The sequence below is a fragment of the Canis lupus genome, chromosome 1 (assembly GCF_048164855.1).
Source record: "Canis lupus baileyi chromosome 1, mCanLup2.hap1, whole genome shotgun sequence".
Classification (NCBI taxonomy): Eukaryota; Metazoa; Chordata; class Mammalia; order Carnivora; family Canidae; genus Canis; species Canis lupus.
Genome location: NC_132838.1, coordinates 71,034,220 through 71,137,204, shown reverse-complemented (window position 1 = coordinate 71,137,204; position 102,985 = coordinate 71,034,220). Strand labels below are relative to the sequence as shown.

General features: G+C 39.9%; 2 protein-coding genes across 15 annotated transcripts; both read right to left on the bottom strand.

Annotated features, from left to right (window-relative positions):
* Positions 1 to 903: 903 nt before the first annotated feature.
* Positions 904 to 12,696, bottom strand: PRXL2C (peroxiredoxin like 2C). The gene is made up of 6 exons (XM_072834379.1): positions 12,182 to 12,696; positions 11,738 to 11,806; positions 10,636 to 10,689; positions 10,371 to 10,476; positions 6,080 to 6,211; positions 904 to 3,297 (listed from the first exon to the last, which is right to left on the bottom strand). The coding sequence occupies exons 1-6, from the start codon at positions 12,395 to 12,397 to the stop codon at positions 3,170 to 3,172; spliced, it is 705 nt and encodes a 234-aa protein (XP_072690480.1). The 5' UTR covers positions 12,398 to 12,696; the 3' UTR covers positions 904 to 3,169.
* Positions 12,697 to 21,906: 9,210 nt separating this feature from the next.
* ZNF510 (zinc finger protein 510) lies at positions 21,907 to 67,365 on the bottom strand. 14 transcript variants are annotated; one of them, XR_012034862.1, is made up of 8 exons: positions 67,231 to 67,322; positions 63,914 to 63,972; positions 62,968 to 63,025; positions 60,950 to 60,992; positions 40,226 to 40,352; positions 39,792 to 39,887; positions 35,504 to 37,602; positions 21,907 to 34,019 (listed from the first exon to the last, which is right to left on the bottom strand). XR_012034862.1 is itself a non-coding variant. In XM_072834114.1 (6 exons), the coding sequence occupies exons 2-6, from the start codon at positions 65,445 to 65,447 to the stop codon at positions 35,906 to 35,908; spliced, it is 2,034 nt and encodes a 677-aa protein (XP_072690215.1). In that variant the 5' UTR covers positions 65,448 to 65,460; positions 67,231 to 67,317; the 3' UTR covers positions 34,026 to 35,905. The 14 variants fall into 14 exon arrangements, 3 of the variants coding, with proteins under 3 accessions (XP_072690264.1, XP_072690255.1, XP_072690215.1); XR_012034864.1 differs by having other exon boundaries at positions 62,968 to 63,041; positions 67,231 to 67,313; XR_012034881.1 differs by lacking the exon at positions 62,968 to 63,025 and having other exon boundaries at positions 40,226 to 40,377; positions 67,231 to 67,343.
* Between the last annotated feature and the right edge of the window lie 35,620 nt (positions 67,366 to 102,985).

The window sequence follows — 102,985 nt, the reverse complement described above, 5'->3', positions numbered from 1 at the left end:
GGAGTTGTAGCCCTTAGAAGCCCCAGGTCTCAGGCATAGGTCTCAGGCCACAGTTTATGCACTAGTCTTGGTTTTAACTCTGTACTGCACAAGGCCTTTGAGTTGGCGAAGAAACATTCCTGGGATGAGCACAAACTCCAGAGCAGGCCACGGCTTCAGGGCATGGTCATCAGCCTTATTTCTGCTTCTGCTTTTGGCCCTGGTGATTTCCTCACTTTCTTATTAAAAGCACAGTTTAAAAAAAAAAAAAAAAAGATGTTTCTTCTCTGTGAAACGGGCATGATGATGATGCCAATTCTATAGAGCTAATGTATGTAGAACACTTGGCATACTACTTGATAAATAATTAGCATAAAGTGCTAGATCATATTCTTCTACTAGTATTTCTTTGTATTTACTTTAGGAAATTTTTTCAAAATTTTGAGTCTAGTACATTATTGGGTACAGCGCATGTTTATAGATTTCACAGTACCTATGAGAAATTTTTGTTTTGGAATGCCTGGGTGGCTCAGCTGGTTAGGTGTCCAACTTTGGTCTCTGCTCAGGTCATGATCCCTGGGTTGTGGGACTGAACCCTGCTTTGGGCTCTGTGCTCAGCACAGAATTTGCTCTTGTACCTCTCCCTCTGCTCCTCCTCACCCTCAAAAAAATAAAATCTTTAAAAAAATATTTTGGTTCTAAATATGTTTGTTTGGGTCAGCAAACCACTGCACTGTGTTTGTATAACTGTATCTCCCTGAAGCCACACAAAGAACATTTGTATCTTAGGGAAATGTGCTATACATTTACAAACATATGAAGTTTTGTGTAAGCTATGATTCAGCAGTGTTAAGACTAAAATCAGCAGAGGGATCTGGGTCACCAGTGCTTCCTCAGTATAAAAAATAGCACAAAACTGCTTAATTTTAAATTTCATGAGAAATTTCATTTTTATTGATTAAAAACATGATTGTCTATGTGTATATACACAAACATACATTAAAATATTTGGAAACTTAAAATATATTTTTTGCATGTGACCTCATACGCTTGATATAAAAGCTTATAAAAATTCAAAGCAGTATATACTTGCTAATAATTACCAAGAGTTTGATCTTACTGTATTTTCGTCAGAATTTCTCAGAAGAAAATGCTCCGCATCACTTGCCATCAGGGAAATACAAATCAAAACCACAATGAGATACCACCTCACACCAGTGAGAATGGGGAACATTAACAAGGCAGGAAACAACAAATGTTGGAGAGCATGTGGAGAAAAGGGAACCCTCTTGCACTGTTGGTGGGAATGTGAACTGGTGCAGCCACTCTGGAAAACTGGTGGAGGTTCCTCAAAGAGTTAAAAATAGATCTGCCCTACGAACCAGCAATTGCACTGCTGGGGATTTACCCCAAAGATTCAGATGCAGTGAAACACCGGGACACCTGCACCCCGATGTTTACTTTTTATTTATTTTTTAAAGATTTTATTTTTTTATTTTTTAAGATTTTATTTATTTATTCCTGAGACACACACACACACTCACACACACACAGAGAGAGAGAGAGAGAGGCAGAGACACAGGCAGAAGGAGAAACCGGTTCCATGCAGGGAGCCTGATGTGGGACTTGATCCCTGGTCTCCAGGATCATGCCCTGGGCCAAAGGCATGCTCTAAACCACTAAGCCACCCAGGGATCCCCCTACCCTGATGTTTCTAGCAGCAATGTCCACAATAGCCAAACTGTGGAAGGAGCCTCGGTGTCCATCGAAAGATGAATGGATAAAGAAGATGTGGTCTATGTATACAATGGAATATTCCTCAGCCATTAGAAATGACAAATACCCACCATTTGCTTCAACATGGATGGAACTGGAGGGTGTTATGCTGGGTGAAGTAAGTCAATCGGAGAAGGACAAACATTATATGGTCTCATTCATTTGGGGAATATAAAAAAATAGTGAAAGGGAATAAAGGGGAAAGGAAAAAAAATGAGTGGGAAATATCAGAAAGGGAGACAGAACATGAGAGACTCCTAACTCTGGGAAACGAACTAGGGGTGGTAGAAAGGGAGGTGGTGGGGGTGGGGGTGACTGGGTGATGGGCACTGAGGGGGGGCACTTGATGGGATGAGCACTGGGTGTTATTTTATATGTTGGCAAATTGAACACCAATAAAAAATAAATTAAAAAAAAAGAATTTCTCAGAAACTTCCCAACTAAACCTACTAGAGAAATAAAAGAGGACAACAATACACTAAATAAAAGCCATCTGGCAATCAAAGCAGTATACATTTAAATTATAATTTTTTTTAGTTTAAACAATTCTTAAAATCTTTTCAGAAAATATACTGAACCATATTTTAAAATATATGAGACTTTTTTTCTCCTTTTACTGCTCCTTGCAAAAATCCTAGAGAAATGGATAGTGAGTGTGTTGGTACAAGGTGCTTTGAACACAGGCTATGCAGAAGGTCTGGTTTGCTGTATTTCCTCTGAGTAAAGCAATGAAGATAGAAACATGTGGACAGCAACCTACATAAATGCAACTTTGTGGAGCTTGCTATGTAGTAATATATTCTTCATATAATTTTTAAAGAACTTTTCCTAGCCAAATAAATGAATCATGCTCATTATAGGACAGTTCAGAGATTAAAGTATGGAAAAGAAAATAAAGACACCTCTACCACATAGAGGCACCTACTGACAATATTCTGGTGTGTTTATTTCCCATATTTTTTTCCCTAAGCAAACAAAAAATATAAACATTGTATTATTTACAGAATTAAATATCCTGCTTTTTCCACTGGGTAAAATGGTAGTGAGTTGCTTACCTTTCCCTTTATATGTTCTTTGAAAGAATTTATTTTTTTAATGGCCAATAGAAACTTTCATTGAATGGATATACCATAATATAAAATAAAGAATGGTATTTCTAATTTTATAGCTTTTATTTTATATAAATAAAATTTTTATGTAAAATTTTAAAAGCTATAGAATTATAAATATATGTCACATTTTTGACAACTAATGCCTCCCAGAATGCAATAAATAGTACATGGTCTCTTCATGTTTTCATAACTCCTTAAACTGGCAAAAGCCAACAAGTTAGACACTGCACAAGGATACCACACTCTGAACATTTCAGGTCATATCTCAAGGGTCCATTTGAAAGTGACACGTGTCTATACCATCACACATGGATAATTGAAGGTCTGCTTGTGAAGTCCACGTGCTGAATTCCTACAAGCTGTAAAACAGAGTTGATGGGTTTGTGATCCAATCTATTTCTATCACGGTGTATAAAATGGATGTTGTTACCTAAAAGAGAATAGAATAAAAGGCAGAAGTTGACATATAGTATTATTCTTTTTTTTTAGATTTTACTTATTTACTCATGAGAGACACAGAGAGAGAGGCAGAGGCATAAGCAGAGGGAAAAGCAGGCTCCCTGTGGGGAGACAGATGTGCCACTCAATCCCAGGACCCCAAGATCACAACCTGAGCCAAAGGCAGATGCTCAACCACTGAGCCACCCAGGCGTCCCAGTATATAGTATTATTCATTAGATTTATTGCTTATTAGAATCAAGGAAGCCTTTCAACTTTTAATTAGTCTAAAGGGAAAAATTAATTGCCTGGAGTTCATAATATTCTCTATATAATGCCCTAATAATTTTTAATTAAGGTAATAAAGCATAACAAGGATTATGGTTTAAATGAGTGATACTTAATGTTTTATGAGATCCAAGGGGAAAGATTCTTAAATTATAACCTCTGTTAGGTTTTATTAGATGTAATTAAATAAAATGTCCTGTCAAACAGGCAGAATATGGAACTAATATAGATATCAAGCTGGAAAATCACATCTGTTTCTCAAATGTAATAATGGAATAAATCACTCACTTCAAAAAAAAATTCACTCCCAAACACTGATTTAATAGGCTATCTGCATTACAACCATAGACCAAAAGAGGCTGAAAAATCAGGACATTGACAAAGTCAGTTATAATACACTTAGATGTCCACAATCCTTTTATCTGTTTAAATAACAAATTCATAATTTATAGGTCTAGGGTCTTTTTTACTTTAATTTTTGGACTCAAGACTACAATTTTAATGTAAAACATACAATTAAGTAAATGTCATAAGAAGTATATTTTCTGCATTGTACTTACCTGTGGTACTTATAATAATCACTATAAATTTAATATCATAAATTGGCTGATTATCAAATAAGGCAAAATGAAATATAGGTTTAACCAGGAAAAGTTTGTATAAATATGTATACCCAGCTCTTTACTTAGAGGAACTACATTTCTTCCAGCAGGCAGTATCAAGATATTCTCCTTATTATGTTCCCAACTTGGCACACAAATGATGGTCTCTGTGTGCTCGTCACTTACACACCTGAACATGTGGTTAATTGATGCTGAGACATGGAGATTAGGGACTCAAAATAGGTCTGAAGATGGAAACAAGCCATCCAAAAATATGGCTCAATGTCATTCAGGGCTAATCTAGAGGACTTATTCTCATAAAACAGGGCCTCTTTTTTTTTTTTTTTTCTAGTCTAACTGGTATAAATCCACAAGAGAAGGATAGATAAAATTAAAGGTTTTAGCTAGCCACAGTGCTCCAGCTGCAGAAAGCCCAAAAGCCATAATGTGTGGTCAAAAGCCTCCTTCTAAAGACTTCAGACATGTGGAGTTTATTAAAGTAAATGTTAATTTTATAACTTCTAGAAGCTACATTCACTAATGTGGACAATTTTAAAGAGGAAGAACAACAGAAAAATGTATTCACAATTTAGTGATTCACACTGTTATATGTGAGTGCCTGTCCCTGACTACAATACTTGATCATGGTAGAGATCCAACACTCAACCATGTAGCCAAAGAAATTCCAGGTGGTCCAAAGTGATCAATAAAGCTATTAAAACTATGTGGCTTATAGTAATTGTTACCAAATGAGCTGTCCCTGGAGCAGAGTTCCCTGACACTGAGCAAGTTTTGGAATCTTGTTAGATAGAAGTAACTGGAGTGATTTCTGCTATTGAACAAAAAAAAAGAAAAGAAGAAGAAGGAGAAGGAGAAGAAGGAGGAAGAAGAAAGAAGAAGAAAGAAGAAGAAAGAAGAAGAAGAAGAAGAAGAAGAAGAAGAAGAAGAAGAAGAAGAAGAAGAAGAAGAAGAAAGGCTTGATGGTTTACTCTCTGTGAAAATGTTCACTTCCATGAACTTTTTTTAAGATTAATTTTTTTAAAGATTTTATTTATTCATGAGAGATAGCGAGAGAGAGAGAGAGAGAGAGAGAGAGAGAGAGAGGCAGAGACACAGGCAGAGGGAGAAGCAAGCTCCCTGTGCAGAGCCTGATATGGAACTCGATCCCAGGACCCCAGGATCATGACCTGAGCCAAAGGCAGATGCTCAACCCCTGAGCCATCCAGGCATCTGAAGATTTATTTATTTTAGAGACAAAGCATGCGAGTGTAGAGAAGTGGGGGAGGTAGAGAAAGAGAAAATCTCGAGCACGCTCCCCGCTGATTACAGCTCATGCAGGGCTTGATCCCACAACCTTGAAATCATGACCTGAGCTGAAATCAATTATCTGACGCCTAACCTACTGAGCCCCGCAGGCGCCCCACTTCCATGAACTGTTTGGTTTTTTAAAAGATTTTATTTATTTATTCATAGAGACACACATAGAGTGAGAGACAGAGAGGCAGAGACACAGACAGAGGAGAAGCAGGCTCCATGCAGGGAGCCGGACGTGGGACTCGATTCCGGGTCTCCAGGATCACACCTCGGGCTGCAGGTGGCGCTAAACCGCTGAGCCACCAGGGCTGCCCCCATCCATGAACTGTTTAAATAGTTTTATAGACATATATAATTCACCAAACCACTACGGATTTTTCTATCCCAAATACCTGAGATCATTCAGGCACATTACAACCAGTAAAAATACACAGATGCCTTTGAAAACAGAGGTGACCCCTACAAGCACAGAATCATGACTGTTACAATGTCAAATTGCTATTTTTACATAGTATCTATTTTATGAAGAAATGCACAAAAAGAGTGCTGGCTTTGGACTTTGCTGCTTACCTGGACCTAGGATGAGGGTTCCACCTTGCTGAGCAGGGTCTCCTTGAAAATCAAACAGAGGGCCAGTCACTGCCCTGCACAGGCTCCGAATGCTTCCTGAGAGTATATTTGATTTTATGTGAGGGCTCTTTCCTGAAATATTGGGAAGTGTCTTTAGATATTATCATTTTATATTCAATCAGATATCAGAAGATAATGGTAGTGCTCCTGTAAAACATTCTTGTTTTGAAGCATAGTTGACACAGAATGGACATCAGTTTTGAGCATACGATGTAGTGATTACACAGCTCTATGGTTGGGTGAGGCTCCCCACAAGTGTAGCTGCCATATGTCACCACACAACACTGGTACAATACCACTGACTACGTTCCCTATGCTGTACCTTTCATCCCCATGATTTCTTCATTCCATCACTGGAAGCCTGTACCTCCCCCTCCTTCACCCATTTTTGCCCATCCCCCTTGAAATGTTCTCTTTCTTGTGTTATCTTACTTTCAACTTGTCTTCTTCCTTCAAAGAAAGGTTTCTCAGCCTTTCACTGTTGACATTCTTGACCACGTCTTTGTCCAGTGCCATGTAGGCTGCTGAGCAGCATCACTGCCTGTGTATCGACTAGACGTCACAGTACCATTCACTGAAGTTCTGACAAACCACAAATGTCTGCAGATAACACCAAATGTCCCCTTGGTTGAGAACTACTATGTTGAAGGAAGAAGTGATGAGATATCCCAGTCATCTGCCACAGAAAAATGTCAGCTGTAGGCACCTCAAACTGGCAGTGCTTCCCCCTACTTTTTCTTTCATACAAATTTTTTTTAATTTATTTATGATAGTCACAGAGAGAGAGAGAGAGAGAGAGAGAGGCAGAGACACAGGCAGAGGGAGAAGCGGGCTCCATGCACCGGGAGCCCGACGTGGGATTCAATCCCGGGTCTCCAGGATCGCGCCCTGGGCCAAAGGCAGGCGCCAAACCACTGCGCCACCCAGGGATCCCTCTTTTATACAAATTTTAAGTAATCTCCACACCTACCATGGGGCTCAAACTCTCAACCCCAAGATCAAGAGTCCCATGCTCTACTGACTGAAGCAGCCAGGTGCCCTTAATGCTTTCCCTTTTCATACCCCATTTCTTATCTGTTTAATCTCTCACCTACTACTATGTGTCTACACTCCTTTTCAAGAGACACTGTGGCACAGACTGGTATAGGCTCATCAAAACCCACTTCCTCTTTCTGGGCCCACAGCTAAACTGCATTTCCAGTCTTCCTGGCAGTTTGGTGCAGCCAGGTGACTATGTTCTAACTCATGGGTAAAATGATGTGGGTCTTTTCCTGGTCAGCTCCTCAAAACTTTCATGTTCCTTCTACAGTCTTGGAGGCCTTGGGTTGAAAATGCCAGAGCCACGAGATGAGAGAGGCCCGGGTCCTTCCCCCTGTGTCCCTGCTGCTTGGAGGAAAGGCATCTCAATAGATACATACACCCATCTTGAAATGAACAGAGAAGGAAATGGCCTCTCCCAGGCTCGGCTACCAAGACCTCGGGAGTGGTCTGTAACGACAGATAGTCCAGCTGCCTCTCCATCTTCCCATGGTTGTCAGCTTTTCTAACTCCTTTCCCACAGTGACTAATACTGCACTTTCTCTTCCTCTGAGCAAAGGGAACCAGTCTCTTTACCTTTCTTATAATTTATCTTTCTCCTATCCCTGCCTTTTATGTCATGCTTTTTTTTTTTTTTTTGGCTTTTTGTTTTGATGGTTATGCTGCCTTTGACCTGCCTGAATCCTTAAGTATTTCCAGATATCTATCTTTTTCTTTCCTCTCTCTGAGTCTTCTATTTCCATGATGATGCACAGTCATCTTACCAAGAAACAAATACGGCCCAATAGCTTAGAGACCTGAGTAAAAGACTAAATTCTCCTGTTCCCTAGGATTTTATATCTAAAATATTTAAAAATCCAAATACCTAAGAAGGGGTCATTTAATATTTCCAAAATATTAGAAATTCAATTGAAGGAGATTCCATGACCTAAAATTTAACAATCTTTGCTTCAAACACAATCTAATTTTGCCCAGTTAAATTTAGTCCTTATGTACAAAACTCCTGTTTTTCAGTCTTCTACAAACCCATTACTCCCTGGTATTTAAGGGCTTTATTTTCTTATTCTTTGTCTTTATAAAATTTCCATTAATTTAAAGTTATATTTTAGTTCCTTAATCTTCAAGTAGGACTATTCTCAGATTGATTCTGAGATTTCTGCTTATTCAGAGAGAAACTTTTAAGAGATTATTTTTTAAAAGATTTTATTTATTTATTCATGATAGACACACTTAGAGAGAGGCAGAGACACGGCAGAGGGAGAAGCAGGCTCCATGCAAGGGGACTGATGCGGGACTCAATCCTGGGCCAAAGGCAGGCACCAAACTGCTAAGCCACCCAGGGATCCCTAAAAGATGATTTTATGAGAGAATACTATTTCCTGGTTGGAAATATAGCACTTTAACACAGGTCACAGGACTTTAAAAGATGTGAATATAACTTCTCTAATAATTATAAGCATATATTTTGTTCAGAATCCATTTTTACAATTCTGTATTTTTATTGTGTCAATGAACAGTGAGGTGTTACTAAGGTGAAACTCACAGTTTAGATCTGGAGTGCTAAATGATAACTTACGCTGGGACTGTTAGAACACAGAAAACAGTCTGCCAGTAAGTAAGGCTCTCAATCTATACATTGCCATTTCCTATACTGAGGAGAAACACTCTTGGTACACTCTACGTGTATGCTAGTTCATCATTAGTTTTAATAAAGTTTAGGTTGCTTTTCTCAAAAACAGCAGTAAAGGCATCATGTCAACTCTATGACTTGACAGTTCCCAACCCATCCCCTCCTCTCCATCTCTACTTCCTGCCGTTATTTCTTTCCAGCCTATTACTACCCCCCACTACTCGCTCTGATCTGGCAAGTTCCAACTACTCATCCACAGTGGACACATAACTATAACTTCTCCACCTCAAATGCCTGATGGTGCCCCCACTGCCTCCAGAACAAATCCAAGCTCCTTGACAGGTCACCCCAGACTCGGCCTGAATTAGCCACAACCTGTCCCTTGGCTCACACCAATTCCCAAACTGGCTCCTAAATTCTGGCCTGACGTAGGGACCCCCACTTCTCCAAGAGTCACAGTTTTTCATCCCTATCTGCCTTTGCATGTGCTACTTTCCGCCAGCAACACCCTTCCCCAGTCTCACTTCACCCAGCTAACTCCTTTAAGAGAGGGCTTAGATGACACCTCCTCTGAGAAGCCTTCCCAGATTCTTCTCTCCCCTCATATTTCTGGCATCGGTATTCCCAGTACATGTTCTCTATTACAAGCCCTTAAATTGTAATCAGCTGTTTGCCTCTGTCTCCCAGAAGAGAGTATGAGTTTCAGGATGGTAGGGTCTGTTTATCACTGTCCTCCTGGGAGCATCCACAAGGTGGAGATTAAGGACAAAAGCTCAACAATATTTGCTGAGGAAGAATTTGAGTCTGAGTTCTCTCAACTGGCATTTCAGAAGCCATTCTTTCTACCTAATACACACAGAAATAGTTCACCTAAGACTGATGAAGCTCTCTTAATTACAAAGAACTGCGTTAAAGGCAGGGATGTGGACCTTGTGAAGACAAAATCTCATACTTCGACTAACTCTACTATCTGGCCACCTTAAGTGCATTAATAGGGCATATGACACAGTACAAGTTGCTATTCAAGTTCAACGAGGGAAACAGCTTCGGCTTGGAGGTGGGCTTCAAATGAAAACTAAGATTTCATCAGTTACAAAACATGCAGCTTTAAAAGCCATGGTGTTAAGAAAATATAACAACTCAAGCAACATTACTTTTCATTTAATGGCAGAAGTAAAATGTAGTCGTTGTTAAAAATACAAAAGCCAGTTTTCTAACTTCCATATTTTGGGGTAAGCATGGCAGTATCTTTTAAAACCTTTCTCATGACACATACACACATATGTACTCTCCATCTTTATGAAAATGTTTTTTATTTCCACAAAAATTGAATCATACTGAAAACACTGTTCTCCAACTTGCTTTCCTCACTCATTTAGTACTTCACAAACAGCTGTCTATGTCATTATACCCAGGAAACGAATCTTTGAGACTCCGGTGTATCGGGCCCACTTACTAGAATCATAAAAAGCAGCCTGATTTGTGAATTTACCATTTGTTTTCCTATGCACAAGTGTGAAAATGCACCATCAATGTTTTCTGATGAGATGTTTCATGTCTTACCTGAAGAGGCAATTCCTTCACCTCTTTTCATTCCCAATTTTTTATAGATTTCTCTCTCAGGATCAACATAGATTTCATGAGAATACCCAGTCAGTTTGCAGAAAGGCTAAAAAAAGATGTTTGGAATTTGTATAAATAAAAGTGAGAGAAAAGTAATGATAACCTATCTTTATTTTAGCAATGCAATCTACAGTTAGCGGTTCAAATAAAATAATTTTTATGTCTGAAACAGATTTGTTAGTTTCTCAATTTCTGATATATTTACCTCAATATGATGGTAGGATGACTGTCCAATTACTATAAGGGTGATATCTGCTTCCTTTAGGAGAAAAAAGGGGCAGGTACATATTACCAGAAATTATATATATTTTATAAAACCTCCCCTTATCCAACTCTTCTGTTCCATTCGAATGCCACCTATAGGCTTCTAGAAGAATGGAATAAACAGCAAAATTGTGTGAGTCAAAGCAAAGCAATGTCTGCCAAAATGTTCATTCAGTCGATCTCTTAAGAACTTCAAGATATTATAGTCAACATCTCCAAAAAAAAATCTCAATGCTCCACCCAAAGGCATACACTAAAAAAGAATAAAAATTATTGAAGTAGGCTTAATCAGACAGGTTTTATTTTTTCACATCCCAATTAGTAAGGCCTGATGACAACAGATCTTAGTTTTACCAAGGTTGTCCAATTCTTTCACTCAAAAGCTCATCTGGGGCTCATCTGTGCCTGAGAAATAACATATATATGTGGTTGTCACAGGAATGTGGAAGGCACATCCTAACAAATACAAATGTTAACCTTTAAGATATTTTAGTATTTTCCTAAACAACTATTCCGAGTGGGTTTTTTTTTTTTTTTTAAGGTTTTATTTATTTGAGAGAGTGAGCTAGAGAGAGAGAGAGAGACCCAGAGCGAACTAGCTGGGAAACAGGCTTCCCCACTGAGCAAGGAGCCCGATTTGCCTGGACCCCAGGACCCTGGGATCATGACCTGGGCGGAGGGTGGACTCAACCCACTGAGCCACCCAGGCGCCCCTATTTGGAGTGCTCTTATTTAAAAATAAATAAAGGGAATAAAATATCAATAATTTCTAGCATTTGCGCTTTTGGTTATCATTCAACATTGCAAATAGGTTACTAACATCAAAATTATTATGGTTGGTATGTTAAGAAGCAGGTAGTAGCGAATAAAGGAGGAGAGAAAAGACCTCGACGGTCTCCCTCTCTTTCCTGAAGGTGTTGGAGAGATGTGTGGGAAGGCTGAGGGCCCGCGGCGGGGAGGGGTCGTACCCTGCACCTCACCCCACCGCGCTTCTTGTAAGATGACTTTGAAGCAGGGCGCGCTGCGGCTCTCAGGAAACTTACCTGTAAGACACTCTTGGGGATTTTGGCCAGATCTTCTACGTATTCCTTGCAAATGTAACACAGGAAATGCTGAAATCCCAACACGGCACAAAGGACAAGTTAGCGACCGATGCCCTCGGGCTCCAGAAAAGCCCGAGCCCTCGATTCGGCGTGACGCTAACGAACGCCCCTCCCGGCTGGCAGAAACGGTGTGGAGGGCGCCCGGAGGGCCTTAGACCCGGGGCGCACCCCCCCACCCCCCCGCCCCCGGGCTCCTCTGCGGCGCGAGGCCTCGGCTGCGCTCGGCTTGCAGGCCTCCGGGAGCCCGCGAGCGCAGCCGCAGATCGCCTGGGAGCCCCAGGACTCCGCAGGGGTGGCCCGGCCCCGGCTCCCGCAGGCCCCGACGGCCCCCGCCCCCGCCCCCCGCCCCGGCTGGAGGCAGCCTCGGCCCGGCCCTGCGCTCACCCGCACGAACACCACCACGGCCCGACGCTCCCGGAACAGCGCGCCGAACGGCACCCGCCTCCCGGAGGCGTCCAGCACCGGTAGCTCGGCCACCGCGGCGGACAGGGGCTGCCCGCGCTCGGGGCCGCTCGGGGCCGCGGCTGGGACGGCGCGGCCGCTGACCTGCTGCGTGACCGGGCCGGGGGCGGGGGCGGGGGCGGGCTCGGGCTCGGCCATGGCGCCCTGCACCTGACCCGCCGGGTTCGCGCCACCGGGCCCGGGCGGATACGGCCGCGAGGAGAGTCGGGCGGCGGCCGAGCTGGGCGCACCGGGCGTGGCGGGAGGACCGGGAAGGCGCACGGCCAGGGGCGGGGCGGGGCGGGACGCCGAGGGCGGAGCTGGGGTCCAGGCAGGCGCGGGGCAAACTTCGGGGCGGTGCCGGCCGTGCAGGCGGTGCGGGGGCTGCGCGGGGGCCCCCGCCGCCCGAAGGTTAGGCTCCGGGGGTCGAGATGCGCAGGCAAGAGCGGTTTTTTTTTTTTTTTTTGAGATTTTATTTATTTATTCATAGGGACACAGAGAGAGGCAGAGACACAGGCAGAGGGAGAAGCAGGCTCCATGCAGGGAGCCCGACGTGGGACTCGATCCAGGGTCTCCAGGATCACGCCCCGGGCTGCAGGCGGCGCTAAACCGCTGCGCCACCGAGCTGCCCGGCAAGTGAGGTTTAAACCTCCTGCGCGTTTTCTGACTCCGTCTCCGGTCTCCGAGGCGAGAAAATGTTGTTGAGGAAGGAAGCAGGCTCCTCCTTCCGTAACTGCCTGGCTGGAGTGTTCTTAGCTCTCCTGCAGAAGCACTTACCAACTTAAAGAATTTTCTACTCAGAACAGCCAAATCAATGAACCAACAGATTTGTTCTATTTTACTTCTATTCCGTTTTTAACCCATCCCCTACTTAGTTCTTCTAGTGTTTTGTTTTTGTTTTAAGGTATCATTAATATATCATGTAGTGAACACATCTTAGGTGTAGAATTAAATTTTATTTCTTTTTATTTTATTTTTAAAGGATTTTTGCGGGAGAGCTTCTGGGTGGCATAATGGGTTAAACACAGTGGGACTCTTCGTTTTCGCTCATGTCTTGATCTCAGGGTCCTGAGATTGAGCCCCACCTCAGCTCCCCCTGAGCCCAGCGTCTGCTTAGGCCTGTCTCTCTGCCCCTGCCCCCCGGGAGCGTGTGCGCTTTCTCGCTCTTTCAAATAAATAAAAATTTAAGTAAAGAAACACTTATTTAGGGCAGCCCTGATGGCTCAGCGGTTGAGCGCCTGCCTTCGGCCCAGGGCGTGATCCTGGAGATCCGGGATCGAGTCCCACGTCGGGCTCCCTGCATGGAGCTTGCTTCTCCCTCTACCTGTGTCTCTGCCTCTGTGTGTGTGTGTGTGTGTGTGTGTGTCTCATGAATAAATAAATAAAATCTTTTTAAAACAAGAAACACTTATTTGGGGGCACCTGGATGGCTCAGAGGGTTAAGTGTGTGCCTTCTGTTAAGGTCATGATCTCAGGGTCCTGGGACGGAGCCCCATTTAGGGCTCTCTGCTCACTGGAGACTGCTTCTTCCTCTCACTCTCCCTCAGTGCTCTCCCTCTCTCTCTCTCTCAAATAAATAAAATCTTAAAAAAAAAAAAAAAAAAAAACACTTTTTGTTTAGAAGTAGACTTCACTCCCAAGCAGGGCTTGAACTCACCAACCACAGAGGAAGACCTGAGATGAGATCAAGAGTCAGAGGCTCTGGCAGCCCTGGTGGCTCAGTGGTTTAGTGCCGCCTTTGGCCCAGGGCCTGACGTCCGGCTCCCTGCATGGACCCTGCATGTGTCTCTGCCTCTCTCTCTGTAGCTCTCATGAATAAATAAATAAAATTAAAAAAAAAAAGTCAGAGGCTTAATTGGTTGAACCACCCAGGTGCTCCAAGTTAAATTTATTTTTAAAATAAATCTTTAGAGACGCCTGAGTGGTTCAGTGGTTGAGTGTCTGCCTTCGCTTCAGGGCATGATCTCGGAGTCCCACATCAGGCTTGCTGCGTTGTGCCTGCTTCTCCCTCTGCCTGTGTCTCTGCCTCTCTCTCCCTGTGTCTCTCATGAATAAATAAGTAAAATCTTTTTTTAATGATAAATTTATTATTTTCTTTATTGGTGTTCAATTTGCCAACATACAGAATAACACCCAGTGCTCATCCCATCAAGTGCCCCCCTCATGCCCGTCACCCAGTCACCCCCACGCCCCCACCCTCCTCCCTTTCAGCCACCCCTAGTTCGATTCCCAGAGTTAGGAGTCTTCATCTTCTGTCTCCCTTTCTGATATTTCCTACCCATTTCTCCTCCCTTTCCTTCTATTCCCTTTCACTATTATTTATATTCCCCAAATGAATGAGACCATATAATGTTTGTCCTTCTCCGACTGACTTACTTCACTCAGCATAATACCCTCCAGTTCCATCCACGTTGAAGCAAATGGTGGGTATTTGTCATTTCTAATGGCTGAGTAATATTCCATTGTATACATAGACCACATCTTCTTTATCCATTCATCTTTCGATGGACACCGAGGCTCCTTCCACAGTTTGGCTATTGTGGACATTGCTGCTAGAAACATCGGGGTGCAGGCGTCCCAGCATTTCATTGCATCTGCATCTTTGGGGTAAATCCCCACCAGTGCAATTGCTGGGTCGTAGGGCAGGTCTATTTTTAACTCTTTGAGGAACCTCCACACAGTTTTCCAGAGTGGCTGCGCCATTTCACATTCCCACCAACAGTGCAGGAGGGTTCCCCTTTCTCCACATCCTCTCCAACATTTGTGGTTTCCTGCCTTGTTAATTTTCCCCATTCTCACTGGTGTGAGGTGGTATCTCATTGTGGTTTTGATTTGTATTTCCCTGATGGCAAGTGATGCAGAGCATTTTCTCATGTGCATGTTGGCCATGTCTATGTCTTCCTCTGTGAGATTTCTGTTCATGTCTTTTGCCCATTTCATGATTGAATAGTTTGTTTCTTTGCTGTTGAGTTTCATAAGTTCTTTATAGATCTTGGAAACTAGCCCTTTATCTGATACGTCATTTGCAAATATCTTCTCCCATTCTGTAGGTTGTCTTTGAGTTTTGTTGACTGTATCCTTTGCTGTGCAAAAGCTTCTTATCTTGATGAAATCCCAATAGTTCATTTTTGCTTTTTTGCTTTCGCCTTCGTGGATGTATCTTGCAAGAAGTTACTGTGACCGAGTTCAAAAAGGGTGTTGCCTGTGTTCTCCTCTAGGATTTTGATAGAATCTTGTCTCACATTTAGATCTTTCATCCATTTTGAGTTTATCTTTGTGTATGGTGCAAGAGAGTGGTCTAGTTTCATTCTTCTGCATGTGGATGTCCAATTTTCCCAGCACCATTTATTGAAGAGACTGTCTTTCTTCCAGTGGATAGTCTTTCCTCCTTTGTCAAATATTAGTTGACCATAAAGTTGAGGGTCCACTTCTGGATTCTCTATTCTGTTCCATTGATCTATGTGTCTGTTTTTGTGCCAGTACCACACTGTCTTGATGACCACAGCTTTGTAGTACAACCTGAAATCTGGCATTGTGATGCCCCCAGCTCTGGTTTTCTTTTTTAAAATTCCCCTGGCTATTCGGGGTCTTTTCTGATTCCACACAAATCTTAAAATAATTTGTTGTAACTCTCTGAAGAAAGTCCATGGTATTTTGATAGGGATTGCATAAACGTGTAAATTGCCCTGGGTAACATTGACATTTCACAATATTAATTCTTCCAATCCATGAGCAGGGAATATTTTTCCATCTATTTGTGTCTTCCTCAATTTCTTTCAGAAGTGTTCTGTAGTTTTTAGGGTATAGATCCTTGACCTCTTTGGTTAGGTTTATGCCTAGGTATCTTATGCTTTTGGGTGCAATTATAAATGGGATTGACTCCTTAATTTCTTTCTTCAGTCTCATTGTTAGTGTATAGAAATGCCATTGATTTCTGGGCATTGATTTTGTATCCTGCCACACTACCAAATTGCTGTATGAGTTCTGGCAATCTTGGGGTGGAGTCTTTTGGGTTTTCTATGTAGAGTATTATGTCATCGGCAAAGAGGGAGAGTTTGACTTCTTCTTTGCCAATTTGAATGCCTTTTATGTCTTTTTGTTGTCTGACTGCTGAGGCTAGGACTTCGAGTATTATGTTGAATAGCAGTGGTGAGAGTGGACATCCCTGTCTTGTTCCTGATCTTAGGGGAAAGGCTCCCAGTGCTTCCCCATTGAGAATGATACTTGCTGTGGGCTTTTCGTAGATGGCTTTTAAGATGTTGAGGAATGTTCCCTATATCCCTACACTCTGAAGAGTTTTGATCAGGAATGGATGCTGTATTTTGTCAAATGCTTTCTCTGCATCTATTGAGAGGATCATATGGTTCTTGGTTTTTCTCTTGCTGATGTGATGAATCACATTGATTGTTTTATGAGTGTTGAACCAGCCTTTTGTCTCAGGAATAAATCCCACTTGGTCATGGTGAATAATCTTCTTAATATACTGTTGTATACTATTGGCTAGTATCTTGTTGAGAATTTTTGCATCCATGTTCATCAGGGATATTGGTCTATAATTCTCCTTTTTGGTGGGATCTTTGTCTGGTTTTAGAATTAAGGTGATGCTGGCCTCATAGAACGAGTTTGGAAGTACTCCATCTCTTTCTATCTTTCCAAACAGCTTTAGTAGAATAGGTATGGTTTCTTCGTTAAACGTTTGATAGAATTCCCCCAGGGAAGCCATCGGCCCTGGACTTTTGTGTCTTGGGAGGTTTTTGATGACGGCTTCAATTTCCTCCCTGGTTATTGGCCTGTTCAGGTTTTCTATTTCTTCCTGTTCCAGTTTTGGTAGTTTGTGGTTTTCCAGAAATGTGTCCATTTCTTCTAGATTGCCTAATTTATTGGCATATAGCTGCTCATAATCAGTTTTTAAAATCGTTTGTATTTCCTTGGTGTTGGTAGTGATCTCTCCTTTCTCATTCATGATTTTAGTAATTTGAGTCTTTTCTCTCTTCTTTTTAATAAGGCTGGCTAATGGCTTATCTATCTTACTAATTCTTTCAAAGAACCAACTTCTGGTTTTGTTGATCTGTTCCACAGTTCTTCTGGTCTCGATTTTGTTGAGTTCTGCTCGAATCTTTATTAACTCTCTTCTTCTGCTGGGTATAGGGTCTATCTGCTGTTTTTTTCTCTAGCTCCTTTAGGAGTAAGGTTAGCTTTTGTATTTGAGTTCTCTCCAGTTTTTGGATGGATGCTTGTACTGTGATGCATTTCCCCCTCAGGACTGCTTTTGCTGTATCCCAAAGATTTTGAATGGTTGTATCTTCATTCTCATTAGTTTCTATGAATCTTTTTAATTCTTCTCTAATTTCCTGGTTGACCCTTTCATCTTTTAGCAAGATGGTCCTTAACCTCCTTGTGTTTGAAGTCCTTCCAAACTTCTTGTGATTTAGTCCTAATTTCAAAACATTATGGTTTGAAAATATGCAGGGGATGATCCCAATCTTTTGGTATCAGTTCAGACCTGATTTGTGACCCAGAATGAGGTCTATTCTGGAGAAAGTTCCACCATGTGCACTTGAGAAGAATGTGCACTCAGTTGCGTTTGGATGTAAAGTTCTGTGAATATCTATGAAATCCATTTGGTCCAGTGTATCATTTAAAGCTCTTGTTTCAGGCAACCCTGGTGGCACAGCGGTTTGGCGTCGCCTGCAGCCTGGGGTGTGATCCTGGGGTCCTGGGATCGAGTCCCATGTCAGGCTCCCTGCATGGAGCCTGCTTCTCCCTCTGCCTGTGTCTCTGCCTCTCAGTTTCTCTCTCTCTGCATAAAATAAATAAATCTTTAAAAAATAATTAAAAAAAATAAAGCTCTTGTTTCTTTGGAGATGTTGTGCTTAGAATACCTGTCGATTGTAGAAAGCGCTACATTCAAGTCACCAAGTAGAAGTGTATTATTATCTAAGTATGTCTTAACTTTGGTTATTAATTGATTGGTATACTTGGCAGCTCCCACATTCGGGGCATATATATTGAGGATTGTTAAGTGCTGTTGTTGGATAGATCCTTTAAGTATCATATAGTGTCCCTCTTCATCTCTCACTATAGTCTTCGCGATAAACTTTAGTTTTACTGATATAAGGATGGCTACCCCTGCTTTCTTTTGAGGACCATTTGAATGGTAAATGGTTCTCCAACCTTTTATTTTCAGGCTGTAGGTGTCCTTATATCTAAAGTGAGTCTCTTGTAGACAGAAAATAGATTAGTCCTGCTTTTTTATCCAGTCTGAAACCCTGCGCCTTTTGATGGGGTCATTAAGCACATTCACGTTCAGAGTTACTATTGAAAGATAGGAGTTTAGTGTCATCAGGATACCTATTCAGTCCCTGTTTTTGTGGATTGTTCCCTTGGACTTCCTCTTTGTATTACAGAATCCCCCTGAGTATTTCTTGCAGAGCTGGATTCATGGTCACATATTCTTTCAGTTTCTGCCTATCTTGGAAGCTCTTTATTCGTCCTTCTATTCTGAATGAGATCCTTGCTGGATAAAGTATTCTTGGTTGCATGTTCTTCTCATTTAGGACCCTGAATATATCCTGCCAGCCCTTTCTGGCTTGCCAGGTCTCTGTGGAGAGGTCTGCTGTTAATCTTTCTCCCCATATAAGTTAGAGATTTCTTGTCTCTTGTTGCTTTAAGGATCTTCTCTTTATCTTTGGAATTTGCAAGCTTCACTATTAAATGTTGAGGTGTTGAGCGGTTTTTCTTGATTTTATGGGGGGATCTCTCTATCTCCTGGATCTGAGTGCCTGTTTCCCTTCCCAGATTAGGAAAGTTTTCAGCTATGATTTGTTCAAATACATATTCTGGACCTCTGTCCCTTTTGGCGCCCTCAGGAACCCCAATCAAACGTAGATTTTTCCTTCTGAGGCTGTCATTTATTTCCCTTAATCTATCCTCATGATCTTTTGTTTGTCTCTTTTTTCCTCAGTTTCCCCTCTTTGCCATCAATTTATCTTCTATGTCACTCACTCGTTCTTTTTTTTTTTTTTTTTTTTTCACTCACTCGTTCTTCTACCTTTTTAACCCTTTTCGTTAGGACCTCTAGTTTGGATTGCATCTCATTTAATTGAGTTTTAATTTCTGCCTGATTAGATCTAAATTCTGCAGTCATGAAGTCTCTTGAGTCCTTTATGCTTTTTTCTAGAGCCACTAGTAGCTTTATAATTGTGCTACTGAATTGGCTTTCTAACATTGAATTGTATTCCAAATTTTGTAACTCTGTGGGAGAGGACTGTTTCTGATTCTTTCTTTTGAGGTGAGTTTTTCCTTCTAGTCATTTTGCTCAGTGCAGAGTGGCCAAAAACAAGTTGTATCAGGAAAAGGAGAAAAAGAGAGTAGAGAAAGAAGAAAAGAGAAAAAAAAAGAAGGAAAAAAAAAGAAGAAAAGGAAAAAAATGGGGCGGGAAGCAAACAGAAAACAAAAAACAAGGGGGTATCCTCTGATTCTGTATACTGTAAATCCCTCCACTTTCCCTGGAACTTTTCAGTGCTGCTTGGTCAATAATTTGTTTTTCCCCTGTCCATCTAGCTGGTCTTCTGGGAGAGGGGCCCGCTGTGCTGATTCTCAGGTGTCAGCAGTTGGGGTCGCTGCTCAGCCTCCTGCCTGGTGCAGGGCTCAGTGAAAGTTGTTTATCCTGTTTATCCGGTGAGGCCACTGTGAGGCTCGGTGGGGGTTGTTTACCCCGTGAGGCCCCAGGAGGAACAACTACAGTGCCGGCGGCCAGCTCTGGAGCCCTGGACTCAGCTCCCGCAGTAACCACGGATCTCTCCGTCTGCAGGGCCTGGAGGCTCCGGGGCGGGGCCGCTGATCTGCTCAGCTCGGGGCTGGAGCGTCCTTGCTGTCCTGGGCCCTCCCGGCCTCTGCCTGTCCCGGGGGGAGGCCGGATCCTGGGCTGTGTCCCCGGCGCCCAGTGCCACACAGCCCCCTCCGCACGGAGACTCTTCCTCTTCCTCTGCAGGAGCCGCTGCCGCCGAGCTGCTCCCGTCCCGCAGCCCCCTCTGCGGAGCCGCCGCCCGAGCCCCTCCGAGCTGCTCCAGGTCCCGCCGTGCGCGCTGCAGCCCTCAGGGAGCTCGGCGCACTCTCCCGGGGCGCAGGTGTCTGTTAGTGTCCCCGGGAGCCCGAGGGCATCCCCGCCCTCCTGGGTCCTGCTCCAACTCCCTGCGAGCCCCTTTCCGCCCGGGAAGGTTGGTGCAGCTCCTGCTTCTCCGGGACGGGGCTCTCCTGTCCTGGGGACACTCGCCCCGGCCTCAGCCCGGCTCCTCGCGGGGCCCCTCCCCCTTGGAGGCCTTTTGTTTCTTTCTTTCTTTTTCCCCGTCTTCCTACCTTGATAGAAGCGGGAACTCTTCTCACTGTAGCATTCCAGCCGTTCTCTCTTTAAATCTCAGGCTGAATTCGTAGATTTTCAGGATGATTTGAAGGTTATCTAGGTAATTTGGTGGGGACAGGTGACTTGGGGACCCTACTCTTCTGCCATCTTGCCCCGCCTCAGATTCTATACTTTAGCTGAATCTTGAACATCGAGTAATAGGAGCTATAGACAAAGAACAAAGTGAGTCTCGCTGTTCCTTTTGTGGCCGGTATTCCATCTTCTAGAACTTATTTCCGTGTCTTTCCTGGAGCGTCTCCGTGTGCCTCTCTTGGCCCTTCCCCCAGCCCTCTATCATGTTAATAAACCTGTGCTCCCAGTGGAACCTCCCTGCTAGCACTTCAATTGTGCAGATGCCTATACCCGGTGGAAGTTTTGAGACCCGGTGCCCATAGCTGCAAATACCTTTCTACTTGGTGTCAAATTTTGTATTTTGAAATGTAATCCATTTTTTAAAGCTTAATGCAAAACAAGCCAGCAGACTATTGAACTTAAACCAGTCTGCCTTGTTGGCTCCTTAGTGAACAGTGGCTTTGTGTAAATATGTTTGACCTAAAGTCCTACTTTTCCTAAAATTATATTGTGTTCATACCTATGGCATCTTTCCCGGGCCCAGAATTTCACAGGAAGTCGTGTGTAGACAATTCATTGATATGAGAGTTACCTTGATAGTTCTTTACCAACAATTTGACACCCATGCCTATTCTAGGTTTGGGTTGCCATTGTCACATTTAAAATGGGGATTGCTCAGTTTGCTTTTTAAGGAAGGGACCTTGTCAGATTCTTGTCTCTCATGCTGCTGACACTCAGCTGGGATCCCACCATGCCCATGCAGACCTGAGGCCGCCTGCCTTGCCCTGAACACGCCTGAGCTGTGGCAGCCTGCAGAGCATGTCTTTGGGAACTGCAGCATGCTGCTTGATCTCCCACCTGTCCTCAGGTTGCTGGCTTGACTGGCAGCACTTGTTATCAACTGGAAGTGCTGGCTCTGGTTTCTTCCTCCTTATTTACAACTCTGGTATAGCGTTAGTTGGTATGGATATGATCCAAATGCAGCAGCCTGCTCAAATTGGAAGGCTGCCTCCACACCACCTGGGTCTTGAGCATTTGCTTTTGGTCTCGTAGTAAAGACATTTACAGTTGAAAAAATAAATAAAAATAAGTTATTCCAGTGACCTTTCCAGTTTAGAATATGGAGGTAAAGTTTCCTTAACAGTATGTCAAGTACCAATATCTTCAAATGTTGATATGCTATTGCATTGTTGAGTTCTATTGATTCACATTTTAATATCTTATACAGTACATACTCAAATTTTCAATCTTGCACAGCACATTAACAAAGTTACTAGGAAAACTGGATTACCACAACCAAGATGTTACGAAGTGCACAAAACTCTGACAGGGAGAGCCAAGATCAAGGAATGCTTTTCTCTAGGAAACAATTCTACCAACAACAATATGGGAATAAGAGTAACTTAAAATATGGAAGACATATTAAATGCATGACTGACTCCAAATTGCCATGTACTGTGCTTTGTATTATAGTATATAAAAACTACCCCATCTATGGAATGTTAAGCTAACACCCAAGACAATGAAAGCTTCCCCAAATCAATTTCCCACTATTTTCTAGTTTTACGAAAAAATAAACAACCAGAAATGATTTCACCTCTTTAAAAAAAGCATTTACACTTTAAAAAATGGGATGAGGGGATCCCTGGGTTGCTCAGCGGTTTAGCGCCTGCCTTTGGCCCAGGGTGCGATCCTGGAGTCCCGGAATCGAGTCCTACGTCGGGCTCCCGGCATGGAGCCTGCTTCTCCCTCCTCCTGTGTCTCTGCCTCTCTCTCTATGTCTATCATAAATAAATAAATAAATCTTAAAAAAATGGGATGAAGTCAGATTCCCTTCTTCTAAACACACTTCTACTAAAAAACTTGCATTTACAAGATAGTTGATAAAAATATTCCTCTGGATTATACAAGAAAAGAGACAGGGACTGCTGAAAGACCAGGTATAGGATATTAATCAGACCAGGCTTCTTTCTGTTCACCAGGAGCTGGACTCCTTGTTTTTAGTTTCTCCATTTTCTGCCAGGTAAATCTTCTTTGTACTTTTTGTTGTCTGAAGTTTTATCTTTTCCTGCTACCTTTTTGGCATCATTTCCACTCTTATATAGGAGCAGGTTTGGCCAACAAGCACGCTGATCTCTTGGGCTGTTCCTTAGCTGCCCCTCTGCCAGGCTGCCCTTCCTCTTGAGGATGGTGGCAAATATGTGCCCACTGGTGCAGACCAGGTGCATGAGGATACCCAGAGACTCTGTGATGTGGGGTGCATAGCTGCTGCTCCTCCTACCCCTGGAGCTCCCCTCAGAATAATTCTTAGTAATCTTGTCTTGGGCTATTACTTTGCAGTGTTTTGTCAAATCATATTCTAATATTTTAAATAAAATTGTATTAAATCTATATTTACCTAATGAGTACTGTTACATTTCCTAGTTGAACTAAACAAATCAGCTACATAAAACCTAAAGTGTCTGTATGAGGCTCTTAACCTCAGTCTTTTTTTTTCCCTTTTTTTTCATATTTTCTTTTTTATTTGAGAGAGAGCGAAAGCACAAGCAGGGAGAGGAGCAGGTTCCCCACTGAGCAGGGAGCCTGATGTGGGGCTTGATCTTAGGGTCCTAGGATCCAGTTCTAAGCCTAAGGCAGACTTTGACCTACTGATCCAGTGAGGCACCCCAGTCTTTTTTTTTTTTTTTTTTTTAAAGATTGTGTCTTGAACCTAGTTATGGGTTTCAAACTCACAACCTGGGGATCAAGAGTTGCAGGCTGTCCTGACTGAGCCAGTCAGGTGCCTCAACCTCAGTCTCAACTATCAATTATCACTGCTTTAAACAGCTTTCCTGTCTCTAACAAAACAAAGCAAAACAATTAAAAAAGAAAAAAAGTTAATCACAATTCAACTACCTCATATAAGATTTTTTTAAAAACCCCAAACTAAACTAAATTAAATTGAGTTTGAGCCAAGCTGCTCCACTCCTCCAAGATATTCAGTGATTTTTTTTGTGGTATCTTATAAGGCTTACAAAGAAGTCTCATTTTGTACCTACAGTTTTGTTAGAATCATTCACATTGAAAACTAAACTCTATTGCCTGCAACTCACTAGCAACCAAACATTCTTCTCTAGTGTAATTTCACTGTACATAATACAGGCTCCAGAAAGGAGAAATATTCTCAAAGATATTGTATAGACAAATGCCGTCAAAGAAAATGTTCCAACGTTTCTTTCAAAACACAGAATTAGTGGGGAGTGCCTGCTGTAGTGCTGAGAGCTAGCCTCAGCTATCAAGAGTCATGCTGGGGAAGCAAAAGTCCAATTCAGATAAAGAAGAGAGAGAGAAAAAAAAAAAAGAAGAAGAAGGGCAGCCCCAGTGGCTCAGCGGTTTAGCGCCGCCTTCAGCCCAGGGTGTGATCCTGGAGACCCGGGATCGAATCTCATGTGGGGCTCCCTGCATGGAGCCTGCTTCTTCCTCTGCCTGTCTCTCTGCCTCTCTCTCTCTCTCTCTCTCATGAATAAATAAATAAAATCTTTAAAAAAATAAAAAAGAAGAGAGACCTCTCTGAGGACCCAAGGCATTTAGTTGATGTCCAGAAATGTCACACCTTAGCAATATGGACCACACTGAGAAAAGGCCATGCTGTCGGGATGAAAACACATAAGCCTGTCTTAATCAAGAATAAAACCAAACCTGAAGAGATCAAAAGGATTTATCAGTCATTTAACAGGAGGCCAGAACAACATATTTTAAAGGATGACAACATAATCCAGACTCCTTGTGATATATCACACAAAATGTCCAGCATAGGATAAAAAATTATGTGGTATGTAAAAGAGGAACAGTATAACCCATAATTAAGAAAAAAAAACAGCCAAAAGAATCAAGATGTTGGAATTAGCAGATAAGGGGCAGTGAAAGTATTTATAAACATGTCCAAGGATATATGGAAAAGCCTATAATGAGTAAAAAGATGCAAGCTGTACACAGAGAAGTGGAAAGAATTAAAGAACAAAGTGGAAATCCAAGAAATGAAAAGTACAATACCTGAAATGAAAACTTCACAGGATGGTCTTTTTAAAAAATATTTATTTATTTATTCATGAGAGACACAGAGAGAGAGAGAGAGAGAGAGAGAGTGAGGGAGGGAGGCAGAGACACAGGCAGAGGGAGAAGCAGGCTCCATGCAGGGAGCCTGATGTGGGACTCGATCCCGGGACTCCAGGACCACTCCCTGAGCCAAAGGCAGGTGCTAAACCACTGAGCCATCCAGGGATCCCCTGGGATGGTCTTTTTCTTCTTTTTCTTTTTTGTTTTTTGTTTTTAAACACAACATATACTGCATTATTAGTTTCATGGGTACAATTTAGTTATTTGTCAGTTACATATAACACCCAGTGCTCATCATATCACATGCCCTCCTTAATGCCATATCCCCCAGGTACCCCATACCCCCTTCTCACCTCCCCTCCAGCCACCCTCAGTTTGCTCCCTATAGTTAAGAGTCTCTGGTTTACCTCCCTCTCTGATTTTGTCTTATTTTATTTTTCCCTCCCTTCTCCTATGATCCTCTATTTTGTTTCTTAAATTCCACTTATGAGTGAGATCATATGATAATTGTCTTTCTCTGACTTACTACACTTAGCATAATACCCTCCAGTTCCATCCATGTTGTTGCAAATGATAAAATTTCCTTATTTTTGAAAGCTGGATAATATTCTATTGTATATAAATATGCCACTACTTTGTTATCTATTCATCTGTCAATGGACATCTGAGCTCTTTCCATATTTTGCCTATTGTGCTATAAACATTAGAGTGCAGGTGTCCCTTCAAATCACTATGTTTGTATCCTTTGCGGTAAATGCCCAGTAGTGCAATTGCTGGGTTATAGGGTAGCTCTATTTTTAACTCTTCAAGGAAACTCCACATTGTTTTCCAGAATGGCTGTACCAGAGTGGCTTTTCCAGAGATTGAATTCCCATCAATAGTGCAAAAGGGTTCCCCTTTTTCTGAATTCTCACTAACATTTGTTGTTTCCAGAGTTGTTAATGTTTGCCATTCTCACTGGTGTGAGGTGGTATCTCACTGTGGTTTTGATTTGTATTTCCCTGATGGCAAGTGATGTGGAGCATTTTCTCATGTGCTTGTTGGCCATATGCAGGTCTCCTTTGGAGAAATGTTTGTTCATGTCTTCTGCCCATTTCTTGACTGGATTATTTGTTTTCTGGGTGTTGAGTTTGAGAAGTTCTTTATAGATTTATCGATTTTGGCTACAGATACTAGTCCCTTATCTGATGTGTCATTTGCAAATATCTTCTCCCACTCTGTAGGTTGTCTTTTAGTTTTGCTGATAGTTTCCTTTGCTGTGCAGAAGCTTTTTATCTTGATGAAATCCCAGTGGCTCTTTTTTGCTCTTGTTTTCCTTGCCTCTGGAGACATGTCTAGCAACAAGTTGCTGTGGCCAAGGTCACAGAGGTTGTTGCCTGTATTCTCCTCCAGGATTTTGATGGATTCCTGTCTCACATTTAGGTCTCCAATCCATTTTGAGTGTATCTTTGTGTCTGGTGTAAGAGAATGGTTTAGTTTCATTCTTTTGCACGTGACTGTCCAATTTGCCCAACATCATTTGTTGAATAGACTGTCCTTTTCCCAGTGCATATTTTTTCCTGCTCTGTCGAATATTAGTTGACCATAGAGTTGAGGGCCCATTTCTGGGTTCTCTACTCTGCTCCATTGACCTATGTGTCTGTTTTTGTGCCAGTACCACACTGTCTGATGATTATAGCTCTGTGATACTGCTTGAAATCTGGCATTGTGATGCCCTCAGCTTTGGTTTTCCTTTTCAACATTCCTTTGGCTATTCAGGGTCTTCTCTGGTTCCATATAAATTTTAGGATTATTTGTAATAGCTCTGTGAAAAATGTTGATGGTATTTTATAAAGTAGTTTTTTAAATTTTTATTTATTTATGATAGTCACACAAAGAGAGAGAGAGAGAGGCAGAGACACAGGCAGAGAGAGAAACAGGCTCCATGCACCGGGAGCCCAATGTGGGATTCAATCCCAGGTCTCCAGGATTGCGCCCTGGGCCAAAGGCAGGCGCCAAACTGCTGCACCACCCAGGAATCCCTGTTGATGGTATTTTAAAAAAGATCTTATTTATTTGAGAGAGAGTGTGTGAGAGAGAGCATGAGCCAGGGGGAGGGGCAGAGGGAGAAGGAGAAGCAGACTCTCTGGGGCTGGATTCCAGGAACATGGGATCATGACCTGAGGTGAAGACAGTTGTTTGAGCCACTCAGATGAACCTGTTGATGGTATTTTGCTGGAAGTACATTGAATGTTAAGATTGCTCTAGGTAGCACAGACATTTTAACAATAATTGTTCTTCCAATCCATGAACATAGAGTATTTTCCCGTTTCTTTGAATCTTCCTCATTTTCTTTCATAAATGTTCTACAGTTTTCAGAGTATAGATCCTTTACCTGTTTGGTTAACTTTACTCCTAGGTATCGTATGGTTTTTGATGCAATTGTAAATGAGATCATTCCTTAATTTCTCTTTCTTCTGTCTCAGTGTATAGAAATGCCACTGATTTCTGCATTTATTTTATATCCTGCCACTTTGCTGACTTGCTTTATGAGTTCTAGCAATTTTTGGGTAATCTCTTGGGTTTTCAACATAGAGTATCATGTTATCTGTGATGAGTGAGAGTTTCACTTCTTCTGTGCAGATTTGGATGTCTTTTATTTCCTTTTCTTGTCTGATTGCTGAGGCTAGGGCTTCCAGTACTATGTTGAATAACAGTGGTGATAATGGACATCCCTGCTTTGTTCCTGACCTTCAGGGAAAATTTCTTGGTTTTCTCCTGTTGAGGATATTTGCTGTGGGTTTTTCATATATGGCTTTTATGATACTGAGGTATGATCCTTATGTCCCGACACTGTGGAGAGTTTTAATCAAAAAAGGATGCTGTGTTTTTTCAAATGCTTTTTCTGTATCTATTGAGAAGATAATATGGTTCTTGTCTTTTCTTTTATTAATGTGGTGTATCACATTGATTGAATACAGATGTTGAACCACCATTGCAGCCCAGGAATAAATCCCACTTGATCATGGTAAATAATCCTCTTAATGTGTTGTTCGATCTTACTGACTAGTATCTTGGTGAGAATTTTTGCATCTGTGTTCACCAGGTACATTAGTCTATAATTCTTTTTGATTGGGTCTTTGTCTGGCTTTGTTTTTTATTTTTCGTTTTGGAATTTTATTTTATTATTTTTTCTTTTTTTTAAATAATAAATTTATTTTTTATTGGTATTCAATTTGCCAACATACAGAATTCAATTTGCCAACATACAGAATTGTCTGGCTTTGAAATCAAGGTAATGCTGGTCTCATAGTGAGTTTGGAAGTTTTCCTCCCATTTCTATTTCTTGAAACAGATTCAGAAGGTAGGTATTAATTCTTAAATGTTTAGTAGAATTCCATTGGGAGGCCAGCTGTTCCTGGACTCTTGTTTTTGGGAGATTTTTTATTGCTGCAATTTCTTTGCTGGTTATGGGTCTTTTCAAGGCTTCTATTTCTTCTATTTATGTCTCTGGGAATGCATCCATTTCTTCCAGATTGCCTAATTTGTTGGCATATAGTTGCCTATAATATATGTTCTGATAATTGTTTATATTTCCTTGGTGGTGGTTATGATTTCTCCTCTTTCATTCATGATTTATTTATTTAGGTCCTCTCTGCTTTTAGAGAAGTCCAACTAGGGTTTTATTGATCTTATTAATTCTTTCAAAGAACCAGGTCCTAGTTTCATAGATCTGTTCTACTGTTCTTTTGGTTTCTATTATTTCTCTTCTCCTGCTGGGTTTAGGCTTTATTTGCTGTTCTTTTTCCAGCTCCTTTACATGTGAAATTAGCTTGTGCATTTGAGACTTTTCTTGTTTCTTGAGAAAGGCCTGTATTACTATATACTTTGCTCTGAGGACCACCTTGGCTGCATCCCAAAAGGTGCTGAAGTACCTGTTTTCATTTTCATTTGTTTTCATGTATTTTTAAATTCTTCTTTAATTTCCTGGCTGATCCATTCATTCTTTAGTAGGATGCTCTTAACCTCTACATATTTGTATTCCTTTCAAATTTTCTCTTCTGAGTGATAACAAGTTTTAAAGCACTGTGGTCTGAAGATATGCAAGGAATAATCCCAATTTTTTGGTACTAGTTGAGACCTGATTTGTGACCCAATAAGTGATCTACTCTGGAGAATATTCCATGTGCACTTGAGAAGAATGTATATTCTGTTGCTTTGGGATGAAATGCTCTAAATATATCTAAGTCCTTCTGGCCCAGTGTGTCATACAAAGCCCTAGTTTCCTTGATCTTCTGCTTACACAATCTATCCATTGCTGTGAGTGGGGTGTTAAACTACCCTGATATTATTGTATTACTATCAATGTGTTTCTTTAATTTTGATATTAATTGGTTTATATATTTGGCTGCACCCAATTTAGGGGCATAAGTATTTATAATTGTTCGATCTTCTTTTGGATAGACCCTTTTATTATGATGCAACATTTTTCTTCATCTCTTACTTCAGTCTTGGGTTTAAAATCTAGTTTGATATAAGGATGGTTACTACTTCAGCTTTGTTTTAATGTTTATTAGTATGATAAATGGTTCTCCACTCCCTCACTTTCAATCTGGAGGTGTCTTTAGGTCTAAAATGAGTCTTTTGTACACAGCATATTAATGGATCTTATTCTTTTTATCCAATCTCTTGCCCTACATCTTTTGATTGGAGCATTTTGTCCATTTATCTTCAGAGTAATTATTGAAAGATATGAATTTAGTGCATTGTATTACCTGTAAAGTCACCCTTCTTGGAAATTGCCTCTGTTCCTCTCTGGTCTTTGTTACTTTTCACCTCTCTCTTCACTTGAAGCATCTTCTTTAGTATTTGCCGGGCTGGTTTAGTGTTCATGAATTCCTTTAGTTTTTGTTTGTTTTGGAAACTCTTTTGTTTCCTTCTCCTTCTCTCCTTCTATTCTGAATGGCAGCCTTGCTGGATAAAATATTCTTGGCTACAAATTTTTCCCATTTAGCACATTGACTATATTGTGCCAGTCATTTCTGGCCTGCCAGGTCTCTGTGGTCAGGTCTGTTGCCAGTCTTGTTTCTACTCTTCTAGCTGCTTTTAGAATTTTCTCTTTCTCAAAAAAAAAAAAAAAAAAGAAGAAGAAGAATTTTCTCTTTCTCCCTGAAATTTGCACACTTCACTATTATATGTTGAAATGTTGATCTATTTTTACTCATTTTTAGGGAGGTTCTCTATACCACCTAGACTTGAATAGCCTGCTTCCTTCTCCAGGTTAGGGAAGTTCTCAGCTATAATTTGTTCAAATAAACCTTCTACCCTCCCCTTTCATCTTCTGAAACCTCCATAATCCATATTTTATTTTGCTTTTGTAATCACTGATTTCTCAAAGTCTCCCTTTATGACCTGGTAGTCTTTCTCTCTTCTTTTTAGCTTCCTTATTTTCCAACATTTTGTCTTCTGTATTACTGAATCTCTCTTCTGCCTCATTTATCCATGTTGTTAGAGCCTCTATTTTCACTACATCTCAATAATAGCATTTTAAATTTCAGCCGGATTAGATTTTAGTTCTTTAATTTCTCCAGTAAAGGATTCTCTAGTGTTTCAAGCCCAGCTAGTTTATAATCATTGTTTTAAAATCTAGTTCAGGGACCCCCGGTGGCTCAGCGGTTTAGTGCCTGCCTTCCACCCGGGGTGATCCTGGGGTCCCAGGATCAAGTCCCACATGGGGTCCCTGCACGGAGCCTGCTTCTCCCTCTGCCTGTGTCTCTGCCTCTCTCTCTCTCTCTCTGTGTCTCTCATGAATGAATAAATAAAATCTTTTAAAAAATAAAATCAAATCTAGTTCAGACATCTTGGAGATAGGAAAGATGGCGGAAGAGTAGAGTCCCCAAGTCACCTGTCCCCACCAAATTACCTAGATAACTTTCAAATCATCCTGAAAACCTATGAATTCAGCTTGAGATTTAAAGAGAGAACAGCTGGAATGCTACAGTGAGAAGAGTTTGCACTTCTATCAAGGTCGAAGATGGGAAAAATAAATAAATAAAAGAAATCCAAGGGGGAGGGGCCGCGTGAGGAGCCAGGCTAAGGCCACCTGGGGAGTGCCCCCAGGACAGGAAAGCCCCAGCCAGGAGAAGCAGGAGCTTCACCAATCTTCCCGGAGGGAAAGGGAGGGAAAGGCACTCGCAGGGAGTTGGAGCAGGATCCCAGGAGGGGAGGGGATGCCCTTAGGCTCCCAGGGACAGTAACAGAGCACCTGTGCCCCGGGGAGAGCGAGCCACACCTCGCGGCCAAGCTCCCTAAAGGGCTGCAGCCCGTACCTGGCTCCCCGCGGAAGCTGCAACACCCTGGAGCGCGATTCAAGCAGCATAGGCCCCAGAGCCCAGGGCGCCGGGGGACACAGCCCAGGATCTGGCGCTCCCCCCGGGACAGGCAGAGGTCAGGAGGGCACAGAACAGCGAGGATGCTCCTGCCGCCTGGCGGCCCCGCCCCAGAGCATCCAGGCCCCTGGGACTGAGAGCTTTGGCGGTTACTGTGAGAGATGACTCCAGGGCTAAGAGCTGGTCTCCACACTGTTGTTATTCCTCCTGGGGCCTCACAGGATAAACAACCCCCACTGAGCCTCACAGTGGCCTCACAGGATAAACAACTCCCAGTGAGCCATGCACCAGGCAGGGGGCTGAGCAGCTCCCCCAGGTGCTCACACCTGAGAATCAGCACAGCAGGCCCCTCCCCCAGAAGACCAGCTAGACGGACAGGGGAAAAGCAAGTTATTGACCAAGCAGCACTGGAAAGTTCCAGGGGAAGTCGAGGGATTTACAGTATATAGAATCAGAGGATATTGCCCCTGGTTTTTTGTTTTCTGTTTGCTTCCCCCACCTTTTTTTTTTTCTTCTTTTCTTTTTTCTCCTTTTCCCAATACAACTTGTTTTTGGCCACTCTGCACTGAGCAAAATGACTAGAAGGAAAAACTCACCTCAAAAGAAAGAATCAGAAACAGAGTTACAAAATTTGATTACAATTCAATGTCAGAAAGCCAATTCAGAAGCACAATTATAAAGCTACTAGTGGCTCTAGAAAAAAGCATAAAGGATTCAAGAGACTTCATGACTGCAGAATTTAGATCTAATCAGGCAGAAATTAAAAATCAATTGAATGAGATGCAATCCAAATTAGAGGTTCTAACGACGAGGGTTAATGAGGTGGAAGAACGAGCGAGTGACATAGAAGACAAGTTGATGGCAAAGAGGGAAACTGAGGAAAAAATAGACAAACAATTAAAAGATCATGAGGATAGATTAAGGGAAATAAATGACAGCCTCAGAAGGAAAAATATACGTTTAATTGGGGTTCCTGAGGGCGCCAAAAGGGACAGAGGTCCAGAATATGTATTTGAACAAATCATAGCTGAAAACTTTCCTAATCTGGGAAGGGAAACAGGCATTCAGATCCAGGAGATAGAGAGATCCCCCTCCAAAAAATCAAGAAAATAAATTTCAAAAAAAAAAAATAAATTTTATTTTGGGTGACAAATATTTGAAGAACAATACTGTATAATTCTGAATATTAAGAACATTTAGGCAACTTTTGAAAATATCCTAAACACAAGAGTCTTTAAGTAGAGGTCACAGCAATAATTGTCAACTATTAATAATATATGATGAACAATCCTAAAAGATCATTTGCAGTATCAAGGGAAAATATGTTCAGATTTCATTTTGAGGGATCCCTGGGTGGCGCAGCGGTTTGGCGCCTGCCTTTGGCCCAGGGCGCGATCCTGGAGACCCGGGATCGAATCCCACGTCGGGCTCCCGGTGCATGGAGCCTGCTTCTCCCTCTGCCTGTGTCTCTGCCTCTCTCTCTCTCTCTCTCTGTGACTATCATAAATAAATAAAAATTTAAAAAAAAAAAAAAAAAAAAAAAAAGATTTCATTTTGACAGTTCCACCTTCACCAAGTATTTCTGAGTGCCCAATATTTAGAGGGTATGTTTCAGTTGCTTGGGATATACTATAAACAAAACATTAAAATTCTTGCCTTAAATGAAGGCTTTTAAAAATTAGCAGAAAGACCCTCACTAGGCAAGGATAGAAAATGGACTCTTCCAGGGTCTCTAGATGTGGCATCCACCTGTTGGAATAAAAGCTGGAAAGGTGATCAGCCAGGCAGGGAGAAGGAAGCCTTTGTGGCTGTAGCATAGACTATGGTCTCCAGTTGATAATGTATTACACAGAGAGGTGTTCTTGGGCCTAACCCAGCAACGGGACAGCAGATAAAGCCTAAGTGCCCAATAATGGGACTGTCACCTGGACTTCCAATGAATGACTCAGACTACTTATGTGAATTCATTTCATCCTATTGGGTAGATGATTTTGAACTTAATAGCAAATCCAATCATAATTCTAAAAGTATATATATATAAAGGAGTATGAAGGGGATGATTTGAAATATTTTGAGAAACTGAGAAAAAGTTCTAAGATGAATGACTTTCTTTATATTCCACCTAATTATAAAAACAGAGCAAACAGCAATCTCTTGATTATTTTCAGGGAACACAGCACTAATTAGTTATTATCCTCTGTTTTTGCAGATGCATCTTGGCAAAGGTGTTGGCAGCTCTAGTGTGTGATGTTCTATTTCCAAAGTTCTAGGTGTTCTTCGTTTCCTGATTGAAACACTTCAGTGAAAAATTCAGTATCAGGCTAGAAAGTTGTAATATTTCAGTTCATATGAGGTATATGCCAGCCCTGATCCCAAAAGGATATGTTGCTAACAGAATGTAGGGATTGGGTCATGAGCAGTCTTGTGCAATGTCTTTAAGAATGACAATTTAGTATGTGATCATATTTAAAATCAGTAGGAAAGGCGTGAATTATCAAATGGTATGTGGAATTGGGTATTAATACACAAGAAAAAGACTGTAGATTCTTAGGGCAATTGACATCAAAGGGAGCACTGGATACAGAGGATTTTACTTTGTATGCAGTTAGGATGGTGAATATTTTGCACTGTCAGTATGATGATGGATCCAGGTAGCAATGCTGGCCATTAGTGTAGTGAAGTCTTGCTCAGTAGCTTGATTCCAGTGTTATCACAGAATAGTCACTCACCAAGGGCATCTAGTTTGACAACTCAGATGTGCTCAGCAGCTGACTTTCCTCCCACAGTTGACAGCACCAAAGAGGGGTGCTTTTGTCAGCAGTTTTACTACTGGTGTGTCAAAAACCTAGGCAGTATAAGGACCAGAGTCAGTAAAAATGCCCAAAGTTTCAAATGGAGTATTTGCCAGTGTTGAGAACATCCTTAAGTCCTGCACAAGGAGAGCAGCCACATCAATTTCTAGGTCTGCATCATGGCACTGAAGTTGAGTAGTCAGTGTCCAGTGATGCCCACTAGCCTGTCAGTTAACCAGGCCCAGTTCAAGTAACTTCCATGAATGAAGGGCCCTACCAAGCCAGCAGCTTTGCTTCAGGCAGCAGAATGGATGGTAAGTTTCCTTTGCTACAATTCGACATACAGCTGAGATACTGTTGGGACCAGTACAGCTGTATTCTTAAATATACCATGTGCATTTTACACAAGGCTTGTATCCTCTGTATCTTTTTAGCCAGTTAAGATAACACACTCTAAAATTGGAATATCAAGTCAGAAGCTCCTCTGAGTCAGGTGTCTAGTGTATAGAGTCCAAGAGTAAGCTAACAGTTGCTTTACAAAAGAAATATACTTGTTAGGGTATCAAGTCAAACTACCCTTTCCCCCACCTCCAGGCCATCTCCTTTTGCCAGAAATTCCAATCAACAGAATGACCAGTCACAGAGACTGAAGCCCAAAGTGGTCATTAAGGGCTGTGGGAACTCAAAGGTATTTTCTTTACACACAACTCTTCCTGGCTGGGAGAATCCCTTCTGACTTACGGGAAGGGTAAATATGACATATACCACACTCCTACTACACTTTCATATTTAGATGTAACCACAGTACACAGCACTGGCCTAAAGGCCTCATTTATTCACAGGGCCACATTAATTTCACCCCCTCCTACTGTAACCCTTGCCCTAACAGCATTTTCTAAATCTAGATACTTCTTACTTCCACGTAAAGTGGTAAAATTTTGACTTGGGCACTTGTATCCCATAAAACCATAAAAGTTTGAGCCTCTCTTCTCCCTTAAAGTTCCCCCAAATATTTGGGTGGGTGCCAATGAATATATGTCCCCTTTGGAGTCAGGAAAATTTATTTCCCTTGAAACAGCTGATATTGGGGCATAGAGAGGTACAACAAAGCGTGAAGGGAGAGCAGCTTCAAAGCATTAAACAAGTATTTACTTTAGTTGCATAAGCTGTGCTCACATTTCAACCAAAAATTTTTTCAACTTTTTAGGTTCACTGAAAGCCTTTTAACAGGTGGCATCTATTTCATTACACTGAAGGGAGCTTTTTTTTTAAATGAATTCTCTGATGATCTTAGAGAGACTCCTCACAACACCAACCCTTTAATAAGTGTTGTACCCATTGACTGATGTAAGCTTGGCTTACACAGTAACTTTCTACCTCCCCAACAGAGGGATGGCTAAATTATGTTCAAAAGGAAACAGACATGAATATGTGAGAGCTCAACAGAATACAAGCTTACTGCTTGATCACAAAATGTTCAAAAAGTAAAGATATGAACGAGAATTTTGTTGTACATTTCAGGCACCCTGGCTTTTACCTTGTAAAAGCTGTGCCATGTTACAACATGATACTTCAGGTTGTCCTGGGTCATCTCCACTCTATTCTGACAGCATCCTAGTAGTTCATCAGCGAGGTCTTTTGTCATGACTGGATGTGGCATAAAACATGAAAATCCACAGTCCCAAAGCCCTACTTGGAGCAAAAGGAGACCTGGAAATTTTGTGTGAGTTATTTAAAGGACATGGCTTCATTCAAAAGGGCTTTCCATAGTATCCTAAAAGAATTATCAGTCTATGTGTATTCTCTGATATCCTTTCAGGATTGCTTTTTGGATAAAATTCTTCCTACGTTCATATTTATATAGTTTCTCTCCTGTGTGGGTTTCCTGGAGTCAAATGGCTTGGTCCTTCAACCATACGGATTTTCCATAGTTATTCTATCAATGGGGTTTTCCACCCCCCTGAATTCTCTGGCAAACATTTAGAGTTGACTTCTTATATAATTTTCCAAATTCATTACCTTCATAAGATTTCTCCCCATTGTGAATTCTCTGATGTATTCTGAGGTTTGATTTCTGGCCAAAAGTTTTTGCACATTTATTACACTGAAAAGGTTTCTCCCCTGTATGAATTCTCTGATGATCACTAAGGATCGCCTTCCGGACGAATTTTTTGCCACATTCATTACACTTAAATGGTTTCTCCCCAGTATGAATCCTTTGATGCACTCTAAGGGTTGATGTCCGGGCAAAAGTCTTCCCACATTCATTACATTTAAATGGTTTCTCTCCTGTGTGTGTTTTCTGATGTTGAATAAGATGGTCTTTTCGCCAGAAGGATTTTTCACATTCGTTACATTGATATGTTTTCTCACCGCTGTGAGTTCTCTGATGTATTCTAAGGTTTGACTTCTGACCAAAAGTTTTCCCACATTCTTTACACTGAAAAGATTTCTCTCCTGTGTGAATTCTATGATGATCTCTGAGGGTTGACTTTTGAACAAAAGTTTTCCCACATTCGCTACATTTATAGGGTTTCTCTCCTGTATGAATTCTCTGATGTCCCCTGAGGGTTGACTTCTGGACAAATGTTTTCCCACATTCATTACATTTATAGGGTTTCTCTGCTGTGTGAATTCTCCGATGTGTACTGAGGTGTGACTTCTGGGAGAAAGTTTTTCCACATTCATTACATTCAAATGGTTTCTCTCCTGTGTGAGTTCTCTGATGTTGAATGAGATGTCCTTTTTGAAAGAAGGATTTACCACATTCTTTACATTTATAGGGTTTTATCTCAGAGTGAGTTCTCTGGTGTACTTTGTGAGCTGATATCTGGTAGGATTTCCTGCTTTTATGATACTCAGAGGATTTATCCTCAGTTTGTGTTCTGTCATTACACACCAATGGGTTCTCTTCCGTGATAATTCTCTGAAATTGAGTGAGGTGTGACTTCCTGTTGAAATTATTTCCACTTGCATTACATTCATTTTGTTTCACAGCCATGTTAAACTTACTATATTCCTTAAGAGCTGACTTCTCACAGATGGATTTCCCATATTGGTTAAAAGGAGAGTATTTCTCCTCTATCCCAGTTCTTTTACAGTCAAAGATAGTTGTTTTTTTGTTTTCCCTACATTCATCATCTTTATAGGATTTTTCTCTTGTATGAATACTCTTATGTGTAACACAAGTAGCCTCATCATAGAAGGCTTTTCCAATTGCATTATATTTAAAAGCTTGCTCCAACGTTTGACACTTTTGATTCTCAGGAAGATTTTCCTTATAACTAAGAGCTTTCCCATTTTTATTATATTCATGAAATTCCTCTCCAGTATGAGTTCTCTCAAACTTAATTTTGAAAGACAAATTTTCACATACACTATAGCAATTTGTTTTTTTGGTTAGGTAAGTTCTACTATTAATGACAAATTGGGAAATTTTTTGCAAATTTACTCCCCATGAGTCATATTTATGGGACATTTTTGTTGAAACAGGAGCTATGTGCAGATTAAATTGTTTTCCCCAAACTTCCTCTTCCTCTCCAGTCAATGGTTTATTATTGATGAATATTATTTCCTGCAAGTGTTTATCTTTGATTTTCTTGTTCCTCTTCATCAGGTCATCATCTCTGTAATCTTCTAAAACAGAGATAAATTGAAAACATCTTAAGAATCTTACATTTATTATGGGTGGGACCTATAGACAAATAACCTATATTGCATTTTGTTTTTTCGTTTTCCAAGATGAAATAATTTATGTGTGTGTGTGTCCTCACCCTTCTTTAAAAAACGTATTGGTATAGTGAAAATGAGAGCGGAAGCTGGTAATAAATACCTATCTGTTTTGGATTGTGATAAGTTGCCCTTCCAACTGAGGTGGAGAAAGAATAGAAATTAGACTTTATAGGAGTGGTTATTTTGAGCAACAGGAAAACCAGATAATGGGATGAACACAACACAACTATATAAACTTAAGTTCAGCAACAAAATAATTAGGAGATAATGAACACTGATAGATTAGGACCAACAGGGGAAGAGTTTGCTTTGAGGAAATATATTATAGTCCTATGCTACCTAGGATATACTGATAGACTACTCAAGAGTCTACTACTTCCAATTTGATATCTCTTATTTCTATTCAATCCTTCAACATCAAATCAAAATTGATTTCAACTTTCCTCATGATTAAATGAAGCAGCTCAGGATCTAATCCATCTCATAGTAATAAGTCATGGAAGTACAAACAAATATAAAACTGACAAAAGGAAAATCCTTCTTGCAACTAAATTAGATTTGCTGCTCAATTCTGCTTTGGTACCTTTATTTTATCAAAATTCAATGATAAGTGAACCTGATCATCTCATCCTAAATTTCCACACTTTAATTTGATATGAGGAGTTCATGTATTTTATGTATGCATGTATATATGTAGGCTCTATGCCCAGTGTGGGGTTTGAACTCAAGACCTTGAAATCAAGAGTTGCATGCTCTACCAATTGAGCCATTGAAGTGCTCCAAGGGATATGATTTTAAATGGGATATCATGGAAGGCTTTACTGCAAAAACGGCACTTAAGAAAGTCAAAATAATTTATGCATTATAGATGGCTGTCCTTTGAGAGTTTTAGGAGTTGTAAATACCATCTATTATTTTTGGTTCATCTCTTCACTTTCTTAAGTATGAAACATAATTTATATCTGCATAAAACTTATATGTGCAACTTAACAGTACAGAGTTAACACTAGTGTAATATGAAACAATGTCAAACTGAAACCAATACTACACTGTATGTTAACTTGAGTTTAAAAAAAACATGCCCAGAAACACAACACAAAAATGGCTCTGCAAAAATCCCTATTTATCTCTGCCTAGTTACAATTCTTCATGCTTAAGAGTTGACTATGCTTCTAATATTTATGTAATTGTTTCTTTGATTTTTTTTGAGGTTTTACCATCAATGTATGAATTCCCAAAAACGTAATTGAGTTTTGCATTTCTGACATCTACACAAATATAACCATACATGCATATTTACATTGTTTGGTTTCTTTTAAGATTATGTACCTAATTTTCCCTGAAGGAATATAACTCTTCATCTACTGCTGATGAACTCAATTTTTAACAAAAACAATCAATATTTCCATAAATATTGTTTTATTCATCCTAGGGAATACAATCATGCCTTTTGGGAGGGCATATAGTTAGGAAAAGAATTCTTTGCTCACAGGTTATATAAAACTTTAACCTGACTTGGTAACACAGGGGTTTTACCAGTTTACATTTTCCATCAGAAAGATTCTTTAATATTTCATATCCCCATCAGGATTTGGCTTTGCCATAATGTTAATCTCATCTCATACTGTGTTTATCCTTTTGCTTTGTATTTTATTTTGAACTCCATGAAAGCTAATGAGAGCTTGAACATATTTTCCAAGATTTAATGGCCATTTAAAAGTTCCTGTTCAGTCTTCTGCCTATTTTTCAATTGGGTTGCCACCTTTTCCTGTATTGACTTGTGGAAGTTTTAACATTTTCAGGATACTAATCCTTTCAAGGATACTTGTACTATATACATATTCTGGTACTCTGTGCTTGTCTTCTCATCCTTTTTTTTTTTCTTCTCATTTTTTTAATAGTATCTCTTATAAACAAAGTTCTCAATTTTTATGTAGTCAGGTTTATTAATCATTTTCTTTTGATTGGTGCTTTTTTGGTCTTTGAGCCTAAAAGAAAAAGTCTTGAAATACAAAGGTGTTTATTGCTAAACTGACCTTCTGGAGTTTTAAATACCCCAAGAGAATTCTGTCTGCTAGTGCTTAGTAACTCACCTAGGTGGCTCTGGTTTGAGAATTCTTCCTCCAACAACCAAGGCTCCTCTCCTTGCTCCAACTTGAAGATTACTGCTGGTTTAAAAATGCAGTTCCCTGTAGACAGAGAACAATGGAGTACTTAGGACAGATGATGAGCTTTTGGTTTCTTTTTTTTTCTTTTTTTTTTTCTTTTTTTTTTTTTTTGAGCTTTTGGTTTCTTAATTGTAAAAAGATACAGCTTCAGAAGTAGCACCCTGAAGATCCTGATTTAAAATCATCATGTGGAGTTGACAACTCCTCTTATTTCTCAAGAGGCTTAGTTAATTTTATACTCCTGAATGAAATGCCTCAATGACATTAAAATCTAAATAAAGTATTCATATATATTAGTGCATAAAAAGGAAATGCCTTCAATATGGTGTGATGAGGGTAAGTTATATTTATATGCTCACCCACTGAGACTAGGTTGTTGTAGTTCTCCAGCATCACATCTCTATATAGGGTCCTTTGAATAGGACCCATTTGCTGCCACTCCTCTTGGGTGAATTCCACAGTCACATCCTTGAATGATATTGATGCCTGTAACAGTACACTTCTGTTCAATCTGAAGGGTTCAAAATTAGGTGACATACTCATAAAAACAATTCTTAACTTTACTGTAAAGAATTTAAAACAAATGAATAGGGCACCTGGGTGGCTCATTGATTGAGCATTTGCCTTTGGCTCAGTTCATGATCCTGGGGACCTGGGATCAAGTTCCACATTGGGCTCCCCACAGGGAGTCTGCTTCTCCCTCTGCCTATGTCTCTGCTTCTGTGTGTCTCTCATGAATAAATAAATAAAATCTTTAAAAAAATGAATATAAAGAATGCTTATTTTGAATCTAACTTTAACTTACATTTTGGAGGTATTCAATGAGTAAAAATGTTTATAACTTAATTTCTATATATTTATGAGTTCTCTGCACATACTATAAGTATATTGAACTTTGTTTTAAAAAAACTTTTTAAGCAAAAAATGATAAATTTCCTACTATTTTTATCCAACACCCTAATATCTACCCTGGGCATATTCTAGGGTAAGAGTCAACAGATTATGACCTGTGGCCAAATCTAGCTTGCCACCTCTTTAATAAATAAAGTTTTCTTGCAACATAGCCACCCACCCACCCCAATCATTCTGTACTGTTCATGGTAGTTTTTGTGCTGTAACCACAGAGTCTAGTAATTCTATTGGAGATCTTATGACTATCAAAACTATCTGACCCATTACAGACAAGATTTGCCAACTTTTGGACTATCCAATCAATTAAAGGAAAGACTAAAAACAACAGAGAAAACACAATTAACAGAGAGGGATACATGTAGATCAAAAAAATATACATAATTATCAGCCAAAAGAAAGTTGGTGTGGTTATGTTACTATGAAAACAATAAGAGTAAGAAATTATCATTAAACATGGTAACTGGGCAGCCTGGGTGGCTCAGCGGTTTAGTGCCGCCTTCAGCCCAGGGTGTGATCCTGGAGACCCAGGATTGAGTCCCACGTCAGGCTCCTTGCATGAAGCCTGCTTCTCCCTCTGCCTGTGTCTCTGCCTCTCTCTCTCTCTCTGTGTCTCTCATGAATAAAATCTTTTAAAAAAATAAAATGGTAACTATTTATGATCCTTTTAACAGAAGATGTAAGAAACATAAATTGTTATGCATTTGAAAATTTAGCTTCTAAATACAGTCAATTCTCATTATTTGCAGGTGCTGTATCTGTAAATTCACTTCACTAAAATATACTACTAACCTCAATACTCATGACTTTGTAATATTTATGGACACTTGGAGAAAGGTAAAAAATTTGAGTGTCTAACACATTTTCCCAGCTGGAGCTGAACAGGATAATGCTTTGTCAAATGTCTGTTTTGCAATCTATTTATCATATTCTTTGCATTTTTGTGCTTTTGCTTGGTGTTTTCATTTTTAAAATGCTCCTCCACCCATGTAATGCAGATATGCTGTCTAGTATTCCTGAGTGCAAGAAGGTTGTGATATGCCTTAGAGAGATCAAGGGTGTTAGATAAATTTTGAGAATTAATTATGCTGCTCTTAGACTATAGCTAAGCTAAACATACAACCTTGTTTGTATGTTGAATGGTTGACCAAAATGTGACTAGAAACACAGGAACTTAACCTTGTCTTTACTCTAGAAGCAATGATTCAGTATTTGCTAATTTAGTGATCACAGCAATTTTATAGAAAACCCCTGAGAATAGTGAGAATCAACTATATATAAACAAAGTTGATAGAAATGAGAGATGGATCCATAATTAATTATAAATAATTTTAACACAACTCACAGGGCAAGCTGACTGAAAACACCAATAGAGATTTAGAAAGGGGTCAGCAGCAGCCAAGAGGGAAAATCTGGTCTGCTCATTTTTGTTTTGTTTTGTTTTGTTTTGTAAGTAAGATTTTATTGGAACACAGTCACATTCATTTGTTTATATATTATCTATGACTGCTACAGCACTACAACCATAGAGTTCAATATTTCCAAAAAGACTGTATCTCCCATAAAGCTTACTATCTGACATTTACAGATGAAGTTTGCTGATCACTGGTACAGAAGGTTTAAATGATATAAATAACAATTTGAGTAACTGAAACATATAGGATAACCTAATTATAACAAATCATTTTCTGGTGCATTTTGCGTATTGGAAATAAAAACAGTAAGTCTCATCAAATTAGAAAAGACTACAATCATACAGTGTAGCTTTGGGTTTTAGCTCAGATGTAGAGAGCTGAAAAGAGCAATACTATCATCCTTACAATAAAAGCAAAGATAGGCAGATTGAAAAATGAAGGTTTTTGTTTTTTTTTTTTTTTAATTCATCAGAGAAATGAAATGGCTTAACAATTTGAATCAGGAGAGAGACAGGTATCTGCAGGGAGAATCAGGACCTGCTTGTTTGTTTACTGGACCATATGCTACCAAACTTCATATAAGATGAAAGGAAGATAAAGCTAGAAAAATGTTAACAACCTGCTAAAGGCCACATGTGCACAAATGTTAGAGTATGAAGTCCCTGAGGGGGTGGTGTGTGTCACAGACATAGTGTGATTTCTAGCTTTTAGTGAAAATTTCTCCAGGAACCTAGTCTGTTCACAGAGATGACTGGGGGAGAAATTCAAGGAAGTCCTTTCCTGCCCCATGTGCTACGTGCTAGTGTAGGGAAATAATAGTCACTGCTTAAATCCACTCATATATATATAGATATATTGCTTATTTAGGGAAAGGCCAATAAAACAAGTAACTGTGGAAGGAGTCTCGGTGTCCATCGAAAGATGAATGGATAAAGAAGATCTGGTCTATGTATACAATGGAATATTACTCAGCCATTAGAAATGACAAATACCCACTATTTGCTTCAATGTGGATGGAACTGGAGGGTATTATGCTGAGTGAAATGAGTCAATCGGAGAAGGACAAACATTATATGTTCTCATTCATTTGGGGAATATAAATAATAGTGAAAGGGAATAGAAGGGAAGGGAGATGAAATGGGTAGGAAATATCAGAAAGGGAGACAGAACATGAGAGACTCCTAACTCTGGGAAACGAACTAGGGGTGGTAGAAGGGGAGGAGGGCGGGGGGTGGGGGTGAATGGGTGATGGGCACTGAGGGGGGCACTTGGCGGGATGTTATTCTGTATGTTGTTATTCTGTATGTTGGCAATTGTTATTCTGTATGTTGGCAAATTGAACACCAATAAAAAATAAATTTATTATTAAAAAACAACAACAACAAATAACTTAATGTATTGATTGTGTCCCGTTGCACATAGTTTTCAAATGTTGCCCAGACCCATCTACTTTATCTCTCCTAAGTAATAAAGTATCTAAATGGTGAGATGTAAATTCTTAGTGCCTAAAACTGAGGTTAAATTAGAAGATAAGCCTCAGAGAACTGTCATTATTTGACTTGTCTTGTAGCTCCCTGGAACATCCCACTCATATAGCTGTCTTCATTTCACATAACTCAAAGCTTGCCCACTGCAAACAGCATTTTCTCTGGGGAGCATGACATTAGTTAAGAATGAAAAAAACTCATGAGATATTGTTTACCATCATAGCTATCTCAGGCAGTTTGTAACAATTAAAGGAAACAACAGTCTAATTAAAAAGCTTAAAAGGAAAAGCTGAAGCATGATATATACAGAAGGGGCTTTGAAAAGCTCAGATATCTCTCTGGGAATCTACAGGGTGGCACATATGCCCTGGGCTATGAGAAAGTACTAAACTTGCTTCTCATTAACCTTGAGGCTCTGTGAAAAGTGAAGGTGAATACAAAATAGTTAAATGCCAGGCTAACTGTTGAAGGGATGCCCCAACATATACATCTTGGCAAAGATTAGAGCCTTACCGGTTACATGTCCTTAAGGAAATCATTGTCCAATTATCAGCTGACTATTTAGCTAATAGAGTGGAGACTTCAGTGGCCAGACATGACAAAGAATATAGGTTGTACAGAATCCATTCAACAGAGTCACTAAACAAATGACAGCTGTGGTGGAGTGATATTATGATGATAAATCAACACAATATATTTTAAATGTCAAGTTTTCAACAAAAATTTAAGACAAACAAATGAAAAAGTATGGTACATACATAGGAAAAACAAACCCAAAACTATGTATAAAACAGTGTAGAAACTGTCTCTGAGGAAGTCCAGACACTGGACTTACTAGACAAAGACTTTCAATAAACTTAAATATATACCAATAACTAAAGAAAACCGTACCTAAAAAAAACAAAAAAAGGTATAAGAACACATTTTCACAGAATAAAGGATACACATAGACAGAAAATAATATATATATGATGAAAAAGCAAGCTGAAATTCTGAAATAACAGAATTTGAATATTTGAAATCCAAAGTATGAAAATGCAGTAATAGAAGTGAAAAATTCACTAGAAGTCTTAACAGTAGATCTGAACATGAAGAACCAATTTTGAATATAAACCTAGTGAGATGATACAATCTGAGGGCAGAAAGTTAAAAGCAGGGAAAATGAACAAAAAGCCTCAGTGAACCTGTGGGAAAAAATCAAATATCCAAATACAGCAATATCCACATGAAAGGAGGAGGAGGAGAGAGGAAAAGGGGCAGAAAAACAGAGTGAATCTTGAAAGCAGCAAAAGGGAACTGACTTATCACTTTTAAATGCTCCTGAATAAAGTTAACAGTTGATTTGTCATCAGAAACTGAGGAGACCAGAAGACAGTGGTATAACAAATTTTAAAGGATGAAAGGAAAGTCTATCAATCAGGACTTCAACATTTGGCAACAGTGAAGAAGAAATCATGGAAGTCCCAAATAAACAAGGACTGGGAAAATCTGTCACTAGTACACCTGCCATATAAGAAACATTAACAGAGAAGCCATTCACTTTGTAATGAGAATGCATTAGATAATAGCTCAAATCAATATGAATAAAGAAAACTATGTAGGTAAAAGTTACTACACAGCTGAAAATATAAAGGGCTCTATAAGCATATTTTTTTGGTATTTATTTTTCTCCTATATGATTTCAAGAAAACTGCATAAAACAGTAATTAAAAATCTCACACAATGCATAAAAATGTAATTTAGATAATAACAGCACAAAGAAGAAGGGGATGGAACTATAGAGGAGGAAGGTTTTAGAATATTCTTGAAATTAGGGATCCCTGGGTGGTGCAGCGGTTTAGTGCCTGCCTTTGGCCCAGGGCGCGATCCTGGAGACCCAGGATCGAATCCCACGTCGGGCTCCCGGTGCATGGAGCCTGCTTCTCCCTCTGCCTATGTCTCTGCCTCTCTCTCTCTGTGTGTGACTATCATAAATTAAAAAAAAAAAAAAAAAAGACTTAAAAAAAAAGACTTAGAATATTCTTGAAATTATAAGTTGGTATTCATCTGAATAAGACTGTCATGGTTAAGATGTTAGCATTAAGATAACAACTAATGGAAAAAATGTAGTAAAGTCACAAGGTAATTAAAATGGTACACTAGGAAAATAATAAAATGGTACACTAGGAAATATTAGTTCAATAAAAAAGCAAAAAATGCTGAAATATAAAAACAAAAAGGACTTGTCATATACTGAAAAGAAATGTCTAAATGGAAGACATACATGCTACTTATTGGTAATCACATTAAATGTTAGTGGCTAAATACTTAAATTAAAAAGTGGAGACTGGCAGAATAGATTTAAAAAAAAAAAAAGACCATTATCCAATTATATACTGTCTGTTAGAGACACTTTACATTTAAAGACACAATAGCTTGAAATTAAGACTGGTGAAAGATATACTATGTAAGCAGTAACCAACAGAACCCTGGACTGCCTATATTAGGAACAGACAAAATAGACCTTAAGGCAAAAATAGGAGAGAATAAGGACATTTTATAATGGTAAAAGCATCAATACATGAAGACAATATAATTATAAACATACCTAAAATACAAACACATGAAGCAAAAACTAATAATTAAAAAGACAAACACTTCAACAATAACAGCTGTAAATTTTAATGCCCCACTTTCATAATGGATAGAACTACTAAATAGAAAACTAATATGGGAAAAGCACACTTAATACTGTATCAACTAGACCAAGACAAGATACAAAGGTAAATATCTACAAGACTACCCAGGCCAACACCTGTGGCATACACATTCTTCTCAAGTACACATGAACACTCTCCAATATAGATTACACATTAGGTCACAAAACAAGTCTTAATACATATTAAAGGTTAAAATTATATATCTCCTATGATGAAAATAAAATAAAACAAGGAATCAATGCGAAGGAAAATTGGAAAGTTCAAAAATATGTGAAATGAAACAGCACATTCTAAAGAAACCCCCAAAAGATTGAAGAATACTAACAAGGGAATTACAAAATACTTTGAGACAAATGAAAATGAAAACACAACATACATCAAAAGTCATGGGATACAGCTAATACAGTACTTATTGGGGAAATTTATAGCTGTAACACCTATATTTTAAAAGATCTTAAATTAGAGGCACCTGGGTGGCTTGTGGTTAAGTGTCTGCCTTTGGCTCAGGGTGTGATCCCGGGGTTTTGGGATTGAGTCTCACATCAGGCTCCTCGCAGGAAGCCTGCTTCTCCCTTTGCCGTGTCTCTGCCTCTCTCTCTGTCTCTCATGAATAAATAGGCAAATTTTTAAATAAATAAATAGATCTCAAATCAATAACCTAATTGTACACCTTAAGCAACTGGAAAAAATAAGTGTGAACTAAACAAACCAGCAGAAAGAAATAATAAAGATTAGGGCAAACAAACAAAAAGAACAGAGTAACAATAGAATCAACAGAACAAAGCTGGTTCTTTGAAAAAATCAAATGAATTGATGAACTTTTAACAACACTCAAATTTGCTAAAATAAGAAATGAAAGTGGGGGATGTTACTACCAACTTTTCAGAAACAAAAAGGACTATCAGAAAGTACTATAAACAATTGTATACCAACAAATGAGATAGCCTAGAGGAAAAGGACAAATTCTTGGAAACATACAAAGTACTTAAGCTGACTCAAAAAGAAATGGAAAATATGAACAGATCCATAGGAGACCGAATTAGTAATTAAAAACCTCCCAATAAAGAAAAGCTTAGTACCAGATGGCTTCACTGATGAATTCTACCAAATGTCTAAGAAGAATTAACATAAATCCTTCTCTAACTCTTCCAAAAAATAGAAGAGGGAATCTTCTTAGCTTATTCTATGAGTTACTTTGAACTAAAGCCAGACAAATCATAAGAGGGCATTAAGGATCAATATCCTTTATGAATAAGATGCAAAATTCCTCAATAAAATACAAGCAGATAGAATAGCAGTAAAATGATTATACACCATGACTAAGTAGGATTTATCCCAGGAATATGAAGGTGGCTCACTGAATGAAAATCAATCTATGAAAAAAAAAAAAAAAAAAAAAAAAGAAAATCAATCTATGTAACATAATACAGTAATAGAATGAAGAAATACACCACATGATCATCTCAGTTGATTACAGAAAAAGCATTTAACAAAATCTAATACCCTTTCATGATAAAAAAAAAGAAAAACACTCAACAAACTAGGAATAAAAGAGAACTTCCTCAACACAATGAAAAAAGCATTTATGGGGAACCGGGCTGGCTCACTCAGTAGAGCATGTGACTCTTGGTCTCAGGGCTGTGAGTTCATTGTGGACATTGGGGGTAGAATTTACTGGAAAAAAAAAAAAAGCAGTTATGATAAACTCAGAGCTAGCATCATGCATAATGCTAAAAGACAGGATGCTTTCTTCCAAAGATAAAAAATAAGACAAGTATGCCTACTGTAACCAATTCCATTTATTACACTGGAAGTTCTAGCCCGAGCATATAGGGAAGAAAAAAAATCAAAACTGGAAAGGAAAAACATATCTTGTATACATGTACACAAGTCTTGAATGTTAATAGCAGTACTATTCACAACAGCCAAAAGACAGAAACAACCCAAATGTCCATTAGTTGATGAATGGATAAATAAAATGTAGTATATCCTTACAATGAAACCTTAAAAAAATTATGTTAAGTGAAAGAAAGTCACACAGTCCAAATATTATATACAATTTAACTTATTTGAAATGTGCATACTAGGCAAATCTATAGTGACAAAATTAGTGGTTACTTTTGGCTGGAGTGGGGAATGTTGGGATGGAGGGGTGATAGCTAATGGTACAGCTTTTTTTGGTTTTGTTTGTTTTCTTAGGTGATAAAAATATTCTAAAATTGATTGTGATGATGACTGTACAACAGCTAATAAACTAAAAATCCACTGAACTGTATACTTTAAACATATGAATTGTATGATACATGAATTATACCTCCATAAAGCTAAAAAAAAACCACAAAAATAAGATTATTCAGATTTTCTTATGCTTATTAAAGAAATTGAATTTATAATTAAAAACCAACTACAAAGAAACCTCAAGGCCAGGTTGCTTTATTGGCATATTTTCCCAAACATCTAAGGAAGAATAACAGCAATCTTAAACTCTTCCAGAGAAAAGAAAATGAGGACCTGCTTCCCAACTCATTTTATGAGAGCATAATATTGATGCCAAAACTCAACCAAGACATTACATGAAAGGAAAAGTTTGGGCCAATTATCTCTCCACTAATGCACATTCAAAAATACAAACTGAAATATAAAAAAATTGAATTTAGAAACATATTAAAGGACAGTATTTTATGACCATATGGGAATTATCTCAGGAATCCAAGATTAGTTAAACATTGTTCACCTAGTTAACAAAGAATAAAGGAAGAAAATGATATGATCTCACTAGATGTAGAAAAAGCATTCCACAAAGTTTAATATCTATGTATGATTAAAAACTCCCAGGAAACCAAAAACAGAACTTTTTAAAAAAAAAGATTTTATTTATTTATTCATGAGAGACACAGAGAGGCAGAGACACAGGCAGAAGGAGAAGCAGGCTCTCTGCAGGGAGCCCGATGTGGGACTCGATCCTGGGACCCCCGGATCAGGCCCTGAGCTGAAGGCAGATGCCCAACTGCTGAGCCACCACCCAGGTGTCCCAGAACTTCTTTATTCTAACAAATGGTGTATAATAAAATCCTATAGTTAAATCCTGACTCAATGGTGAAATATTGAGCTCCTCCCTCGGGTTGAAGTATAAGAAAAGGATTTCTATTATCATCACTTGTATTCAACCTTGCAGTGGAAAGACAAGAATAAGGCTAAAAAGAAATTAAAGATATAAAGATTGGAAAGGAACTAGTAAAAATGTCTTTATTTGCAAAAGATATGATTGCACATACTTAAAATCCAAAAGGATCTACAAATAAGTTACCAGAATAAGAGAATTTAACAAATAGCTTGATATAAGAATATTAAAAATCCATTATATTTTAATAAACCAACAATTAGAAAATGAATTTAAAAAACAGTATTTGGGCAGCCCCAGTGGCCCAGTGGTTTAGCGCCACCTTCGGTCCGGGGTGTGATCCTGGAGACCCGGGATCAGGTCCCACATAGTGCTCCCTGCGCGGAGCCTGCTTGTCCCTCTGCCTGTGTCTCTGCCTCTCTCTCTGTGTGTGTGTGTCTGTCATGGATAAATAAAAATATTTTAAAAAATAAATAAAAATAAAAAACAGTATTTATAATAGTATCAAAATGGGGGGCCTGGGTGGCTCTGTTGGTTGAGCATCTGACTCTTATCTTTATTTAGGGTCAGGTCATGATCTCAGGGTCATGAAATTGAGCCTTGCATCAGGCTCCGTGCTCAGTGTATAGTTGGCTTATGATTCTCTCTATGCCCCTCCCCACACTTGCACGCTCACTCTAAATAAATCTTAAAAAAAAAAAAAAAAGACTAAAACAAATTAGATCAAATACATAGGAATAAATCTAATGAAAAATGTCAAGAGACTTCACCTCTACTTTGAAAAATTACCTAGCCAGAGTTTTTATGGAAACTGATGAAATTTCTATGAAAATACAAAGGACTTAAATTAGCCACTAAAGTTTTTGAAGAAGTAAAATTTTAAGGCCTTCGACTACTATACTTTATGACTTAATGCAATGCAATAGTAATTATGGCAGTGAAGTACCAGGAAAAAGATAAATAATTGGATCAAAGAAGTAGAATACATAGTCTAGATATAGACATTATATATATATATATATATATATATATATATATATATATATATATATATAAATAGTCACTTAATTGACAACAAAGGCCTTGCTGTAATTCAGTGACAGAGGATGGTCTTTTCTACAAACGGTGCTAGTACAACTGGATATCCACATGGAAATATGAATCTTGACACTACCTTATACCATACACAAAAACAACTGCAGGTGGATCAAGCTCAAATAATCAAGCATCTGCTAAGAACATAGGAGAATATTTGTGTGATCTTGGAGAAGGGAAAAAGCTTTCAAACAGATGCAAAAAGAGCTATCATTAAAGAAAACCTGATACTGATCTTTATTAAATTTAAGAACTTGGTTTATCAAAAGACATTACCAAAAAACCCCAAAAAGTCAAGCCACAGAATCCAAAAAAGTTGCAACATACACATCTAGCAAATGACTTGTATTGATAATACAGAAAAAACTCTGATCAATATAAAAGCAAATAATCTAATTAAGATAAAGATCTGAACAAGTATTTTACATAAAAGAATATCTATACAGCCAAAACACAAATATGGTACTTGCAATTAGTATTTATTACAGAGAAGCAAACTATTAATTTCAATGAGAGACCATGATATAGCCTCAGGATGACTAAAATAAAAAACACTGATTGTAGCAAGTGTTGGTGAGAATTTGGTATAGCCAGAACACTGGTAGTATTAATTGGTTCAAGCACTTTAGAAAGCTAATTGTTGTATATGTTAAAGCTGAACATATGTTCATTCTATGAATCAGCCATTCTATTTCTAGGTAGAACCAAAAGAAATGAAGATATACCAAGAGACAGAAAAGAAAGTTCACAGTGGCTTTATTCATAATAGTCCTCAAATGAAAAAATACAAGTGAAAAACTCACCAACAAAAGAATAAGCAAATAAATCATCATACAGTCATATAATGAAATACTGCCCAGCAATAAAAAGGAAGTAGTGAAACACAGCAAGACTGATGATCTCAACAGTGTTATGTACAGAGAAGCAACTCAGGCCTCCCCTATCTCTGAAAAAGAGTACAGATTATATATGATTCCATGGTTAAAAATGAAGTTATTCTTTTTTTCCTGACATATGATGTTAGAATAGTAGTTGTCTTTGCAGAGCAGAGCAGTAGTTATCATCTGGAAACTTCAGGGGTATGAAAATGTTCTTCATCTTAATCTGAGCAGTAAATTACATCTGTACATATGAATACAGATGTAAAAATCCACCCAGTTCATACATAAACATGCACTTCACTAGTTTTAAAATTGTACCTCAGTTAAAGAGATAAATAAAAGGAAAAAAAATAAAGAGTGCATGGAGAAAAATTAACAAAATTTTAGTTAATATTTTGGGAAAGTAGGAACATGTCTATTACATTATCCCTTTGTATCTTTCCATAAGTCAAAAATTTCCCAAGACGTCACTGGTAAAAATAAAAGAACCTGGTCTAGCAAACTATGTTGAGACAAATGATGAAACAGGGAAATATATGTCACACATGTCAGAAAAAGGATTAATTCATTAGTAATTAAAAAGCTTTTTTTTTTTTTTTTTTAAGATTTTATTTATTTATGCATGAGAGACTGAGAGAGAGGCACAGGCAGAGGGAGAAGCAGGCTCCATGTAGGGAGCCCGACATGGGACCCAATCCTGGGTCTCCAGGATCTCACCCCGGGCCGAAGGTGGCGCTAAACCGCTGAGCCACTGGGGCTGCCCTAAAAAGCTTTTAAAATTAGCAAAAAGAAGGCCAATTAACAACTGCACGTGCATGCCCATGTGCGCACACATGCAGACACACACAACTTAGAAATATACTAAACTGTGCATGATCTCTGCTCTCATTCACTTCTGGAACAGGGATCATCATCATTCTGCCCCTGTGTCAAGAAAAACTTAAGTCATCTTGACTCTTATCCCTTTCACATTGTTCACATTCTGCTTGTACTTCCAGATTAAAAACAAATTAAAACAGATTAAAAACAAATAAAAACATTATAAACAAAACTGCATTTATTGTATGAATTTCTTTCCCATGTTCTGTTAGAACTCAGATGAAAGGATGGTATCCAAGGACTTCTAGTGTTATATGCTTTTTGTCTGATGCAAAATGCATATATTGAGGTTGTTAGGGTGGGCCCTAACCCAATTTCATTAGTGACCTTTTAAGAAGAAATCAGGACGCAGATGTGTATGGAGGGGAAATTGTGTGAAGACACAGGGAAAAGCCCTCCATAAGAGTCTTCTCTCACATCCCTTAGAAGGAACCAACCCTGCCCATTCCCTGATTTTGGACTTTCAGCCTTCAGACTGAGAAAGTAAATCTGTTGTATTAATCACACAGTCTGAGATACTTTATTATGGCAGCCCTAGCAAACTAATAGACCTAGTCTGGTCCCAACTTTTATCTCGATCTCTATCTCTTATTATTCCCTAAGAGGAATTCCAGAGCATAAGATTCTCACTGGACCTTGGATGCTGTTTAGGCCTTCACATTGTTCCCTCAAAATGCAATAACCTCCCTCTTCTCTACGCCAATTAAAATCCCACCTGTTCTTCAGGACTGACGATCCTTTCCAACTATCTGCCTTTGATCAACTAAGCCTACCACATCAATCTTTGACAATTATAAATTCTTTTTTTTTTTTTTTTTTTGACAATTATAAATTCTGATGCTGATTCAATTCAAATGCTCAATTAATCAACTAGTTCCTTTAATTATAACTTGTTTTCTATTTAGGAGGAAGAAATGTTCACATTATTCCTATTACCTCCTATGTATCATCTCCTACAAGGGGATTGTGCTTGCCCACAAGAAGTTCAGTACTTCTTTATAAGCATGCAAGCAGTCTGGAGATGATCTGGTTTTAAAGATGAAGAGGCTAATTGACATTTTGGAGAATGCAAAAGACAGGGACAGTCAGGAAAACTTTCTTTTGGAGAGTCCTTCATTCAAAAGAATAGGTCTTTTTGTCATGCACAGAATAGGTATGCACAGATTTCTAGAACAAAATATAGTAACTGCTTGGGATCTGTCCATCTTGTAAGAAATGAGGTATTTTTCCGAGAAGAATAGAAACCCAATTTGTTCAGTGGCCCATTCCCTACAGAGAGGGAATAATCTTTTATTCAAAACAGTTTAATGAGCAATCTCAACTAGAGAAACTCAGGGTTTAGAATGGAGCCTATGAAAATGAACCCATGGTAGTTCCCAAACTTGGAAGATAATGGTCTAACTGGACAAATACACTATCAGGTGACTTTTGCCAATGTTATGAGATAAAGTTGGGGCTGTGCAGATTCAGTAAAGGGGAAACTAGCCTAGAAGGAGACAAGGGGGAAAAAAGAACACTGTTTCCTGGACTTGGGAACCCAAGCTGACTTGGGATAGATCAAAAGTAAAGAGCCAGACCTCACATCCATTAGAATGGTCATTATCAGTAAACATCAAGTGTTGGCGAGGATGTGGAGCAACCAGAATCCCTGTGCAATGCTGGTGGGAATTTAAAATGGTGTAGCTCCTGTGGAATAGAATGGTGGCTCCTCAAAAAACTAAACAGAGGCCATGTGCAAAGATGGCAGAAGAGTAGGGTCCCCAAGTCATCTGTCCCCACCAAGTTACCGAGATAACTTTCAAATCATCCTGAAAATCTACGAATTCGGCCTGAGATTTAAAGAGAGAACAGCTGGAATGATACAGTGAGAAGAGTTCACGCTTCTATCAAGGTAGGAAGACGGGGGGGGGGGGGGGGTGGAAGAAATAAAGAAACAAAAGGCATCCAAGGAGGAGGGGCCCCGAGAGGAGCCAGGCTAAGGCCCCGGCGAGTGTCCCCAGGACAGGAAAGCCCCATCCCGGAGAAGCAGGAGCTTCACCAATCTTCACGGACAGAAAGGGACTCCCAGGGAGTTAGAGCAAGACCCCAGGAGGGCAGGGATGCCCTCAGGCTGCCTGGGACACTAACAGTCACTTGCGCCCCGGGGAGAGTGCGCCGAGCTCCCTAAAGGGCTGCAGCGCACACGGCTTGACCCGGGAGCAGCTCGGAGGGGCTCAGTGGCGGCTCCGGAGAAGGGGCTGCCTGGCCGGGAGCACAGGGCACTGGGGACACAGCCCAGGATCCGACCTCCCCCGGGACAGGCAGAGGCCAGGAAGGCCCAGGACAGCCAGGACGCTCTTGCCCCAAGCTGAGCAGATCAGCAGCCCTGCCCCCGGAGCTTCCAGGCCCCTGCAGACGGTGAGCTCTGTAGTTACTGCAGGAGCTGAATCCAGGGCTCCAGAGCTGGCCACCACCACTGTGGTTGTTCCTCCTGGGGCCTCACAGGGTAAACAACCCCCACTGATCCCTGCACCAGGCAGGGCAGGCAAGGGGCAGTGCAGCTCCCCCAAGTGCTAACACTTGAAAATCAGCACAACAGGACCCTCCCCCAGAAGACCAGCTAGCCAGAAAAGTTCCAGAGGAAGTCAAGGGACTTAAAGTATACAGAAATAGAAGATACTCCCGAGTGTTTTTTGGGGTTTTTTTTCTTTTTGATTTCTGATTGCTTCCCCCATCCTTTTTTTCCCTTTCTTTTTCTTTCTCTTTTTCTTCTCTTTTTTCCTTTTTTTTCTTCCTTTTTTCTTTTTTCTTTTCCTCTTTTCTTTCCTTCTTTGTCTCCTCTTTTTCTCCTTTTCCCAATACAACTCGTTTTTGGCCACTCTGCACTGAGCAAAATGAGGAAAACCTCACCTCAAAAGAAAGAATCAGAAACAGTCCTCTCTCCCACAGAGTTACAATATTTGGATTACAATTCAATGTCAGAAAGCCAATTCAGAAGCACTATTATAAAGCTTCTGGTGGCTCTAGAAAAAAAGCATAAAGGACGCAAGAGACTTCATGACTGCAGAATTTAGATCCAATCAGGCAGAAATTAAAAATCAATTGAATGAGATGCAATCCAAACTAGAAGTCCTAACGACGAGGGTTAATGAGGTGGAAGAACCAGTGAGTGACAAAGAAGACAAATTGATGGCAAAGAGGGAAACTGAGGAAAAAAGAGACAAACAATTAAAAGACCATGAGATTAGGATAAGGGAAATAAGTGACAGCCTGAGGAAGAAAAACCTACGTTTAATTGGGGTTCCCGAGGGCGCCGAAAGGGACAGAGGTCCAGAATATGTATTTGAACAAATCATAGCTGAAAACTTTCCTATCTGGGAAGGGAAACAAGCATTCAGATCCAGGAAATAGAGAGATCCACCCCTAAAATCAATAAAAACCATTCAACACCTCGACATTTAATAGTTAAGCTTGCAAATTCCAAAGATAAAGAGAAGATCCTTAAAGAGGCAAGAGACAAGAAATCCCTGACTTTTATGGGGAGGAGTATTAGTATAACAGCATACCTCTCCACAGAGACCTGGCAGGCCAGAAAGGGCTGGCAGGATATATTCAGGGTCCTAAATGAGAAAAACATGCAACCAAGAATACTTTATCCAGCAAAACTCTAATTCAGAATGGAAGGAGAGATAAAGAGCTTCCAAGACAGGCAGGAACTGAAAGAATATGTGACCTCCAAACTAACTCTGCAAGAAATTTTAAGGGGGACTCTTAAAATTCCCCTTTAAGAAGTCCAATGGAACAATCCACAAAAACAAGGACTGAATAGATATCATGATGAAACTAAACTCATATCTTTCAATAGTACCTCTGAACGTGAATGGGCTTAATGACCCCATCAAAAGGCGCAGGGTGCCAAACTGGATAAAAAAGCAGGACCCATCTATTTGCTATCTACAAGAGACTCATCTTAGAAGGACACCTACAGCCTGAAAATAAAAGTTTGGAAAACCATTTACCATTCAAATGGTCCTCAAAAGAAAGCAGGGGTAGCCATCCTTATATCAGATAAACTAAAATTTACCCCGAAGACTGTAGTGAGAGTTGAAGAGGGACACTATATCATACTTAAAGGATCTATCCAACAAGAGGACCTAACAATCCTCAATATATATGCCCCGAATGTGGGAGCTGCCAAATATATCAATTAATAACCAAAGTTAAGACATCCTTAGATAATAATACACTTATACTTGGTGACTTCAATCTAGCTCTTTCTACACTCGATAGCTCTTCTAAGCACAACATCTCCGAAGAAACGAGAGCTTTAAATGATACACTGGACCAACTGGATTTCACAGATATCTACAGAACTTTACATCCAAACTCAACTGAATACACATTCTTCTCAAGTGCACATGGAACTTTCTCCAGAATAGACCACATACTGGGTCACAAATCGGGTCTGAACCGATACCAAAAGATTGGGATCGTCCCCTGCATATTCTCAGACCATAATGCCTTATAATTAGAACTAAATCACAACAAGAAGTTTGGAAGGACTTCAAACACGTGGAGGTTAAGAAACATCCTTCTAAAAAATGAAAGGGTCAACCAGGAAATTAAGGAAGAATTAAAACGATTCATGGAAACTAATGAGAATGAAGATACAACCGTTTAAAATCTTTGGGATACAGCAAAAGCAGTCCTGAGGGGGAAATACATCTCAATACAAGCATCCATCCAAAAACTGGAAAGAACTCAAATACAAAAGCTAACCTTACACCTGAAGGAGCTAGAGAAAAAACAGCAAATAGATCCTACACCCAGCAGAAGAAGAGAGTTAATAAAGATTCGAGCAGAACTCAACAAAATCGAGACCAGAAGAACTGTGGAACAGATCAACAAAACCAGGAGTTGGCTCTTTGAAAGAATTAATAAGATAAATAAACCATTAGCCAGCCTTATTAAAAAGAAGAGAGAGAAGACTCAAATTAATAAAATCATGAATGAGAAAGGAGACATCACTACCAACACCAAGGAAATACAAACGATTCTAAAAACATATTATGAGCAGCTATACGCCAATAAATTGGGCAATCTAGAAGAAATGGATGCATTTCTGGAAAGCCACAAACTACCAAAACTGGAACAGGAAGAAATAGAAAACCTGAACAGGCCAATAACCAGGGAGGAAATTGAAGCCGTCATCAAAAACCTCCCAAGACACAAAAGTCCAGGGCCAGATGGCTTCCCTGGGGGAATTCTATCAAACGTTTAAAGAAGAAACCATACCTATTCTACTAAAGCTGTTTGGAAAGATAGAAAGAGATGGAGTACTTCCAAACTCGTTCTATGAGGCCAGCATCACCTTAATTCCAAAACCAGACAAAGATCCCACCAAAGAGAAGAATTATAGACCAATATCCCTGATGAACATGGATGCAAAATTTCTCAACAAGATACTACCCAATAGTATACAACAGTACATTAGAAGATTATTCACCATGACCAAGTGGGATTTATTCCCGGGACAGAAGGCTGGTTCAAACACTCATAAAACAATCAATGTGATTCATCATATCAGCAAGAGAAAAACCAAGAACCATATGATCCTCTCATATATGCAGAGAAAGCATTTGACAAAATACAGCATCCATTCCTGATCAAAACTCCTCAGAGTATAGGAATAGAGGGAACATTCCTCAACATCTTAAAAGCCATCTACTAAAAGACCACAGCAAATATAATTCTCAATGGGGAAGCACTGGGAGCCTTTCCCCTAAGATCAGGAACAAGACAGGGATGTCCACTCTCACCACTGCTATTCAACATAGTACTGGAAGTCCTAGCCTCAGCAATCAGACAACAAAAAGATATTAAAGGCATTCAAATTGGCAAAGAAGAAGTCAAACTCTCCCTCTTTGCCAATGACATAATACTCTACATAGAAAACCCAGAAGACTCCACCCCAAGATTGCTAGAACTCATACAGCAATTTGCCAGCATGGCAGGATTCAAAATCAATGCCCAGAAGTCAGTGGCATTTCTATACACTAACAATGAGACTGAAGAAAGAGAAATTAAGGAGTCGATCCCATTTACAATTGCACCCAAAAGCATAAGATACCTAGGAATAAACCTAACCAAAGAGGTAAAGGATCTATACCCTAAAAACTATAGAACACTTCTGAAAGAAATTGAGGAATACACAAAGAGATGGAAAAATATTCCATGCTCATGGATTGGAAGAATTAATATTGTGAAAATGTTAATGTTACCCAGGGCAATTTACAGGTTTAATGCAATCCTTATCATAATACCATGGACTTTCTTCAGAGAGTTAGAACAAATTATTTTAAGATTTGTGTGGAATCAGAAAAGACCCCGAATAGCCAGGGGAATATTAAAAAAGAAAACCATAGCTGGGGGCATCACAATGCCAGATTTCAGGTTGTGCTACAAAGCTGTGGTCATCAAGACAGTGTGGTACTGGCACAAAAACAGACACATAGATCAATGGAACAGAATAGAGAATCCAGAAGCGGACCCTCAACTTCATTGTCTACTAATATTCGACAAAGGAGGAAAGACTATCCACTGGAAGAAAGATAGTCTCTTCAATAAATGGTGCTGGGAAAATTGGACATTCACTTGCAGAAGAATGAAACTAGACCACTCTCTTGCAACATACACAAAGATAAACTCAAAATGGATGAAAGATCTAAATGTGAGACAAGATTCTATCAAAATCCTAGAGGAGAACACAGGCAACACCGTTTTTGAACTCGGCCACTGTAACTTCTTGCAAGATACATCCACGAAGGCAAAAGAAACAAAAGCAAAAATGAACTATTGGGACTTCCTCAAGATAAGAAGCTTTTGCACAGCAAAGGATACAGTCAACAAAACTCAAAGACAACCTACAGAATGGGAGAAGATATTTGCAAATGACATATCAGATAAAGGGCTAGTTTCCAAGATCTATAAAGAACTTATGAAACTCAACAGCAAAGAAACAAACAATTCAATCATGAAATGGGCAAAAGACATGAACAGAAATCTCACAGAGGAAGACATAGACATGGCCAACATGCATATGAGAAAATGCTCTGCATCACTTGCCATCAGGGAAATACAAATCAAAACCACAATGAGATACCACCTCACACCAGTGAGAATGGGGCAAATTGACAAGGCAGGAAACAACAAATGTTGGAGAGGATGCGGAGAAAAGGGAACCCTCTTACACTGTTGTTGGGAATGTGAACTGGTGCAGCCACTCTGGAAAACTGTGTGGAGGTTCCTCAAAGAGTTAAAAGTAGATCTTCCCTACAACCCAGCAATTGTACTGTTGGGCCCAAAGATACAGATGCGATGTAACGCCGGGACACCTGCACCCCGATGTTTCTAGCAGCAATGTCCACAATAGCCAAACTGTGGAAGGAGCCTCAGTGTCCACAGAAAGATGAATGGATAAAGAAGATGTGGTCTATGTATACAATGGAATATTACTCAGCCATTAGAAATGACAAATACCCACCATTGGCTTCAATGTGGATGGAACTGGAGGGTATTATGCTGAGTGAAATGAGGCAATCGGAGAAGGACAAACATTATATGTTCTCATTCATTTGGGGAATATAAATAATAGTGAAAGGGAATAGAAGGGAAGGGAGAAGAAATGGGTAGGAAATATCAGAAAGGGAGACAGAACATAAAGACTCCTAACTCTAGGAAACGAACTAGGGGTGGTGGAAGGGGAGGAGTTCCGGAGGTGGGGGTGAATGGGTGACGGGTACTGAGGGGGGCACTTGACGGGATGAGCACTGGGTGTTATTCTGTATGTTAGGAAATTGAACCCCATAAAAAGTAAATTTATTATTAAAAAAAATTAAACAGAGAATTACCACATGATATAGCAATGCCACTTCTAGGTATATATATCCATTAGACTGACAGTGTTTCAAAGAAGTATCTGTACACTTGTGTTCATAGCAGCATTATTTGCAATAACCAAAATGTGGAAGTAACCTAAGTGTCTATCACCTGATGAAGAGATAAATAAAATGTAGTATATACACACAATGCTGTATTACTCAGCCTTAAAAAAGAAGGAAATTCTGATACATGCTATAACATGCATGAACTTTGAGGATTTTAAGTGAAGTAAGCCAGTCACAAAAAGACAAATACTCTATGATTCCACATATATGAGTAGGGAAATAGAAAGCAGAATGATGTTTGCCAGAGGTGAATGGTGGGAGGAATGAGAGCTGTTGTTTCACAGGTATACAGCTCCAGTTCTGCAAGATGAAGAGTTCTAGAGTTTGGGTGCACAGCAATATGAATGTACTTAACATTACTGAACTGTACAGCTTAAAAAATGGCTAAGATGATAAATTTTATGTTATCTGGACTTTACCATAATTAAAAATAAAATGAAAACAAAGAGAAAGTAAAGAGCCAGGGATCTTAGTTGCACAGGCTATCATAATGAAATACCAGTGACTGGCTTATTTGGTAGACATTTCTTTCCTCACAGTTCTGGAGGCCAGAAGTCCAAGATAAGAGTATTAGGATGCATGGGTTCTGGTGACATTCTTTTCCAGACTTACAGATGGCTTCTTGCTGTGTCCTCACATGGCCTTTGCCTGGTGCCTATGTATTGAGAGAGAGAGAGACAGAGAAAGACCTCTTCCTTTTCTTGTAAGACCATTAATCCTATTGGATTAGTATCCTACCTTTATGACATCACTTAATCTTCATTCCCTTCTAAAAGCTCTATTTCTACATACAGCCACGCTGGAGGTTAGGGATTCAACATATGGATTTGTGGGGGGACACGACTCAATCCATAGCATCAGGTGAACAGAATGAGGATGTGGTTCTAAAGTCAATCCAGAGAAGACAATGAGAAGATGATATGAAGCAGTTAGGAATAGGAGGATATGTTTAAAAAACCAAATGAGGCTTTGCTGTACAATAAAGTCACATAGTAAAATTTTAAATATTGCACCCCCTACTAGATTGTGAACACTGTTTGGAAAGAAAAACATCTGTATAGTTTAAGCTTTAACTATAGCACATATCACTTCCTTGGAACATCTTGGCTGCTCAGTAAAAGGCTGTCAAAAAAGTCAGAGCACCAATAATGTAAAAAACAGAACTAGGAGCTGGTAAGGCCTCTAAAGCCTAAACGTTATTCTGAGAAACTGGGAATTTTATTGTGTGGGGTGAGGAGCCAGTGAGGTGATTTAAATAGAGATGAGACATTACCTCACTAGCATTTAGATGAACTACCCATGTGGAAGATGTGCTTGAGTAGGTAAAGAAAGAAGCAGGCAGGTTAGTAAAGAAGCTATTCCAACAGTTCAGGTGTGAGACCATGAGACAGCAGTTTGAGGAATAAAGTAGAGGAATGCATTTAAAATACATTAGGTTTGGGGGATCCCTGGGTGGCGCAGCGGTTTGTCGCCTGCCTTTGGCCCAGGGCGCGATCCTGGAGACCTGGGATCTAATCCCACATCGGGCTCCCGGTGCATGGAGCCTGCTTCTCCCTCTGCCTGTGTCTCTGTCTCTCTCTATCTATCTCTGTGTGACTATCATAAATTAAAAAAAATAAATAAATAAAATAAAATAAAATACATTAGGTTTGACAATGTAAAATTGGTGTTATCTTTGACAAATAGGAAAAGTAGCAAGACACAATTACACACCAGATCATGGCAGGAGTTGAGACAGTGAGAACAAGAGAAGCCAGGGATGTACTGCACTTCCATGGCTTGGGTGTCTGGTTGACCAGGGATATTCTATTTCCCAACGAATAAGGAAAGATGAGGGGAATTAGTTTGGGAAGGACTGTAAATATTAACTTTTACTTTGAATCAGTTGAGCTGGAGATGCCTTTTAGATACTTGCACAGAGATGTTGAGTCACCTATGTTCAATAGGGCAATCCCTAGCCATGTGAGACTATTTAAAACTTAAATTAAAAATTTGGTTCCTTAGTCACACTAGCTGCATTTCAAGTATCTAACAGGTATATATGGCTAGTGGCCATCATTTGGGACAATGCAAATATAGACCATTTCCATCATCATAAAAAGTGCTATTGGTGGGGCACGTGGGTGGCTCAGTTGGCTAAGCATCCAACTCTTGATTTTGGCTCAGGTTGTGAGATCAAGGCCCACGTAGGGCTCCACACTCAGCCGGGAGTCTGCTTGGATTCTCTCTCCCTCTCTGATTGTCCCTCTCCCTATTCATGCTCTCTCTCAAAAAATAAATAAAATTAACAATAAAAAAAATGCTATTGGTCACAGTGGGCCACAGAGTTCTATCTGTGAGAACTAGGAAATACATCATTGTTGAAACCAGAGTGGGGATGAAATGAGTCAAGAAGACCAGTTTGAAAAATAGTGAGAAGGCACGGAAATTGTGATGAGACACATGAAAGGGCAAAAAAAAAAAAAAAAAAAAAAAAAAAAAAAAAGATGATTCCATGAAAGAAACAAGAGGCAGGACAGTAGCAGAGGCTGTCACAGACACTAACATGGGAGACCTTCCAGAAGGACAGAGTAGGGGTAGAGTCAGGCACTGCAGACAGGTCTGTGAGGTAAGCACAAGGTGAGACTCACTGGATTTGACTGTAGTTAGGTCACGGATTTGTGCAGGTCACAGGCAGAGGAGAAGAGACTGAAACGTGAAGAGACTGAAACGTGAATGGCCATGTGATAGCATTTGCTAGAGAACAGAACTTTTAAGATCTCTGCTAAACAACTTGTTTGAGTCAGGGACTTGAGAGAAATATTTAAAAAGAGCTATTTTTAGGACATGAACATATGACTTATTCGTGCTGACCTCCAATTAGTTTCAGTATTACCTCTGGATCTAGCAGGATGATCAGAAAAAGGTCTACTTCTAATTTATTTACATTGACAGCTGTATTAACAAAAACCCTGCTTTGGCAACGTGCCCCTTACTTCCACTGAGGAAAAAGTGGAAACAATATTCTACAATTATTTCTGGGTTGTTATTGGAAAGATCTGGACTATCCTCTATCTGAAGACCAACAAAGACACTGTGCCTGACTTTAGGATCATGAGGAAGGTCTGATTTAAGATTCTTATCGATGCAAATCTTGAAACAAATACTGTCCGACTCTCTTCCATGGCTATCTGAAAGGTCAGGAAGAGATCTGCACCTGCACTGGGGACAATGTGTAACTTCAGAGAGCAGCATCTATCTATAGGCCAACTCTGCTGAACTACTCATCTGCTTTTTTGTACCTTCCCTGAATAGTTTGGATCCATTTCTATTGCTACTTTTCTGTGTTAACTACCTTTAAATTCATTATAAAATAGGTATATATAGGGGATCCCTGGGTGGCGCAGCGGTTTGGCGCCTGCCTTTGGCCCAGGGCGCAATCCTGGAGACCCGGGATCGAATCCCACATCGGGCTCCCGGTGCATGGAGCCTGCTTCTCCCTCTGCCTGTGTCTCTGCCTCTCTCCCTCTCTGTGTGACTATCATGAATAAATAAAAAAAATAAAAATAAAAAATAGGTATATATAAATTAACTCACCTGAGATGTGTTCATTTTCTGCTGTTGTTGGGGGAGTACAGAGAACTGTGAAGGATAAGCTGGGGATAAGGAAAGAGGAATGGAATTATAAGAGGTCTGGTGAGCTTCCAGATTCAGTTGCCTAAAAATCTCATCACATCAGCTGGGGAAAGGGCCTCCCTATGGAATAATGTTCTGTTGACATTTGAGAAGGGGCAAGAAGCACCACATAGAGACAGCACTCCCTGAATATGTAATACAGTCTGATGTGATCCTATGGATGTAACCTTGCTGTTTTTCACTGGGTCACTGTAAATTATTTTCCTATTAATTTTATGTCCCCCTCTAATTAACAGAAAATTAAAAGAGGGTAATATTAATATCCTATTATTATTTATACCTTGAGTTATAAAATCAACAGAAAACTCTGGGGGAAAAAAGATGCTTAGTGCCAAAATATTTTAAAATCATTTTGTCGGGATCCCTGGGTGGCGCAGCGGTTTAACGCCTGCCTTTGGCCCAGGGTGCGATCCTGGAGACCCGGGATCGAGTCCCATGTCGGGCTCCCAGTGTATGGAGCCTGCTTCTCCCTCTGCCTATGTCTCTGCCTCTCTCTCTGTGTGTGTGTGACTATCATAAATAAATAAAAATTTTAAAAAAATTTAAAATCATTTTGTCCTTTTGGTAAGATTTTTGATAAGGCACTTCTAGTGACTTATGTGTGACAAAATGAACCACACTTTGCTTTGCTCCTAGCTCTGTCCTGAGTGACTGGGGATATACATCTCAGGCTCCACTTTTTTTTGTTTTTTAAATTTCAAGTCAGAGATAGAAATCCCCTCTGATACTGTCATTTTATAATTCTATGTGTTCAAGATAAAGGAAGCCTCAGCCTATATTTAGATGCCACTTGTGACAGACACAATGTGAAAGTGGCTCAGAATCTGGCAAGAGGGAAAATGAAGAAAATGGGGGGCTGTTTAAGAAGGACTGGACTAAATTTCCTCAGCCCTGGCTGTGGCTTCTCCCATATGGCCTGATAGTCACCCATCTCTTTCAACCCCAGCTCACTACTTTCTGCAACCTGGTCCAGTTTCCACTGTCACACAGTCTGTAATGGCTTTTGGATGTGGTGACATCATCAAGTCTGGCTCTTTCTGGACAAGGTAATTTAAGAACTGCTTCTGTGGAGCAAATTAGGAACAACTCCTTTCTGGGTTCTTCTGCATCTGTTCTGAAGTTCTGGTGAGGGTGGTTCCTGCCAGATGAGCTCTTCCTCCAGGACAACTCTTGTCCCCAGGGCTCCTCTCCTCCCTGCTACACAAGAGCTACTTTGTTCCAGAGGCATGGAGACTTAGGCCTAGGAAACAAATTCCTTTTAAATGAAACTTTAATTGAGAGGAGTTTCTCAACTTCAGCAATGCTGACATTTTGGGCTGTTTAATTCTTTGTCATGTGGGGGCTGTATAAGGTCTACCAGAATTTCTGGTTTCTACTCACCAGATGCTCTTAGCACTTCTCCTCTGTTGTGACAGCCCAAATCATCTCCAGCCATTTCCAAAAGTCCTCTAGAGAGCAAAATCATCCTGGTTTGGACCCACTGGTAGGGCTTTAAACTTGATTGTCTTCAAATTCATTAGAACTCCTTACCCATTATTGTAGCCATTTGCCACATCCCATTGTTGAGCATTTGAAATGTGGCTAGTGCCACATGTTGAATAATGTTTTGTATATATTGAGATAAAGAGTACGCTCTTAAAACTAACTTCATGTTTTAGTTTTTAATGTGGCTACATTTAAAATTATATATATGGCTCACTTTATCTATTGGACAGCATTGCAGTACAGTATCAGACTGAGCCTTCAAGACAGAGACAGCCTGAACAGTACAGGAGGTGCCAGGAGGCTGTCTTATCCAGCTCTGGAGACATGACAGAAACCCCGGAATATATATACCTGTCACAGAGTGACATTTAGTTAATGTTGACTTTATAGTCATAGTCCTGGGAATATGGGGACAAGTCACTTTACTAGTGCTGTGAAGGCTGCAGTACTGGGTTTCTGGTAGGCAGGATATTAGGAATAGCTAAATTTGGGAGTAAAGCATATCTGTATTTATATCCTGGCTTCCTTATCTTTTTGACCTTCAGTCTATAATTTCCCTCTTCTCAGTCCATTTTGTCTTTTTATAATTATATGGTTAAAACTATGGAATGAGCCCAGATGTCCATCGACAATAAGTGGATAAAGAGGAAGTGTATATATATACACAACGGAGTATTACTTAGCTATCAGAAAGGATGAAATCTTGCCATTTGCGATGATGTGGCTGGAACTAGAGGGTATTATGCTAAGAGAGATAACTCAATCAGAGAAAGACAATTATATGATTTCAGTCATATGTGGAATTTAAGAAACAAAACAGGATCATAGTGGAAGGGAGGAAAAATAAGAGGAAATCAGAGAGGGAAACAAACCATAAGAGACTCTAACTATAGGAAACAAAAGGGTTGCTGGGGGAGGGGGTAACTGGGTGACAGGCATTAAGGAGGGTATGTAATGTAATGAGCACTGGGTTGACATGCAACTAATGAATCACTGAACTCTGCCTCTGAAACTAATAATACACTGTGTTAACTAATTGAATTTAAATAAAATAAAATTTAGAAAAATTCTGTGGTTATACCTATAAAGAGTGGCTGTGAAGGTTAAGTTAAATATTAAATAAAAAAAGAGCAAAGTGTCTTCTAAATATGATGGGAGACAACACTACCAGTCGGCTTATACCTTGAACTTATTACTGTTTAGTAACTCACACTGACAACATGCTTCATAGATGATGACTTCTCTCTTTCCAAACAACGCCAGGAAGCAGTTTTTACTAATATCTTTATTTTCAGAGGAGAACCTGACTTATACCTGAGTGACAAAGGCGGAATTCACTCGGTCTTTCTGGCTTTGAGGCTCAAGTCCGTGCTTCATGCTAGCTAGGTTCACGGCCAACATCCAGTATCCTAAAGGCACTGCGCACCGCCGCCAGCAAGGCATCTTCCCCTGCCCGCGCAGTCAGCGCCCGTGCTCGGGCGACGGGGAACGTCGTCTCACAGCACTCGCCCCATCCAGGCCCCAGAGCCCGCGGGGAGAGCCCGCGGGGAGGGCCCCCCCGCCCGCCCCGCAACCGCCTCCGCCAGGGCGACGCTCGTATCTGGCTCGGGTACAGGCGGGGTGCTCCCGCCTTGCGGTCAGCTGGGATGCCCCTAGTCGTCCGGGTCCCTTCCTCTGGGAACAAGCCCACCCCACCAGGCGCGCGGAGGACCAGGCACCGGCTCCCCTCTCACCTGAAAGTAATGAGGCCGCGCCCGCAGGGCCAGAGAGGGCGGAAGCCGGGAAGTGAGGAGAACTTCTCACGCGCAGGGAGAAATCCGGGATATCCGTTCCCACAATGCCGCGCGCTGAGCCAGGACCTTCAGGACTACATTTCCCAGGGAGACACCGTGGCTCCTTGCGGATTTCCGGTGTGTTGGGTGGGCTTGGGGCCAGTAGGCAGAGGGTTAGCACCGGGTATGAATATCTTGCGCCCTGGTCCTACCAAAGCCCCAGAGGTTATGGCTTAGACTTTGACAAAATGTCAAATATAGGATGTGTTCATGGATCAGATCCTGGTTGGAGAAAACCAGAAGACATTTGGGAACAACTGGGGAAATTTGTGTATAGATCTGATATTAGAAATATTAAGGGAAGTTATTGTTATTTTTGTTAATTCTGATAACATTGGGATTATGCAGGGAAGGTTAATTTTTAAAAAAATTTTTTATTGAAGTTTGATTTACCGACATATAGTATAACACCCAGTGCTCATCCCATCAAGCGCCCTCCTCAATGCCCATTACCCAGTAACCCCATCACCCCACCCACCTCCCCTTCCACTACCCTTTGTTCATTTCCCAGAGTTAGGAGTCTCTCATCGTTTGTCTCCCTCTCTAATTTTTCCCACTCAGTTCCTTTCCTTTCCCCTGTAATCCCTTTCACTATTCCTTATATTCCCCGTATTTGAGACCCTATAATGATTGTCCTTCTCTGACTGACTTACTTGACTCAGCATAATACCCTCCAGTTCCATCCCCTCAAAGCAAAGGGTGGGTGCTCGTCCTTTCTGATGGCTGAGGAGTATTCCATGGTATATATAGACCCCATCTTTATCCATTCATCTACTGAAGTACATTGAGGGTCCTTCCACAGTTTGGCTATTTTGGACATTGCTGCTGTGAATATTGGGGAGCAGGTGTCCTGCTGTTTCACTACATCTACATGTTTGGGATAAATCCCCAGTAGTGTACTTGCTGAGTCACAGAGTAGCTTTATTTTTAACTCTTGGAGGCCCTCAACACTGTTTTCCAGAGTGGTTGCACCAGTTCACAAACCCATCAAGAGTGCAAGAGTGTTCACCTTTCTCACATATTCTCCAACATTTGTTTCCTGTCTTGTTAATTTTCCCCATTCTCACTAGTGTGAGGTGGTATCTCATTGTGGTTTTGATTTGTATTTCCCTGATAGGAAGTGATGCAGAGCATTTTCTCATGTGCTTCTTGGCTGTATGTATGTCTTCCTCTGTGAAATTTCTGTTCATGACTTTAGCCCATTTCATGATTGGATTGTTTGTTTCTTGGCTGTTGAGTTTAATAAGTTCTTCATAGATCTTGGATACTAGCCCTTTATCTGATAGGTCATTTGCAAATATCTTCTCCCATTCTGTAGGTTGTCTTTGAGTTTTGTTGACTGTTTTTGTTTGTTTGTTTGCTGTGCACAAGCTTTTTATCTTGATTAACTCCCAATAATTCATCTTTGCTTTTGTTTCCCTTGCCTTCATACATGTATCTTCATACTTGTGGCCAAGTTCAAAAGGGTGTTGCCTGTGTTCTCTAGGATTTTGATAGCTTCTTGTCCCGCATTTAGATCGTTCATCCATTTTGAGTATCTTTGTGTCTGGTGTAAGAGAATGGTCTAGTTTCATTCTTCTGCATGTGGATGTCCAATTTTCCTAGCACCATTGATTGAAGAGACTGTTGTTTTTCCAGTGGTAATCTTTCCTGCTTTGTTGAAAATTAGTTGACCATAGACTTGAGGGCCCATTTCTGGGTTCTCTGTTCTGTTCCATTGATCTATGTGTCTGTTTTTGTGCCAGTACCACACTGCCTTGATGACCACAGCTTTGTAGTACAGCTTGAAATCAGGCATCGTGATGGCCACGCATTGGTTTTCTTTTTTAATATTCCCCTGGCTATTCAGGGTCTTTTCTGATTCCACACAAATATCAAGATCATTTGCTCCAAGTCTCTGAAGAAAGTCCATGGTATTTTGATAGGTATTGCATTAAACGTGTAAATTGCCCTGGGTAGCATAGACATGTTCACAATATTAATTCTTCCAATCCATGAGCATGGAATATTTTTCCATCTCTTTGTGTCTTCCTCAATTTCTTTCAGAAGTGTTCTGTAGTTTTTAGGGTATAGATCTTTGACCTCTTTGGTTAGGTTTATTCCTAACCTTTCCTTTGGTTAGGTTTATTCCAAAAATCTTATGATTTTTGGTGCAATTGTCAATGGCATTGACTCCTTAATTTCTCTCTCTTCAGTCTCATTGTTAGTGTATAGAAATGCCACTGACTTCTGGGCATTGGTTTTGTATCCTGCCACACTGCCGAATTGCTGTATGAGTTCTAGCAATCTTGGGGTGGAGTCTTCTGGGTTTTCTATGTACAGTATCATGTCATAGGCGAAGAGGGAGAGTTTGACTTCTTCTTTGCCAATTTGAATGCCTTTGATTTCTTTTTGTTGTCTGACTGGTGAGCCTAGGACTTCTAGTACTATGTTGAGTAATATTGGTGAGAGTGGACATCCCTGTCTTGTTCCTGATCTTAGGGGAAAGCCTCCCAGTGTTTCTCCATTGAGAATGATATTTGCGGGATCCCTGGGTGGCTCAGTGGTTTGGCGCCTGCCTTTGGCCCAGGGCACGATCCTGAAGTCCCGGGATCGAGTCCCGCGTCGGGCTCCTGGCATGGAGCCTGGTTTTCCCTCCTTCTGTGTTTCTGCCTCTGTGTGTGTGTGTGTTTCTATCATGAATAATAAATAAATCTTTAAAAAAAGAGAATGATATTTGCTGTGGGCTTTTCGTAGATGGCTTTTAAGATGCTGAGGAATGTTCCCTCTATCCCTACACTCTCAAGAGTTTTGATCAGGAATGGATGCTGTATTTTGTTAAATGCTTTCTCTGCATCTATTGAGAGGATCACATGGTTCTTGTTTTTCTCTTGATGTGATCTATCACGTTGATTGTTTTATGAGTGTTGAACCAGCCTTGCATCCTGGGGATAAATCCCACTTGGTCAAGGTGAATAGTCTTCTTAATGTACTGTTGGATCCTATTAGCTAGTATCTTGTTGAGAATTTTTGCATCTGTGTTCATCAGGGATATTGGTCTATAATTCTCCTTTTTGGTGGGGTCTTTGGTTTCAGAAACAAGTGGATGGTGGCCTCATAAAATGAGTTTGGAAGTATTCCATCCCTTTCTATCTTTTGGAACAGCTTTAGTAGAATAGGTATGATTTCTTCTTTAAATGTTTGATAGAATTCCCCTGGGACGCCATCTGGCCCTGGACTTTTGTGTCTTGGGAGGTTTTTGATTACTGCTTAAATTTCCTCCCTGGTTATCAGCCTGTTCAGGTTTTCTATTTCTTCCTGCTCCAGTTTGGTAGTTTGTGGTTTTCCAGAAATGCATCCATTTCTTCTAGATTGCCTAATTTGTTGGCATATAGCTGCCTATAACCCGTTTTTAAAATCATTTGGATTTCCTTGGTATTGGTTGTGATTTGTCCTGTTTCATTCATGATTTTATTAATTTGAGTCTTTTCTCTTTTCTTTTTAATAAGGCTGGCTAATGGTTTACTATTGTATTAATTCTTACAAAAAAACCAACTCCTGGTGTTGTTGATCTGGTCTACAGTTCTTCTGGTCTCTATTTCATTGAGTTCTGCTGGGATCTTTATTATTTCTCTTCTTCTGCTTGGTGTAGGTTTTACTTGCTGTTCTTCCTGCAGTTCCTTTAGGTGCAAGGTTAGTTTGTGCATTTGATTTTTTTTCAGTTTTTGAGGGAGACTTCCATTGTGATGTATTTCCCTCTTAGGATCACTTTTGGTGTATCCCAAAGATTTTGAACAGTTGTGCTTTCATTTTCATTAGTTTCCATGAGTCTTTTTAATTATTCTCTAATTGCCTGGCTGACCCATTCATCTTTTAGTAAAATGCTCTTTAACCTCCATGTGTTTGAGTTTCTTCCAAACTTCTTCTTGGGATTGAGTTCTAGTTTCAAAGCATCGTGGTCTGAAAATATGCCGGGGACAATCCCAATCTTTTGGTATTTGTTGAGACCTGATTTGTGACCCATTATGTGGTCTATTCTGGAGAAAGTTCCATGTGCACTTGAGAAGAATGTGTATTCGGTTGCTTTCGGATGGAAAGTTCTGTATATATCTGTGAAATCCCTCTGGTCCAGTGTATCATTCAAGGCCCTTGTTTCTTTGGTGATGTTGTGTTTAGAAAATCTGTCATTTGCAGAAAGTGCCATGTTGAAGTCTCCTACTGTTAGTGTATTATTTTTTTATTTTTTTATTTTTTTAAATTTTTATTTATTCATGATAGTCACAGAGAGAGAGAGAGAGGCAGAGACATAGGCAGAGGGAGAAGCAGGCTCCATGCACCGGGAGCCTGACATGGGATTCGATCCCGGATCTCCAGGATCGCGCCCTGGGCCAAAGGCAGGCGCCAAACCGCTGCACCACCCAGGGATCCCCTGTAGTGTATTATTATCTAAGTATCTCTTTACTTTGGTTATGAATTGATTGATATACTTGGCAGCTCCCATATTAGGGGCATAAATATTCATGATTGTTAGGATTTCTTGTTGGATAGACCCTTTAAATATGATATAGTGTCCCTCTTCATCTATTACTACAGTTTTGGGGATAAACTTTTATTTATCTAATATGAAGATTGCTACCCCAGCTTTCTTTTTTTTTTCCCCAGCTTTCTTTTGAATAAAGAAAGACCCATTCTTTCTTTTTCAGGCCAGAGGTGTCCTTATGTCTAAAATAAGTCTCTTGTAGACAGCTAATAGATGGGTCTTGTTTTTTTATCCTGTTGAAACCCTGTGTCTTTGGTGGGATCATTTAACCCATGCATGTTCAGAGTAACTATTGAAAGATATGAATTTATTGTCATTGTAATACCTATTCAGTCCCTGTTTTTGTGGATTATTTGTTTGGGCTTCCTCTTTCTTTTACAGGATCCCCCTTAATATTTCTTGCAGAGTTGGTTTGGTGGTCACATATTCTTTGGTTTCAGTTTCTGCTTATCTTGGAAGCTGTTTATCTCTCGGAAAGATGTATATTAAAATACCTCACATACATATTGCATATATGTAATTGAAAAATAACAATTAGAGAAGGCCAATGTAGCAATATGTTAAGGGTTTCTACCTCTAGTATATGGGTATGTGCCTTTTACTATTTTCTCCTTTTCTGCGTGCTTGGGAGTTTTGTATTATGCAACTTATAAAGGGAAGATTTTGAACTGTTTTTTCAAAAGTGTGCCTTTTAACTCAGAGCTGCCAAGAGAAGAAAAAATACATATCAAATAACAAAACTAAAACAGTAACAAGTTTGATGTATTTTATTTAAGGAAAAACAAACCATAGAGCACTGTTCTTAGGGATTTTGGGCAAGAGCGAATTTTATTAATTGAGATTTCCTTATAAGACAAAGGTAAGTTTCCTTATGAAGGTAAAGTCAGCTAGCTAAAGCTGAGTGTTATAAGCATACATTAGGTGTCTTTGACAATGGGATGAGTACCATGAGATCAGGCAGACTTAGGTTTAGATCTGTGACTTGGGCTCCCATTTTGTGGGTACCAGTATACAATTGACTTCATCACATGTAAACAGCTTTTGTGAAGAAAACAGTAAAATGTAACAAATACCAGGAAACGGAGCCTATCATTAACATAAAAGAATAGTATTTGTGTTCCTCAGAGTTTATCTTTGGGGAAAAAAAGAAAAAGAAAAAGTAAATTTTTCAATCTTCTATAAGTAATACCTGAAAGTACACACAATTCAATAAAAAACAATTATCATGCAAATTATGCATCTCTTAGGAATAAACTTGTATTTTCACACTTCTGAAATTAGGAACCTCAACATATTTAGACTGTCTTTGTGTATGGGTGTGTATACATACAAAATGTACCTATAACTATATATAAGCAAACACACTTTTCTTGGTTGTTATTTTGTAATATAGATTATTTTATATGGCAATGATAAAAATAATTTTGATTAGCAAGAAAAAAAGATTAATGTTGCCAGTTAAGTTATTGCAACTTATGTGAATCAAGGTTTAAAACTTTATTCTGTTAACACTTAAAAAACTTCAAAAAAACTTCAATAAATACCGGTTTTCTAGATGGAAACAATATAAAGTTCCAATCAGAATTCTAAAAAAATTTTTCTATGTGTTTTTTTTCTCTTTGACATTTATATATTTTATTTGTTAAACATAAAGGAACAATTCCAACCTTTATTCCAATAAAAATTTTTAGTAATGTTCAAAAGAGAATAGAAAATGTATAGCAATATTAACAAGTACATTGCTAAATATATTGCTGAAATATTTAAAAACTGATCCTGCAAAATAACTTCAAGAAAAAAAGAAAGTAATTAGGTAGTATGTGTTAAAGCCGGGGCTTAAAGCAGTGGAAGGAGGACATTCAGTAATTTTGTTAGAACAATGAGGAAGGTGCTGGAACATAGCAAGGCCGTATCCAATGGAATTCATATTACAATAAATAAATTTCATAGCAATTCAAGTATAAGCAATTAAAATAATTTCTAGAGTTTTAAAGTTTAAGTGTCTGAAGTTCTTTAAGAATACAAATGTTTTAAAAATATAAGGCCTCTCAGTTCCTTTCCTAGGAAACCGTATCTCTTCATTCCTATCCCATGCCTGAGACCCTGCTTCATACCTGAGAAAAACTGGCCTGAGTGTGCTGAGATGGACCACTGATGCCCCACCCCCTGCCCCAAATCCATTGTTGTCAATGTAGATGCAACACCATGACAGTTACTAATAAATATTTGCAGAGGGATACTTTGAGGTTATAAAACATACTGTTTCTCCTTAAAGTATCATTCACCAATTTAGCATTCATCCTTGGGTTTTGCCTGATTCAGTTATTACTCTGGTGTTCTTTTTTTTTTTAAGATTTTATTTATTCATTCACGAGAGACACAGAGAGAGGCAGAATATAGGCAAATTGAGAAGCAGACTCCCTGTGGAGAGCCCAACGTGGGACTTGATCCCAGGACCCTGGGATCACGACCTGAGCCCAAGGCAGATACTCAACTGCTGAGCCACCCAGGTGCCCCTACTCGGTGATTTTTAATTTCACTCATTGTTTGAGAAAGTATACAGCAGCCTGTGTTGTCCAGGAACTGGCCTGACACTTAGAGAGAGCCTGGCTGTGAATAAATGCTGTCCTGGTTCTCATAGCTGAACAGTGGTATTTTCCTGTAGGTTGTAAACAATATCACTGAACACAAGCAGATAAGGTCATTTTGTGACTGTTATGATTTAATATAAAGAAGACTATTGTTTTGCATGAATAAAGACAAAAACACAGTTGCTCTACCACTCTGAAAATACCAAACATCTTCTTCTCGACTGATACAAGGGACTGTTGCTTTTTTTTTTTTTTAAACAACACCCAATCCTGAACAAATTCAGCTACTTTGGAACTACTGCAAAAGAAACTAACTAAAGCTCAAGTCTTATAATTCCTTTCTAACACCCTCTTACTGAAACACTTTATAATTCCCATGTAATGTGTGCTCTATCTCATTGTGATGACTATTAAAATCTAAATCGTTTAATTCACATGTGTTCTGGTGGTATTTGGCTGAATTACATTGACATATTCTATAGTTATTGATTGGAATTCTGCAAGAAGGATGTGTCCCTTCTCCCCTATGTACTTATTTATTCAATCATTTGTTTTTATCTGTATGAACATGGAGATTTATTTCACTCTTTGGGCTACAATCCATTGCTATACTTATGATTTTGCTGAATACGTGACATCTTTGGCCATTGGGAGCTCTTTCAGGCTGGTTCTGTCTTTTTTTTTTAATAGACCTTATTTTATAGAACTTTAGGTTCACAGCAAAATACTGCAGAAAATATAGAGTTCCTATATACTTCCTGCTTCCACACATATACAAATCTCTCTGCTATAAACACCCTGCACCAGAGTGTGCCAAACCCAAGATCATCTAGATTTTCTTCTGTGTTATCTTTGCACTTTACATCTAGGCTTAAGATCCATTACAAGTTAATAGTTGTAAAAGATGTATAAAAGCCTGATATCTCTTTTTTTCATGTGGACATCTAGTTGCATCAACACCATTTATTAAAAAATCTGCCATTTCTCCAATGCATTACTTTTGTTCCTTTTCAAAGGTCAGTTGACTATATTTGTGTGGGTCTATTTCTGGGTTGTCTATTCTGTTCCATTGATCTATTAGTCTCTTCTTTCATCTTTCTTTCTACGACATTATCTCAATTGCTGCAACTTTATAGTAAGTCTTGCAGTTGAGTAGTGTCAATCCTCTGATTTTGTTTTTCTTTTTTTATTACATTGGCCAGTGTCTCTGGATCTTTTGCCTCTCTATATTACCTTTAGAATCAGTTTGTTTGTATCCATAAAATATTTATAGTATTTTGATTGAGATTACATTTAGTCTATACATCAAATTGGGATTGACTGACATCCTGGCAATATCGAGTCTTCCTATTCATAAACTTGGAGTATCTCTCCATTTGTCTAGTTGTTCTTTTATTTCTTTCATCAGAGTTTTGTAGTTTTCCTCATATAGATCTCATACATTTTTTGTTAGATTTATATTAAAAATTTTACTTATTCATGAGACACACAGAGAGAGAGAGAGAGAGAGAGAGAGAGAATGGCAGAGACACAGGAAGAGGGAAAAGCAGGCTCCATGTAGGGCGCCTGACATGGGACTCGATCCCGGGTCTCCAGGATCACATCCTGGGCTGAAGGCAGCGCTAAACCACTGAGCCACCCGGGCTGCCCTGGTATTATGTTTTTAATTTCAAATTCTACTTGCTTATTGCTGGCATATAGGAAAATGATTGGTACTTGCATATATTCTTGTAGCCTACAACCTTGTTATAATTGCTTATTAGTTCCAGGAGTTTTGTTGTTCATTCTTTAAGATTTTCTACATAGACAGTTATGTCATCTGTGAACAAGGAAGCTTTATTTATTTCTTTCCAATCACTAAGTTTTATTTCCTTTTCTTGTCTTATTGTATTAGTAGGACTTCTAGTATTATGTTGAAAAGGAATAACAAGAGGTGATATCCTTGCCTTGTTCCTGACCTTAGTGGGAAAGCTTCTAGTTATTTGCCATTAGGCATGATGTTAGCTGTAGGTTTTTTGTGGATATTGTTTATTAAGTTTTTTTGTGGATATTGTTTATTAAATTCCCCTCTATTCCTAGTTTGCTGAGAGTTTTTTTTTATCATGAATAGGTACTAGATTCTGTCAAATGCCATCTCTGCATCTACTGATATGACCGTGTGATTCTTCTTTAGCTTGTTGGTGTGATGGATTATATTACATCACATTGATTTTTAAATATGGAACCAGCCGTCCATATTTGGGATAAATTAGCTAGTTGGTTATATAATTTTTTATACATTATTTGATTCAATCTGATAGTATTTTGAGAATTTTGGCATCTATGGTATTGAGAGATATTGGTCAGCACTTTTCTGGTAATGCTTGTCTGATTTTGGTATTAGGGCAATGCTGTCCTCATAGAATAAGTCAGCACACATTCCCTCTGCTTCTGTCTTCTGGAAGAGATTATAAATGCTTGGTATAATTTCTTCCTTAAATGTTTGGTGGAATTCTTCAGGGAACTCATCTGGGCCTTGGTGCTCTATATTTTGGAAGTTAATAATCACTGATTTAATTTCTTTAGTAGATATAGGCCTATTCAGACTTTTTTTCTTTTGTGAGTACATTCTGTCTTTTGAGGAATTGGTTCATTTCATCTAGCTTATCATATTTGCATCCTTAGAGTTGTCCATAGTTTTCCTTTATTATCTTTTTAATGACCACAGGATCTGTAGTGATGTCCTAACTTTTCATTTCTGATATTAGTAACTAGCATCTTTTTTCTTTGGATTGGGTAGAGGTTAACTAGTTTATCTTTTAAAAGAATCAGCTTTTGGTTTCATTGTTTTTCTCTGTTGGCTTCCTGTTTACAATTTCATTGATTTCTGCCCAGGTTATTGCTTTTCTTTTGCTTACTTTGGATTTTTTCTTCCTTTTCTAGTTTTCTAAGGTGGAGTCTTAGATGATTGATTTTAGAGCTTTCATCTACAAGGCTACAAAATTCCCTCCTAACAGTGTTTTCACTGCATCCTCAATTTTTGAGAAGTTGTATTTTCATTCAGTTAAAAAGAGTGAGAAGAGTTCACGCTTCTATCAAGGTAGGAAGACGGGGGGAAAAAGAAAGAAAGAAACAAAAAGCATCCAAGGGGGAGGAGCCCCGCGAGGAGCCGGGCTAAGGCTGGGGCGAGTGCCCCCAGGACAGGAAAGCCCCGCCTGGAAAAGCAGGAGTTTCACTAATCTTCCTGGACGAAAGGTGCTCGCAGGGAGTTAGAGCAGGATCCCAGGAGGGGCGGGGATCCCCTCAGGCTCCCAGGGGCACTAACAGAGCACCTGCGCCTTGGGAGAGCACACAACACCCCACTGCCGAGCTCCGTAAAGTGCTGCAGCGGGCGCGGGGCTGGACCCGGGAGCAGCTTGGAGGCTGCTCGGCGCGGAGGGGGCTGCACGGCCCTGGGAGCAGCTTGGAGGGGGCTGGGCGGCGGCTCTGCGCGGAGGGGGCTGCACTCCGGGTGAAGCTCCGAGGCGGCTCTGGCAGAGGCTCTGCGCAGAAGGGGCTGGGCAGCCGAGAGCGCGAATCCAACAGCACAGGCCCCGGAGCACATGGCGCCGGGGACACAGACCAGGATCCGGCGCTCCCCCCAGGAAAGGCAGAAGCCAGGAGGGCACAGGACAGCAAGGACACTCCTGCCCCAAGCTGAGTAGATCAGCAGCCCCGCCCCGGGAGCATCCAGACCCCTGCAGACTGAGAGCTCTGTAGTTACTGCAGGAGCTGAGTCCAGGGCTCCAGAGCTGGCCGCCGCCACTGTTGTCCTACCTCTGGGGCGTCACAGGGTAAACAACCCCCACCGAGCCTCACAGTGGCCTCACCGGATAAACAGCTCAAACATCTTTCACTGAGCCCAGCATCAGGCAGGGGGTTGAGCAGCTCCCCCAAGTGCTAACACCTGATAATCAGCACAGCAGGCCCCTCCCCCAGAACACCAGCTAGAGGGACAGGGAAAAACAAATTATTGACCAAGCAGCACTGGAAACTTCCAGGGGAAGTTGAGGGATTTACAGAATACAGAATCAGAGGATACTCCCCCTTATTTTTTGTTTTTTGATTTCTGTTTTCTAGCCCCCCCTTTTTTTCTCTTTACTTTTTTCTTTTTATTTCCTTCTTTCTCTTCTCTCTTTTTCTCCTTTTCCCAATACAACTTGTTTTTGGCCACTCTGCACTGAGCAAAATGACTAGAAGGAAAACCTCACCTCAAAAGAAAGAATCAGAAAAGTCCTCTCTCCCACAGAGTTACAAAATTTGGATTACAATTCAATGTCAGAAAGCCAATTCAGAAGCACTATTATAAAGCTACTGGTGGCTCTAGAAAAAAGCATAAAGGACTCAAGAGACTTCATGACTGCAGAATTTAGATCTAATCAGGCAGAAATTAAAAATCAATTGAATGAGATGCAATCCAAACTAGAAGTCCTAAAGATGAGGATTAACGAGATGGAAGAACAAGTGAGTGACATAGAAGACAAGTTGATGGCAAAGAGGGAAACTGAGGAAAAAAGAGACACACAATTAAAAGATCCTGAGGATAGATTAAGGGAAATAAGTGACAGCCTGAGGTAGAAAAATCTACATTTAATTGCGGTTCCCGAGGGCCCCGAAAGGGCCAGAGGGCCAGAATATGTATTTGAACAAATCATAGCTGAAAACTTTCCTAATCTGGGAAGGGAAACAGGCATTTGGATCCAGGAAATAGAGAGATCCCCCCCAAAATCAATAAAAACCGTTCAATACCTCGACATTTAATAGTGAAACTTGCAAATTCCAAAGATAAAGAGAAGATCCTTAAAGCAGCAAGAGACAAGAAATCCCTAACTTATATAGGGAGAAATATCAGATTAACAGCAGACCTCTCCACAGAGACCTGGCAGGCCAGAAAGGGCTGGCAGGATATATTCAGGGTCCTAAATGAGAAGAATATGCAACCAAGAATACTTTATCCAGCAAGGCTCTCATTCAGAATAGAAGGAGAGATAAAGAGCTTCCAAGACAGGCAGGAACTGAAAGAATATGTGACGTCCAAACCAGCTCTGCAAGAAATTTTAAGGGGGACTCTTAAAATTCCCCTTTAAGAAGAAGTCCAATGGAACAATCCACAAAACAGGGACTGATAGGTATCATGATGACACTAAATTCATATCTTTCAATAGTAACTCTGAACGTGAATGGGCTTACTGACCCCTATCAAAAGGCGCAGGGTGTCAGACTGGATAAAAAAGCAGGACCCATCTATTTGCTGTCTACAAGAGACACTTTTTAGACATAAGGACACCTACAGCCTGAAATTAAAAGGATGGAGAACCATTTACCATTCAAATGGTCCTCAAAAGAAAGCAGGGGTAGCCATCCTTATATCAGATAAACTAAAATTTACCCCAAAGACTGTATAGTGAGGGATGAAGAGGGACACTATCTCATACTTAAAGGATCTATCCAACAAGAGGACTTAACAATCTTCAATATATATGCGCCGAATGTGGGAGCTGTCAAATATTTAAATCAATTAATAACCAAAGTGAAGAAATACTTAGATAATAATACATTTATACTTGGTGACTTCAATCTAGCTCTTTCTATACTCAATAGGTCTTCTAAGCACAACATCTCCAAAGAAACGAGAGCTTTAAATGATACACTGGACCAGATGGATTTCACAGATATCTACAGAACTTTACATCCAAACTCAACTGAATACACATTCTTCTCAAGTGCACATGGAACTTTCTCCAGAATAGACCACATACTGGGTCACAAATCGGGTCTGAACCGATACCAAAAGATTGGGATCGTCCCCTGCATATTCTCAGACCATAATGCCTTGAAATTAGAACTAAATCACAACAAGAAGTTTGGAAGGACTTCATACAAGTGGAGGTTAAGGACCATCCTGCTAAAAGATGAAAGGGTCAACCAGGAAATTAAGGAAGAATTAAAAAGATTCATGGAAACTAATGAGAATGAAGATACAACCGTTCAAAATCTTTGGGATACAGCAAAAGCAGTCCTGAGGGGGAAATACATCTCAATACAAGCATCCATTCAAAAACTGGAAAGAACTAACCTTACACCTGAAGGAGCTAGAGAAAAAACAGCAAATAGATCCTACACCCAGCAGAAGAAGAGAGTTAATAAAGATTCAAGCAGAACTCAATGAAATTGAGACCAGAAGAACTGTGGAACAGATCAACAAAACCAGGAGTTGGTTCTTTGAAAGAATTAATAAGATAGATAAACCATTAGCCAGCCTTATTAAAAAGAAGAGAGAGAAGACTCAAATTAATAAAATCATGAATGAGAAAGGAGAGATCATTACCAACACCAAGGAAATACAAACGATTTTAAAAACATATTATGAACAGCTATACGCCAATAAATTAGGCAATCTAGAAGAAATGGACGCATTTCTGGAAAGCCACAAACTTCCAAAACTGAAAAAAAATGTCCAAAACTGGAACAGGAAGAAATAGAAAACCTGAACAGGCCAATAACCAGGGAGGAAATTGAAGCAGTCATCCAAAACTCCCCAAGACACAAAAGTCCAGGGCCAGATGGCTTCCCTGGGGAATTCTATCAAACGTTTAAAGAAGAAACCATACCTATTCTACTAAAGCTGTTTGGAAAGATGCTGATAGTTTCAAGGGGGCTCTCTTGTAACAAGTTGCCTTTTTTTTGTGGCTTTTAAAATATATATTTTTTACGTTTGACAATTATAGTGTGTATTGACTACCTTTAAAATTTAATTTGGAGACCTTTGACTTTTAAATCTGTGTAACCATTCTCTTTCCATGTTTTAGAAGTTTTCAGCCTTCCTTTCCTCTGCCCTGCCCTGCCCCCTTTTTCTTTCCCCATGAAGGGGGGTTTATGACTCGAGCTGAAGGCAAATGCTTGACTGAGCCCCCCAGGTGCCCCACGATTGTTTCTTTTTTTTTTATTGGAGTTCAATTGGCCAAAATATAGCATAACACCCAGTGCTCATCCCATCAAGTATCCCCGTCAGTGCCTGTCACGCAGTCACCCCCACCCCTCGCCCACATCCCCTTCCACCACCCCTTTTTCATTTCCCAGAGTTAGGAGTCTCTCATGTTCTCTCTCCCTTTCTAATATTTCCCACTCATTTTTTCTCCTTTCCCCTTTATTCCCTTTCACTATTTTTTATATTCCCCAAATGCATGAGACCATATAATGTTTGTCCTTCTCCGATTAACTCATTTCACTCAGTATAATGCCCTCCAGTTCCATCCACGTTGAAGCAAATGGTGGGTATTTGTCGTTTCTAATGGCTGAGTAATATTCCATTGTATACATAGACCACATATTCTTTATCCATTCATCTGTCGATGGACACCGAGGCTCCTTCCACAGTTTGGCTATTGTGGACATTGCTGCTATAAACATCAGGGTGCAGGTGTCCCAGTGTTTCTCTGCATTTGTATATTTGGGGTAAATCCCCAGAAGTGCAATTGCTGGGTCTAGGGAAGATCTATTTTTAACTCTTTGAGGAACCTCCACACAGGTTTCCAGAGTGGCTGCACCAGTTCACATTCCCACCAACAGTGCAAGAGGGTTCCCCTTTCTCCACATACTCTCCAACATTTGTGGTTTCCTGCCTTGTTCATTTTCCCCTTTCTCACTGGTGTGAGGTGGTATGTCTTTGTGGGTTTGATTTCTATTTCCCTGATGGCAGTGATGCGGAGCATTTTCTTATGTGCTTTTGGCCATGTCTATGTCTTCCTCTGTGAGATTTCTGTTCATGTCTTTTGCCCATTTCATGATTGGATTGTTTGTTTCTTTGCTGAGTTTAATAAGTTCTCTATAGATCTTGGATACTAGCCTTTTATCTGAAAGGTCATTTGCAAATATTGATAATTGTTAAGTCCTCTTGCTGGATAGATCCTTTAAGTATGATATAGTGTCCCTCTTCATCTCTTACTAAAGTCTTCGGGATAAATTTTGGTTTATCTGATATAAGGATGGCTACCCCTGCTTTCTTTTGAGGGCCATTTGAATGGTAAATGGTTCTCCAACCTTTTATTTTTATTTTCAGGCTGTATGTGTCCTTATGTCTAAAATGAGTCTCTTGTAGACAGCTAATATATGGGTATTGCTTTTTAATCATTCTGAAACCCTGCACCTTTTGATGGGTTATTAAGACCATTCACATTAAGAGTTACTATTGAAAGATATGGGTTTAGTGTCATCATGATACCTATTCAGTCCCTGTTTTTATGGATTGTTACCTTGGACTTCCTCTTTCTTTTACGGAGTCCACCTTAGTATTTCTTGGAGAACTGGTTTGGTGGTCACATATTCTTTCAATTTCTGCCTGTCTTGGAAGCTCTTTATCTCTCCTTATATTCTGAATGAGAGCCTTGCTGGATAAGGTATCCTTGGCTGCATGTTCTTCTCATTTAGGACCCTGAATATATCCTGCCAGCCCTTTCTGGCTTGTCAGGTCTCTGTAGAGAGGTCTGCTGTTAATCTAATATTTCTCCCCATAAAAGTTAGAGGTTTCTTGTCTCTTTCTGCTTTAAGGATCTTCTCTTTATCTTTGGAATTTGCAAGCTTCACTATTTTTATTTATTTATTTTTTATTTACTTATGATAGTCACACAGAGAGAGAGAGAGGCAGAGACACAGGCAGAGGGAGAAGCAAGCTCCATGCACCGGGAGCCTGACGTGGGATTTGATCCTGGGTCTCCAGGATCACGCCCTGGGCCAAAGGCAGGCGCCAAACCGCTGCACCACCCAGGGATCCCCTGATTGGATGCTTTTAAATACTTTTTTGTGTTTACTAATTCTCCTGCTTGGTTGAGTCTTTTTAAAAATTTTCTATTGAGTTCTTCAGGACAGTCACTCTTTTGTTCACCTGTAGAATTGTGGCTTTTTTGTTGCTTTATGTCTTTAACATTTGTTCATGTATTGTTTTCCTAATTTCATTTAGTTGTCTAACTGCATGTTCTCATAGTTCAGTGAACTTCAAGAGGATTATTCTGAATTATCAGACCATTCATAGATTTCCATTTCTTTAGGGTTAGGTATTAGAATCTTATTAGTCTCCTTTGGTAGTATTAGGTTTACTGGATTCTTTCTAATTCTTATATTCTTGTGTTAGTTTCTGCACACTTGAGGAAATCTCCTCTTCCAGACATTACAGGTTATCTTTGGCAGGGAAAGACCTTCATCAGTCATCTCAGCTTCGGGTTCTGGCCAGGCTAGGTGATAGTGTCTGTGGGCAACTGAGGTTGCTGTCACGGTCTCTAGTTGGGCAACTTTACTGCCTATACTCTGAGGCAGGGGGGAGACGCTGGCTGGGTCCTGCAGTAGGGTGGATTTCTGGTTGTGCTCTGTGTTTAAATGGGACTGATAGCTGTGTTCTGTGGCCAGGTAGAACTATATAATCACTTCTGACTGTGTTTGCAGGTTGTGTTGCCTGGTAGTGCATTGATGTTTCTTGGACACCCTGATTGAGTGAGCTTTCAGACTCTCTTTGCAACTCTTCTGGATTAGATGAGTCTGTAGTCTACCAGCCATATAGTGCTCCTGGCTGGACTCCACATTCAGGAAGAGCCACAGGTAAGGCTTTGTAATTGGACAGGACCTCAGGCTGTGCTATGTGATCAGATGGGGCTGCTGGCTGTACCCTGGGGTTGGGCAGGGCCACAGGTTTGACTCTGAAATTGAGAAGGTTTTTTTTTATGATAGTCACAGAGAGAGAAAGAGAGAGAGAGAGAGAGAGAGAGGCAGAGACACAGGCAGAGGGAGAAGCAGGCTCTATGCACTGGGAGCCCGACATGGGACTTGATCCCGGGTCTCCAGGATCGCGCCCTGGGCCAAAGGCAGGCGCTAAACCACTGCACCACCCAGGGATCCCTGAGAAGGTTTTTGGGTAAAGCCACTGATAGGCTCCCTGATTTGGGAAGGCCTTAAGCTGTACTCTGCAGCTGGGTGGGACAGGAGGCTGTGCTCTAGTCAAGTGAGGTCACTGTCTGGGCCTTCTGGTCAGGATGGGACTGCAAGTTATGCTTTGCAATTGAGTGGGTAACTGGCAGGGATACTTGATGTGATTGCAGGCTGTATTTGGTAATCAGGTGAAGCCATAAACTGGGATCCATAGCTGACTGTAGCTGTAGGCTAGGCCATAAGTTTGCCTGGGTTCACTATTTGGGCTCTCTGATCAGGCAGGGCTGAAAATTACACTCTGCAATGGAGTGGGGCTGCTGTCTTACTTCCCTGTCTTTTTGGGACCATATAATGGGCTCCATAGACATATGTTCTATTGGCTGAACTCAAGACACGCAGAACTGCCAGTTGAGCTCCATGGGTAGATGGGGTCATCAACTCAGCACTGCAAATAGATAGAAGCACTGGCTGGTGTGTTGGCTAAGGTAAGATACCACTTAACAGCAGGCATGTGGTTTGCCAAGATCTTACTGGTTCTTTAAGTCCTGCCCCCTATCCTCATCTCTGATTCCTAGTGATCCAGCCCCAGTGATTCCTCCAGTGATTCCTATAGAATGAGACCCAGGTGAGCACCTTGGGAAGTATCTTGTAATGCCGGAGGATGCTTCATGCTCACCTTGGGCTCTTTTTTCACTCACTGGAGAAAGTGTAGGCCCAGCAGAAATCTCTAGGCAAGGAGTTATCATGGCCTGGGGGAGAGATGATGTAGTCAAAGGAAAAATGCCCCTCACATCTTTCCAATGTGGTCATTTTCTTTCTCTGTGGTTCAAAGGGGTTTTTCAATCTCACCTCTTGGTTCTGGGATTTTAACAACTGTATTATCTATGAATGGTTGCTATTTAGTCTTTCTGTGAGAGGGACTGATTTTGGAGACCACCTATCCTTTTCATCCTGTTGATGCCACTCAAAATTACATCTTTAATGTAACAGAAACTAGAAAAGTAGTTTCTGTTACATAACTACTTATTTCTTAAATAACAAATGTGACCAACAAATCTCAGTAATTTTACAGGATCCATGACTGTTATTAACAGAAATCAGAGATACTATCATATACCACATATCAATTACTGTACATGAAAATACTGTGTTCATGTCTACTGTGAAATTATAAAATCTAATAAGTCTGACACTAGATTTAGATATTTGATATATTAATGAAGTTCACATTTCTTACTACACTGAAAATCTATATTTAAAAATAATTTTGATTACTTTCTTTTAGTTTTGGTTTTCATTGTAATCCTATATTTTATGCCTTTAAAAACTATTAAAAAGGACCATTGTTTTCACTGAACTACCAAAGTTGTCCATTGCAAAAAATATGTTAAAAAAAAGCAGACACAAAATTTAGAATGCCATTGCAATAACCATACTAATCCTGAGTTACATTACTCAGTAATATTGGCCTTCACATTTCCCTACTATTTTGGTTTGAAATAAAACATACTGATTTCACACAGTGGACTTACTGTTTTTGTTTGGCAGGGGGAGAGGGGTACAGGTAAACGGAGAGTCTTAAGCAGGTTCCATGTCCAGAATGGATCCCTAAACAGGGCTCAATTTCACAACCCTGGGATCATGATCTAGCCTATATCAAGAGTGGGATGCTTAACCAACAAACAACCCAGGAGCCACTAATTTTAATTAGTACAAGCCAACAAAAAACTTGAAGGAACTATGGTGATTTGTGAAAAAGTAAGAAGGTACTACATTTTCATGAGTTTTTCTGCTCAGTGACTAACAGATATTCACAGGAGTCTTTGGTTTACTATCACTAAACAGCCTTTCCGCAGAAAGGAATGGCACCTGAAGGCCATATCTGATTAGAAAAATAAAAGATGAGTGAGCTACCATAAATAAATTTTACAAGTAGTCTAAATGGGATGCATAAGGTAAAGTGAAATTAATATTAACTGATCGCAAGATTACCAGATAATGGGTAGGAGATTTATCTCTCATAAAATTATTCAATAGAATTAAAATATCTTTCCCAAAGGCCTAAAGAAAAATGTTGTGAGTAAATTAAAGTACTTACAACACAAATAATCTGTCAAATGTTTGACCAAATGGTTTAAGCTTCTTAGAAACAATATACTGGCTTTTCAGTGATTGGGGATATTGACTTCATCTTTCAAAATTTCCAAGCCACAAACTGAAAAATATTCAGAAATAAGCAATAGTACTGAATGCGGCTAAAAATGTTGTTATAGAAAGAAAACAAAACACTGTCCCTAATTATTAACCATACTAAAGTTAAGTAATATGAAAAAGAGGTGGAGCTAGATGGAAGATGATTGGATTAGGAAGAACCAGGAATCTGTCCCCCTGCCTAGAGGACAATTATGCTAGCAGAATATTCTGATGTAACAGAGGAAGGCTGAGGCCTGTCAATTGCAGTTAATTTCAGTTCTTAGCACCATATCAGGTACCCCTCTCCCCATGCCCCTAAACCCACTGAAGGTAGCCATGAATGTGTTCCTGGAACAGTTGGCATGCATCTTGTGGGTTCAGGGTGGGTGATAAGGACCCTGCCATCCAAATGCCAGGGATCTGTATTTTTATTGCTGATTGCTGGTTCTTATCTCAGAGGTGCAGACACAGAGGTGGACAGCCATTGTTGTAAACCCTAACTCCATTGTTATAAGCCCCTCCACCTATGGCTGAAGGAAACTTCTTGAAGATTTATCGGACAGTACCTTTTTTTCCACTTTCATTCCCCCCCCCCCATTGTTTTGGAAGCCAGACATTTAAGGAGTAGTACATTCAAAACAACCACATATGTAATGAAATTTAGAAAGTCACCATAAATGCCCAGAGAGAGGGACAGGCTCAGAAAAGCTCTGAGAAGACCTTACTCATACCTCAGGCTGACCCCTAGCATAGAGAAACCCTACAACAATTTAAAAACAAATAATACTGCAAACCAGGAGGAAAGAAAGAGACGTTGATTTCTAGAACTGCTACATTATAAGACATACATATCTAATTTTCAACATAGAAAGTTACAGGACACACACATACACACACAAAAAGAAGAAAGTATTATTCATTCAAAGGAAAAAATAAATCAAGAGAAATTGACTCTAAAACCCCTGGATAGTTGTTATATTAGACAAAGATTAATTTTTTAAGAGATTTCATTTATTCATGAGACACACACACACACACTGAGGCAGAGACATAGGCAAAGAGAGAAGCATGTTCCCTGCAAAGAGCCCAATGTGGGACTTGATCCCAGGACCCTAGGATCACGCCCTGAGCCAAAGGCAGATGCTCAATCACTGAGCCACACAGGTGTCCTATAATCAAACTTTTGAAAGGCAGAGAGAATCTTCAAAGCAGCAAGACAGTAGCAAATCATCTCATAAAAGGGATCCCAGTAAGACAATAAGCAGATTTCTCACCAGATGGCATTGATATATTCAAAGAGCTGAAGGAAAAAGAAAACTGATAATCAAGAATCCTGTATATGTCACAACTATCATTCAGTAATGAGGCAGAAATTAAGGCATTCCCAGATAAATCAAAGCTAGTAACAAAAGTTCATAACAACTAGACCTCTCTGCAAGAAATGTTAAACGGAGTCCTTCAGGTATAAATGAGACTAGATAGTAACTCAAAGTCAAGTCATATAAACTGAGACCTCTGGTAAAGATAAATAAACAGATAAGTATAAAAAGTATTATATTATTATAATTTTTATTGATATCTCCACTTTTTGTGAGCCATGATTCGAGACTAATGAATAAAAAACCCTTGTTAGAAATATCAGTGAGGGTGACAGAACATGAGAGACTCCTAACTCTGGGAAACGAACAAGGGGTAGTGGAAAGGGAGGTAGGTGGGGGAATGGGGTGACTGGGTGATGGGCACTGAGGGGGGCACTTGTGGGATGAGCACTGGGTATTATGCTAAATGTTGGCAAATTGAATTCCAATAAAAAAATATACCAAAAAACCCCCACAAAACCCTTGGTAGTTTATGGTTTGGGACATACAATGTATGATGAAATTCTGTGACACTAAAAACTGTAAGGGGTTGAGATAGAGTTGTATAGGAGCAGAGCTTTTATATGTCACTGAAGTTTAGCAGATATAAATTAGAGTGGAAGTTAAATGTAATCCTGACAGTAATGACAAAAAAATAGTTTATACACAAAAGGAATTGAGAAGGTAATTTAAATGTTTCACTAAAAATACCCCTTATGAAACAAACAAAATGAATATGGAAAATGAAGGAGAGAAAAAAAGCTATAAATCATGTAGATAACACATAGAAAAATGAATTGAAGTAAAATAGAAATAATTCTTCTTTATCAGTAGTTACTTTAAATGTAAATGGATTACACTCTCTAATCAAGAGAGAGTTTGGCAGAATGGATTTTAATAAAAAACCTTGATCCATCTTCTTTATCCATTCATCTTTTAATGGACACCGAGGCTCCTTCCACAGTTTGCCTATTGTGGACATTGCTGCTATAAACATCAGGGTGCAGGTGGATACAGAAGATGTGGTTTATATATACAATGGAACATTACTCAGCCATTAGAAATGACAAATACCCACCATTTGCTTCAACGTATTATGCTGAGTGAAATAAGTCAATCGGAGAAGGACAAACATTATATGTTCTCATTCATTTGGGGAATATAAATAATAGTGAAAGGGAATAGAAGGGAAGGGAGAAGAAATGGGTAGGAAATATCAGAAAGGGAGACAGAACATAAAGACTCCTAACTCTGGGAAACGAACTAGGGGTGGTGGAAGGGGAGGTGGGTGGGGAGTGGGGGTGAATGGGTGACGGGCACTGAGAGGGGCACTTGACGGGATGAGCACTGGGTATTATTCTGTATGTTGGAAAGTTGAACACCAATAAAAAATAAATTTATTATTAAAAAAAAACACCCTGATCCAGGTCTATGCTTCAGATGCAAAGACAAGTTGGTCGACAGTGAAAGGATAGAAAAGATATTTTATGCAAACACTAACCAAAGGACAGCAGGGGTACCTGTATTATCAGACAATATAATTATCAGACAATAAAAAATGGTTGTTATGCTAAGTGAAATTAAGTCAATTAGAGAAAGACAATTATCATATGATTTCATTCATAAGTGGAATCTAAGAAACTGTAAACAGAGGATCAGAGGGGAAGGGAAGGAAAAATAAAATAAGATGAAAACATAGAGGGAGGCAAACCATAAGAGACTCTGAACTCTAGGAAACAAACTGAGAGTGGCTGGAGGGGAAGCAGATGGAGGATGGGGTACCTGAGTGGTGGGCATTATGAAGGGCATTTGATGTAGTGAGCACTGGGTGTTGTATACAACTGAATTCTACCTCTGAAACTAATGATACACAACTAATTGAATTTAAATAAAAATTTTAAAAGGTTGCTAAAAATACATTATATATTAATACAAAGTTCAATACAGAAGAACATATAACAATTACAAACAATTACACATATAAAAACAGATCAAAATATAAGCAGCAAAAATAGGCAGAATCGAGGGAGAAACAGACATTTCATAATAACCAAGAGATTTCTGTCTGTCAATAATGGAAAGTACAACCAGACAGAAGATAAATAAGGAAACAGAGGACCTGTACAACAAAATAAACCCACTAGATCTAACAAACATTTGTAGAATCCTGTACTCAACAAGAGAATACACATTTGTCGCAAGTGCACATGGGGCATTCTTCAGGAGACCAAATATTAGGACACAAATTAAGTCTCAATAGATTTAAAAAGAAAGGTATCATACAAAGTCTCTTCTATGACCATAGAAGGATGAAGTTAGAAATCAGTAGCAGAAGGAAAACTGGAAAATTCAAATTTGTGGAAATTAAACAACACTCTTAGACAAACAATAGATCAAGGAAGAAATCACAAGGGAAATTAGAAAATACTTAGAGACAATGAAAAGCAAAATAATATACTAAAATCATGGGATTCAATAAAACAGGGCTGGCAGGGGGTGGGATGGGGAATACATAGCTAAATAATATAAAAACATTGGAAACGTATGCCAAAGAGGAGGCTGAGCCATATTTTCTTTAAAAATTGTATTTTTCCACAAAAATATCAAACAATATGAAAACAAATGATGAGTGTATTTGATATTTAGAAGCATCACTGAAGCACTGCTTTCTTTGGTAAATCTTTGTTAAGCAAGGTGCTGTGCCCAAGCTTAACAAATGGACACTTAGATGTATCTGTAGCTGCTCTTCCCTACTTCAGGTACAGGGGCCAGTCTTGCCCTCAAAGACCATAGAGAAAAGAAGGCCCATGAGTGGGACGTGTTGTAAAGCAGCCTTCATCATGCATCAAGTTGACCATCACAGCTGTTATGATCCCCAGGGCCCTGAAGAGCCCAGCACCCTAGCAGCCAGCAAGAAAGAACTCTCTGCTGGTGTCACATGGTTACCAATCCCAGACTGCTCCTCTTCCATGGAGCAGTACCAGAAAACACAGAAATCTGGATCCTCAAGTCTTTTACAGGTATGGTCTGAGAAGTTGCTCAAACTTTGCAGTCTGACCTGTGCTTCCAGAGCAGAGCCATTAGGGCTTCACAGGAAGCCCCCAAAGCCTACAGGGTTGGCTTGTTTGAGGACACCAAGCTCTGTACTATTTATTCCAGGAGGCATAGGTCCTGCCAGGTTCTGCAGTTGTGGCAAGGCTTCTATGGGACAAGCACCTGGTCCGTGGGTGTATGATAAAGTTTATCCGGGAGGCGGGGCAAGATGGCGGAAGAGTAGGGTTCCCAAGTCACCCGTCCCCACCAACTTACCTAGATAACTTTCAAATCATCCTGAAAAACTACGAATTCGGCCTGAGATTTAAAGAGAGAACAGCTGGAATGCTACAGTGAGAAGAGTTCATGTTTCTATCAAGGTAGGAAGACGGGAAAAAAATAAAGAAATAAAAAAGCATCCAAGCTGGAGGGGCCACCCCACAAGAAGCCAGGCTAAGGCCGCACCTCGAGTGCTCCCAGGACAGGAAAGCCCAGGCCCGGAGAAGCAGGAGCTTTACCAGAATCAGGAGCTTTACCAACCTTCCCGGGGAAAGGCGCTCACAGGGAGCTTGCACAGGATCCCAGGAGGGGCAGAGAATGCCCTCAGTCTTCCAGGGGCACTAACAGAGGACCTGCACCCTGGGGGAGAGCATGCCACACAGCTGGCACCGGAAAGGGCTGGAGTGCACATGGTGGCGGGGAGGAGCCCAAGTGTTGGCTTGGGCAGCAGCTCTGCCCGAAGGGAGCTGTGCAGCCCCGGGAGCAGCTCAGGCAGTGGCTCAGGCGGTGGCTCCGGGTGGAGGGGGCTGTGCGGCCGGGGAGTGCAATTCCAGTGGTGCAGGCCCCGGCGCCCAGGGCACCGGGGGACACAGCCCAGGATCCGGTGCTCCCCCGGGATGGGCGGAGGCCAGGAGGACACAGGACAGCAAGGACGCTCCTGCCACCTGGCGCCCCTGAGCTGTGCAGATCACCATCCCCCCACCCCCAGAGCATCCAGGCCCCTGCGGACTGGGAGACTGCAGTAGTTACTGCGGGAGCTGACTATAGGGCTGGGGAGCTGGCCACCGCCACTGTTGTTCCTACTGGTGTCACCTTGTGCCTCAGACTGAGCAGGTGCCTCACAGGATAAACAGCTCCCACTGAGCCGTGCACCTGGCAGGGGGCAGGGCAGCTCCCCCAGGTGCACACACCTGAGAATCAGCACAGCAGGCCCCTCCTCCAGAAGAGGAGCTGGAAGGACAGGGGAAGAGCAAGTTCTTGACCAAGCAGCACTGCAAAGCTCCAAGGGAAGTTGAGGGATTTACAGTATATAGAATCAGAGGATACTCCCCCTTGTTTTTGGTTTTCTGTTTGTTCCCCCCACTTTCTTTCTTTTTTCTCTATTTTTCTCCTTTTTCCAGTACAACTTGTTTTTAGCCACTCTTCACTGAGCAAAATGACTAGAAGGAAAACCTCACCTCAAAAGAATCAGAAACAGTCCTCTCTCCCACAGAGTTACAAAATTTGGAATACAATTCAATGTCAGAAAGCCAATTCAGAAGCACTATTATAAAGCTACTGGTGGCTCTAGAAAAAAGTATAAACGATTCAAGAGACTTCATGACTGCAGAATTTAGATCTAATCAGGCAGAAATAAAAAATCAATTAAATGAGATGCAATCCAAACTGGAGGTCCTACTTCAGTTGCTTCAGCCTTTTAGCTATTGTGAATAACGCTGGTATGAATATGTGAGCAAAAAATAAAAAAATGGATTGTCACATGATCCAATAATTCCACTTCTGGACACTTTTGAGCAACTTCCATACTGTTTTTTACAGTTGTTGCAGGGTTTTACATTCCCATCAAAAATGTCCACATCTTCCAATTTCTCAACATTCTCACCAAAATATATCATTTCCTGTTGCATTTCTTTTTTTTTTATAGTAGCTATCCAAAATTTGTGGGAGGTGGTATATCTAACTGTGGTTTTTGAGTTGCATTCTCCTAATGATTAGTCATGTTGAGTATCTTTTTGTCTGCTTATTAACCATCCATATAAATTCTTTGGAGAAATGTCTATTCGAGTCTTTCACCCATTCTATACTCAAGTTGTTTTCATTGCTGTTACTGATTTTGTTGCTGTTGTTACTGTTGGCCTGTAGGGGTTCTTTACATATTCTGGACATTAACCCTCAAATCAGATATAAGACTCAATGTTTTTTCCCAATTTCACAGGTTGCCTTTACTCTGTTGACTCTTTCCTTTGACACACAGAATAGAACACATGACTTCTTTTACAAGAAGACTTCATAGGATTTGAGGATGTGGGGAGGGGAGTCAGGGGTTAGATAATATACGATTTTTACTATGCAGAGCTAAATGTTACATACACATCAAATAGAATTCTGCTCCTGACATTGAGGCCAAGGTGAGGGTGAAAACATTAGAACAAACAACATGGACAGCACCTAGAGGCTTTTTGTCATGGTAATTTGTGCTGAACCCTTTGAATCCTGAAAATTTGTATCCTGCTCACTTGGTAGTGATATCTGAGTTATGCGAGCAGCATAACACAGAGTCTTGGTCCTCAGGGATCTCATGGCCAAGGTGAAGAGATAGGAAACAGAGGACACAACAATGAAGAAACTATATCTTTAAAAATACTGTGGAACTACTGGGGTGTCTGGGTGGTGCAGTCAATTAAACAGCCAATTAAAATCTTGGTTTCAGCTCAGGTATTGATCTCAAAGTTGTGGGATCACACCCTGTGTTAAGCCCCACTTCAAGCTCTGAGCTTAACCCGGAGTCTGCTTGAGATTCTTTCTCCCTCGGCATCTCCCACACATGCTTTTCTCTCTCTCTCACTCTCTCTCTCTTCGCCAAAATAAATAAATAAAATTCTAAAAAAACAAAAACAAAACAAATACGAACTGGACTGAAGAAAGAGAAATTAAGGAGTCGATCCCATTTACAATTGCACCCAAAACCATAAGATATGTAGGAATAAACCTAACCAAAGAGGTAAAGGATCTATACCCTAAAAACTACAGAACACTTCTGAAAGAAATTGAGCAAGACACAAAGAGATGGAATAATATTCCATGCTCATGGATTGGAAGAATATTGTGAAAATGTCAATGCTACCCAGGGCAATTTACACATTTCATGCAATTCCTACCAAATTCCATGGACTTTCTTCAGAGAGTTGGAACAAGTAGTCTTAAGATTTGTGTGGAATCAGAAAAGACCCCGAATAGCCAGGGGAATATTAAAAAGGAAAACCATAGCTGGGTCATCACAATGCCAGATTTCAGGTTGTACCACAAAGCTGTGGTTATCAAGACAGTGTGGTACTGGCACAAAAACTGACATATAGATCAATGGAACAGAATAGAGAATCCAGAAGTGGACTCTCAACTTTATGGTCAACTAATACGTGACAAAGACTATCCACTGGAAAAAAGTCTCTTCAATAAATAGTGCTGGGAAAATTGGACAGCCACATGCAGACGAATGAAACTGGATGATTCTCTTACACCATACACAACGATAAACTCAAAATGGATGAATGATCTAAATGTGAGACAAGAAGCCATCAAAATCCTAGAGGAGAACACGGCAACACCTTTTGTGAACTTGGCCGCAGCAACTTCTTGCAAGATACATCCATGAAGGCAAAAGAAACAAAAGCAAAAATGAACTATTGGGACTTAATCAAGATAAGCTTCTTCACAGCAAAGGGAACAGTCAACAAAACTAAAAGACAACCTACAGAATGGAATAGGATATTTGCAAATGACCTATCAGATAAAGGGCTAGTATCCAAGATCTATAAAGAACTTATTAAACTCAACAGCAAAGAAACTAACAATCCAATCATGAAATGGGCAAAAGACATGAACAGAAATTTCACAGAGGAAGACATAGACATGGCCAACAAGCACATGAGAAAATGCTCTGCATCACTTGCCATCAGGGAAATATAAATCAAAACCACAATGAGATACTACCTCACACCAGTGAGAATGGCGAAAATTAACAAGACAGGAAACCACAAATGTTGGAGAGGATGTAGAGAAGGGGGAACCCTCTTGCACTGTTGATGGGAATGTGAACTGGTGCAGCCACTCTGGAAACCTGTGTGGAGGTTCCTCAAAGAGTTAAAAATAGATCTTCCCTATGACCCAGTAATTGCACTGCTGGGGATTTACCCCAAAGATACAGATGCAGTGAAACGCCGGGACACCTGTCCCGATATTTATAGCAGCAATGTCCACAATAGTCAAACTGTGGAAGGAGCCTCAGTGTCCACTGAAAGATGAATGGATAAAGAAGATGTGGTCTATGTATACAATGGAATATTACTCAGCTATTAAAAACAATAATACCCACCTTTTGCTTCTACATGAATGGACCTGGAGGGTATTATGCTGAGTGAAATAAGTCAATCTGAAAAGGGCAAACATTATATAGTGTCATTTATTTGGGGAATATAAAAATTAGTGAAGGAATAAAGGAAAAGGAGAGAAAATTAGTGAAACTATCAGTGAGCGTTACAAAACATGAGAGACACCTAACTTTGGGAAATGAACAAAGGTAGTGGTAGGGGAGGTAGGCAGGGGGTTGGGGTGTCTGGTTGATGGGCACTGAGGGGGGCACTTGCCGGGTTGAGATTGGGTGTTATGCTATATGTTGGCAAACTGAACTCCAATAAATAAATTAATAAATAAAAAAAGATAAAGTTTTTCCTCTTATGGGGATATAGATGTTAGATTTTCCTTTTCCCAAGGATGTTACTGAAAAAATTGTGCAAATGAGAAAAATAAGGATTGAAAAACCTCATAATATTTGGACATAAAGCATTAATGCAAGGAATAAGGTTTAGCGATTAAAACTAATGTCAACTTAATGGTTTCTGTTGCAGACTTATGTACAGTGGATGCCATCCTTTCACTATAATCTTCTATAGTGTTTCCCTATATCTGGTGAATACTGTCTTCTGCTGTGTTCCAGTAATTTCAACATAAATATAAATTATACTATCAAACAAAGGACTAATTTTGGACTCACGCCATCTGATTTCATCTTCTCTGGCTGCTAAAATATTTACAGGAAGGGTCATGCCCACACCACTGAAATCACTTTTAATACAACAGGGAAAAAAAATACAACAGGGAAAGAGAACTTAGGCAGCAGTGGTATCATATGCTGAAAACATTTAGAGAGTGTGTGTGTTACTAGCACTATGCTTAAGTATGAGTTCTTTCTAGAATGTTTATACATGTGGTATGTATGCCTGCTAACCTGGACTGTAGCAGAGCACCCAAGTGACAAGATACAGTTCAGTTCTGGTTTCTAAAAGCTTCTATCAGAGAGAAGCTTAGCAGGGAAAGGGGAGACATAGAGTCATCGGGGAGAGGGGCTTTTTATGTCTTTGTTCACAAGCAATTTCCTGGGAACTGGACACTTAATGTTTTGGGCTAAGTCATGTCAGTAAGTTAGCAGAGCTGGAGGGTTCAAGCATTCCAGGAATAGTGTTATTATATAGTTAGAAAAATTGTTGCCACCCGTGTGAGGAACTCACATTCAATCAAGGTTGAATCTCCTTTCGGTCTAACTTATCCTTTTGTTTTACTCTAATCTTGCTTTAAGGTTTTTAAAGGAACACATTCACTTTGATTTTTAGTAGAAGTATACACATATACTTGGATATTTAGTATAAAATAATGATTTATTATTATCTATTGCTCATTAACTGTGTGACAGGTATGGTTTTAAGTGATTGACATACATTAACTCAGAAATTGCTCCCCAAATGAACTGTAGGTAATTACTATCATTATGCACCTTTCACAAACGAAGAAACTGGGGAGCATACAGGGGAACTGATTTCTCCATTGTCACAAAGCCATATGGAAGAAGGGAATGAATACCCAAGTAGTCAACAAGCCACTTGGCACATGGTGAGTCTCCTAATATAGCAAAGTTCACCTTTATAATTTTTAAAATCAAATGTACTGACATATAAAGTGAATGCATTTTTTTGTACATTTTGATGAGTTGCCTTTAGCTTTGTAAACACTATCAATCTAAATATAGAACACTTCATCACACTAAAACATTCCCTTATTCCTCTACCCCTACTCCTAGGCAACCAATCATCTGCTTCCTATCCCTATAGATAAATGTTTTTTTCTAGAATTTCATAGAAATGGAATCATACAGGTTCTTGTGCTTGGCTTCATTTCCCAATTTAATCTTAGTGAAATTTATCAATGTTAATACATCCATTAATAGTTCTTCCTATTACTGAGTACTATTCCATTATAAGGTAATATCACTGTTTACATAATTTATCTGTTGATGGACATTCTGGTTCTTTCTAGTTTGGGATTATTGTGAATAAAAGCTCCATGAACATTTTAATAAACTTCTTAAAGAAAACTTGAAAAAAAATTTGGCACAGTTTATGTTTCTTTGCGGGCAAATATCTAGAAGTAAAACTGATGATTGTAGATTATATCATTAGCTTTAGAAAGATCAAAGGAATTTATAATACTATCACATTAGAATATTAATTTGCACTTCCTTGATGACTAAAAATTTGAACATCTTTTCTAGTACTTATTGGCTGTATATCTTCTTTTGTGAAATGCCTGTTTTAATCTCCTGTTTTGCTCATTTTAACTACTACTGCATTATAAAAATTCTTTTTCCATTCTTAATATTCTTTACATACCGTGGATTCAAGTCCTTTGTTTGACGTAATTATCAGATTAGGGACATTTTCTCCTAAACTGTTTTTTTCCCATTTTCATAATAAAATCTTGAAAAGTACTATTGATAATTCATAAACTCCAATTTATCGTTTTTGCTTTGCTATTCAGTCTCAAATTAAAATACCTTTCTCCTGTTTCCTAACAAATTTTGTACTGATAGCTATCTTGTTTAGGTCTGTATTTTATTTTGAATAAGTAATTATGATGTAAACATGAAGGTATATTTAAAACACATGAATTCCAATTATTTTATCACCATTTTTGAAGACAGTTATCATTTCCCATCAAATTACACTGGAACATTTATTAAAAATCCACTGAAAATAGTTTTAGCTCAGATAAGCAGAGAGTAGGAAAGCAGACTGCTCCCATCCATAAAAGAAAACAGCTAGGCAGACTGTAACAAGTTTTCTTAAATGTTACTGAACATTTTCAGAAATTTATCTGAGATTTCAGGGCAAAGAACTAACCTAGACCCTGGAGGGCTAGGTGGCTTCAGGGAGAAGCAAGGGCCCAAGGAGTCAGTTCACTGAGCCAGAGAATGTCAAATGTATGAAATGACTCTATTGGAATAGCTAGACAACATGCTAGATTAGGTAGGTTATTTCAGGAGAGAGATGGAAAGCTTAATAAAATTTAAATGCTAGAAATAAAAACCACAGTATCATAAATGAACAATGCCTTCAAAGGCTCCTCAGTATACTTCTGCTGAGAAAACAGTGACATTAAAGATGTGTGTGTGTGTTTATGTGTGGGTATACTTAAATGTATGCTTTTTCATTTTACATATTTTAATGTTGACAAGCTTAGTATTTACAAGTGTTTACAAGTATACACTCTTAAAAATATATTTACACGAAGTATCCCCTTACCTGTTTATTTTTTTCCCTTACCTGTTTAATTGTACAATCATGTACTCTTTTATTTAACAAATCAGTATTATGAGTTTCAGGGGTAGAGCTCAGTGATTCATCAGTTGCATATAACACCCAGTGCTCATTACTTAAGTGTCCTCCTTAATGCTCATCCCCCAGGTACCCCGTGCTCCCACTCCCTCCTTTCCAGCAACCTGTTTGTTCCCTGTAGTTTGTTCCCTGAGTCGCTTAGAGGTGTCTGAGTGGGAGGATTACAATTCAATATCAGAAAGCCAATTCAGAAGCACTATTATAAAGCTACTGGTGGCTCTAGAAAAAAGCATAAAGGATGCAAGAGACTTCATGACTGCAGAATTTAGAGCTAATCAGGCAGAAATTAAATATCAATTGAATGAGATGCAATCCAAACTAGAAGTTCTAACGACGAGGGTTAACGAGGTGGAAGAACCAGTGAGTGACATAGAAGACAAGTTGATGGCAAAGAGGGAAACTGAGGAAAAAGGAGACAAATGAAAGACCATGAAATTAGATTATGGGAAATAAGTGACAGCCTGAGGAAGAAAAACCTATATTTAATTGGGGTTCCCGAGGGCGCCGAAAGGGCCAGAGGGCCAGAATATGTATTTGAACAAATCATAGCTGAAAACTTTCCTAATCTGGGAAGGGAAACAGGCATTCAGATCCAGGAAACAGAGAGATCCCCCTAAAAACAATAAAAACCGTTCAACACCTCAACATTTAATAGTGAAGCTTGCAAATTCCAAAGATAAAGAGAATACTTTATCCAAGAATACTTTATCCAGGAAAACTCTCATTCAGAATGGGAGGAGAGATAAAGAGCTTCCAAGACAGGCAGGAACTGAAAGAATATGTACCTCCAATCCAGCTCTGCAAGAAATTTTAAGGGGGACTCTTAAAAATAAGAGTCTCATAGGTTGCCACCCTCACTTTTCCTCTTATTTTATGTTTATCTTTTTAATTTCTTAAATTCAACATGAGTGAAATGGTATGTCTTTCTCTGATTTATTTCGATTAACATAATATCCTCTAGTCCATCCACATTGTTGCAAATGGTAAGATTTCATTCTTTTTGATGGCTGAATAATACACACACACACACACACATACACACACCCCACCTCTTCTTTATCCATTCATCTGCTGATGGACATCTGGGCTCTTTCCATATTTTGTTATATGTTTTAAATGTACTAGTGACCCTGAGATAATACAAAAGTACACAGAAAACATTGGCTTTTTGAAAAGAAACGGTTTAGTAACAATGGCCTTTCCTCTTTTAAAATTAATTAATTAATTAATTAATTAATTTTAATAAGTTTATTTTTTATTGGTGTTCAATTTGCCAACATACAGAATAACACCCAGTGCTCATCACATTCATCTGGGTTTTCTATGTAGAGTATTATGTCATCGGTGAAGAGGGAGAGTTTGACTTCTTCTTTGCCTTGTGAGAATACTCAAGGGATGTTCCGAATCTTTTGGTATGGGTTCAGACCTGATTTGTGACCTAGTATGTGGTCTATTCTAGAGAAAGTTTCATGTGCACTTGAAAAGAATGTGTATTCAGTTTCATTTGGACATAAAGTTCTGTAGATATCTGTGAAATCCATCTGGTCCAGTGTATCATTTAAAGCTCTCGTTTCTTTGGAAATGTTGTGCTGAGAAGACCTATCGAGTGTAGAAAGTACTAGGTTGAAGTCACCAAGTATAAGTGTATTATTATCTAAGTATGTCTTAGCTTTGCTTATTAATTGATTGATATATTTGGCAGCTCACACATTCGGGGCATATATATTGATGATTGATAAGTCCTCTTGTTGGATAGATCCTTTAAGTATGATATAGTGTCCCTCTTCATCTCTCACTAGTCTTTGGGTTAAATTTTATTTTATCTGATATGAGGATGGCTACCCCTGCTTTCTTTTGAGGACCATGTGAATGGTACATGGTTCTCCAACCTTTTATTTTCAGGCTGTAGGTGTCCTTACGTCTAAAATGAGTCTCTTGTAGACAGCAAATAGATGGGTCCTGCTTTTTTATCCAGTCTGACACCCTGCGCCTTTTGATAGGGGTCATTAAGCCCATTCACGTTCAGAGTTACTATTGAAATATACTGTCATCATGATATTTATTCAGTCCCTGTTTTTGTGGATTGTTCCATTGGACTTCTTCTTAAAGGGGAATTGTATTGTAAGGAGTCCCCCTTAAATTTAAATTGTAAGGAGTCCCCCTTAAAATTTCTTGCAGAGCTGGATTGGAGGTCACATATTCTTTCAGTTCCTGCCTGTCTTGGAAGCTCTTTATCTCTCCTATTGTGAATGAGAACCTTTCTGGATAAAGTATTCTTGGCTGCATATTCTTCTCATTTAGGACCCTGAATATATCCTGCCAGCCCTTTCTGGCCTGCCAGGTCTCTGTGGAGAGGTCTGCTGTTAATCTGATATTTCTTCCCATATAAGTCAGGGATTTCTTGTCTCTTGCTGGTTTAAGGATCTTCTCTTTATCTTTGGAATTTGCAGGCTTCACTATTAAATGTTGAGGTGTTGAACGGTTTTTATTGTTTTTAGGGGGGATCTCTCTATTTCCTGGATCCGAATGCCTGTTTCCCTTCCCAGATTAGGAAAGTTTTCAGCTATGATTTGTTCAAATACATATTCTGGCCCTCTGGCCCTTTTGGCGCCCTCGGGAATCCCAATTAAACGTAATTTTTGGGATCCCTGGGTGGCGCAGCAGTTTAGCGCCTGCCTTTGGCCCAGGGTGCGATCCTGGAGACCCGGGATAGAATCCACGTCAGGCTCCTGGTGCATGGAGCCTGCTTCTCCCTCTGCCTATGTCTCTGCCTCTCTCTCTCTCTCTCTGTGACTATCATAAATTAAAAAAAAAAAAAAAACGTAGATTTTTCTTCCTCAGGCTGCCACTTATTTCCCTTAATCTATCCTCAGGATCTTTTAATTGTGTGTCTCTTTTTTCCTCAGTTTCCCTCTTTGCCATCAACTTGTCTTCTATGTCACTCACTTGTTCTTCCATCTCGTTAATCCTCGTCTTTAGGACTTCTAGTTTGGATTGCATCTCATTCAATTGATATTTAATTTCTGCCTGATTAGCTCTAAATTCTGCAGTCATGAAGTCTCTTGCATCCTTTATGCTTTTTTCTAGAGCCACCAGTAGCTTTATAATAGTGCTTCTGAATTGGCTTTCTGACATTGAATTGTAATCCAAATTTTGTAACTCTGTGGGAGAGAGGACTGTTTCTGATTCTTTCTTTTGAGGTGAGGTTTTCCTTCTAGTCATTTTGCTCAGTGCAGAGTGGCCAAAAACAAGTTGTATTGGGAAAAGGAGAAAAAGAGAGAAGAGAAAGATGGAAAAAAAAAAAGAAAAAAGAAAAAAGGAAGAGAAAAAAGAGAAAAAAAGAAAAAAGAGAATAGAAAAAAAGGGGAAAAAGGGGGTGGGGAAGGAAACAGAAATCAAAAAAACAAAACAAAAACAATGGGGAGTATCCTCTGATTCTGTATACTGCAAATCCCTCGACTTCCCCTGGAACTTTCCAGTGCTGCTTGGTTAATAATTTGTTTTTCCCCTGTCCGTCTAGCTGGTCTTCTGGGGGAGGGGCCTGCTGTGCTGATTTTTAGGTGTTAGCACTTGTGGGAGTGCTCAGCCCCCTGCCTGGTGCAGGGCTCAGTGAAAGATGTTTAAGCTATCCAGCGAGGCCACGGTGAGGCTCAGTGGGGGGTTGTTTATCTTGTGAGGCCCCAGGGGGAACAACAACAGTGGCAGGGGCCAGCTCTGGAACCCTGGAGTCAACTCTTGCAGTAACTAAAGAGCTCTCAGTCTGCAGGGGCCTGGATACTCAGGGGGCGGGGCCGCTGATCTGCTCAGCTCAAGGCAGGAACGTCCTTGCTGTCCTGGGCCCTCCTGGCTTCTGCCTGTCCCGGGGGGGTAGCGTGGGATCTTGGGCCGTCCCAGGCGCCCTGTGCTCCTGGTACCTGTGCTGTTGGATTTGCGCTCCTGGTCCCGCAGCCCCTTCTGCTCGAAGCCTGTGCCGGAGCCGCCTCAGAGCTGCTCCGGGCTGCGCAGCCTCCTCCGTGGGGAGCCGCCACCGGAGCTGCGCCCAGCTGCTCCTGGGGCCCTGCAGACCCTTCTGTGCGGAGCCTCTGTCGGAGCCGCCCGGAGGTGCTCCTGAGGCGGCAGCCCCCTCCGCGGGCGGAGCTGCCGACCGAGCCCCTCCGAGCTGCTTCCGGGTCCAGCCGTGCGCGGGCTGCAGCCCTTTAGGGAGCTCGGCCCGGGGTGTGGTGCGCTCTCCCCGGGGCACAGGTGCTGTTAGTGTCCCTGGGAGCCTGAGGGCATCCCTGCCCCTCCTGGGGTCCTGCTCTAACT

What these genes read in the sequence shown, in the direction of transcription:
- ZNF510 (XM_072834114.1), bottom strand. Translation starts at nt 65,447, where the DNA reads ATGGCTGGAGATGATTTGGGCTGTCACAACAGAGGAGAAGTGCTAAGA. An exon ending in AGAAAATGAACACATCTCAG is followed by an intron (nt 40,353 to 63,913) that starts GTGAGTTAATTT and finishes GTACTGTTACAG; the next exon opens with GCATCAATATCATTCAAGGA. An exon ending in CAACAACCTAGTCTCAGTGG is followed by an intron (nt 39,888 to 40,225) that starts GTGAGCATATAA and finishes CTCTGTCTACAG; the next exon opens with GGAACTGCATTTTTAAACCA.
- PRXL2C (XM_072834379.1), bottom strand. Translation starts at nt 12,397, where the DNA reads ATGGCCGAGCCCGAGCCCGCCCCCGCCCCCGCCCCCGGCCCGGTCACG. An exon ending in CATCCTACCATCATATTGAG is followed by an intron (nt 10,477 to 10,635) that starts GTAAATATATCA and finishes ATCTTTTTTTAG; the next exon opens with CCTTTCTGCAAACTGACTGG. An exon ending in AACCCTCATCCTAGGTCCAG is followed by an intron (nt 3,298 to 6,079) that starts GTAAGCAGCAAA and finishes ATTCTCTTTTAG; the next exon opens with GTAACAACATCCATTTTATA.